At 41.3% G+C, this 144179-nt stretch overlaps 1 long non-coding RNA gene across 1 annotated transcript; it reads right to left on the bottom strand.

Annotated features, from left to right (window-relative positions):
* Nucleotides 1–42509: 42509 nt before the first annotated feature.
* LOC105855629 (uncharacterized) lies at nucleotides 42510–103981 on the bottom strand. The gene is made up of 4 exons (XR_012922172.1): nucleotides 103863–103981; nucleotides 77352–77467; nucleotides 42984–43105; nucleotides 42510–42607 (listed from the first exon to the last, which is right to left on the bottom strand). It is a non-coding gene; the product is annotated as an uncharacterized LOC105855629 (long non-coding RNA).
* Between the last annotated feature and the right edge of the window lie 40198 nt (nucleotides 103982–144179).

Below are 144179 nucleotides of genomic sequence, written 5' to 3'. Positions count from 1 at the left end.
GAGCAAGTCAAATTTAAGTTTTCCTTGAGCCATTGGTCTCTTGCGTATTCTAAAAGCTGAAACATGCCAAGACAATGCCACGTGCAAGTCCGCTCCGGGCGGGGTGCACCCGGTCTCCATCCCTCGCCTGCGCTCACCGCCACCCCCCCCCCCCCAGCGTGGTGTCCCCGAGCCGCGTTGCAGGATGGACTCCACCGCTGGGGCTGCATCTCCTTTGACTGGGAGCCAAAGAGAACTTCCATAGATAGAAACACACTTTTGAAAATCGTGATGTAAATAAAACCTCCGAGACACTGTGTTTACTTATTTTTCACCTTCCCTGTCTTTCCTTTTACCTCTCCTTTCTCCATCTTCTCCCTTTCTAGAAAGGAATCCAAGAATTTTTAGGAGTCCATCCTTTAATGGCAGTTATATTTTCTTTCGTTTTTGCTTTTTTTTGGGAGGAAGGGGCTTGATGTTTTCTTGGCTGATTTCCTTTATTTTTTTTACTTTAATAAGTACATGTAGTAGAGGAATATGTAGTAGAGGAAAAGCCATGCCTCTGTCCTCTGCTGTTTTTTTCTGGTCAGGAGCGGTTCTTTAAGGGTGGTCCCGCTGGCGTCTATGTCCTCCCACCTTTAAGCCGTGCACCTGGCGCTCCTGCTTGCCACGGCGTAAACCGTGCATTCTCAGCGGGCTGTATCATCTCACAGGGGACAGAAGTCAGTTCCTCAGAGGGATTTGTAAAATCTTACTCTTTTTATGCATAAAGGAATTATAAACAGTACATAAACAGGTATGTAGTCTATCTGTGGCATTATAATTTCACTGGGAGTGATTAGAAAAAATATCTAAAAATGCTTCTTAGAGGGAGATAATGAAAAAAGTTTCAGGAACACTGGTCAAAGAGAAAAATCATAATTTTTCTCCTCAAAAGCTCCTGCTTGAGTCGAACATCGTAAGTAAACCATGAGACATGACAAAGGAGAGAGAAAGGTGGGCATTTTCACCCAGCAATGCCCGTGTTCTATGCCCTTGGGTGCGCTTCATGCCACACACTCTCTACCAGTTCCATACTCCTTCCTAGTGACATTTTCCCAAAGAGCTTGGTGCTAGCGTTTAGAAACGTTAGTGGCCCAGGCTTCTAACATCTCTGTTGTTTGTGAATTGCAGGCACTTTTGTTTATTTGTGTGTATATTTACCTTTTCCAACAAACTATTGTAATACTTGCAAATACAGGACTATAGGAAGCGCTGTGGAGAACAACAGGAAGAAACGATAGATAGGGAAGACTCAGGAATTTGGAGAACTCCGTCCGATGTCCTTCACAATCAGGAACATTTCTCTTTTTAATCATGTCTGAGTTGCTAACAGTATTTGCTGCTTCACTCTTTCATGGTGCCCTTCTGTTAACCTCTGCCTTTCTGTTTGCCAGAACATACTCTTTTCTCTCTCTCTCCACTTATTTTGTAAAGAACTGACATTTGTGAAATGAGCCTTGTAAAAAGCACCATTGCAATTTCTCTGTGGGGCTCCTAATATCTTGTCACCTGTGTATTTACCATGTCTCCTGCCACACACCATTGAAATTTCCATTTGTTGGTGCATGGTCCTCGGACGGGGGCAAGCACAGCATGCTATGTAGGCATGTTGCAGGACCTGCTGTCCAGCTTAGGAGCAATCAGCAAAGTAGGAGCTGGGTCTCAGGAACAAAACAGAGAAACCATTTCCAGATCTGGGCACCAAGGACAGAACTAGGTTAGCAGCCAGGGTAACCTGAGTCTGAGGCTCTTAAAACCGCCCCTTCCAAGAGGCAGGGACCAATCCGCTTTGGAGTCACTGACCCCACCCATCAGGAGAAGAGGGCAGAGCCGGGGATGAGGCGTGACGGGACTCACAGAGGCTCGTGTTTGGAACACAAGCCTCGTCATTCCGAGAGGGCGCGAGGTCCACCCAGGCTCAGGACAGCCAAGCGCCCTGACCAGCACTTCTGCGCACTCGCCCTTGTATCAAATCATGATTTTCCAGAGTGCACATTTTTCTTTTCAAAGTCTGTGTTGGTATTCCATGACACATGCAGAAATTCTCACCAGCAAAGATCCTGAGATGTCTTAATAAGAATCAACAAGTGAACTCAAAGCATTAAAGAAGATTAGAAACCTTATAGAATGCTCTAGAAAGGAACATGAACTAATAAAAATCTGTGTGACTATGTCTAACAATTTGGGTGACGACAGCTTTCTAAGAGTGTATCAGGTGTTGCCTAAAAGCTGAGCATAAAAATCTTCAACTTGTGAACTGGTGATCTTTGTGTACTGATTTATTCCTTTTCTTCCTCCAACTTTTACTGGCTTTTTCTTTTAATTTCCATGTATTTCTGGATTATGACACTTTAGTCATTGGAAATGGTAGAGTGACAAACAAAATAATAAAGAATTGTTTCAGTACGCCCATTTTGTTAGACTTGGGCGTTAATAGTAAAACTATACTTTTGTACATGACGAAAGGATTCATTGGTGAAAGGATTTACAGACATATTCGCAGTTCTCCTTATTTCAAATGCCCGTATTCCTTCCTGTCTCGGAGAAACCTTGCGGGGGGTAATGTTTAGGGGCACATACACCTTTTCTCCACACCTCAGCGGGGGGAAGGTATGAGAACCACTAACTAAATGTTCACCAGCAATTTTGTGCTTGTGATGTGGGATGGAAAGAAATAAAAATTAAACCTCTCTGCTTTCCACAAGCCTCACGCAGACTGGCTCCAAGGGAAGGGTTTTCACACAGGCCAGCGTCTGTTCTGTGGATTGACCCGCTTTCCAGCCAGCCCTGAGAGAGATTTCTGTGCCGGGTCTGGTGGCCGAGGCCGCATCTCAAGCACCAGCAAGCTGCTGCGGCGGTGGCAGGCCTGCTGTGTTTGATGAGGCCCACAGCGCGCTGGCAGATAGGCTCTGTTTTCATTTGCCAAACCTCCTGGAGGTGAAAGAAGGTTTGCTGACTGTGGTCAGGAAGGTCCCAATTATGAATGATTCCCTAACCAAGTGTCGAAACCCCACACTTTGTAATTAAAACGCTGCACACACGAACTGCCACGCCCAGGAAAACATCTTCAGGAATTTTCCTCAAAAGTTTGGTCTCTCATTTCCTTCAGGAGTCTTTCCTCTAAACCTATCCCAATTCCTTTTACTCCATCGTAAACAAAACGATCTCTTCCGATTCTCTTGATTTTTAAGCAGCACGGACCGTTTCTCAAGAAAACTGGACGTGATTTATCTTATTAGTAACCCACATTTTTAGGCACACACTTTCCTTCTCACAGACCTCAAACCTTGTCCTTGCCTGATTTTGCCACTGCTGTGACCATCAGCTGTGTGGTACCAGGAAAACAATGGAAACGGCAACTTTGGAGAAAGCAGTTTTCCCTTTCAACCTGGTAAAATCTGGCTCTGTGTATTCCAAGGCACAGTTATTGGGTGCATACAAGTTCAGAATACTTTCTTGGTGACCTGAATCTGATGTTACGTGGTGACCCTCTCTGTTCCTAATGACACTTTTTATTCAAAGGTGATGCTGTCTGATAGTAACATACCTGCAACACCTTTCTTTTAGTTGATAGGATTTACCTGGTATTTTCTTTCCATTTTTATTTTTTCAATTTTTCCATGTCTTTCTTTTCCATATAGCTAAATTGGAGGTGGGGGAGGGGAGAGGAGACTAACGTGGGTGAAGTTCATCAAAGAGAGAGAGGGGACTGAGACACATGAGAGGAAGGACAAAAAGGACTGCACTTCCAAAAGCATAGCAGTTCCCCCTGTTCTCAGGGGATACGTTCAAAGACCCCCCGTGAGCACCTGAAACCAGCACAGATGGTACTGAATCCTTTATGGGCGGTACAATGCACACATACCTATGATAAAGTTTAATTTATAAATTAGGCACAGTAAGAGATTAAAAACACCTAAAAATAGACTAAATAACAGTAGACTGTAATAAAGGTTGTGTGAATGTGATCCCTGTCTCTCAAAATATTTTGATATTTTCACACTACTGTTGACGTTGGGTAACTGACACTGCAGGAAGCAAAAGCATGGCTCAGGGAGACCACTGCACCCGCAGGACGGTATTTATGCAAAACACCATCTGTGCATCTGGATATATGTATATAGAAAATCTAAAAAGAAGAGAAAGGAAAATCTCATCTATCCAAAGACCCTCATGGACAAAGTTAAATAACTGTCATCAAACTGGGAGAAAAGAGTTTTAACACAAGCGGTGGAGAAAGGATTAATACTAGATTATATGAATACCTATAATTTGATAAGAAAATAAAAACCCATCAGGAAAAAAGGGGAAAGGATATGAATAGGTAATTCACAGAAGATGAAGTGGAAATGACCAATAAATATATTTTAAAGTGCACAACTTCACTAGTCAACAAAGAAATGCAAATTAAAATGAGCTTTCATTTTTCATCTATTAGATTGGGAAATGCTCCAAAATTAAATAACATTTTATATTGAGGAGGGCATGGGGAAAAAGTAACTCTCCTCTCTTAATTAAATCTCTGGTCAGGATTTAAATTTGTATTGAATTTTTCTAGGGCACTTTGCCAAACCTTTTAAAATTGCACATGTACTTTGAGCCAACAATCCCACTTCTTGATACATACCCAAGAGAAACACAGCTACATGTGTGCAAGAAAGCATGTACAAAACTGTTCCCTGTGGCATTTTACGGAATGATTTAAAAAAAAAAACAACCCTGAATTTCCACCAGTAGGGTAATAATTAAAACTTTCATAAGCCTTCTTATGGAATAGTACACAACAATCTTTTAATGCAAGAAATCCATATTTACACTGATGGAAATACTAAAGATTTCTTGCTAATTAAAAACATTCACAAAAGTAAATAATTATTCCATTTATGTAAAAAGATACTTGAAACAAAAGTTTTTATTTGTATAATTTTCTATGTAAATAGAGAAGGAATTGAATAGATACATGCTAAATTCATGACAGGTCATTCACTAAATTCATGACATGGTAAAAGAACTGGGGCATGAAGGAATGTTTTTAGGGTGACCTTATTTGTATATATATTATTTCAGTTTTTTATAATCAAGGGTGAATCCATATTTAATTGTGTAATTAAAATAATTATTTTTAAAAAGAGGTGATCATATATTTGACTAATGGGTGAATTTTTTAATGTGATTTGATTTTCACTGTTTAGATTAATTAGATCACAGCTTTTAATGCAATGATGAAATTCTTCTCTGAGCTTAAAGGATCAAGCTAACACAAAGCAAAATCTATCGGTGGAACACTGTGCCAAGCAAACTTAACATTAACTCCAGCCTTTAGGGAGAAATTTTATGTCTAGAGTGAAACGAACGACTGAGAACAGTGAGAAAATCTCTCTTCTTTGATCAAAGGGAACACTGATGCTCGTTTTAGTTGAGTCAGGAGGCATTCTCAGTAGATGGCTTTGACTGGCAGAAGGTGAGTGGAAGTGTCTGGAACAGTCCTTGCTCCCTAATTTGCTAGGTGCATCTTACCATCCCCCCTCCCCCCAGGATGAAAGGACATTTTTCTTTGGAGCATCCCCTGGCACCTGGCCAGGTAGCCCAAGCCTAGTAGGCATGAGTAGGATGAGTAGTCTGACCCTACAACAGGTGTTGATGTCTTTTAGGGTTATGAAATGCTGCGAAGACCTCCAAGTCTACAAACTTAGTGATTGATGAATTTTAATCTTGGTGAGGCTTTTAAAAATTAACTGAAAATCTGAGTTGCAAGGGACTATAGTCTAATCTTTCAGTTTCTAAGGAAAAAACTGAGGACCAGAGGGATTAAGTATCTTGCCCAAGGTTGCTCAGCAGGTAGCGACTCTTCTCGTATTCTCAGGTACACAGTGGCTCTGAATAGATTGTAAATGGCCAGTGTAGCCTCTCTTGGGATCTGGTTTCCCCTCAATTGCTGCTCGGCGGAGGGACTGATCTAAAGACTCCTGCTAATCTTGCGATAATTCTGGAGCGTGATCAGTTCTGGACAGGGATGGTTAGGTTCAGAGGCCTAGCTAACACTGTCAATGTATAAAGAATTCCACACACTATTTATTGTTTATTTTTCTCAGATTGTCAAGACCTTATACTTTTAAAATTCTATTTTCAAGTGAGATTTTCAAGCCACTATCCCTATGAACAAGGAAGAAACTAAGCTATTCAAGGATAGAGATTTCTAAGGTTAAAAGTCCATAGATTGTAGAAATTTAGAAGTAAAGCTATTCCATGAATACCTATTAATAAAAAAAAAATCTTGAATGAGGTGCCCTGTTCCCATAATTTCTGAAGTATCTACTTACAGTCAAGATGAAATAATGATAGGATGTTGATCTTTCTTTGACATTTGTTGAATTTCTTGAGTTGACATGGGATTGAGATATTATTTTAGTTTGTACAAAACACAAAAAAACCCTTCTTGCAACCAAAATGGAATCACCTGTTCTCTTTCCCATTTCCTTTGTGTCCTTCCCCCTTTATGCACGTAAACACACACACACACACACACACACACACACCCCATATCTCCAAACAACAAAACAAGCAGGATATGGAAACTCAAAACACATTGTCATCTTTCTGCCGAAACTGTACATAACAATGCCGAATATTCTTATGTGTTGTCCTGAAAGATGGATCAAGGCTGGGGACCTGCACTAGAGGGCCTCTTTATGACACTCTGACCCCACTACAGGCCTAGCGGAGGACACTTCTGGACCCCCTTTCCTGCCAGTGTGGATGGTGGCCGCAGTGCAGCAGTGCAGCCTGCCCTGGCTGGCTGGCAGCTGGCTCTCAGGGCCAGAGCCTGAGAACGTGGCTGCTAGTGAAAGTGTTTATGTGTTTATGTGACCACAGGTATGTGCCCTCGGTGACAGCTCTGGTCCATGTTGTACGTTCTGGCAGGCAGTGGGACGTGGGAGAAAGCCAGAGGGAGTGCCCTGAGGTTTGTACGTCACACACGCAGGAGAGGGAGGGTCCCTGGGGTGCAGAGCGTGGGCTTTGGGAAAATGCACGTGGCGTTTCTTCTGGATTCTGGCTGGAGGAGGGCCCTGGGAACGACACTTCCTGTGCTGTTAAATTTAGTTACGGCTTTGTCCAATGTGGGGGGAGATAGCCTGCCTAAAAGCGACAAGTCACCAATTGCCTACATGGTGAAGGCAGTTTCTGAGTATATTACCCACCCTTTAGCAGAGCCCAGCCCTGGTCAGGTAAAGACGGTCTCTTCTCTGCCTGCCGGGGAACGCTGAGCCTTCACTACTCATTGAGTTTGGGGAGAAATCTTTCCACAGATTAAAAAGACACCTGTGCTTCCCAAAGCCCAAGGACAGCAGGTATGTTCTCTCCCCTTCCTGAATGTTCGAGGAAGGAAAAGAGCCATGGAATGCCAGGGGACTGGTATTGTTAGATGCTGACAGGGTACCCAGCATCGAGCTAGGCAATGCGAATTCCAAGGCAATACAAGTGACGAGGTTTGGGTTTTGGTGTTGTTTGTTCTTTTTGCTTTTCATATTGAGAATCTTCCCGCTAGACAGGGAGATAAGATCGAAGAATGAAAAGTGTCCCCCATGGCCTTCCTGAGTTGTGTGTGCCCACCAGAGATGTGTCCTTGGGTTCTGTTATTGATCCCCCCTTCTTACTCTATGCATGCTCTGTTTTCAGGGGTCTGGCAATCACCGATGGGACAGTGACTCTCGACTCTGGATCTCTTGCTCACTAAACCTGCGTATTTGCCAGTCAATGGATGTGGGCATCCCTGCTGCCCTGCAGGTGCCTTGAGCTGAAACATCCTACGCTGCATCTGGCGTCCTCTGCTTCATATTTATATTTTCCAGGTAAAGGGCGCGCAATCCTCCTACTAGCCCACGTTAAAAATCTCAGTCACGTTCTTCCAAGTTTTACTTCTGAAATAGCTCTTGAATACATTTCTTTTCCTCCATTTCCAAAGCTTTAGCTTAGGTCGTCAGCATTTCTTCCTTGGACTATCAGAGAAGCCTCGTAAGTGCTCAGTACTACGAGAACACATGCTCCCTTTTCACAAGAAATATTTTGCAATACCCTCTTTACTGCCCTGAAATGAAATTCATCAATAATGTAATCTGCCTGCACACATATTTTAAAAATTAATATACAGCCTTAGCTTTGATGTAAAAGAAAAGTACAATGAAAGATGTTTATAATAGAATAATAACACATGTTTCAGTATATGAAGACTTGGCATGACAGGATCAAGTGGTTGGTCACTGCACCTACATGGAGAATCAGCAGAAATGTGAAAGCTCCAATTGCAGCCCACTGTAGGGGAGTTCTGTGAGTGGCTTAAATATTAACAGTGGTGCTGCTAGAGTTTTCCAATGAGGTGAGAATTCATGGTAAATTTATGACCCAAACGAAGGACAATCTTCCCTTAATTTATAGGTGCAAGGGTTGCATTCCTGGAAAATTCAGTGTATATTAAAATCATGCCAGATGATTTCATATGTAAATGCCTAGCAGGACATTGGAAAATTGAGCAGAATGCAGAGCACTTCTTTCTTGTGGGAGAGTGCCCCCGCATTGCAGCATGTCCAGCACCCTGGTTTCCACCCATTAACTGCCAAGAGTGCTCCAAGCATTGCACTAGCCAGCAGACACCCTCACAAGTTTCCAAAATGTACATTGGCAATGGGTAGCATTTCTGCTGGGAATCACTGCAAAATCTTGATTTGTTTATATTAAGTTTTACTCATATAGGCAATGCAAAATTGCCTTCTCCTTCTACAAAGTGAAGATTTTATAGATGAAATTAAATTCCCATTGACTTCCAGCCTCACCCTAGTTTATGGAACCCTCATTCTTAGAAGCAACCAGGCTCAACTGTTGAGCACGTATCATTCCAAATTTTTTTCTGTGTATTGGCCTACAATTTATGTACCTATAGAAAATATATTGTACCTGCTACAAGTTGAATTGTGCCCCACCCTGCCCAAATGATGTTGACATCCTAATCCCCAGTACCTAAGAATGTGAATTTGGGAATAGGGTCTTTGCAGATGTAATTAATTAGGTCAGGATAAGGCCACGCTGGAGTATGGTGGACCTCTAATCTAATGTGGCTGATGTCCTTATCTGGGGAAATCTGGACAGAGTTAACATACAAACAGGAAGAAGATGAAGGCAGAGATCAGGGTGACTCTTCACAAGCTAGGGAATGCCAACCATTGGCAGCAAACCACTGGAAGCTGGGGAGTTGCATAGAATAGATCCTCCCCTCACAACTCTCAGAAGAAATCAACCCCACTGAGATTTTAATCTTGAGACTTCCAGCCTCCAGAACTGTGAGAGAATAAATTCCTATTGTTTAAGTCCCCCTAGTTTGTAATGTTTTGTGATGGCAGTTTTAACAAACTAATACAATACCTTTCTGTGTTTCAGTGTTTCAGGTAACAGACAGGACCCTATGAGAATTAAGACAGGCTGAGGAGCAGCAAGGGCCCGGAGCTCCTGCAGGTTGGATGACTTGGGAAGAGCCCATCCTCATGATGTCACTACAGCTGGACCTGGAAGCATAAGCCCTCTGCAGTGTAGACCCTTGCATACAGACTGTGCCTTTCTCATAAGCACCATTTCATGACAAATGACTTGCCTACCAAATCAGATTTGTAATCCAGTTGTTTGTATCAAAAGGGAAAGGCTGTAATTAGCCTTGAGACTTTTTTTTCAAGCAGTAAGTTTGCTTTAGAAATGAAAAATAATGAAGAACACAAACTATACCCGGGAATATGGCAGAGTTTTAACTGGCTACAGGTATAGCTGGTGCAACTGGGAGAAATGTGATCTCCATCTCATTCTGGATCTTTCTCTACACCTTGCATACGCATGCATGACGAAATGGGCTCCCAAACAAAACTTGAAATGTAGAGCATGACATACTACCCATGCAAACGAAATGAATAGTTTAAACTCACAGGGCACTGAAAGAAAAGGCAGATCTTTTAATATCCATTTTCATTTCATAAAGCTGTGCATTTAAAAATAAACAAACGTACCACGGTGACAGTTTTCTGAGCGATGTCTCCCACTGGAAGCACTGGTGTGTGCTGCCCGCCATAATCATGGCCAGCTCTGATGGGGGCCCCCGAGTGGCTGCCCCCATGCCTGAAATGCTTTTCTGACTTTTCTGCTCGTCTCACCTTCTTCTCGTCCTTTATACCTTCAGCAACTTCATCTCTGCCTTGGGGGAACCTTTCTTGGGTCTCTGCTCACTGGTTAGAGCCCCTTTCCCCGCCTGTTCCTTTTCTTGCTCCTACTCTCTCTCCTTTGCACGCTGAGGCGGTACTGCCACATTCACTTGCACGGCAATGTTGTGGCTAATGTCTGTCTCCTGTGATTTGTGAGCTGCACAAGAACTGGTTTTTTTTTTTTTTTTTAAGAATCAAATCCTAAAACCTGAAAATGCATTGTAAATTATAAACCTTACTTTGTATGGCAAGATAATCGTTTCAAAAGCTCATTCTGTTTTGTTTTTTTTCAGTAAGGCAGACATAACATAAAATTTACCACGTCAACTTTTTTAGAGTGTACAATTCAGTAACATTAAGCACAGTTACATTCTCCATTGTCTTCTCCAGAACTCTTCCATCATCCCAAACTGCACCTCTGCACCTATTAAACACCAACTTCCTGTTCTCCCCTTCTCCCAAGACCCTGGCAACCACAGTTCTACTTTCTTTCTCTAGGGATTTGACTAATCCAGATGCCTCAAAAGAGTGAAATTATGTAATATTTGTCTGGGGCTTTGTTGGATTTTGTTCGCCTGATATCTAACGGGGCACCTGGCCCATGACAGGTAACGACTAATACACTTAATAAGCGCTGGTGAGGAAATGGAGGAAGGACAAGTTATGAAGTATTTTGATTTGAAAGCATCGTGTTAAAGGATTTAATAAATAAAAAAGAAAGATGATAAAAAAGAACAATGCCTTGCCAAACACTCATCGCGCTGCTCAAATCGGCCCTCTGGCCAGTGGACTGACCCTAGCCCAGCCCGCCGTGCCCAAGAGCAGAAGCATGGATGTTTGTAACAGTCGGGAGCACTTCACGGTGAAGGGACACCGTATTTCGGCATGTACGACTAAGGCTCACAGGAAAGGGAGTTCAGATTTGCTATTGCGTCTTCTTCATTCATTCCAAAGCAGCAACCGGCACTCACTGCGCACTTGGACCTGACAGTGGTGGAGACATGTTCCCTCTGCTCCCGCGCAGCCGGTGGTATTGCCCGCTGATTCGCCATGTGTGGTTCTAGACTGTTTGCCTCAGAATCACTGCAGTGGTTATTAAAATGTAGCTTCTCCGCCTCCACTGCAGACAGACTAGGACTGGAGAACTGGAGAAATCTCAAACGGGGACAATTCCTCTCGTTCTTCTCGTTGACGCCGGAGTCCAAGGAGGTCCAGGAGGGGCGTTTATTAAATGCAGTGTCCTCCACTGCTGCTTCTCCTGGGTCAGCTGCTGCCAAATTGCCCAACATTCTAGTGGGGCATCATCCGGATCTGGGGTGCCCACTGTTCCCAGGCGGCATCCCGGCTCATGACAGGCCCAAGTGCTTGGCGTGTTTTCTTGTGTCCTTCAACAGTTGTTCACACACGTGGTTCCTAGAGGTGCTAGGTTGAGCCTCAGCTGATCACAATGGCTCAGGGAACAGATGGACATCACTTATCCACTGGCCTGCGATGTGTGACACTGGGCGTTTCACATTACTGCTCTTGACTAATGAAACAAGGACTAAAGTCTCTTTGCCATAGACTGAGAGCATTACATGATGGCTGCAAAAGTCCTAAAGCAGTGTCGGAGATTTAACAAGTGGTTATAGAATGCTGATCCCTGTGAACATTATTAATTGGGAAACTGTTAATAATGTTATTTGAATTATAAAAGAGAAGGCTGGACTAGAAGAATTCTGAAGTCCCTGTTTTCCAAATGACTGAGAGCATAGAATAAAGGTAACAAAACTAAGCTCACTCAAAGGTGCTATATGAAAGGAAATGCTAAGGACATTTCTACAATCATTGTCACCCCTGCTGACAACTCCAACATAGCTCTGCAGGTAGGACAATTAGAACTTCCTAACAGCCATTGTCCCAGCAGGAAATAAGAGTTTACCTGGATGGTTCAAGGAAAGAGAGGGTACTATTTGCAGAAAAGCAAGTTCGGTTAAGGGCACAGGCAAGAGAGACCTGCACTAGCAGGAAGCCATTACCACCTCCCTTGGAGCAAGGGACTGGGGGAGGAAATAGTGCTACTACTGAGAGCCCATTGAAAGCTGGAGGGGAAAGGCCACCCTCTTTGGGACAACAGTCATTGAGAGACACAGGTATTTGTTGCAGGGATGTGTCACCAAATGGGGAAGAAATACTTGACCCCTCTCTCTTCCCATCCTCTGTGCTCCCAGCAATGCCTCCTAGCAGCTCACCCTGAGCAGAAGCCAGCCAGGGCCAGGCGACTAACAGGGGAGCCGGGGTGTTGAGCCATAAGACAGAAAGGCTGAGAATAGTTTGGAGGGAAGGGGTGAAAAATGAAGAATAGCAGCACACTCCCTTTGCTCTGGTGTTTCTGTGGAGAATATTCCATTTCTGGGAGACCTTTCTTAGGTCTTACAGCAAGCACAGAATGGGATCCCAGCAGATTCATGGGTAAAAGCACTGTCTACGGCCCATTTCATAAGAAAGACTTGAAATGCATCCAGAATTGGAAAAGCACTGTACAAGTCAAAACGTGTGTAAAGATCATTGATAGTCCTTTTATTTTTTTACTTTATTTTTTTTAAATCTGCCTTGTCACATCTATGTAATTTTCTCTTGAGAAGCTTTATCTGTTTTCTCATTTTTCTTCCTACTGACCATATTGACTCAAGAACATTTTTTTCCCCTATACTTAGGCAGAAAATAGGACAAAATTAAAAAACAGAAACTACACCATCTTTCTTCAGGACACTCTGATAATCTATGGTAATCACATCAAATGTTGATTTGAGTACCCCGAGCAGTAAGGTGTGTGCTTTTTTTAAAGCATTTTAAAAATAACTCCAAAGCATGAAGGGCACTGTTCTCCTCTGTCTACCTAGTCCAGGGAGGTATTTGCTTCCTCTCATCAATAGCACATCTCTGCAGCATGGTCTGTCTTATTTGGCGACCTCTAGCTGATCCTAAATTTCTCAGGATGAGATGTGAACTCGATGCCAAATTACTGGGGGTGGGGGAGAGGTTCCCCTTTTCTGTTTTTGTCATGTGAGTAAGCTGAGCAGCACTGCAGCCTAGTAGGTGTGGGAGGGTCTGAAGGTTCTTTTGATGGGAGACAAAGACTGATTCAAGGAATGGTTAACTGTCAGGCTTCTTTTTGGGTCAGGGGTGAGCTAATTGGGGAAGCTCAAACCCTTGCTCTTTACAGAAAGGTTTTTAAATATCCTTTGTAGGCTACTCTTTACTTTGTCAGGGTTCCCTGAGCGGTGCCCTACTCTTGGGATGGCTACTTTGGGCATGTTGACTATTTGTCATATAAGCATTGGAGCTCTAGCCAAATATGTAAACTTTCTGTTCAGATCAGACAGATACCAAGGTTCCTACACTGGGCTGTGGATTTCATAATAGCCTTTTAGCACCATGACATGACTTTCTCAGGCATGTCCTAACACCCTAATCATCAGGGCTGCTACCCTGAGGGGAGAAATCTTTTGCTAAAATGCTGAGTTCAGGCAACACAAGTGTGCTTCTATTCAATTGAAGCTGTTGACATCTTCTCTTTAGAGATACATTAGCTACCTCCAAGAACTGTATCTATCCCGCAAATATTGAGAGTTTGGGGGCATCATTAAGTTTTAAGGCAGAGAATTGAACAATGTGGACATAGTGAACCCTAAAACTTTATTTCATTCTGTGGTGTGCATATGTTGCAGGCTGCATGGGTTTTTCCTGTCTCCCATTTGATTATTTTGATGTCTTTTCCCAGATTTTTCATCACACTGGGTGAGAAGTGGTGGGAAAAGTATAAGGTTTAGGGTCAGAAAACATGGATTTCAAGTTCTCGACGCTGATCTGTGGCAAGCCACCTGGCCTCCTCGTCTTACTTCCCTCATCTGTAAAATACTGTTGTGATGTGCCTGGCGCTCTGGCAGACCCAGGCGCTGGGGAGCCGGAGGGCGGTTCCGGGAAGTATGGAAGCTTCCTCGGTGCTGGAGAAGAGGCCCCCTGACTCGCGGAAAAGAGTGTGAGATGGGTTGGAACGAAGTCATTTCCCAGCTCCCAAACCAACACAGACACATCTTCTTCAGGGCATAAGGCCCAGATGCCTCAGCGTGATGCCCAAGGAGCCCCTTGCTCCAGCCAAGCCTGACCCGCGCTCAGCAGCTGGATGGCACGAGCGTTAGTGCGCCCGCCTCACTGCCCCAACCCTGTCGTCCTTGATCCTGGCCCATGCTGCTCTTGAGGTCAGGCGCTCCCTTGCCCCCTCCGCCCAGCCGGCCGCTGCCACTGCAGACCTCCTTCCAGGAGCTTGAACCAGCTCCCCACCCTGCCTTCACCGATGAGCCTCTCGGCAGGAAGGAAGGGAAGGGAGCTGGCAGTGCTGGGAACTGCGGGAAGGTAACCTTGTCATCTCATTTGTCCTCCTGCCCACCTGCAGTCGGCGTCATTACCTCATTTCACTTACAAGAAAGCGGAGGCTTGGGGAAGCCAGGTAGCTGTAAGTGACCGGCTTCAGACTGACATTCAGGTCTGGGCAGTGCTTAACGCTGTAGGGGGAACAATGCCTCTCCTTTAGGAGGCTCGCAACTGTTCTCTAATGATCACGGTAAGTAAACAGGGATTTATTTACTGGTGCAGCTTGAGAGGCCTTAAAACCCTTTCCAACATCAAATGGTTAATCAGAGGCCATTAGTTTTTTTTTTTTTTTTTTTTTTACAAACATTGACAACAATAGGTGCCCGAACATAATAATTTTCAGGCAGTTTTTCTTTCCTTTTTTTTTTTTTTAATGAGGTAAAGGATTTGGGATTATTTTTCTAAAACTACATAATGGTGAAATGGCTAATTCTGTTCATTTTTAAACCTACTAATGAGTTGTTGGGGGTTTACTTCAAATGATCTGGAGTCACAGTCCAGGGAAGTAAATTCCACATGACTTTATTACCAATGTAATTTTCTTAGGATTTAATTGGCTATGCATGATTTTCAAAATATGTGCATTTCAGGGCCTCCCCTGGCACTAGCAGCTAGTCCTTCCTTTACCATGAAGCGAGACGGGCTACACCGAGCCAGGTGGGCTGCAGCTGCGCCTCCCGCTGAGGTTGGGAGGTGAGGGAGCCAGGCTTACGAGCTGCCTGTTGGAAACGGGGTCTTGCAGGCCTTCTTCTGGAGAAACTAAACTCCAACCAGGCGGCACCCACGGCAGACAAGAAGTTACCAAGTCCCGATGCTCTGTCAGACACACTCCCAGAGATCAGTAACCGCAGTGGCTAAGGGCTTTTTTCGTTTAAGCTGCCCAAGGTGATGGTGAGTCATCGCAAGGTTAATGCATTTCACCTTTTACCAAAGCTGCAGCCAAAATATTTTTCCACCTTTATGACTCACCCTTTTCCCAGGCCTGTTAAATTAATAGGAGTTTAAAGAAAATATACAGGAAAGGCTGAGGCAGCCCCTGTAGTCCTACCTGATGAGCAAGGACGTGTCCTAGCAGCTACCTCGAGCCTCCTGTCTTTTCCAGGGTTAGGTTTAACTTGAGGACTCCAAAGGGTTCCAGTGGAAAATGCACTCTGACTTTTAGAAAACTGCCTTCCCAGTTCCATTCTCGTAGAATCGCTCTAGTTACTATGACATATGTATCTACTTGATTTACAAAGGGATCCACGGTGAGCTGACTGGGGAACATTTTTAACTGTGGTTTATCAGTAAGTTCAAATCTTTAGAGGGCCTTTCGATGTCCACTGTCATCTGGCTTGACTGTGCTTCCCTAAACTTGTCTCCTGCCGATTTCCTAAGTGAACACCACCACCCTTTGAGCACCGTAGTGTTAATCAGTCAGTACCAATTCGACGGCGAGTACATGTGGAGCCCATTTTCCTGATCCTGTGTTGCCTCACTTTGGATAATGGGCTTAAGCTTAATCCAGGATAGTATAAGCAGTGCTAGCTCGCTGTCGTTTCTTAGAATTGAGTAATATTCCGTTTGAACATATACCACATTTTAATTATCCACTCGTGGGATTGGGGCGTGGGGAAGACCCACATCTGAGGGAAGTGGTGAGCATTGTGGAGGGGAAGGGCATATCCCTAACCCTTCCTAGGGAGAGGCAAAGATATAAAATGTAACCAAAATGTCAAAAAAAAAAAAAACAAAAAACAAAAAAACCCAGCCAAACAAACAAAAAAACATTTATCAGGCGTCGAGCAGGTGGGAGGGGTGGAGAGGGCAGGTGTATACTTACGTAATGAGTGCGATGCGCACCACCTGGGGGATGGACACCCTAGAAGCTCTGACTCAGTGGCGGGGGTGGGGCAGGAGGGGTGGCAAGGGCAATATATGTAATCTTAACAATATTTGTACCCCCATAATACAATGAAATACAAAAAAAAAAACAGAAGAACCCTGTATTACAGAGTAAGAGCTCCATAATTGTTTGTGGAATGAAAAAAAATTTCCTGAGTTAATCCTTTGCTTCAACCAGACTGTTCTTTTCTTATACCTGAGGCCTCACCATTATTCATTTTGGCCTTTGCATCTTTGCTTATGACTTCCTTCCCACACCCAAGATTAGAATGTCCTCCCTCCTCAAATCCATTTATCTAAACCGGGGGTGGGGAACCTGCAGCCTCAAGGCCACATGTGGCCTTCTAGGTCCTTAAGTGCAGCCTTTCCACTGAATCTAAATTGTACAGACAAATCATTTTGTTTTTATTAATACACTTTTTGTTCATCTTTTATATTTTTATTTTAAAAATAAACATATTCAAAATACCAAAGAATAAAATAAGTTTCAACAAAACAATCCTCCCAGATTGACTGGCACAATTAGAACATCAGTAAGCCATAAGGAATAAATGGACGGCTGCTATGCTTGTGACTTAGTTCTAACTTCCCCCGCCTGACTTGTGCCACTACTGCGTGAGGCTGATTGGAGACAGTTCAGGGGGGTTGAGTTTGCCAGTCTGTTCTCAGCTTTTGACACCAGTGACCTGTGTTTCTGTTTGAAGTGGAATTTGTGAATAGGTGCACAGCTCCACAGTATTTTTTTTTTTTTTGAGACAGAGTCTCCCTTTGTTGCCCAGGCTAGAGTGAGTGCCGTGGCGTCAGCCTAGCTCACAGCAACCTCAATCTCCTGGCTCAAGCAATCCTTCTGCCTCAGCCTCCCCAGTAGCTGGGACTACAGGCATGCGCCACCATGCCCGGCTAATTTTTTTTTTATGTATATATTAGTTGGCCAATTAATTTCTTTCTATTTATAATAGAGACGGGGTCTGGCTCTTGCTCAGGCTGGTTTCGAACTCCTGACCTCGAGCAATCCGCCCGCCTCGGCCTCCCAGAGAGCTAGGATTACAGGCATGAGCCACCACCCCTGGCCCACAGTATTTTTTAATTCTTTCTGCTTACTAGCCCATCATGTCAAGGAAGACAAAGAGAATGCTGAAGAAAGAAAACAGATTTTTTAATGAGGATTGCGAATTGCAATATTAACTTGCTTCTGCTAAAGATAAGATGATTTGCTTGCTTTGTGATATTGCAATATCAACATTAAAGAAATCCAATAGCCATCATCATTATAACACCCATAAGGACCACAAATATTTTAAATTAGAGGGAGAGACGTGTGAAAGGCATATTGCAGAAATTAAAAGATGAAAAGCAAAAGCAAAGACAATTCTTTCAAGCAGCAATAAAACCTGGCAATAATGCCACTGCAGCAGCTTATAAAGTAGCTTATATACTCTGGAAAAAGGGGAAGCCATTCAGTGATGTAGAAATTGTGAAAGAATGCGTTGTCAAAGTTGTAGGCTGCTTAGAGCCCAGTAACGTTTCAAAGTACAAATAACTGTCTCTTTCAAAGAGAACCATAACTGGTCGGCAGCATGAATTAGACTTCAACTTACCAGAACAGCATCATGCAATACTGCAAAAAGGAAATACATATTATTCAGTCACTTTGGATGAATCAACTGATACTACTGACTCAGTGCAGACTTTATATTTCTTCATTCTGGTCATAGCAGAAGATTTTCTTTGCTATGATGAGTTCCTTGCTTTGGGCACTCTTGCAAACAGAACACGGGGAATAGATATCTTCAACTTTCAGGATAAATATCATGAAGCTGGACTGAATTCGGTAAATTTAGTGAGGGTATGTACAGATGGTGCACCTTCCAAGACAGGAAAACATGAAGGGTTATTGCACAGATTAAAAAAAGTACTAACAGATCCAGATAGTCTCATTTCTTTTCCTTATATCTTTCATCAGCAAAATATCTGTGCTAAAGCTACTATTTTAAGTGACACTTTGCAACAAATTATAAGTATTGTTAACTACATTCATGCAAATGCAACACAGCATCATCGGTTTCATAACATGCTAAAGTTGAACAATGGGGTATTCAGTGTGGATTTGCTGTATCATTCTAGAGTGTATTGGCTATCATAGGAACGGGTGTTAGCCAAAATTTTATCTGTGTGAAAACAGATAGTTAAATTTTATTAAGAACAGAATCAGCAATCTCAATTATTAAAAGAAGATTTCTATAGGAATGCAGCATTTCTGTGTGATATATCATATCAAAACAACTTGCTCACGCCTGTAATCCTAGCTCTTGGGAGGCCGAGGCGGGCGGATTGCTCAAGGTCAGGAGTTCAAAACCAGCCTGAGCAAGAGCGAGACCCCGTCTCTACTATAAACAGAAAGAAATTAATTGGCCAACTGATATATATATAAAAAAAATTAGCCGGGCATAGTGGCGCATGCCTGTAGTCCCAGCTACTCGGGAGGCTGAGGCAGAAGGATCACTCGAGCCCAGGAGTTTGAGGTTGCTGTGAGCTAGGCTGATGCCACGGCACTCACTCTAGCCTGGACAACAAAGTAAGACTCTGTCTCAAAAAAAAAAAAACAAACAAAAAAAACAACTTGAATATTTCTATGCAAGGGAAAATTAAGCATATATATGATATGTGGCAAAAAATCTAAGCATTTTGAAAAAAGCTGTCTTTTTTCCAAATGCTGCCTCTTCAAAAGGAAATTTATGATGAACATTTTCCCCAGTTAGCAAAGGTCACTGATGAGCAGGATGATATATGCCAATCATCTGAAGAATATGCAGCTGTTATAGACCTGTTAATTGGAGAATGCAATGAAAAGTTCGCTGACTTTGAGAATCATGATATAACACTCAAACATGTGATATAACCAAAGCATCTAAAGACCTACAAATGGAATTGGTTGAGCTCTTGATAGGTGACATTTTAAAGTCATTTTTTGGTGCTAAGAAAGATCCAACTGAAATATGGAAAAATAAAGTAGAATACCCATGCAACTTGCCCAAAAAATGCTTTCTTGCTTTTCAACCACTTGAGAGAATGCAGAGAATCTACATTCTTTTAATCAAGATGCCCTTAAGATCACAAATGACTGATACCCATCTAGAGGATCAATTGAAACTGTGGACCTCCAGGCTACAACCAAATATTCAAACACTTTCCAACAAAAAGCAGATACAACAAAGTCGTTAAAAGATTAGTTAACTTTAAAATTAACCAATAGTTTTCATTGTGTGAAGTTATTAAGTAAAAAGTAGTTAGATTTTTACAAAATAATGTGCATTTTAAAGTATATCTAATTGAAGTTTCTTGAATGCAGTTTATCTGATTACAGCTAAATTAATGTTGCTTTCCAACATGAAATGGTTCCCCACACCTGATCGAAACCTTAACTTTCTTTTCTGGCTTCAGTGAAATACTATTTCTGCAGTGACCACATTCCTGGCAAAACTTGTTTCCTCTCCTTAGCTGCTATAACAGGTATTCATCTCTCTTGTTGCCTTTAAGAACTCTTCTTTGCCACTGATTCTGTAGCTTCACCACAACATATCTATGTGTGGGTTTATTTGATTTACTTAGTCTGTGATTCAGGTCTTTCATAATTCTAGAAGATTTTCAGCCTTTGTTTCTTTGAAAAAAGTTTCCTCTCAATATTCTTCCCTTCCTGGAACTCCTATTAGATGGATATTGGACCTTTTCATACTTCCACCCAACTCTCTTTACCTCTCTTTCATATTTCCCATCTCTTTCTGTTCTGCATCATGTAGTTTCTTTGGCTTTATATTCTGATTTTGACAGTATCTAATCTGTTATTTGACTTGCCAGTTTAACAACTTTATTGAGATATAATTTGCATATCATAAAATTCAACCAGTTTAAACTTACAGCTCAATGATTTTTGGTAAATTTACCTAGTGCAACCATTACCATAACCCAGTTTTAGAACATTTCTTTCTCCTCATAGAATGGCTCATGCCCATTTTATGTTCACCCCCTTTCTCCCTACCAGCTTTAGACAGCCACACAGCTATTTCTGTCTCTGTAGATTGGCCTGTTATGAATATGTCATGTAAATGAAGACATGCATTATGTGGTCTTTTGTGTCTGGGTTTTTTAACTTAGTATAATGTTTTGAAGGTTCATTCACATTGTTGCACATATCAGCAGTTGTTCTTTTTTGTAGTTGAGCAGCATTTCATTGCATAAATGTACCACATTTCATCCATTCACCAGTTGTCCACTGAGTTTTTAAGGTCAAAGGCTACATTTCTTTTAATAAGTTCTGATTCTATTTAAAGTTGGCTTGGCCATTATACTTGATTAGGTTGTTTTCTTTTATATTTATTCCATCATTTCACTTTAAAAATATTTTATAGTTTGTTTCTAACAATTCCATTACCTGAAGTTTTCAAGGGTCTAAATTTGATGTTTTTTGATTATATGATTCTTGTTTATTATGCCTCTGTTTCTTACTATGTTAGGTTTTGAGCTCATAGTTAGTGGGAATCTTGTGTGGCCTGGGTTGAGGGTTTCCTGGTTGGCACCTGGGACCTTTTTCAGGTTATTTTTTTTTGGTTTGGTGTTTCCTGGACCATGCTTGTGGTATGAAAAAGAATATCAAACTTGCCTAAGTGCAGGTCTGTGGTTAAAAATTTTCACAAAATATTTTTTTATTCCAAATCAGAGCTGAGAAGGAGACAGAGGTGTTTCCTTGTATTTTGTCTTTGCTGGTTTGCTGACCATTTTCTTTTCTTTATTTCAGTCCACAGTTTTCCTGCGGGTGTGGCTTTTTGGGAGACCCAGCTGAATTCCGGTGTCTCAGTTCCAGCTCTCCAGCTCTTGCAGACCCAAGTCCTGGACTCCTAGTCTTGGGAGATAATAAAACTAAGACTTCACTGTGTCCTCAGGGTAACCAAAATATCAACTTCCACTTTTCACTTTTGTTTTCCTTACTTTTCATTTTCAGTCTCTTATTTTATTTAGGCTTACAATTAAATATGCATTTTTAAAAGTATGTTTGTTCTAGTTTACTTAGCATTCCTGGGTGTTTTATAGCATGAGGTTTTTCAGGCTATTCAATGTACTTTAGAACACAGATGAATATAAGTAGTCAGTGGTCTTCTTGCTTTACAGACATCAGAGTGTTCACTTTTGTGCGTATGTTTGTTTTTATATGTGAGCTGTCAGTTGCTCTGCTAAAATGTGAGCTAATGTATTACTAGATCTAGCGTAAGTACCTGAAGAGGAGGCTGGTCAGAATAGAAATCATGTTGTTCTTAAACTGTATTTTAATTTTAAGAAATAGATTTTAAATCTTGCATCAAATACTTCTGTGGGGTCCATGGCTTTTTTGAACTTTTTAACTCGTGGTGTACTCTATAACAGTAAATTTCTAGGAAAAATACCATCTTAATTTTTGGATTTTGTGGAATGTTTTGCATCTTTCTTTTAACGGATTTTGTAATAAAATGGTATGCATAAAAACTCATAAATACTTTTGCATCTTAAGGGTTGTGTGACCTGAAGCAATGTTCTTTTCTAAAGATCTTGATGATATGGCAAGATCAGTCTTGTCTAAACCAGGGAGCAGAGCAGTTATCTACTGGCTATTCCTTTCATCTCAAAATTTCCATTTTAGGAAGAAGATAAAATTATCTGACCTTGGCAGGAGCCAAGGAACTTATTTATTTCCCCAGGTTGTCACCTCCCAATGAAAATAATCTTGCATTGTTAAGTGAGGCTTAAAAATATATTCTCAGAGCCTGATGTTAAAGCTTTGGGTGTCCATCATTGAAAAACATAAACTTGAATTTCTTAAGAACTTCCTCTTTCATCTGTGTAAGTATTCATTTCCTAGGGTGCTGTAACAAAGTACCACAATCCAGGTGGCTTAAACAACAGATATTTACTCTCTCATGGTTCTAGAGCCTAGAAGTTCAAAATCAAGGTGTTGGCAGGGTTGATTCTTCCTGGAGGCTCTGAGGGATAAGCCGTCCCATGCCCAACTCCTGGCTTCTGGCATTTGCCCCAATCCTTGGCATCCCTTGGCTTGAGGACATATCACTCCAGTCTCTGCCTGTGTCTTCACATGGCATTCTCCCCTATATGTCCGTCTATACGTGGCCCTCTATTAAGGAGGCCCCACCCTAACCCAGCATGACCTCATCTTAATTACAACTGCAAAGATGCCATTTCTAAATAAAGGTCACTTTCTAATGATCTGAGTGGAGATGAATTTTGGGGGATGCTATTCAACCCAGGCCAGTCCAGTTGTGTGAGCTTTGGGCTGGCTGGAAGCACAGGCTCTGGGAAGAGCCGACCACCATCCCGGGAGCTTTGTTAACACTCTACGTATCACCTCCCAGTGACATGTGAGGTGTATGGAGTCAATTTGAAGGCCCAGGGGCTCTTAAACGTGGAGCAGAAACACAGAGGCCCTCAGAGAGAAACGTCTTCATTGTGGGAGGCGCCAGCAACACAGGCTCTGGCCACGATCTTGACATCTTCCCAGTTGCCCCAGATCACAAAACTAAGAGCCTGGGGGTGTAAACAAATATCCAGTGTATATACATTTCCTTTAAAACCCACACTATCATCAAAACTAAACAGCACTATTAGAAAAGAAGAGTAAACACATTCAGATTCCTTTAAAGCCCATGAGGACTTAAACAGTACTGATTTTTGGGTTGGATTGATGGGAGTAGTAATGTGGCTTTTCACCAAAAAGCATTCAATGCAAGATCTCCATTCTCCCATCTCTCATTTAGCCCAGAGAGCAAAAAGAGGCATCTAAAAAAGTCTTTCCATCTGCATATGCTACAAACCAGCATTCGCTTTAACCACCCAGACTGCAGAAGTCAGGTACAAAGGGAAGTTGCAGTATGGAAGAGATTGCCTCTTGGAATTCATAACACTTCCTTATTTTGCTAATTTTTTTTCTTTAGAAAGTAATGCCTGACTACCTAGGGGATTTTAGAGGAATTGTTGGCTACATATGAAAACTAAAAAATATGAATTAATTTTAATTCCATAATAGATCTCTGTGGTTGCTGTCTATCTTAAAGGAAGGATTAGAAGAAGAAAAACATTTCATTCTACTAACCAAACATAGTAGTTAATACTATTCTGGCATTAAATCTTTGTTTACCTAGTGTATTAGGGATAATTGGTTTGTCAAACTAGTTCTTCCTATTAGAGGTCTTGATTTAAACCTCCTTTAAATCAATTTCAACTTTAGTTGGCTCAACACTCTCACCCACAATAATTTTAATTCTGCAGAAATAGTTACTTGGCTTTCCACTCAAGCTTTACCTTTATTTGTGGCTTTAAAAAGTGTTGTCAGAGCCACTGATACAAGTTTAATACCAGAAATGCGAGAATGCCCACAGAGAAAAGAGTATCTGTTGATTGGATGGTTCCTATTTAAGATTTAGGAATTTTGGATCAGTGATCTGAGGCTGTCTTTTTGTGCAACCGAGCTGGTTTGCTGTTTCCTTCCTAAGCTCTGCAAGTTCTGAAAGTCAAAGGTTGGGGTAAAAGGTAGGGACGTGAACACATTACCTGAACTCATGATGGAAAGGAATTGCTAATCACTTCTTATTCCTAAAATTGAACTCTGAGCATTTTTTGGTGGATAATATGGTTGACTGCTTTTCTCAAAATGAAAAAAGTTTTATTTTGTTTATGGCTGTTAAAATAACATTTTTAGATTGTTAAAAACTCCAACAATACAGCCAAATACAAAGTTAAAACACGCTAAATTGGATTACTTAGAGACAACCAGGGTTTACATTCTAGGTTACTTTTTTTCAGGTTTTTTTTCTATGTAATACATACATTAATAAATAATATACCTATAGATTATAGTTATAAAATTGGATCATACTATATGTATTAATATGGTCTTATTTTTTCTTTCAGTGTTAGCTCATGCACACCTTCCAATACCTGAATACAGATCCTGATCAGAATTTGAAACAGCCTGATAGAATTCTCTATTTTATGGATGAATTTTAGCCAGTTTCTTCTTGGTAGATCTGTTATTTTTCTGTTACAGACATGGCTATTATAAGTCTTTTGTGCATGTTATTTTCTTATCCATAGACAGTCTATATTTTGTACAACTTGAACCAATTATTTGTTTCTGTGTGTGTGTGTATGTGTGTGTGTCCTTATAAATAAATGCAAACATTCCCCACCAGTCACTCATGGTCTGCCAGTTCTACAAAACTTGGCCTAATCCTTTACTGGTCAGCAGAAGGAGTGTGGATCTGGGAATCACTCCCACTATTCCTTTATACAGCTTCTTGAATTAGTCGTCCTCCTCCTCACTGTAATATACATGTGTACCAGTGGGCACACACACGTGTGTACAGACACACTTACACACATACACCATGCACAGGCATAAGCACCCATGACTATAAACATTTTAGGAAAATGAGAGTCTCCCTCCCCAAAACACCAAATTCATCCAAAATACATCCCCCAAATGCTGATTTTAACATTTTATGGATACTTCCACCTTTGGGTATTATCTTTGGAAAGTGTGTTTCAAATATCAGTTCCAAATTTGAAAAACCTTTTGAGTGTTCTAAAAAAGCCAAACAAATGAAAAAATGGAAATGCCAGCATTATAAGTAAAACATACTTTAGTCAAGCTTTTTAGAAAATAATCTCATCTGGAAAAAAAATCTTTCAATAGCACTCACTATGTAATGCCATTGTTAGGAGAATAAACCCTGACTCCTTGCTCCTCTCTCATTAATATAACAATGCAGTGATGATTCGCATTTGCAACATGCTCTGTTCATTTGCATTTTGCCTTTTGTTGTTTATGATAATCCTGCAAGGGGAACTGGGCAGTTTATATAATCTCCATTTCATAAATGAGGACTAAAACTAAACCCAGAAAGGCAAATGACTTGTCCAGGGGCACCCTTCAGCATGGAGCCAAAGGGCCTTGCTTTCTGAGTCAGACTTCAGGGTTTTTTTTTTTCCCTCCTCAATGCTTTTGTAGTGTTTAATTTATCATTCCATAAAGTCTTTCCATGATGACAGTTCTCCCATTACTTCAGCATTTGGGCCCATGAGCACCATTTGGAATGAGGTCATTCTATAAAACTTCTGTTTAAAAAACTGTTACCCGACTGATTTGTTAAGTATCCATCAAGCCTGAATTTGCCTGCTGGGTACTCGGTTGGTATTCTAGTGGCCTGATCAGGAGGAAAAGAAAGTTGTTCCTGATATGTTTTAATTTCCACTAATGTCGCGTGAGGGCTCGTGTGTGTTGGGTGTGCATCCTCCTCCTCCTCCTCCTCCCTCCATTTCTGGCTGTTCTCTCTGGTTATCTCTAAAAAGCATCCCCCCACAGATCTTTTACTAATGGATGCATTTTATTAAAAAGTATAACAAATTCTGCTTCTGCTTTATGGATAATTTTAAATCTTCAGCCATAACCACTGTTAACATTTACACATATTTCTTCCATTTTCTCTTTCCTTTCTGATCTTTGTTTCTATGTCTTTATTTGCTTTGGTTTGTTTATAAAAACTGATGTCATTTTGTATTAAAGTTTGTACCCTGCCTTTTTGATTTAGAGTTACACCATCAGCGCTCCCCATATCATTAAGTAAATTAGAGTACAGCCTTATCATGGCCTGTTGTGCAATTATGACTATACAAAAGTAATCCTTCTTGGATGTTAAGCCATAGCATAGTTTTAAAAAGTTGACAATGATGAAGGTAGATAAAACCGAATCTTTTCCTGAAAGTGTCTGGCAATTTCTGTCTCCATTGACAGTGTACAGTCTTCTTCATTGCCTTTTCTAAAAGCCTCATTACCTTTAAATATTTCATCAAAAATGTTTGCCAATTTGATAAGCAAAAACAGTAGCTTATTGTATTCTATTAATTTCTTGGTCATATCTATGTTTGCTCTTCAGAATTGCTTTAGAAAGAATTTCTAGTTCCCTTGCTTTGTGGTGTTTTGCATCTCTGCTTGCATCTCACCTCTCCAGCCTAGGATGAAGAGAAGGTTGTCCGGGCCCAGGGACTGTTGGCAGGGTGCTGACCTGCACTTGTCTCTGCTCCCTGTCTCCTCGCAGGGTAGTAGAATCTTCTCCCATCTGTGGCTCCCGGCCCAGCCCCCATCCCCTCCAGTAAAGTTCTGCTGGACTGAAGAGAGGTCTTCTTTCCCCCTCCCTGCCTGTTTTTCTGACAAGTGAAAATGCCCGAGTATACAACAGAACTCCCCTCCTCAGCATGACCTGCTATGTGGCCTGTTTTGACTGCATTTTACTGGATAAGTCTACAGTTCCTAGGATGTACTATATATAAACCACTTTCTGCTATGCTGTTTTAGGGGTAGGAATTGCCCTTTTATTGATGAGAAAGAGAGATACCAGGTGGATGTTGGGGAGAGTAAAAATGCCACTCCTGCAATAGAAGGGGAGTTTTCCAGTTGGTGAAAACTTTCAGCGCAAGGCTGAGGGTAGGTGAGACAGAGAGTCTTTGGCTCTTCTTTAGGGTGGGTTGGGTAGTCTGTTTCAGGTGGGCAAACAAGCATCACATACTATTAATAGTGGAATCTTTCCTAATTCTAACATTAGGTTGATTGCCAGTATCAGTTCCAATGTAAGAAGTTTTCCTCGTTCACTGGATATTTCCTTATAGGTATTTTGATTGGAATATCAAAAAGCTCCATAAGTGAATTTTAACTATGCTCTTAAAGCATTTTTATTTAAATTAGAAGCTTACACTGGTTTATTTTATTTCAATGGCAACATTCATTCTACATGACCACTATCTGTACTATCTGTATAGACAGCATGACTTTTCATACTGACTTCCTCTGAAGAAACCACCAAGGAAGGGAAAGAATTGATATTTTCTCCTCCTTGGGACACCCACCATATTCGTTCTTCACCACAGTGAAGGCCACCACGTTCTCTGGACAGCAGTCCTTGTGCTGTGGAAGGGTTGTTGTATATGCCAGAAGATAAATAACACTGCAACATCAAGCATGCTTCTTTATAAACATAGTTCCAGTTTTATAAGTAAGAATGGCACTTCTAATACTAACTTCTCTCTTTGATTACTAATAAAGGTATTTGTCCCCATATTTTTGCCATTTACATTTTTTTGTAAAATATCTTGGAACAGAGTTCTGGTTTCCTTGTTTATGAAGTGTGGTTCTGTTTTGTCTTTTCATTCATCCTAGGGAGGCATGAAGGCATCCTGGGTTGCTTGTGGTCTTCTCCATCCTCAAGTAGTCTTTCTCAGCCTCCCTCTGGACAATCTGGATGACTTTTTCTAATCATCTTGTGCCCCTTCCCTAAAGCTTTCCTTCATCCAACCTACTTTAAGGATACACAGTCTGACTTTCACCCCCATTACTCTTCTGATACTGTTCTCTAAAAGGCCATCTGTGATGTCCAGATCAGTGGAGTGTCCCCGGCTCTCTCCCTCTTTGGCTCCTCTGTGGCATTTGGTATTATATTTGGGACCCTCTTGGCTCATGTGGAGCTGCCTCCCTCTTTGCCATTTGTGACCTGGATTCTGCCCCAAGAAGGATCTGTAATGTAGAGGACTGGCTCTAGGCTGCAGTGTTGTCACTGACTTCCTGCACGGTGCTAAGAGGGGTACTCAGTATTTTAAAATTTCCCTATTTGTAAAACTAAGCTTATAATATCTACGTTCCAGGTAGCATGTTTCCCTGAAAATGAGACAGGGTCTTATATTTATTTTTCCTCAAGAAGACATCCTAGTGCTTATTTTCAGAGGATGTGTTATTCTTTTTAAGTACGGTACAACAATCTACATTTATTCAAATATAGTTAAGTCGTCTTCTTCTGGAACATCATAACTCTCCAAACCCTGTATTCCATCCCGAATTTCTTGTGACTCTATTTCCTTTACAACCATTGGCCCCAATCTCTTATGCCGAGCAATAGAGCTCTCACGGGGCAGATGAGAAGGGCTGCTCGTCTTCTTTACTGCTCCAGACGAAATGCTTGGGTTGTGCAGATACGCTGTGTAGCCACGCCCATCACTAGGTCTTATTTTGGGGGTAGGACTTATATTGCCCAAATGGTTAGAAATCCTGCTAGGGCTTATTTTATGGGTAGTTCTTATTTTCGGGGAAACACGGTATATAATGACGGTCGAGTGAGATAATGCAGGTGAGTGTTTTAATATCATTCTTTCACGTGCATTCCCTCAACAACTACACATTGAGAGTCTACTAAGTGGCAGGAACTGTGCAGAAAATAAAGGACACAACGGTGACCCCATGCTCAGGAACCTGCAGCTTCATGTGGGAACCAGCATGAAGCAAATGCTTTTACAAAAAGGTTTACAGCTGCAACTGTGATGAGTCTGGAAAGGGAAAACATAAGGTGCCATGAGGGAATATAATGGGAGGATCCAATCCACCCAGCCAGAAAACATAAAGGGCTTCCCTAAAGAGAGGCCACTGAATGGAGAATTATATTTAGAGGGTACTAGGCCAAGAAGGGACAGAAAATGTTCTCAGGCCGGGCAAAGGCCCTGTGGCAGGAGAGAACCTAGCAGTGCAAGGGATGCAAAGAAAAGCGCAGGGGCTGAAGTGCAGAGAGAGGGAGAAGGTAGCGCTGGGGAGCGAGGTGGGGACCAGCACTGCCAGACCATGCAGGGCCTTGGAGGCTGAGTTAAGCTTTGATACCTAAGAGCAATGGGGAGCCATTGGAATGCCTTTCACGGATACATGGCGGGCAGCTGCCACCATCAGTTCTGCATTTCCCGAAGCTCTGTCTGGCTGGTGTGTGGAGGGCATTGATGGAGGGCCCGAGGGGACACAAGGAGGCCGCTTCTCATTTTTTCCCTGTACCAGCACTCTTCCTTCTCTTGACCCCTGAATGCACTCTCAGAGCCTTTTGGTTCTGGCTTTTATACCCTAATTTTTAGCCACCTGGTGACCCAGAAATTCAAGCACATTCTCTTAGTCTCTGCAGATGGAGCTTGGGAAAGTATCTTCAACTCCTTCCCTTAGCTTGGCCCACATATCCAATCAGTCACCCTGTTACAGAAATATCTGGCAGATCATGGTCAATACAGAGCACCTCTGTAGGGGCTGCCTGGCCCGCTATGAGAATATCTTTCTGGTCCTCAGACTTGTTTGGCTCCACTTTATCACCCAGTGCTGCTGCCACCAGATCAATGTTTCAGTGGGCCTCTCCAGGGACGGCTTTTCTCTGATTACCTCCCCCGCATTCTTTACATCTGCTCTGCGTCCTAGCCGGCAGCAGCCTCACTCACTGCCCTCCGCCGCTTCTTGCCTCTGTCTACATACAGACGTGCAGGGGTGCTCCATCCCAATGCCATTCTGCCTTTATTCCCATCTGCTGGAATCCTCATCATCTTTTATGCCTCAGCTGAAATACCACTGGTGACAAGAGAACTTTGCAGACTCCTGTAAACTTCTTACAGGAAGTTTCCTGCCTCTGAGCCTTTTGTAGCACTCTATTTCTCTCTTTTATGACACCTATCACACTGGGATTTGTACTATGAACATACTGTATATTTGTGGTGGTCTCTCTCCTGAGCTAGTTTCCCCTGAAAATCTGGGGCCACAGATGACTCACCTGTGTATTAGTTAATACTTTCATATCTGTGCCTCGTGCAAGGAAGATGCTCAATACTTATTTATCAAATCAGTGTGTCTGTTATGATAATAAATGATTGTGCATATGCAATTCATACTTACTTGTCTATTCTTCACTACCACAGTCTGTTTGCTGCATCTTTTTGGGAGTTTGGAGCAAATGATTATTTTATTATTCTCGCCTGACTATTCCTTAACTCTTTCCCATCTCCAAGGGTACAAATGTGAGCAAAACATTTTTGAACTGCATGTCATAAAGAGAAGAAAGAAAGAGGCAAACCAAACAACTCCTTATACGTTTCATCCTGGTTCGAAGCCAACGTAAATGCTTGTGCTACAAGAACAAGCATATTTCCTGCCGTGAAGGCTTGGCTGTTTATCCTGGGACCCTTCTTCGACACTGGCTGCCCTCAAAAGACTATTAACTCCTGCTTTGAGCCAGCAAACCAGATGTGGGTTTTTTAAGCAAATTATTGGTTATTTCACCACATGTAGTTTTTGCAGTTAAGTGTTTCCAGCTTTTCAGAGCATTCCACAGGAATAACATCATATTTCTCCTCCAACCTGTTAATTAACATAATTATTTATCAGTCCTAAAACCGCAGCTTGAGTTTGTTAAGTGGCTAGCTGAACATATATTCGCTGGATGGGGCCCTGGGATGCTGGCGAGAACAGTTCAGCAATAAAAAAATTGGAGGTCTTGTGGGGGATGGGAGTCCCACTGCATTCCCCCTCTTCCTTCTGGGGACTCATCATTCTGTGCTTGGGCTTCACCCCCAGCTGTTGGCTGGACATCCCCAATAACTTGTCATCAAGTCAATATAGTCTTTAGACTGAAGGGTTTGGGCAGGTGACCTCTAAGTTCCCACCCAGATCTACTATTTGCAGTCTGTCTTTGCAGTTCCAAAGGGTAAAATTGTGAAATTGCAACACCTCCAGCCTATTTTTCCTTCATTTTCCAAATCTCACGGGACTTCTTGGGATCAGCAGAGAGTTTCTTAATTCCTGTCACAGTTGTCCCTCATGGTGCCGCTTTCCCATCAACTAGGGAAGGAGAAGTGCACTTTGGCAGGTTGAAGATGGAAACAGAAATGAGAACCCCGTTGTCTTCTGATAAGCCAGGTATTAAATTAAAGAGATTTGCAAAACTGTAAAACAATGCTACCCTTCTCACGAAATATACCTTGGTTTTGGTTTTGGAAAATGTATTTACTATTCATAAAGTATGATCTTTATGTTAGCATAGAATGTGTTTATTGTTATCTTAAGTAAATTAGGAAAAAAATTTCCAGTTTCAATTTCTAATATCGCAGACACTGATAGATATTACCTATGTAAACAAAAGCTCTTTGGGAGCCTTAATGATTTTAAGAGCGTAAAGAAGTACTGAGACCAAAAAGTCTGAAAATCATGGCCTTTCATAGATCATGTATGTGAAAAGATTTTATGCTACCAAGCTTTGATCACTGTATTAGGCAAACAGCAAGTTCTTTAGAAAAGAAGTCAAACACAACAGGCATGTGTAAGTGTTCACGTGCTTTGACAATGCCACCGTGAGTGAATCCATCCATAAGTTGCCACCATCAACTGAGATCACCTCTAATAGTCCTAGCGTCCTCTGGAAACTAACCTCATGCTACTTACAAGCAAAGTGCTGTTAGGGGAAGAAGCCAAAGGGCTAAGGCAAAAGAAGCTGCTGGCCACGGGGCTAAGAAGAGGGAAAGAGAGGCTTGGAATAGAATTAATAAGGTTTTGGGAAACACGAGTGGGTAGGAATACTGCGACTCTACACATTTTCTCCCTTTAGTATTATTCCTTGAGAGCAAAAAACTTGCTTTCGGAATTCAGCTACTGCCTGCATTGTGGTTTTTGTGAAGACAATAATTAGGAGATTGCAGTGGACCTCATGTGAAAGTTACTATGGCTCCAAGCTAGACCAGAGATGGATACACATCCAAATGTTTAAGTTGATGTTTAAATGGCTCAACCACAAAATGTTTGGATTTGGTTCTAATTCCTGTAAAATAGACCCCATCTTGCAACTTCTTGTGACTATATTCTGCCCCTCTCACAGTTCGTTGACAAAAAGTCTTTCCAGCAAATGGAGGGGGGCTCTCCCTCACATTCCACTCTGTGGAAAACCTTAGACACCCACGGCCAAAGTCACTTCCGTTCTGTTTGTAGAGCCCAAGCAACAGCATCCTCACATCATTTTGGCCAGGGCCAGCCTCCTTAAGTGTAGACAGAATTGTAGCAATTACTCAATGAATCAGTTTTTCTTGAACTACTAGAGGCATCACATAATAAGGGTGAAGGGATGTACAACCCAGTTTGGGGTGCAAATAAGTCCCTTTAACATTAATATGCAGATTTCAGTGACTCATTGTTCCTTCCTGCTCATGCATTGCTATAGCATCCTCCAAATTTCCCTCAATGATTTTAGGAGTCCTCAAGATGGGAATGTCATAGTTATGCTGAGGAATGTGCCCAATCAGCTTAGATATTAATTCGTAAGAAACTTTGTCAGCCAGCCATCCAACCCAAAACGCTACTCCCCCAATTCCTGGCACTTCTAAAATGCTATTTAATATGATCTGAAATTGTCTTTTTTATGTATTGTGAGTCTGTGACAGTTCCGACTCTCTCCTTAGGGAGAACATAACTCCCTAAGGGAGAAATTTTGTCTTGTGCATACTGTACTCCTGGAACCTAGAACAGTGCCCAGCACATTGTAGGCTTTCAGATATCTGTTGAGCGGAAAAAGGAAGTCACAATGTCCCTTCTGAAAATGCTTTTTCTGCAGGTAAAGTCATTCTCCTCTGATGGGGTCCACTTTGGACCTCAGAGTTTTAAGGTCTGCCAACATTGTGGCTGTATTTAGCAGGGACAGGCTGAGAGAGAGGCATAAGGCAGGGTCTGCCACTGAATTGCCCGTAGTCACCTTGGTGCCCATCAGGGTCCCAGGGGAAACAGAAGCTAAACCCAGATCGGGCAATTTGAAGTGAAAGGAGTAAAGGGTCTATCTGTAAGGGCGTGTGTGAGGTTTAAAGAATCTAATGAAGGATGCTCTGAAGCCGTGGCTAGTAACGACAGGGAGGTGTCATCTTCCCAGAACCCCGAGAGCGTGGGCATGGGGAGAGGGGCCGCCGGGGAGACCCAGGGCGCTCGGCAGAGGAAACTGAGCAGCTTTGCCAGGTGCGGCCAGAACAGAGCCAGGATTAGGGCAGGAGCCAGAGAGGCAGAAAGCTAAGAAGGGAGAGAGGAGAAGACAGAGGGAGAGTGGAGAACAAAGGCTTCTTGGACCTGCACGGCAGGAAAAGAAAACACGTGATGCAGCACCTTCCAGATCCAATGCGCCTTTACGATTAGCTTATAAGAACGTTGCAACGCTGTCCACACCGTGACAACCATAATGCCAGCTCTATCCTGAAAAAGTATCTGCAGATCCTCAGGTTTTTAGAATGTTTAGAGAATGAAGTCTTCTGATATTAATTATCTTTACAGAAGAACTTCCAGGAATTATGCTGGCTAATCCGGGTGGTCTTATGCCAAGGCAGCAAAGATCCGCCTCCACCCCCAGGCACTGAGGATGAGGAGAAAGCAGATTGTGTGCTAGAGACGGGAACCTCCACCTGCTGCATGGAGAAAGCACATTGTATGATGTCTGGCACACAGCAAGTGACCAAAACGTGGTGTGCCGTAATTATATTAGACTACCAGCAGATAACTTGGATTTTGTAGGTTTTAGAGGCCACTCTTAGGAAACTTCAATTGTATCCGAGGACCCCAGGGGCCCACCCAGAGTTGTTCTCGAAAGCAGCAAATCCAGCCAAGGTCACGCTCGGGCAGCCTGGCTGCAGCATCTCTGCTCTCCAGACGCTGTGGGTGCCCCCCGGAGCCCGCCAGTACTTGCTGCTCTTGGGCACACGAGGGACCGCGTGCGGCCAGCCCTGTGCTCTCTCCTGAGGGCGTTCTCTGGTTGCAGGCGCGGCTAGGCCAGAAGCACTGGAGAGTTAAAACCCAGGCACAGCTCTCAACCAACACTTGGTGGGTGAATACCCTAGCGACTCACTCCGAGGTGCGCTAACTCTCAAGCCTGCTCTTCACAGGCCTCCTAGGTTCCCAGCTGTCCACACGTGACCTCGCTGATTATGTCCCCTGCATCAGCTCCTTCCTGCCCTGAGCCCACCAGCCACTCCTCTTCTGGTTCTCCTGGGATCACCTCTACATAAACCGCTTGCGCCCACATTTTTGTCTCAGGGCTGCCTTGGGAGCAAACCACGCCCAGCACAGTGCCTGCTCTGACCTCCTCACTTCCCCCCAGTGAACTCTCCCCTTGGGAAACAATCTCATGCTGGTTATTTTTACCTTAGAGTGCATTTAAGCCAAGGTACAGTGTATTCAATGGATTCCCAGAGTTTCTTCCACTTAACGGCGCAGTCAACCCAACTCAGTGTGCTCCCTCTTCATCCTCCTGCGTGAGCGCAGGACCGTGTTCATGCAGCAGGGTCCACGTTCCCCTCCTCCCTGTATCACTTGCCTGCGTGGCATTCCACAGTGTTAGAGCTTTGTCCCCCCTCCCTCTCCAATGACCTGCTATGTTTTGTCCTGTGGAAAAAAGGACACACATATTATTCTTGTCCCTCTGCTAAAAGGGACAAGTGCCAGCTTAGTCCATTGACTTTCAGGGCTTCGCCAACCACGTTTGTGTGGGTGACCCCAATGCTGTATCTCCACCGCTGATTTCTCATCCAAATCCGGGTCTCCTACTGCCTATGGCACATTTCCATGTCCATGTCCCTTATCCACAAATACAGCCAGTACAGTAGATGCAAATAGAATTTCTCATCTTCACTTTAAAATCTCTTTTTCCTAACTTATTTAATAATATCAACATCATTCCTACAATCTTTCAGTTTCACAGTCTATTATTTATGGGTCGTACCTTCCTCTCTTTTAGCTTCTCAACCCTTTACTGCTTCCTAACTCTCCTCTCTAACCACGTTTCTCCCTGTTCCAGGCTGCCCTTTAGACAGCTGGGTTAATTTTCCCCAAATTCTGCGTTTACTGTGTCATTATACAGCACACACACACACACAATACCAGTAGCTCTCAACTGACTTCAGAATAAAATTCAAATTTTATTTTGAATCATAAAATGTCTGTGTATTTCTCTTTTTTAAAAAATTTTAATTTTAGATCCATACTAATCTGGCTAAAAACTTTTTATTCAATTTATCTTTCCTATTTCTCAATTCTCTCCTCCAGCCAGGCTCCTCTATCCAATGCCCTCCAAACTTCACACTCACTCTTATCTGTGAGTTTTTGCTTCCCTATTTATATAAGGAAATGTGTACCGAGCCGTAGGCACTATGTGCTACGCGCTATGCAAAACACTTCCGTTGTATACTATCCCATTTCATCCCCACCACAGCCTTACGTGCCAAGATGATTATTGCCTATGTATTACAGATAAAGAAACTGAGAAACCAAGAAGTTAAAGCACCTTGCCACATGAACAGCTTCCAGTTGGCGGAACAAGACTAGAACTCCATTCTGCCTGAATAGTGTTTTAAAAAAAGTATCCCAAACTTACAGATCCTTTCAATATTGTGCGATTTCAATGTCAAACAAGAGGATTGCCAAACTGGCCCGGGTAGGGAGCACCTGGTTCTCCAGGGACATGTAATTTTGTTTGACTTTACAATTGATTATTGCTTAGGATCTGGACTGGGTGAAGCTATTTTAACTTAATGAAGATTGTCAAGTTGCAAGTGATTGTCAAGTTGCAAGTTGTGCAATAGAGATGCAAAGATTTGTGTCCAGTAGAAAAGGCAGCACCAGAAATTACAGTTTTGTTGTTCTTTAGGACATTAACTGGTTAGCAATCTTATTTCAGTATTCTGACTCTCATTAACAACAACACATACTTTGATTTCCCCTACATTCTGTTGAGTCGGCTTTATGATGTACCGATTCCCTTATTAATGAGCTAAGTAGACCTTTGAAGGGTATACACGAATACTTTTATGAGAGCCATGCTTTTAACGTTTAGAAAATTATACTTTGACAATACAGACCCACACACTTAATTACTGTGCTTAATAACTAAGTGCCTTCCAGTTCCAGAATGTCAGCCCCTTGTCTATCCAGATTCTCTTCTATCAAATCTAAATGAAGCCCCACTATACTATTGATATCTCCCCTGAATACTTCAGCTCATGCTCATCATTTTCTTCTTAGAACTTTTAGACTATTCATTGGCCTTAATGCTGTAGTACTTTAATTTTTTTCTCATTGTTTTATTCATTTATCTCTATCTCTATCTCTTGATCTCAATCTCTGTTTTGCTATCCATTTTTGTGTTTCCCCTACCCCCAAGGTGCTTAGACTGGCACTGGACACATAGTAAATGTTCAGTAAATACATGTGGAATGCAATTTAATTTAGCTTTGCAGGTTTGTCTTTGCTACAGTTCAGAATTATCTTGATTTATATTTAAGCAACTCCAGACAAAACAGAGAGGCATTGTATAGCCTTCAGGAAAGAATAATGGCAACTAGGAAATTCTGTTATCAGACCATGAGTGGGAGAATATCTTCTGCAAGCCAGAGGATCCTAACAGTTAACTTTAGAGTTTGCCTACATAGTTAAACCTCATTCTAAATGCCACTTTTCTAAAAAGCCAGCCCAGTGGCAATCTGTGCCTTCCCCTTTCAACCACAACTCCGTTTAATTTCAAAACAAGGGCAGATAAAATATGCTAATACACAGCATGTCTCCCCATTGGTATTCATTGGGAAGTCCCTTTCCAGTGTGAAAGTCCAGTCTTCCGTGAATTCACAAACAAATGATTGCTCTTGTTACTGGCATTCCACACCGGTGATAAAACATGTGAGTGAATCAGCCTCAGCCCAGTGGTATGAGTTTTCTTCTGGAAGGTGCTGTGCTCTTTGTCTTGAATGTGTATGGGAATGTGTCTATGTGCACATGTAGGATGTTTTAAAATAAGTGCATTTCTATCCACTGGCACATTAGTGGGAAATCCTCTGAGACTTCCTTTTAGTGGTGGTGGTAGTGGTGGTGGTGGTGGTGTGTTTTATGAGTTCAAAGTCTTTGCACTTGAGCTGTATGAGCCTGCTGTAAGCAGTGGGCTGTTTAGCATACCATGTGGGCCACAGCCCCTGACATCTTTAACTAGCATAGCAAAGGGCTGGGAAAAGGAGCACGATGGAGTGCTAGCAGCCACGAGAGAGCAGGGCTGGAATGCTGGCTCTGACCACAAATTGGTACACGGAACTTGTGTTTTTCATTAGGATTGCTGCAGTAATGCTGGTTTCTAGCATTCCAAAGGATATTCAGACTTATATTAAATTAAATTCTCCTTTAAAAATCACTCTATGTTGGAACAACATGAAGGGTCAGACAGCAATCAAGAAAACTCAGGAACTATAAAACTAAGGCTAGCTCTGGCCTTTTCTTACGCTGTTGGTCTGAATGTACAGTGTACACTGCCCATTAATCAGTAGGTAATCTGGAATGCATCTTAAAGATGCAGTATTGCCTTGAGCTTTTAATTGACTACTTAACTCAAATTTTTAAAATATTACTTGTGGATTGTAGAAGAAAACTCTGAGTGACCATAATACACTTATATGCCAGAGCAAAAGCAAAAATATGAGAATATGTTTTATATTGTGCATAAACCCTTACATAAACCATGTCTTTGTTTATGTAACATAAGCTTATGCATTCATTTGTGCAACTTACAGCTAAAAGTTCCCAAACGGCTAAAATCAAGCAGTTAAGGAACTTGTATCTTATTCTAAAACCAAACCCTCATTATAAATCAATTATCTTTCTCTGTCTTTCTCTTTCTCTTTCAAACACACACTCACCACCCCCCGACACCCCCCACCATACCCACACACAATCTATGTGTGCACAATGATATTTCTGAGTTCCTACATAAACAGTGTTAGTCAGGTAGGCTAGGCAATGCCGCAGTACCAGACAGCCCCCAAATCTCAGTAGCCCAACAAAATCAAAGTTTCTCTCTCCCTTCTATAAAGTCCTCCATGAGTATGGGCAAGTAGCTGTCCTCCATGAGTTGGCCAAGCAATTCAGGCTGCTTCAATCTCATGGCACTTCCTTATCAATCCGCACACATCCAAGACTGTAGCAGCAAACACAGACCAGTCTGGGAAGTTAACCATAGCATTTACCCCATGTTGCTTCCATGCACGTTTCATTGGCCAGAGCAAGTCACAATGCCATACCCAACTTCAAAGAGGGGGAGAAAGGCAATCTTCCCATGTGTTTGAAACTAAATACTGGTGAATAACAAAAGCCTTATAAAATGATAAATGTAACCTAATGAATGTAACTGCTTTTGAAATCAATCACCTAATCTCTCTCTCTCTCTCACACACACACACACACACACACACACACACACACACACACACACACACACACAAACAGGCATGCACGCAGATTCCAGGGGCATATAAGTAAAGTTCTCTCTCTTCAAAATCGACCAGATGATTACAGAGGACACCATGTCATTTCCTGGAAGGCAGGGCATTTCTTTGACTTGAAGTCTCTACCCTTCTGCAGGGGTTTCACATCGAATCAATATCCAATTTTTAATGAGGACAATTTTTAGGTCTTGTCCTTAAAGTAAGTTTTAAGAAAGGAAAAAACAGAGAGTTCTCTCTCTGAGTAACAGTAAAAGGGGGAAAAGAAGGAAATGAAAAAGCCAGGGGTGGGAGTGTGAGTGTTGAGTCTAGCACAACAATTTCACAAGGATTTCACAATGTTGTTGCAGGCCAACAACGCTGCATAGACTGCCAAGTCCTCAGATGGAACAAAATGTATTTTCAGCCCTGGTGGCTGAAGGCATCAGTAGATGAGTAGGATGCATTTGATTTTACAGGTTCTGGAAAGGAACAGTGAAGGATTCTTCTCAGAGGTGCCCCTTCCCTAGGAAGGCTTAGAGAGAGTAGCACGGGACACGGGGAGGGAGGTGGGGAGAAGTCCTCTGTGGCCAGGAGAACTTGCTCAGGATATGCAGCTGCAATGCAAGTAACGGTGAGTACTTTTACATATACGAACAGCCCTGAGTGTTCTAGCTTCTGCCCTCCTTTCTCCAGCATTGTCTCTGGCCACCCTCCACCCCCCACCACTGGTCTCCCAACTCTTCATTCCCACCATGCTGGGCCTTATGCTGTTCCTTGCTGAGTAATTCTCCCTCCTGCGTGAGGTCTTTGTGTAAGCACTTTCTGTGGCTAAGAATGCTCTTCCTCATCTCTTCTGACTTAAATAAAGCCTGCCCATTCTTCAGATCGTAACTCAAATGCTCCTCCTCGAGGAAGCCTTCCTCAACCAGCTAGCTAGGGAAGCACCACCATTACGTGCTTCACAGAACCATTCATTTCCTTCTAGCAGCTTCCACCGTTTGTGATTCTACATGGGTGTAGTGGTCTGAATAATGCTCCTCTCCTCCTAGTCTATAAGCTCCACGGGGACCACATCTGTTTCTCTTGCCGTTCTCTCTCTGTGCTCTGTTTCAGTATCCTGAACATATTAGGAACTCAATAAATACTTGCCGAATAAACACAGTATTACCCAAATAAATGTTTATAATCTCTCATGTTTATATAGCTCTATTGCCACCATTTCCTAATTTTATACTCACAGTAGATGAGTTGAGTAGTGACAGATAACGTGGGCTGTGGTTGAGAAGCCCAGGTGGACCAAACGCCATGGCTAGGGCTCTCCATCCAGTGCTCCGACCTGTGAAAGCTACCAACACCCTGGGGCTCATCCCTATGTCTGTAAAATAAGTGCTACAGTCAATATTTACAAAGAGGCCCTGCAAATACAGAAGAAAATGATAGACACCGATAGACAAATATATGGCCAAGAAATTGGTAGGAGAGGAAATAGAAATAATTAAAAATATATTAAAAGACCCTGTGCCTTGGTGAAATGCAAATGAGGTAGAATCACAAAAGAACTCATATTATAATTCAGACGACCAGAGGAAATGTTTCTTTATTCTAAAAAGTGTTCTGGTCTTCTAAGTCTCACTTGCTGTGCAGCAGGAAAAAAAATCCTAACCCTAATCCACATTTTAAAACTTACCCCAATGTAGTAAATATGGTCTAGGCTGATGCAATAATTTAAATAGCGCATTCTGGTTTTGCTTAATGGCTCTAGATAAAAATGCTAGTGTCCCAGAGTTCTACCCATTTTCCTTGTTTCTCTGCAAGATGACTTTGGGTACATAAAGAAGCTTATTGGGGCTTCACAGTGTGGGATTAGAGAGGAAAAAGTCCCAACTCTGTATGAGATGTCCTTGTGATGTCGTCTGCCCTGGGCTTCCCCGCCCACCTGCCAGGTGCCCTGATGATCATGAACTTGTTTGCTACGTTTGTTGATTTGGGCATTGCCAGGCGGACTCAGAGACTAGCTTACCTCATCTAGGCTCTCGTTGGCCCTCTCTGTATCTCGGTGCCACATTCTGCACCTGGCCTCTTGGCCTGCTTCTGCCGAGGGCCCCCACTTTGCCGTGCCACAGTTGATTCAATGGCAAAACTGCTAGCTCCCAGTTCAGCACCCATGCTACCTGGGAACAAAGGGAGGCTCAGGATGCCAACCCCAAAGATGATATCCCTCGAGCTTTTATTGTAAAAACCTAGACTCAGTGGTAGAGATTATGCTGGAATGACCCCAAACAGATTAGGGACAGAGGAAAGTATTCTAGGTTTAAGAAACAAAAATATTACTAAAACCTGAAGGAAAAGAGGACATTTGACTGGTCTAAAAAAATAGATGGGCTCCTTAGAGGGGCAGTGAAGGAATGAGATCTGAATCTCACACCTACGCAGCACCCGATGGGAGCTCAGCTAGGATGCTCTGGGCGAGGGAGGGCAGGCATCCTGAGAGGGGTGGCTTTGAGAGCAGCTGTGGCACACCCTCATGCCCACGTTTGCCCCGGAAACTTCAAGGAAGAGACAGACTTGAGCTCTGAGCCTGACAGTCAGAGACCAGTATAGATTTGAGAGCCCTTCTAGAATGTTCTGGAAGACATTAAGCTTTCTGAAATCAGTTTTAGTGGTGCAATGGTGTAAATGGGAACCCATGCACGTTTACGAGGGGATCTGCTTTGCTCTGTCCATCCATTCAAACGCTGATCTCTTCTGGAAACACCCTCACAGACATACCCAGAAAATAATGTCTGGGCGTCTCAGCCCAGTCAAGTTGACATGTTAGAGTTGACCATCACATGGTGCTGACTGTATGATTGTCTACTTCTGTCACATTTTGCAAAATTGTCTAAAGTATTAACAAAAAGATATAAAAATATATTACAATAATTTAAGTAGAACTAAGTTACTAATAAATTCACACCAATTTCAATAGTATCTGGGAAAGGTTTCAATGGTGAAGAACTGTCAGGTTTCCCTAACCTGTGTCTGCTTACAGTATCCAAGGGGTAAAGCACTTTTAAGGTTTATACTAGGAGGAGGAGGAGGCAGGTAGAGGGAGAGATGTTTTTGATTCAGGAAAGTGTTAGATTTGGTATCCCGTTGCATTTTTGCCTTAAAAGCTCATTAAAATAGAATGTAGAGTTTCAAAAATTTAAGGCAATTTGTCTCAGGCTAAAAACACTGATACACAAGTACTTGGAAGTTATAGAGTAAAAATTGAGCTTTTATAAATTTTCAAGCCTACTGAGAAATAGAAAGGGGAGAGATACAAAATCAGATGGAAATGCCAGATCAGAGGATGAAAGGCCACACTGGACCCCTTGCCTGGCTCGTGCTGTATTGCCCCACGATGGGGACCTTACATAGAATGGGGAGGTGTTGACTGCTGATCTGAGATAACGTTGGCAAGGACGCCCAGGGGCTCTGGTTCTTCAACTTAGTTACCTCCAGAAAAAGTAAAATCTTGTACGAGAAGAGAATGTACTCTGAATATCATACTGAGGTAGGTCAATGTGAATAATGTTTACATAGCCATAATAACGCAAGCAGTAAAAGTCTATTTATTTTAAAATAAAAACATAACTCTATTGGGAGGCAGGATGGGACGTGCATGTGGGAAGGTGGGGACAGCCCAATGCTCACCTTCTACAACATGAAAACAATCAATACTTAAAACTGACCAGAACCAAAAAACAGGATTCCAGATGGTTATTTAAAATATGGACATGAATACCACAAGAAACATTAAAAATAGTTGGAAGCGATTGCCTCTGGGAAGCTGAAGTTGAGACCAGAAAGCAGGAGGCAGGGATTGTTGGATTTCTTTCTCTTTTTTTGAAATGCAAGGAAGTTCTATTGACCACTTAAGCCACACACATACATTCCTTAGATAAAAAAAAAAAAAAAATTAAAATTAAATTTAAAAAAGTGTAAGGTATTTGTTTGTCACTAGGTGATTGGATAAGTGATCAGTTCTTCTAACTTTGAGAATCTATGAGCCTGTTTCAAAATATGCAAAAAGCCTCGAGGACTGTCTGGGCAGAGGTGCTTGGCCACCTTTGGTTCCCCAAAGCTGCCAGACTCAGTCTCCCTTGGGAGTGGCTTTGTCTGTTGAGGAGGGGCTTTTGCTTTTGCGATGAACAATCTGCTGTAGTGCTCCACTTTGCCTTCGTGTCTGTGTGGATGTATCTCAGTGCTAACATCATTTTCAATTAAAAAAGACTTTTAAAAATAATTTTGTCCTTGAGGCATGATACGCACCAGCAGCCCCACGAATCACTATTCCCCATGTCCTCTTCAATGGTAACCAGTGCTCGAAATTCCAAACCGAGCACAGTGCAGCTGCCCCTCTCTACAGGGTCTGCATCCTTGCATTTGGCCACCTGTGGATCAAAAATTTTGAAAAAATAAATAAAAATAACAATACAACAATAAAAGTACAATTACAAATACAGTATAACAGCTATTTACACAGTATTTACGTTGTGTTAGGTATTATAAGTAATCTGGAGATGATTTAAAGGATATGGGAGGATGAGCATAGGTGACATGCACATAATACACAATTTTATATAAGAGACTTGAACACTGGAGGATTTGGGTATCCTTGGGGGTCCTGGAATCAGTCTCCCTCAGACACTGAGGGACAACTGTATGCATTCTTTTCTGTCTAGACTTTCCCTCAGTAATTTGTTTGTGTGATTCATCGATCTCCATGTACCACAATTTATTAATTATTCTATGGTTGATGATGAATAACTCTGTTGTGAACATTCTTGTACATGTCTTTTGGGGCATTTTTGTTGGGCAGATACCTAGGGGAGGAACTGTTATGTTCAGCCTTCGTAGACAGTATCACCTAAGCTTCCAAGGTGATTTTTCTCAATTTATAGTCCCCCTAGCTGCATATAACAATACCTACTGCTCCACAATTTTGCCAATATTTGTATTGTCAACTTAAAAATTATTAGGCATCTTAGTGAGTGGTATCTCATAGTTTTCTTTTACATATTCCTTTTGACTAAGAAGCAGAGAAACTTTTCATAAACTTCATGATTTTTTTTTTCTTTTTCACTTTTTTTTTTCTTGGCTTGATATTCAAAGTGCTTCTTGAATCTAGGACCCAACATCAGCATCTTTTTCAATTTTGGGAAATTCTCAACCACTACCATTTCAGGTATTACTCATACCCAGCCTTCTTCATACTTTCCTCCTGGGATTCCAATTATGCCTTAGACTTTTCTGCCATGTCTCATATGTCTCACATTCTTTCTTGTATTTTCTGTTCTCATTTCTTTTTATGCTTCATTTTCAATATTATTTTCTCATCTAACTTGTCATTCACCATCTAATTTGATGTTAAATCCATTTGATGAGTTTTTAGTATCAGTTTATAGTATTTTCAGTTCTAGAATTTCCATGTTTAAAATATTTTCCAGTTTACAAAAAAAAAAAAATCATTTAATTCCTTGAACCTATTCATCATTATGTTTTTTAAGTCTGTATCAGATAACTCCAATTTCTGGTTATTTGTTTTCTCTTGGGTTTTGGTCAATTGGTTTCAAATATAAATTCTTGTGTGCCTTTTTTTTTTTAAATATACTTTTTTATTTTGGAATAAATCTAGGTTTACAGAAAAGTTGCAAAGGTTATACAGAGAGTTCCCTTACAAACCTCACTCAGTTGCAGTTTCTCCTGCTGTCCCCATCTCTCTTCACTGTGGTACATTTGTCAAAACTAAGACACCAACGTTGATATGCTACTATTAACTGAACTTTAGACTTACCTGGTTATATCTGATTGAGTGCCAGGCATTTTTAATGATAAATCGTAAAGGTAATCTGAAGCTCTGTATGTTATTTTCTTCCTTCAAAGAGAATTTCTTTTTTCATCTAGTAAGCAGCGAGACTAGGGGAAGATTATCTTACAGAATAGAAATGATCTGAGCATGGATTTCAGTCATCTTGAGGGCTGATCCATTTCTGGTTTACTTTTCTCTTTTGCTGTAGACTTTTGGAGTTCCAATTAAAGGTCTGGGATGTCGGGGCCCATTCCCCTTTTTGGACTGTGAACTCTAGTTTTTTCCCTTCATAGCTGTGAGGCTACCAAAAGCTCTGTCCACTTGCCAGTCTTTCAGCTGCCGCTGCTGCTGTCAGCTTGAGAGGTAGCCCCAAATATGCATATCTTACCCCTCTCCATTTCCTTCTTTCAGATCTTGCCCCTGCGAATTCTCCCCTCGTGGTTGTCCTCTGGTGCCTTCAAGCCTGGCATCACACTTGCCTATTGCTTAGGCACTTAACTCTAGTTTGTACATCTTAGCCAAAGGTTAAAATTGGTTTCATGACACAGTATATTGTTTTCATTAAAGTAATAGTTTCCAGGAAACTCTCAGCAACATTAAATGAGGACTTACTATGCCCTGAAGTGGATTTGCTGGATTATATGCTAATTCTATTTTTAGTTTTCTGAAGAACCGCTGTACTGTGTTCCATGGTGGCTGCAGCTGTTTACATTCCCACCAACAGTGCGCAAGGGGTTCCATCTCTCCACATGCTCACCAACACGGTTATTTTCCATTTTTTGAAATTAAAAAAAAAATTCTGTGTTTTTTGATAGTAGCCAATCTAATGGGTATAAGGTAGTATCTCATTGTGCTTTGGATCAAAATACATTTTCAATGTCCAGTTTGGACTTTATTTTTTATATGCAGATGTAACTTAAATGTCTCCATAAATAGGTGTGTAGCAGGGGCTCTGCCTGGGCCGCAGAGGGAATTTTACTTGTCAGGGTCTCCCAGGTGAACTAATGTGATGAGCCTGCCGGAAGTCTGTTTGTCCAGCTGGCAGTGGCTCAGTTCAGGCTAAGGGCTGCCCTGGGACAGGGCTGTCTTCACTCATTTCTGCCCCCAGCCCAGTCCTGTGGACTCCCATCTAGATACCAAGAAAAAGCTCATGTTCTGTACAAACTAAAAAAGTGCTTTTGATTAAAAACTGTTTATGATGCTGCTTTATGTCTCCCTAAAGGGTAAACACGTGCACAAAAGAGAAAGGAAGTTGTCTGGCTCTGAGTGCATCTCCCAAAGTGGAATCTATTCTGACTGAAGGCAGTCACAGTGTGTGGGGCTGCCCACACGCCTGCCCTCCCCAGAAAGAAGCCACCTGCTTTCTGAGAGCCAGCGGGTTCGGTGGGAGTCATCCTTTGTGCTGCAGGAGACAGCAGTGCCTGGGGGATGTCAAGAGCCGTCTGACCAGATGTGTTAGTAAGCTCGTATGAGCCACCCTGGATTATCTCAGGAATATCGAGAACTTTTGGTGGAAAATAAATGAAGAGTAAGCAGCATAGGACTGGTTGGGGTCAACTACAGTCTATTACCGCTAACGTGACTCCATTGGTACCCAAAGCTGGTGAAATATAAGGAAAACTAAGATGCATGCAGGTAAACGTTTTGGGATCTATTTGCCAAAGGGCCACTAGCTGGAGCCTGCTGGGTTTAACAGCTACTTGAGAAAACCTGCCCCCCACCCCCCAGTCCTTAACCCTCACACACATTCCTGAGATATAAACCAACCAGGCTTTCTGGAGGCCATCTCTCGCATAACATCTCGCTTTGTTGTACTAAAACAACAACAACAACAACAAACCCACCCCAAATTCATGCATTTCCAGGAAGTGATATCATATGTTCATAATGGTAAAATTAGCCCCAGGATTTGACTCAATTGAAACACAACAAAAGGAAGCTTTGTCACTAATTATGTAAACCTATTACTGCTGTCATGTAACTGCATAGGCAATGATTTCAGCCAGAACCAAAAAATTATATGCAGTTATGTCAAGTACCAGCCCAAATCATCTTGTCAATGATAATGGTAATCAAACTAGCTTATTGCTCGGCCCTTAAAAGATCTTGTTTTAGATAGAATGCCCATGCTAACTATGCAAATAAGCTTTGAGCAGAGAGGAATGAGTGTGTGTGTTCTTGTGTGTGTGTGTGTCCAACTTACAGAGAATACTTTTGCTATGTGAGTAAAACATGAACATACATATACACACACTTTTATTAAGAACTTAGAATATGGATGTACAGGGCATAGTTTTGTCCTTAATGAACATGGAATGTGAAGAGGCATGAAACCGGTGAGTGGTAGTTGTGGGAGAACAGGCCCTCCTAGGGGTGGGGGAAGGTTGAGTGATCCCTGGAAGTGCGGGTCAAGGTGGGGCTCAGGTTTGATCAGGCCTGAAGGGTTAGCTGGAATGCCAGCGCCCAAGGTTAAGGCAACAAGGTTGGAAACTAAAGCTGGTAAGGTTGAGATAGTCCCAGAAGGCCTGAGGGAGAATCTGTGAGAGGGAGCTCCAGTTGCCTTGGCAAGAAAAATAGTTGGAAGATTTCTCAGAGCCAGGGAGAGAGCTGACCTTTAAAAGTAGGGCAACTGGGTTGCAATTTATTATTAAGTCTCTGATGTGCAAAAAACTGTAACTTCCTTTATCCTCTCTTACTGAACTCATCTTTCTCTGGAGACTTGCAGCTAATGTAAACTTGCCAAGTTGAAAGTAACACAATCTCCGTGGTTTAATCTGAGTTCAACTCAAGGCTAAAGTCTCTATCGGGATGGCTCCTCTTCTCTCCTCTCCTCTCTGGGTCCCCAGGCTGGGGGCTCTGTGCACGGGGTTGGGGGCATGTTCCCACTGCCCCCTGGCAATAGGAGCTGGGAGGACCAAAAGTCTGCACGCCGTCTTCTTCGCAGGTCTCTAATGCACAGCGGCGAGATGATGAGTAAAGGGTGCCATGTGGCCTATCGGTGCTGGCACTGACAGCTGATGCATGCAGGGCTGGTGTAAGTTGTGGTCCCTGCGTCCTCAAGGACAAGGTGCCATGACTAATTGCTCTTGGGAACTTGTCCATCTCCCCTAGTTTGTTAGCCCCAACTTGGCTCCTTCTGATTCTATGGATTTGGTGGGGTCTTGCCAAGTCTACAACACAATCTCAAGTGTGGGCACACTGTCCTAGAGCCCTGCAGCCCTCGTGTTCCCTCTGCCATCTGTGCAGTGGCCTCCCAGGAAAGCTAGCCAGGCTTGCCCCTCAGCCATCTTTTGTGTACCCGCCACAACACTGCAGAAACTGTTGGTGCCCTCGCATCCCAGAGGTAGTGCAGGACTGAGGAAATCCACGTCAAGCTCTCCATCTTGAAATCTTGCACTGCCCTTGCTGCCCTGCGGTGCTGCGCATATTGGTCTCCACGAGAAAGCACAAAGTGTGGATGTCCTCAGACTTTCTCTGCATCTGTCTGGGATTTCCATCAGAGTTGCGTGGTGCCGCCCTCCCTGCTTGGGCTGACAACTATAGTTGGCAGGGACCAGGCAGCATTCTCTCCCTGGTCTTACCTCCCTCAAATCTCCATTTCTTTCAAACTCCTGGGCTCCAGCGATCCTCCTGCCTCAGCCTCCTGAGTAGCTGGGACTACAAGTATGCACCACCATGCCCAGCTAATTTTTCTATTTTTAGTAGAGACAAGGCCTTCTTCTTAATCAGGCTGGTCTCAAACTCCTGACCTCAAGTGATCCTCCTGCCTCGGCCTCCCAGAGTGCTAGGATTACAGGCATGAGCCACAGTGCCTGGCCAAAAGTTTTAATGGTACAGTAGATATGAGAAAAAAGAAACTATTCTGAAATTGATGAGGAAAGAGACTAAAAGTATATATTGATAATAACCATACACATTTATATAGGTCTTTTTATTTTACAGGGTACCTTTGCATATATTATTTCATTTTATCCCATAATAAAAATTTCTGGAAATATCAAAGACATTTAAATTAGGAAATAGACCACTGGCTTGGAGCCATCAAAGTCACAAATCCAGAGTAAGAAACTAATTTCCTTTTGGTTTAGGGAATAAAGTCTCCTTTTTTTTTTTTTTTTTTTTTTAATGCCATGCTGGTCTTTGGAGTGTCTGTGCCTTGTTCTTACTTGGATCATTGAAATATGTACTCTTAGAACTGCAAAAGGGCAGTTATGAAAAAAAGATTGGATTCAATAAATCATAAATCTGTGAAGCTCCAAGCTAAGAGCCATAAATCTGTGAAGCTCTAAGCTGTTCTTCCAATGAACTGTAACGACCTGTGGTAATATTCTCCTACCCATAGCAAGACATTCCACATAGTTCATCGGAGGCCATTATTTTATTATACAATAGCACTAACTGCATTACGTTGTAACACTGGGCAATGAAGGAACTTCAAAGAAAAAAGGAAGGAAAAGAAGAAATGAAGGAAGGAACAGAAACATAGATTTTAAAATTCTGAGTTAAAGAAAGGGAGAAAAACAGGTGTGTGAGTGGGAAGGGCCAGGTTAGGGCTTGTAATAGCTTGGGTTGCTGGAATAAAATACCGTAGACTGGGTGGCTTAAACAACAGACATTCATTTCTCACAGTTCTGTGAGATGGGAAGTCCACGATCAAGGTACTGTCAGATTTGGTTTCCAGTGAGGCCATCTTCCTCACTTGCAAATAATTACTTTCTTGCTCACATGGCAGAGACAGAGAGCAAGCGAGCTCTGGTCTCTCCCTCTTCTTGCAAGGACACTAATCCTGTCGTGGAGTCCCACTCTCGTGACCTCATCTAAACCTAATCACTCCCCAAAGGCTTCACCTCGAAATACCATCATATTGGGGGTTAAGAGCTTCAACATATGAATTTTGGGGTAACACAAGCATTCTCTTCCTAGCAGGTGCTAGAGGCAAAGATATTAAGCCTTAGTAGAGAGGGTTTAATTATTCCTTTAAAAGAAAAATTTATCACCATATAGCTTGTATGATTTTTAAAATCACATCCCTAAGTAAAAAAAATTATAAGCAAATATACTAAACATTAATAGTGATTAATTCTGGGTTGGAATGTATTATTATTTTTGCTTGTTTTTTTGCACTTTTCAAACCAGATCAAATCAGACCATATAAAAATCAGATCAAATCAAACTTCACGAACTCCTTTTTGGCTTTTACCAGCGATGGTTGGCAACATCATTCCCTCTCTAGAGAAATTCTTGTATTATTTAATTAATGCACATCACTGATGGCCACGACCATGTCATAAATCAAGAAACTTTATCGAACATCCACTATGTGCAAAATGTTCTGAATCAAATAGAAAATTCAGGAAGCTCTTTGCAAAGCTGGTTCAAATTTCTTTTCTTTTCTTTTCTTTTCTTTTCTTTTCTTTTCTTTTCTTTTCTTTTCTTTTCTTTTCTTTTCTTTCTTTTTAGGCAGAGTCTTACTCCGTCGCCTGTCACCTGGGCTAGAGTGCTGTGGCATCAGCCTAGCTCACAGCAACCTCAAACTCCTGGGCTCAAGCAATTCTCCTGCCTCAGCCTGCCGAGTAGCTGGGACTATATGTGAGCACCACCATGCCAGGCTATTTTTTTTTCTACTTTTAGTAGAGACAGGGTCTCTTGCTCAGGCTGGTCTCGAACTCCTGAGCTCAAGTGATCCTCCTGCCCCAGCCTCCCAGGTTGCTAGGACTACAGGCATGAGCCACCACACCCGGCCTGGTTCAAATTTTTAATCTCTGACATGAAGCTATCTTTTTTTCCTTTGCTGACAAGTATTCATATCTCATCTTTGGAAAGCAGAACATAGCATTTGTAAATGTGGGAAAACACATTTATGCACCCTGGAAAGTTAGTGTTGATGCCGGTCATTTTTTAAATAAACAATTGAACTGACCTTTATTGAGATCAAAGAGTTACTACTGTTAACTCCCAGAATTATTTGGTTCTGCTTGGGTCCTTGTTTTAATTGACTTAAATACTGTATGCTATCAAATTCCTGTTTCCCAAGTTCAAAGAAAAGTAGATGATCCAGACAGATGAATGTTAATGATAGGAAAAGCACAAACTCCATACTCCCAAACTATTGAAATAAAAACACAATATAATTTGATCCTAGGTCTACTAATAAAGGAATTTAATCTCTAGTCCCATAAAACTTTTGGCCCAGGGTTTTCAGAGAGGTGGAGTTTACCATTTATAAAAGAAGATGGCTGTGAACAAATTATACTTATAAAAATAATTTGTAATTCATTATTTATTCTTACAGTTTTTATGTTCTAAGACCAAGACACATGGATGATATTGCCACCAAGATTTACTTGCTCATTTAAATGGAGTTGAAGACCTCCAGTTTTTGGCTTTTTAATGCATTTTGGAAGCTGAGAGAGCCAGTTTCTTTAGTTTGATACCAGTATCTAATAACATATTTCAAAGCGTCTTATCATTATTGCGTATTTTTGTAAGGGAAAAGATTGTTTTCAATATTTTTAAAACATCAGTTGGATGCAGATTATTCTGCTGCTCATTGACTATCAATATAGCATGAGTATGGCCCCATCCTAGAGGTGGAGTGTTAAAGAGTGAATGTGCTTGTGCTGTGGTTTGGATCTGGTTTGCTCATCCCCTCAAAACTCATGTTGAAATTTGATCCCCAGTGTGGTAGTGTTGGGAGGTGTGGCCTCATGGGAGGTATCTGGGTCATCCTTCATGAATGGCATGGCGCTGTTCTTGTGGTAGTGGGTGAGTTCTCTCTGGCAAAACTGGATTAGTTCATCTGGGAATGGGTTAGTTCCTGCTAGAGTGGGTTGTTCTGAAGCCAGGACATCCCTGAGGTTTTACCTCTTCATACATGTCCACTTCCCCTTTGACCTTCTCTGCCATGTTATGATGTGGCATGAAAGCCCTCACCAGAAGCCAGGGCCATGTCCTTGAACTTCCCAGCCTGCAAAACCATGAGCCAAATAAACCTCTTTTCTTTATAAATAACCCAGTCTCAGGTATTCTGTTATAGCAGCACAAAATGGACCAAGACAGATTTTGAGTTAGTCTCACCCAGTCCTATTTGAGCAAATCTCTTTCCTTCTAAACCTCATTTTCTACATCTATAAAATTAGGATTAAAATGTCTACCTCATAGGGTTATTGTAAGAATCAAATAAGATTATGCAGAGGAATCATTAAGATAGTTTCATCGTACGTATGAAATTTTCAATAAAGGCTTACTGCTGTTCTGTTATTGATGAACCAACCAAACAAAAACAAACAAACAAACAAAAACCAACCAAACAGTCATTCTGTTGTCCTTACTGAAAACTTGCCTAAAGCCATATCTAAGCTGTCACTCCTCCCTCCTCCCCCCTGCATGTCTCCTTCATCTGCTCATTTAAAGCATGGCTGGCCAAATTTCCCATTCTGGACATCAGTTCTCATATCATCACTCCTTTCTTTAATCTTGATTTTTAGATCTCAATTCTCTTGTAATCAGTCCCTTCATTATGAAAACATTTCAGAGAGAGGATGTGATGATAGTAATTAATTTTTTATTTTATGGATTATGCTTTTAGTGCTGTATCTAAGAAATATTTTTCTGACCAAAGTCTCCTATGACTTCTAGAAGAATCTTATAGTTTTAGATTTTACATTAAGGTCTATAATCTCAGTTCATTTGTATATGGTGTAAAGTATGGATCAAAGTTCACTTTTATACACATGGTAGACAATTGTTCCAACACCATTTATTTAAAAGGGTAGCACTTTTCCACTGAAGTAACATTGTACTTTGTCAAAAATCAGTTGTCCATATATGCATGGGTTTATTTTCATATTTCTATTCTGTTTTATTGTTCTGTGTGCCTATCTTGACAATAATATCACAATATCTTGATTATTGTAACTTTAGAATAAATCTTAAATTCAGGTAGTATAAGTCCTTCAACTTTATTCCTCTTTTTTGAAAGTTGGTTTGGCTATTCTAGGTCCTCTGCATTTTTATATAAGTTTTAGGATCAGCTTGCCAATTTCTATAAAAGAAACCTGCTTATATTTTGATTTGGAATACTTTAAATGTATACATCAGTTTGGGGAGAACTACATCTTAACAAGATTGGGTCTTCCAGTTGATTAATATGGTATGTCTCTCCATTTAATTAAGTCTTCTTTAATTTCTCTCAGTAATGTTTTGTAGCTTTAGCATCTGGGTCTTGCACATCTTTTGTTATATTTATCTTTTAAGCATCTGGGTCTTGCACATCTTTTGTCACATTTATCTCTAGGTATTTTACCTATCTCCTAAGTATATATATTTGTATTTAGAGATAGAGTCCAGAGTCTCACTATGTTGCCCTGGTTGAGCTCAAATTCCTGAGCTGAAATGATCTCCCCATCTCAGCATCCTGAGTAGCTGGGAATACAGGTGTGCACCACCATGTCCTGCTGGTTTAAACATTTTTGATACTATTGTAAATTTTATTTTAAAAATGTCAATGTCATATTGTGTTTTTACAAAAGCAATTGTATTTGTGTTACAAATAAAATTGATTTTTATATACTGATATTGTATCCTGCCACCTTGCTGGATGTAGTTATTAGTTCAGATAGCTTTTTTTTTTTTTTGGCAGATTCTGTGGGATTTCTATATAGACAACATGTTGTCTGTAACACAGATCAATGGAAAAGAATAGATAACCCAGAAATAAAGACACATACTTATAGACAACTGATCTTTGACAAAATGCCAAGAACATATACTAGGGAAAGGATACACTTTTCAATAAATGGTGCTGGGAAAACTGGATTACCATATGCAGAAGAATGAAATGGAACCTATCTCTCACTGTATACAAAAATCAACTCAAAATGGATAAAGACTTGAATGTAAGACCTGAAACTATAAAAATACGAGAAGAAAATGTAGGGAAAACTCATCTGGATATTGATCTAAGCAAAGAATTAATGACTAAGATCTCAAAAGCACAGATAACAAAACCAAAAATGGACCAATGGAACTTAATTAATTAAATTCTTCTGCACAGCAAATAAATAACAAAAAAAGTGAATAGACAACCTGTACAATGGAAGAAAATATTTGCAAAGTATACATCTGACAGGGGACTAACATCTAGAATTTATAAGGAACTCAGCTCGATAACAACAACAACAAAAATCCCCCAATAATCCCATTAAATAGAGGGATAAGGACTCAAGTAGATATTTTTCCAAAAGAAGACCAACAATGGCCAAAAAGCAAATGAAAAAAATGTTTAACATCACTAATCATCACAGATGTGCAAATTAAAACCACAGTGAAATATCATCTTATATAAATCAGAATAGCTATCATAAAAAAAACAAAAAATAACAGATGCTTGTGAGGATGCAGAGAAAAGGGAACTCCCATATACTGTTGATTAGAATGTTAATCAGTGAAACCTCTATGGAAAACAGTATGGAGATTCCTCAAAAAGCTAAAAGTAGAACTACCATATTTTCCATAAATCCCATTATTGGGTATCTGCTCAAAGGAAAAGAAATTAAAGCAAAAATATACCTGCACTTGTATGTTTATCCAGGACAATAATGAAGATATGAAATCAACCTAAGTGTCCACCAGTGGAGGACTGGATAAAGAAAATGTGGTATATATACACCATGGAATATTATTCAGCCATAAAAAAGAATAAAATCATGTCTTTTGCAGCAACATGGATAGAACTGGAGGCCATTATCTTAAGTGAAACAATTCAGACACAGAAAGACAAACACTGCACGCTCTCACTTGTGAGTGGGAGCAAAGTAATGTGCACACATGGAAGCAGAGTGTGGGATGATGGACAATGGAGACTCGGGGGTGTGGAGTGTAGGGAGGTAGATGATGGGGACGTTCTTGGTGGGTAAAATGTGTGTTGCTTCAGTGATGGATGCGCTGAAGGCTCTGACTTCACCACAATAAAATATATCAATGTCGACAAATTGCACTTGTACCCCGTGAATGTGTACAAATTAAAAAAATATGTTGTCTGCAATAAAAGACAATTTTGCTTCTTTCTTTCCAGTTTGGACATTCTTTTTTTCTTTTTTTTTTTTCCTTTTGAGCCTCCACACTATAATGTCAAATAGAAATGTTAACAATAGACATCCTTTCCTTGCTCCTAATTTGAAGGGGAAAGCATTTAGTCTATTATAATTAAGATACTATCTGTAGGTGTTTTGTATAATAGATGTTCATTACCAAGTTGAGAATAGTTGTTTTTATTTCTAAGTTGCTAAGAGCTTTTATAATGAATGGTTGCTCAATTTTGTCAAATCCTTTTCTTGCATCTGTTGAGATGTTTAAATGCTTTGTCTTTTTTAGCTTGTTACTGAAGTGCATTGATTGCTTTTTGAATATTCAGCCAACTTTACATTCTGGGATAAGCCTTCCATGTGGTTGTAAGATATTACCTATTCTTTTATTTAGTGGCATTTGCTTCTCTGCTCATAAGGGAAACTGGTCTGCCATTTTCCTTCTTTGTAATGTCTGTCTGATTTTGGTATTCTTTCTGCTGCTTACTTTTAGTCTCTTGTTCTTCTTTCTAGTTTCTTAGGGTGGAAGTTGAGGTCATCATTTAAGAGCTTTAAGAAAGAGGCCTTCTTCTTTTCTAATATAGATTATAAATTTTCTTCTAAGTATTGCTTAATTCTTATTAGATAAATTTAGGTATGTTATGTTTTAATTTTCATTTGATTAAATTTCATTTTATGAAAATTTAAATGAAATTTAAATTTCATTTGATTAAAAATATTTTTCCAGTTTTGCTTTTGACTTCCTCTATGACATGAGTTATATAGTAATATATTATTTAATTTCTAAATATTTGGGGGAATTTTCAGGTATCTTTCTGGTTTCAATTTCTAATTTAGTTCCACTGTCATCAGATAATATGTTTGTTTGATTTGAGTCACTTAAAAATTTTGGGATTTGTTTTATGGCCCAGAATATGTTCTATTGTGGTAAAATGTTATCATACACTTGAAAAAAAATATATGTTCTACTGTTGTTGGATAAAGTGTTTTATAAAAATTAATAGCTCTAGTTGGTTGACAGTGTTGTTCAAGTCTTCTATATCCTTAATAATTTTGTTTATTTATTCTTTTATAATAATTGTGGATTTATTTCTCATTGCAATTTTATCAGTTTTGCTTCATATCATTTGAAGCTCTGTTATTATGTGCATAAAAACAATATGGAAATTTGGTACTGTTTGGTAACATTTGGTTTTGTTATGTCCTCTTGATGAACTGACCCCTTTATTATTTAGGTCATTGAATATGAAATGTCTGATTTTGAATCAAAATTTTAATTTATTATATCTCAAGCAAAAAGCAGTACAATTAATCAAAGTATGCCTCTAAACTATCAACATAGTTTAGCCATCTTAACAGTAGCTTGTTTATGCCAGCAGCAAAGAAGCCTGGACAGGGAGGGAGTGGCAATGAAATCATGAAGGGTGTTTTCCACTGCTTGTTAAGAATTGAATATTTTTCCTTGCAAGGAGTGGTCCAAAGCCTGGAAGAAGTGGTAGTCAGTTGGTGCAAGGTATGATGAATACAGTGGATGACAGAGAGTTTCCAAGTCCAGCCTCTGCAGTTTGAGCAGCGTGGTTTATGAGACATCATTTGTGCGACATGGGTCAAGCATGGTTGAGCATTGTCTTACAAGAGGATTGGTCCATCTCTGTTGACCAATCTCAGCTGCTTAATCACAAGCATCCTCATCATTTTGTCCAGTTGGTTGCAGTAGGCATCTGCTGTAATGGATTGACCAGGTTTCATGAAGCTGTGGTGGATAATAACCAGTGCCAGACCACCAAACAGACATCATTAGCTTTTTGTGATGAATATTTGGTTTGGGACTGTGTTTTGGCACTTCATCCTTATCCAACCATTGTGTTGAACACTTGCAATTGTCAAAAATAGTCCATTTTTCATCACATGTAACAATATGGTGGGTGTAGAAATGGCTTACCTTTATGATGTGACAGCAAAGAAAGACTAGCTTTGAGACAGTTTTTTTCTGATGCTCATTTAATACATGTGGAACCCATCTATCCAGCTTTTTTACCATGCTGATTTATTTCAAATGGTCCATTATTGTTGGCATAGTAACATCAAACCCTGCTGCTAATTCACATGTAGATTGAGATGGATTCGCTTCTAACTATAGCTTTCAGCTCATCACTATCCACCTTAGTTCAAGTCACCCATGTGGGTCATTTTCAAGATTAAAATCACCAGAACAGAGCTTCTCAGACCATCGACATATTGTGCATTCATTAGCCACATCCTTCCCAAACACTTTGTTGATATTTCAAGCTATCTGTGTTGCATCTGTTACATGACAGAACTCATATTACAAAATAACATGAACTTTTGACTAATTGCATTAAACAAATTTTGAAAGATAATCACATTGACAAACCATGCATTCAAAAGAATAATAATAAATAAAACTTCACAATAAAAATAAAACAAGAACTGTCAAAGTAAAATGTCAGAAATATCATCTGTCAAACTTAGTACTTAAGGAAATTAGACATTTCATACTTAATAACCTAAATATTACGAAATGACCTTTTTTAAAAACGCTAATAGATTTTGCTCTGAAAAATTGCCTTTGTCTAATGCTAATATAGACACTGTAGCTTTCTTTTGATTAATGTTTGGAATGGCATATCATTTTCAATCCTTTTATTTTTAATCTATTTGTGTCTTTATATTTAAGGTAAATTTTGTGAAATTAGTATATATAGCACAATTTTCACTTTCTGCAATCTGAGAATCTCTGTATTTTAATTAGGCTGTTTAGACTACTTACTTACAGTAAATATCATCATTGAAATATCTGGATTTGAAGCTAAAATCTTTCCATTTGTTTTATGTTTGTGCTACCTGGTTTTTGTTCACTTTTCCTCTTTTCCCCAGCTTCTTTTGGATTCTTTGTTTTTATGATTTCACTTCACCTCCTGTGCTAATCATTGTTTTTATTTTCTATATTTTATGATGTTTTGACATCTTTGGGGACATTGCTGGCTGGGGAGAGACTGTCCATCCCAGGGCTGGCTAATTCTTAGAGACAACTTGTTGGGGATCCTGCCTTTCATATACAAACCAGCCATTCTTGAGTCCATATTCCTAACCATTTTCTTTATCCAACTCTCACACACTACTCCAACATTTCCCCTGACCTAAATCGACCCAGGGGTAGGTAAAAGACAGCTAGGGACAGCCCCTGTGCCCCAAACCCTGCCAGGATCATTCAAACTAGCCAATCCTCAGCTCTTTCCTCTTTCCTGCCTTGCCTTTTCCATGGAAATCATAGTAAAGGTTCTGGCTTCAGCTTTCCCCTCACTCCTTTCTGCCTCTTGGCCAGCAGTGGTGCTTCCTCATGTGGTCCTGCAAGATGCGACGTGCTCCCTCTTCTCAGAAAGCGTAAATAATAAAAACCTTTCAAATATAGCACTGGCCTCCTTGTGTCATCACTCAGTCACCTCCAAAAATTAAAATGGGAACAAATGAGACTCCTCATTTGTTTTTTTTTTTGTTTTTTTTAATTTTTTTTTTTTTTTGAGACAGAGTCTCACTTTGTTGCCCAGGCTAGAGTGAGTGCCGTGGCGTTAGCCTAGCTCACAGCAACCTCAATATCCTGGGTTCAAGCAATCCTCCTGCCTCAGCCTGCCGAGAAGCTGGGACTACAGGCATGTGCCACCATGCCTGGCTAATTTTTTCTATATATATATATTACTTGACCAATTAATTTCTATTTGTTTTATAGTAGAGACGGGGTCTTGCTCTTGCTCAGGCTGGTTTCGAACTCCTGAACTCGAGCAATCCGCCCGCCTCGGCCTCCCAGAGTGCTAGGATTACAGGCGTGAGCCACCGCGCCCGGCCCTCATTTGTTGATTTATCAACTATAACTCAGTGTACTTACATTTCCTCCCTCCCCACCCTGCACTGTGGCCGTAGGTTTTTCCTATTACACATGTTACAAACCATACACTTTGCTATTATTATCTTTATCTTTCTTTAAGCAGTCAATTACATTTTAAAGAGCTTTAAGTAAGAAGAAAAATATCCCACATATTCACCCATGTAATGACCATTTCTGGTGCTCTCCTTTTTTTTTTTTTTTTTTTGATAGTTCCATATTTCTCTCTGGTACTATTTTCCTAGTGCCTGAGGGACTTCCTACAAAATTTCTTGTAATGCAGGTTTGCTGGTGATGAATTCTTTTAGCTTTTGCATTTCTGAAAATATCTTTATTTTGAAACATTAAATATATTTTCACTGGGTAAAAATTTTAGGTTGGAATATGTTTTCAGTCCTTTGAGAATGTTACCCTACTGTTTTCTGTCTGATATTGCTTCCAGTGTAAAATCTGCTGTCATCTGATTGTCTCTAGCGGCTTTTAAGATTTATCATATATTACTAGTTTTATACAATTTAATCACGTGTGTCTAGGTGTGGTTTTCTCTATGCTTTCTGTGCGTGGAGTACATTGAACTTCTTGGATTTGTGGATTTATATTTTTCATCAAATTCAAAATATTTTTAGCCTTTATTACTTCAAATAATTTTTCTGCTTTCTCCCCATTTTATGCATTAGAAGATTTGAACTTGTTCCCTCACTCACTGATGCTCTGTTAAATTTTTTCAGTATTTTTTGCTTTGTGTTTCATTTTGGATGGTTTCAAGTTCACTAATTTTTTCTTCTTTAATATTCAATCTGGTGTTAATTCCAACCTGTGCATGTCTCATCACAGGCATTATGGTTTTCATCTCCAGATGTTTGACTTGGATCTTTCTTATATTTTCCATGTCTGTACTTAAGATTTTCAATCATCGCCTAGTTCTTGAATACTGGGAACACAGTTATAATAAGTGCTTTAATATCCTTGTTTACAAATTCTATCATTTGTGTCATTTCTGGGTCAGTTTTGATTGATTGTTTTTTTCCTCATTATGTGTTGTAATTTCCTGTCTCTTTTGCATGCTTGGTAACTTTTTATTGCATGTCAGATGATGCAAATTGTACCTTGTTGGTCCTGGAAAATTTTGTGTTCTTGTAAATATTCCTGAACTTTATTCTGGTATAAATTCAGTAGGAAAAAAAAAAAAAGCTTGATCCTCTTGGGCCTTGGTTTTCAGCCTTGTTAAGTGGAATCATACCAGTGTGCTGTCTATGGCTGATCTTGCCCCACTACTGAGGCAAGACCCTTCCGAGGACTCTCCACAGTGCTCCATGGCATGTGAGGCTTTTCACTCTGGCTAGTGGAAACAGAAATCTTTTTCCACCTGTGGAAGCTCTGGGGATTGCTCCCTCCTATGCTTTCAGTTGGTTATTTCCCTGTGCTTGGAGAGTTTCGTTATACACATGTACTGATCAGTACTGAGCTGAAGATTGGGGTGGCTATCTGTAGTTCTTTGGAGCTCTTTCTCTGAGACGTTCTCTTTCTGGTGTTCTTCTCTGTGACAGCTTTAGACTCCTTGGTCTCCCTGGACTCCCACCTACGTCTTCTCAACCCAGGGATGTTGCTGAGCCACCTGGGTGTCCTCTCCATGCACCGTGGCCTGGAAACTCTCCCTGGGTGTTAAGCTGGGGCCATCCTAGAGCTTACCTCATGTGTCTTCCCTCTCTTACATTACTCTCTCTCTCTTTCTCTTCTTGGCTGATTGTCTTGGAAACAGTTTTATATAAGTTTTGTTTAGTTGTGTAGTTGTTTCAGGTTGATGAGTAAATTTGTTCCCTGTTACTCCATCACTGCCTGTGGCCTTTGGTCCCCGCTCTTGGGTTAGGTTGGTACCATCAAGAATATTAGGAAGAAACTTGCAAATTTCTCACCTTCCTTTTCAACTCTCAAAGTCTCCATTCATCTAATAAATTAATGAGGAAATTCGCTTTGTAATAGTTACTATTTGGATTGACACTGTTGTACCACTTAAGCTATGTGTTAGAAGGTGCTGCATCATGCAGTGTATGTGAGGTCTTTGCAGGGAGGAAAAGGATGCACTATGGTGCCTGCCCTCGTTTACTCCCTTTAGATGATGGATATAGTGTAGTTTACACATTACAGATCCCCAGTTACGCAGAATGAGGGACTGAGTTATCTAGTCATCTAGTTTTATGAGGACTAAAGAAGTCCTCAGAAAATGGACAATGAGTTCAACAAATGCACAGACACTGTGGGTAGAAAATAACACTAACAAGAAAAGCATAAGAAAGTGCTAAAAAGAAGAATATATAACGTTTTCTATTTCTGGCTTGAGTGTTTTGCTCTACAAATAACGTCAATCCTCATTATTCATGAATTCCATATTTGTGAATTTGCCTACTTGCTGAAATTTATGTGTAATCCCCAAATCAATACTTACAGCACTTCTGTGGTAGTTTGCAAACATGTGCAGAGCAGTGAAATGTATGAGTCACCTGACTTGCATATTTCCAACTGAAGTCAAACAAGTTGACACTCTTCCTTCTTGTTTCAGCTCTCGTACTGCAAGTGGCTTTTTCGGGGACTATTTAGTGCCTTTCATTGGTCATGTTACTGTTTAGAGTGTGGTGCTGAGGTGCTCTCTATTGGTTCTAAGTGCAAGAAGGCTGGGCTGTGCCTTGAGGAGACAAAGTGTGTCAGACAAGCTTTGTTCAGACAGCAGTTATAGTGCTGTTGGCTGTGAGTATATTAAATAAGGTGTCTTTAAGCAGAAACACACATTGAGCAAGGCTATATATTGATTGGTTGATAAAAATATTGTGAGCAGAGGTTCACAGGAACCTAACCTAGTGTTTCTCCTAGGAATAACAGCTCAGTGTTTCCTAATTCATTGTGGCAACTTTATAGAATGTAACTACTGCAAATAATGAAAATTGAATGTATATATAAGGAAAATCCCATAAATCTAACCAGATCTTCAAAGAATGGGTGAAAACCAGGAAAATTATCAGGAATATTATTGAAACATTAGATTTAGATGCAGTAATGTTAGCAAATAAGTTAACTCTAAAGATAAGAATCTTAAATGACTAATAAGAGTTAATGTGCCTATCGATATCAAAATAATGAGTAAGACTTTTAATAACTTATCATTCAAAGCAAGAAGACAAACTCTATAGATATATTAGAGATATTCAAATTAATGACACCTCATTATATTATTTTTCCAAAATTTTATAGACCTAATAATAATTATTTAAAAGCCTTTTGAAATTTTTTATTTAATAACTAAAGATCAAAGTATATATTTGGTTTTCACTCTATGGTAAAAAAGTATAGCTGAATTATTGTACAAAATAATTTTGAAACAAGCTGAAATACATTTCTTAGATAGCAAATATTATTGGAAGATGACTAGAAGGTATTGCCAAAGGTATGGAGAAGCATCCGTTAGAATGCACTATGCCATGTAGGACATTTGTATTGTAGATAGAATGGAAAAATATCTAATATGCTTTGGTTTATGGTATTTCACAGCTATTGTCTTAAAAATGAAATTAAGGAGCACCAACATTTTGTGACTCCTTAAAGTAAATATGTATATGAAAATATATATTCTTAATAGTAAATTACTTCTTTAATTAAAAAGTTCACTGATTATCCCATGTAAAATGTTTAAAATAATTATTAAAATTAAGACTCATATATTTTTATTTTATAAAAATATAAGTTCTCAAGCACAACTGTCTTACCATTTGGCAATTACCAGAGTAATAATTGATTCAAGGCAAAAATCATTAATGGGTTCTAGAACTGTGGGTAAATATTTTGTGAAGAACAAAATATTGATATAGTCTCAAAGTATTTCTCCTCAAAATGCTATTAAACATAAAAGGGGAAGTGAGTGGTAATTGTACAGTAGAGGAATATGACAGATACCACCTAAACTCAGTGATCTAAGTTAATGTCACTGGTAATGGAACAAAATGACATCATGTGTCCCTTGATGAGATGCACTGAGAAGGACACAGAATCACTTCTGTGGTATTCCTGCCAAAAATGCACAATCTTATTCCAAACATGAGGAAACAAACTCAAATTGCTTGAACTTTTCAAAAACAGCAAGGTCATGGGAGACAAAGGAAGATTAAGGAACCGTCCTAAATTAAAGGAGATAAAAGAGGTATGTCAATTAAAAGCAGTGTGTGATTCTGGATTAGACCCTAAATGAAATTTGTACTTTTATTTTTTACTAAAAAGGACATTATTTAACTGTGGCACTTGTTCTTTAAAAAATAAAAGGACACTCTTGGAATAATTGGAAAATTTGAATAAAGTTTATAGATTAGATAACAGTGTTCTATCAGTGTTGAATTCAGTTTTGATCATTGCACTGTGATTTTGTAAGATAATGTCTTCACTTACAGGGAACATACACTGAACTATTTAGATATAAAGGCACATCGTGTCTACAACTTGTTTATTCATTAAAAAGTAATATGTGTGCATATATAGAGAGACTGATAAAGCAAACATGGTAAAATGATAACGGTTAAGGAATCTACGCAAAGTGTTCAAAGGCTTTTTGTATTTGTCTCAAAACTATTTTGCAATAACAAGTAATAAAAAAATTGACTTTTTCTGTGATGACAACCCTAATTAGTAGTATGTCACTTAGCAGATAGTTTTGGGGAAAAGAAAATTGCACTTAATCTGATGTTATTAGGAAAAGTCATTTTAAATAATAAGTGATTAAAAAATTCTTTTAAAACAGAAACTTCTGTCCATGAAAGAGCATTTTGGAAATGGATGTTTAAAAATGTTTCTTATTATCGTGGCTCTGCAAAACCTTTATGGGCACACTCATAAAAAATACTTGTATCTGCACACTTGAATGCAAATGTGGGAATAAAATTTTCTAACCTATTGTAAAGTCTTCCAAATGTGGTGTTTCAGTAGAATTCTGTTCTAGATAAGCATTGGTACGTAACAAACCACTCCAAAACTAAGTGGCTTAAAATAATTTTGTATTACCTCTCACAGTTCTGGGTATTGACAGGCTTAGGGAGATGGTTCTCACTTGGGGGTCTCTCCTACAGCTGCCGTCAGATGGTGGGTGAGGCTGAAGTCATCTTCACCCTATGTCTGGTGTCTAGACCAGGATGACTGGAACAGTCAGGGCCTGGCCAGGCATCTCTTTCCTTCTCTCTCCACAGAGATTGCTTGGGCTTCCTCACAGCATGGCAATCGCTGGGTGGTTGGACTTCATATACAGCACCTGGCTCTCTCTGGCTGTGATTGTCAATTTTGCGTGTTGACTTGAGTAGGTCACAGGGTGCCCCAATATCTAGTTAAATAGTATTTCTGAGTGTGTCTGTGAGGGTGTTTTTGGAAGATACTAGCATTTGAATTGGTGAACTAAGTATACAATGGCCCTCACCGGTGTGGATGACCATCACCCAATATGATGAGGGCATGGATAGAACAAAAGGCAGAAGAAGGTTGAATTTACATTTTGTCTGACTGCTTGAGCTGGGATCTTTTCTTGCCCTTGGTGACTCTCATTCTTAGACCTTCAGACTCAGACTGGAATCTATACCACTGGCTCTCTGGTTCTCAGACCTTTTAGGTACAACATTGGTTTTCCTAGCTTACAGAGGGCAAACTTTTCATATATCTGTGAGTTTCACATCCACAGATTCAACCAACCACAGATAGAAAACTTTCAGAAAAAAATACAGTATTAGGTATTATAAGTAATCTGAAGATGATTTAAAATATACAGAAGGATATGCATAGTTTATATTCAAATACTACACCACTTTTTTATTTTTTAGAAATTTATTTATTTTTTCCCGAATTTTGTGGGTACAAATATTGTTAAGGTTACATATCTTGCCCCTGCCCCCCTCCCCACCCCGCTCTGCCAGAGCTTCAAGCATGTCCAGTCTTCAAGTGGTGTGCCCTGCACCCACCATGAAAGTGCGTACCCTTCCCCTTCTCCCCCCTTCCACCTGTTCACTTTCCATTAACAAATTTTTTTTTGACATTTGGTTACAGTGTGTTTGTTTGCCTCTCCCTAAAAAGGGATAGAGGTAATCCTTTCCCCCCTACAATGCTCATTACATCCTTAAGATGTGGGTCTCCGCCCCCTCGAATCCCTGTTGAACACTACAATTATTTGAACACCATAGTTTTAGGCTGTCAGTACCAATTTGATGGTGAGTAGATGTGTAGCCCATTTTCCAGGTCTTGTGTCATCTCGCTTTGTATTACAGGCTTCAGCTTAATCCACGATAGCATAAACGGTGCTAGTTCACTATCGTTTCTTAGGATTGAGTAATATTCCATTGTGAGTATATACCACATTTTAGTTATCCATTCATGAGTTGACTACTACACCACTTTATGTAAGGCACTTGAACGTCCACTGATTTTGGTATACATTGGAGGTCTGGGAACCAGACCCCTTAGATGCGAAGGGATGACTGTACATCCCACTGTTTCTGTTTCTCTGGAGTATCTTAACACATGAACAAAAGGTGAAGGAGGAGTTCTCACGACCAAGTCTCAGAAGTTAGGCAGCATCACTTTTACCATATTCTATTGGCTAAAGTAGTCACACACCAGCCAAAATTTAAGAGACCAGAAGAACAAACTCTCCCTCTTGATAGCACAATGGCTTACATTAACGGGAAGGGAAGGATTCATGATGGCTGTAATGGAAACAAGCTACCAAACTTTCAAATCCAATTTGTTAAAAATGCAAAAAAGTGAAATGTTCTGATTACGTTTCAAGGAAAATACTGATATATGGGAAAATGCACATCTACTGGCCAAATTTTAGGAAAAGGTTTTGACTAATGGGTCAAAACCCATTAGTTTAATGAGATTAAAAATGAAAATTATGATTTAGTCAGTACAGCCAATGATGTGCTTTGTGAGGTAATATTTTCAACTATGACAGACAATAAATTGAACTTAGAACCGGAGTTTTGAACAACTTTATCAAAAAGTATAGAGTCGAATGTTGTAAAAAGGGAGTATATTTATTTATTTTTACTAGAAGAATTTTATTTTATTCTTATAAATAAAGAATTCATTTTATTCTTACTAGAAGATTACTATTAACAATAGTTTTAATGAAAGAAAAAGCTTTTGACTATTAATAAATTTAAAATGTTACCTAATTTATATCATCTCCTTTAATTTCTATATAGTTTATAATATATATATATATCTGTACAGTTGCATATTAGAAAGAAGCAGCCTACTGTAGGGCTAAGAACATAAATTTTGGAGCTAGGTGCCTGGATTTGAATTCTGGTTCCATTATTCCCTGCTGTGTGACGTTGGGCAAGTTACTTCACTTCTCTGTGCCTCAGTTTTCTCAACTTCAGAGTAGGGGTAATGATAGTACCTAATCATCGATTATGAGGATTATATAAGTTAATATAGAGCTTGTCATATATTATTTAGCCATAACTATTACTATTTAGCAGCATCTTTTAAAATAAAAACATGTGAATTATTTGACCTAACAATTTGATATCTAGATTTTCCTATTAGAAAATACTCATGTGCCCAAGGAGTTTTGTCCAAGAATGTCCACTGAAACATCATTTGTAATAGGGAAAAAATTGGAAACTGTCTAAATATATAGGGGAAGAGTTTAATAAATTGTGATTTGTAGATGGGATGGGATACTTCACAGTAGTTACAAAGAACACAGTTAATTTTCATGTTCTGAAATGGAAATGTCACCATGATATTAAGTTAAACATCAAGTTGTGTAATAATATGTGCCATGTGATTCCATATATGCAAAAGAAAATCATAAAATTAAAATTTATGTTTCTATGTTTGTATAACAGTTGCATATACATATAAATACTTATATACAAATATTATATATTAAAAAGATATGGAAGCAAATATGTCACACTCAGTTTACAGAGGAGTTGGTCAAGCAACACTGTGGGGTTTTGTGTATTTAATGAACATTTTATAATGATACATCAATATAATGATTATATAATTAAAAATATATTTAGTGGGAATCTGGCCAAGATGATGGCTAGAAGCAGCCTGCACACGCTGCTACAGATTAAAAGTTCCAAGTGGATGACCACCCATGGATGGATCTTTTTGGAGAGAACATTGTAAATTATCAGAGTAGCAACAGGAGATATTCTAAGTGAAAGAGAGGGAGATGAGGTGATCTACTCAGCAAGATCAGAAGGAACCTGGGAAAGGCATCCACACATGGGGAAGGGTCAGAGAAAAGAATCCTGGGGCTCCCCACTCCCCTCATGGACACTGTGATCCAAGCTGTGAGAGGGCCCCCCCCTACCACCCCAGGCCTCTATACTGATCAGGGAACTGGTTGGAGACTGTGCAGTAACATTCCACCAGAGTGCGGGCACAGCAGAGGCTGGCTGGCTTCTATTCCAGGGTCACTGCAACTGATGCCATTCTGAGCTCTCAGGGTCACAGTGCCCAGGCTACACAGGGATTGGCTTTGCTGACACTGCCTCTACATTGCTCCTGCCTGGCTAGGGATGGAGGAGGGAGAGCAGACACTCCACTGGGGAGTTTGAACAGTAGAGTCAATGCCACCCGAGAAGTCCCATGGCAATGGCCTCAGCATGACCTGTGTGGGGAAAGAACCCCAGCCACCTGGCAGCCCAGACCCATGGTTCTGTGTGCCCTTTGGAAGCTCTACCCCTGTAGCTCCATGTGCCGCTCGGTCCCCCACCCCATGGTCCCACATGCTGCCTGAGGTCCAGTGCTCTGCCACTGACCTTTTAATCATGAACTGCCGCCTGTCATGTTCCACCATTGCACCTTGTCCTGAGTGGAGTGAACACCTGCAGCCCTGACACACACAGCCACTGCCTAGATAGTCTTGCACAGCTGGCACTGCCACCACTGCAGGGAGCCATGGGCAGAGCAATCTCCCTCCTTGGAGAGGAACTTGCCCAGCCTCTGCCTGAGTTTCCAACCAAGGTCTGGGGACCAACCCACCACTCCACACGAAAATCCTCCAGCAGCAGTTTGGACTGTGACAAGCACAGGGGGACAGGACAATGCAGAATAGTTGCATTACAGGCTTTCAGTGCATCTGTCCCACTCCTTCTGGGTCAATCTTCCAGTGCAGGACAAATTTGTGCCATCTAGGGACCTCTCACTAAGTAGGAGAGTTCTCAGAAAAGGAGAAAAGGTGAACCACAAACCTATCTTCCCTGAACTGAGAGAAGAGGTTTCAGATGAAAATGAGCTGGAAAAAGAACTCTGGCAACCTGAAAAACAAGCTAGTTCAACAACCTCAAGGGATCACAATAGATCTACACCAATGGACCCTAACCAAAAGGAAACCGCTAAAATTTCAGAAATGGAATTCAGAATATGGATGGCAAATAAGATGAATAGGATTGATAAGCAAGTTGAAAACCAACACAGAGAAGTCAAAATATTTCAGGACATGAATAAAAAAATGAAAAACTTGCTAAAGACAGTTTAGGATAAGAATAGATATAACAGAACTTAAAGAAATGAAACAGTCATTTAGGGTATTCCAAAACACAGGAGGAAGTTTTAACAACAGGCTAGACCAAACAGAAGGAAGAATTTCAGAGCTTGAAGACAAGGCTTTCAAACTAACCCAGTCAGTTGAAGATGCAGAATAAAGAAGAATGAATAAGCCCACAGATAAATGTGGGACTATGTGAAATAAGCCAATATAAGAATTATAAGTAACCCTGAAGGAGAAGAAGAAACAGTAAAAAGTATGGAAAACCTAGGTATTAGAGGGAATTATTGAGGAAAACTTCCTTGGTATCACTAGATATTCAGATATCCAGATATAAGATTGTCATCAAACACTGAAAAGATTCATGGCAAATAAGACATCTCCAAGTCCTATTTGGACATAACGGTCCTAAATACATATGCACATATGCATGTAGTCATCAACTTGGCCAAAGTCAAAGTGAAGGAGAAAATCCTACAAGCTGCAAGATGAAAGCAACAACTAACCTACAAAGGAAAGCCCATCATGCTAACAGCAGACATCTCAGAGGAGATATGACACACAAGAAGGGAATAAGAACCCATTTTTTAGTCTTTTTAAATGGAACAATGGCCAACAAAGAATTTTGTATCCTGCAAAAGTAAATGTCATAAACGATGGAGAAATAAAGACTTTCCCAGATAAGCAAACACAAAGAGAATTTATTACTACTAGATTTGTTCTATAGGAAATACTCAAAAGTACATTATATATGGAACAGAACAATAGATACCCACAGGTGTAAAAACACCAAAAAGTTAAAGCTCACAGCTCTTACAAAACAGGAGTACAACGGTGAAAACAAAACAACAAGGTATCATTCAATGTGATGAATAGAACAGTATCCCAAATTCAATACTAATACCAAATGTGAATGGTCTTAATGCTCTAGTTAAAGGATATAGACTGGCTGAATGGATAAAGAAACACAACCTAAGTCTATTCTGTCTCCAAGAAACCCATGTATCTCACAGGATTCTCATGGACTCAAGGTAAAGGGATGGAAAAAATATTCCATGCAAATGGAAATGAAAAGTAAGCAGGTGTAGCCATTCTCATATCAAGTAGACTTTAAATCACCAATGGTAAAAAAGACAAATATAGTCATTATATAATGATAAATGGAGCAATTCAGCAATAAGACATAATAATCCTACATACATATGCACTTAACACAGGAGATCCCAGATTCATAAAACAAATTCTACTAAATCTAAGCAAAGAAATAAACAGTAGCATCAAAATTGCCAGGGACTTCAACACACCACTGACAGAACTGGACAAATCTTTGAATAAGAAAATCAACAAAGAAACATTAAACTTAAATGGGACCCTGGAACAAATGGAACTAATTGACATTTACAGAACACTCTATCCCAAAATTACAGAATATACATTCTTCTCATCAGCACAAGGGATATTATTTAATACTGATCATATCTTAGGCCACAAAATAGGTCTCAGCAAGTTCAGAAAAACCATATCATGTATCTTCTCAGATCACAGTGGGATGAAACTAGAATCAATTCCAAGAGAAACTATACAAATCTATACAAAATCTATACAAATCTATACAAAGTCATGGAAATTAAACAACCTGTTGCTGACCAATCCTTGAATTCATGATGACATTAAGATGAAAATCCAAAGATTCATTATACTGAGTGACAAAGGGGACACAAGCTTTCAAAATCCATGGGATACAGGAAAAGCCATGCTAAGGGGACAATTCATAGCCTTAAATGCTCACATCAAAAAGACAGAAAGATCACAAATTAACAACCTGATGTCACACCTCAAAAAACTAGAAAAAAGAACAAATCAATCCCAAAGCCAGAAGGAAAAAAAGAAACTACAAAGCTCAGAGTAGAAATAAATGAGTTGAAAATCAAAAAACAATGCAGAGGATCAATGAAACAAGTTGGTTCTTTGAAAAAATAAACAAATTTGATAGACCACTAGCAAGTTTAACCAGAAATAGAAGAGACAGGACTCAAATAAACTCAAACAGAAATGAAAAAGGAGACATCACAACTGATACCATAGAAATACAAAATGTCATCTGTGAAAACAAAAATCTCTATGCACACAAACTAGAAAACCTAGAGAAATGGATAATTTGTTGGAAACATAAAACCTCCTAAGCCTGAATCAGGAAAATTAGAAATCCAGAATAGACCAATAATGAGTAGCAATATTGGGTCAGAAATAAAAAAATCTCCCAACAATGACAACAAAAGCCCCAGACCAGCTGGATTCACAGACCAAGTCTACCAGACCTACAAAGAAGAACTGGTACTCATCCTACAGAAATTATTCAATAGCATCAAGAAGGAGAGACTCCTCCCTAACTCATTCTGTGAAGCCAGTATCACCTTGATACCAAAGCCAGAAAGGGACACAACAAAAAAGAAAACTACAGACCAATATCCCTCATGAACATAGATGCAAAAATCCTCAAGAAAATACTAGCAAACAAAATTCAACAGCACATCAAAAAGATAATCCACATGATCAAGTATGTTTCATCCCATAGATGCAAGGATGGTTCAACATACACAAATCAATAAATGTGATTCACCACATACACAGAAGAAAAAACAAAGAATATATGATCATCTCAGTAGATATAGAAAAAACATCCAAGGAAATCCAGCACCCTTTCATGATAAAAATCCTCAACAAACAAGGCATAGAAAGAATATACCACAAAATTATAAAAGCCATATATGACAAACCCATAGCCATCATACTGAATTGGGAAAAATTGAAAGCATTCCTCCTAAGAACTGAAACAAGACAAGGGTGCCCACCATCACCACTTCCATTCAACATAGTACTGGAAGTCCTAGCCAGAGCAATTAGGCAAAAGAAAGAAATAAAGGGCATCTAAATTAGAAAAGAAGAGGTCAAATTATCCCTGTTCACTGATGACATGATCTTGTATCTAGATAACCCTAAAGTCTCCATCAAAAGTCTCCTAGAATTGAAAAATAAATTCAGCAAAGTCTCAAGTTACAAAAGCAATGTACACAAATCAGTAGCATTTCTATAATATCAAAATTAGTCAAGCTGAGAGTCAAATAAAGGACTCAATACCATTTATAATAGCTACAAAGAAATAAAACATTTTGGAATATTAGTGAAGGAGGTGAACAATTTCTACAAAGAGAACTACAAAATGTTGATAAAAGAAACTATAAACATAGTTATAAACTATAAACATTTGACACAAACAAATGGCAAAACATCCCTTGCTCATGGATTGGTAGAATCAATATCATTAAAATGTCCATACTAGGCCGGGCGCTGTGGCTCACGCCTGTAATCCTAGCTCTTGGGAGGCCGAGGCGGGCGGATTGCTCAAGGTCAGGAGTTCAAAACCAGCCTGAGCAAGAGCGAGACCCCGTCTCTACTATAAATAGAAAGAAATCAATTGGCCAACTGATATATATATATAAAAAATTAGCCGGGCATGGTGGCGCATGCCTGTAGTCCCAGCTACTCGGGAGGCTGAGGCAGAAGGATCACTCGAGCCCAGGAGTTTGAGGTTGCTGTGAGCTAGGGTGACGCCACGGCACTCACTCTAGCCTGGACAACAAAGCGAGACTCTGTCTCAAAAAAAAAAAAAAAAAAAAAATGTCCATACTGCCCCAAATTATTGAAAGATTCAATGCAATTCCCATCAAAATACCAATGTCATAGTCCATAGATGTAGAAAAAATAATCCTAAACTTCATTTGGAACCTAAAAACAGCCTGAATAACCAAAGTGATCTTTAAGTAAAAAGAACAAATCTGGATGCAGTACATTATCTAACTTCAAATTATACTACAAAACTATAGTAACCATAACAGCATTGAATTGGTATCAAAGTAGAGACATAGACCAACGGAACAGAATGGAGAACCCAGAAATAAAACCATATAGCTATGATCAACTGATGTTCGACAAAGCAGAGGAAAAATATACACTGGCAAAGGTATGCCCTATTCAATAAATAACGCTGGGAAAACTGGATAGCCACATCCAGAAGAATGAAACAGTACCCCTATCTTTTGCCATATATAAAAATTAATTCAAGGTGGATTAAAGACTTAAATGTAAGGCATAAAACCATTAAAACTCTAGAAGGAAAGGTAGAAAAAGTTTTCTAGACAAAGGCCTAGGCAAAGCATTTATGATTAAGACCCCAAAGGCAAATATAGCACAACAAAAATAAATCATTGTGACTTAATTAAATCAAAAAGCTTCTGCATAGCAAAGGAAATAACAGAGTAAATAGATAACCTATGGAATGGGAGAAAATATCTGCAAACTATTCATCCTACAAAGGACTTATATTCAAAATCTACAATGAACTCAAACATATCAGAAAGAAAAAAAAAAAACAAAAAAAAAAACAACCCCATCAAAAAGTGGGCAAAAGACAGGAACAGAAGTTTTTCAAAAGAAGATAGACAAATAAATGGCCAACAAACATATGAAAAATATTCAACATCACTAATCATCAGGGACATGCAAATTATAACCATAATGAGATACTACCTTATTCCTGTTGGAATTGCCGTAAAAAGTCAAAAAACAAAATATGCTGACATGGATGCAGAGAAAAAGAAATGCTTATACACTGCTGTTGGGACTGCAAATTAGTACAACCTCTATGGAAGACAAAGTGGAGATTCCTCAAAGAAATAAAAGTAGACCTACCATATGATCCAGCAATCCCACTACTGGGTATCTACCTAAAGGAAAAGAAGTCATTTTATCAAAAAGACACATTTGAATGCTTATTGAAGCATAATTCACAATTGTAAAGATATAGATTCAACCTAAGTGCCCATCAATACGTGAGTAAAGAAAATGTGGTGTGTGTGTGTGTATGTGTGTGTGTGTGTATACACATATATATACACCATGAAGTACTATTCAGTCATAGAAAGGAATGACATAATGTTTTTTGCAGCAACTTGGATGGAACTGGAGACCGTTACCCTACATGAAATATCTCAGGAATGGAAAACAAATACCACATGTTCTCACTAACCATTGGGAGCTAAATGATGGTTACATATGGGCACAAAGAGATGTCAAGGTCATTGGAAACCAGTAAGTGGGGAGGGGATTGAGTAATAAAAACTTATCTACTGGGTACAACAAACAGTATTTTGGTGACAGGCAACACTAAAAGTCCTAACTTCAGCATTATATCATGTACCCTTACAACAAAAACATTTGTATTCCCTTAATATTTTTAAATAAAAAAATTATAATATTTTCTAAAAAGAGTGGTGGCATTTCTCCAGATTGTGGCAGGGGGAGTCTGTCAAACTTGATAATTGGTTTTATAATTGTAGTCAGAATGGGGAAAACAGACAAGTAGGTTTTTTGTCATTCTTACTCCAAGACTATACATTTCACCCATGACTTCAATGTGATAACAATAATTTTTTTCATTATTTTTCAATTCACAAAACATGGAGAGAGATGTCTTGAAAACATTTACTGTAGTCAATGGCAAAAACAGAAAATCTAAGAGCGTGTGCAGTTTGTTTCTTTCAAAACTCACCATTGATAATAGTTTACAGAATTAAAAAAACACTATAGACTAACAATCACTTCTGTGGAAGAGAGATTCCTTCTACAGAGGAGAGAGGAAATAAGAGTTTTCTAAGAGAAGCATGGCAGATTATTAAATCCATATCATATATTATTCCTCAGTGAGAATCACTTTTCAAAAGTCCTGTGTGTAATCGTCCCTTGAAATATAGCTTCACTATATGCCTCAAAGTCATTGGCAGTTCTCCAAAGAGAGCAAGCAGGACTTCAAATATTATTTCAGAACACTGAAGGAAAAGGGGAGAAGTGAGATTGATTTCATTTTAAATGACTGGAACCAGGCTCTGCCAGGACCAGTCTTTTCCACCTTATTCCTGTGGCTTTTGTTTGCCAATTAGGGAGTATCACCTGGATCCAAAAGTGGGGCTCAACCAAGAGCCCAGTGGAACAAAGAGGCATGCTCCGTCAACAGCTGTCCCTGTGCGTCAGACAGAGTAACAGATGGGAGCAGCTGTGCCGGCCACATGTGCCCTGGTGAGAGAGCCAGCTCACATCAGTGACGCCCTGTGATTTCAGAAAAGCAACTTGATCCTCCTATGGAAAGTGATGGCATTTGTGGCTGTGTAATAAGGCTTAGGAGTGGCTGAGGAGAGACCCCATCCTCAAACTCTGTCCTTCAATGAGGGCTGAGCGACCCTGACAAAAGCCAGAACCAAATTCCTGAGCCCGCGGAGGAAGCACTTCCCATGTGCCAGGTGCTCAGTGTCAGTCTTGTGAGAGTTTGCTTTTGGGCGCCTGGAAGATGAGAGGGGAATGGAAGAACGGACGTGCTCTGCCCAGTTTCCCTAGGAAACCATACCTGCAGAACTGGAGAACTAGGAGCTGGGTGACTGGTCATCAGCCTTATGGTGTTTCCAGAAAGGAAATCTTTTCACAGCATGCAGGGAGGCCCTGTGTGATGAGCAGAAAGCAGTAAGGTAGGGATGCTGTGAGGTAGAAGGAGGCAAGCTTCAAGCCCCCAGCGGCCCAGGCCACCAAGAGACAGTGTTCACGATAAAACGCTCTCATCCTAACCAGTGTCCCTGGTGATTCAGGGGCTCTTCTTCTTCGTGGACACCATGAAAGGCATCAAACACGGCCTCAGATGAAACAATATCCCCTGCTCATATCAAGCCACTTAATATCATTGGCTTAATAGTAAACCAAGTCAACTGAAACACTAGCTAGGTTTACCTCATCCAGACATAAAGGGACCCACCACTATGATAAAGCCCTGGCATAGGACATTAAGGACTATTTCTGTTCTTTCTGTGTTTGTTTTTATTGGCTTTTTTTTTTTTTTTGATAGGCAATACATTCACGTGTTTCAATAACCAGAACATATCCATAGGCATACCGTCCAGGTTCCCTCCCAGCCCCTACCCCCGGGAAGCCACTTGTTGGTGCCAGTCCTTTCAAAGTTTCATTGTGCATATACACACACATACAAATAGAGATCATTGTCTCTCCTTTTATTTTTTCTGTGGTAACAAGTTATAGAAAGGGCTTCATTCTTTTTTTTTTTTTTTTTGTAGTTTCCATTGTATGGGTATATAAGAATTAATTTAACTAGTGTTAAACTAGTTGATGGGCATTAAATTGTTTCTAGTTTTTTGTGATTACCAACAATGTAGCCAGGGATAATATGGCACATATGTCGTTTCATCCATATGCAAGTTTTCTGTAGGATAAATTTCTAAAAGTGGAATTACAGGGCCAAATGGTTCGTGGATTTTAGAGAGACAACCAAATTTTTCTGGATGCTTGCAAACAATCTATGAGAATTTTCCACATTCTTATAATGTATATTCACACTTTGGGTTTTGCCAGTCTGACAGGTGTTAATAAAAACAAGTAACTCAGCGTAGTTTTAATTTTTATTTTTCTCATTATGAGTGAGGTTGAACATCTTTTTATATGTGTAAGAGTATGTGTATTTCCTTTTCTATAAACTTTTCATATCCTTTGTCCATTTTTCTATCGGTTTGTTGGTATTTCCTTATGAATTCCTGCTGTTGAGCCCATCTAGTGATTTTTTAAAAACTAATTTGGTTATTATAGTTTCCTGTTTTAAAATTTTCACTTGGTTCTTCCTTATATTTTCTATCTCTTTGATGTGACTTTCTATTTTGTCATTTTTAAGCATTTATAATTGCTTTAAAATTAGAGTATTTTGTATAACAAATGCTTTATAATTCTCACCAGATAATTTCAACATCTGTGTCATCTCAGTGCTTAAGATTATCTTTTCTCTTTCAAGTTGAGATTTTTATGGTTCTCAATGTGATGAGACTTTGGACTGCATCCTAGACATTTTGAGTATATTATATTATTCTGGTGTCTATTTAAAGCTTTGATTTTAGCAGGCAGTTGACCTGGTAAGTTCAGAATGCATGTTCTGGTCCGCTTCGTGGGCTGTGGCTTAAATTTCCATTTCATTTTCAAAGCCTTTGCTGTGCTACTATGGTCTGCCCCACTCAGGTGCTTCCCTGAGCCCTACCTAATCTGAAATCCAGGTGGTGTTTCAGACAAATGTTTAGTTTTTCTGACCCTTTAAACCTTTTGCTATGTTGTTTCCTGACTGTTTTGTGCATAGGGCACTAAGAGTTCTGCCCAGAGTTTCATACACAGATTTAGAAAATCACATTTTCTAGTTCTCTCCTCCACAATTCTCCTCTTCCACTCTAGCTGGGAGAGGGAAGGCCGCCTTCTCATTAATGCAAGAGGCAGGACGGATGGGTGGGCTCTATCCACAGCTTCCCACCAGCAGCACCTGGTGAGGGGGGGGGGACTAAGCTTTTTATGTGTGTGCCGTGTGCTTGTGCTAGGGCAGATATGGCCAAAATGATTTTTGGCTAAAACAAGAGAAGACTTTTCTTGGGATTTTTTAATCTGTACCCATTAGTCTGTGTTTCTGGGTTATAGGCCTCTTCAGAGTCTAGGCTGCCACATATAGGAGGCCAAAAATAGTGAACAAAACGAAGCAAATAAGCAAACAAAACCCAGGACACTCTCTGCTGGATGGTTCCTTGAGTCTGGAGGAATTGGCAATCCATTTTTTTCCTTCTACTTTCAGAGTCTTCTGTCAGTTGCTTTATGAATTTTGTGCAAAGCTTTTAGAGGAATAGGGTAGAGTATGTGTCTTCCATTTAGTTGTGGAGACCTACCCACTTCTCATGAAACTGCATCCTAGAATCTATCCCTTACCTGCCCCACCTCCCTGCTCCCTGAAAACTCCAGCAGCCACTTCTGCATGTCTGGGCACTCAGTGTGGATTGTGGCCAGTGAAGCTGTCCTACTCCCACCTCCCCACCTGTCAGGGGCTGTAGGATCTCCTAACTCAGGCTCCATGTCTCGCCTACCAAGGTGAGTTGAAGGCTTATACGGCATATAAACCATGGTCATCTAGGTGGTAACTGCTGAATCAGTCCCCACACTTACCTCCTGAGGACAAACATCAATTCTCAGAGGCAATGCCTTTTAAGCCCATAGAAAGGAAATACTTTCGTAACTGCCTCATAATATGCAAAGTTTCCTCTCCTACTAAGTAGTTGAATTTCACATTATTATGCCTCTTCTAATATCCACTTTCGAATTATGCTCCCTGAAGCCTGCCAAACAAGGAAAGGGCCCCATCCCCAAGCCAGCTGTGTCTCAAACATTTGCTTACCTGCCAAGGCTTGAAGTCTACCCCTGCAGGGCTCAATTCTGTTCTCAAAGGCATTCACATGGATCCATTCCAGTTTTTCTCTATTTCTGGGTTCTTTTATACTCACAACTCTCCCTCTTTAACAAACAAAAAACAGCATGTGAACAACAGGAAGAACAAACTGATAAAACTCCCTGCATCCTGCTACTCTCTTCTGGCTACAACCATCTCTTCTTTTTTTTCCAGAAAAATGTCTTGAAAGGATAATCTATGAGTCCTCATGTCCTCCCTCAGCTTCATATCTCACCTCAGCTTTCCTTTACTCCTACCACTTTATCAAAAGTTCATCAAGGTCCTCAACAACCTGAACATTGCTAGTTCCAGTGAGAGCATTCCAGTCCCCCAGACTCCTGACTCTTTCTCAAAGCTCTCCAGTCTTTTGCTCTGTGACAGTCTTCTCCTTTCCCTCCCACCTCTCTAATAGTTCTTCATCTCCTTCATGGATTTCTTAGCAGCCCACCATCCCTTCAACATGAGTGATGATGATATGATGATGCTGTTGATTAGTAACCAACCTCCATCTGTACCGAGTTCTTATACCAAGTTCTGGGCCAGGTAGTTGGAATGCATTATCACATTTAACTCTCTCTGAAATCCATTTTTTGGAATGTGGAAACTGAGAGATGTCAGGTTGTTTGCCCAAGTTTATGCAGTTATTCTATGGAAGAGGATTTGGGTAAAAGTTTACACAAGAGGTTCATCCTTGGTCTATTTCATAATTCACTTTGCATCTTCTTCTTGAATTATTTTCTCCATTTTCATGGTCTTTCATGAGTGCAGAGACCTCCTAAAACCAAACTTTTTCTTGAACTTGTTAATCTGCATATTTCCTACAAGGTTCTCCAGAGAAACATAACCAATAGACTGGATGGATGGGGAGATAGATACAAAAAAATAGATTTGTTGTAGGGATTGGCTCACATGGTTATGGAGGTTGAGAAATCCAGCAGATGATCTGCCATTTGCGAACTGGAGAACCAGGAAAGCCAGTGATATGATTCAGTTCAAATAGAAAAGCCTGAGAATTAGGGAGTTAATGGTACAGGCCCCAGACTGAGTCTAAAAGCCTGAGAACCAGGAGTGCCAATGTCTGAGGGCAAGATAAGGCCATTGTATCAGCTCAAGCAGAAAAGGGAGAGGGAGAGAGAGAATTTACCCTTCCTCTGCTTTTTTGTTCTATTCAGGTACTCAAGGAATTGGATGATGCCCACTCACATTGGTGAGAGTGGTTCTTCTTTACTCAGTTTTCTGACTCTAATGATGATCTCTTTTGAGACACCCTCACAGACACACTGAGAAATAATGTTTTAACAGCTATCTGGGCATCCCATAGCCCAGTCAAGTTGATGCATAAAATTAACCATACACCTAGACACCTCTTTGAATTCATAATAATCCTTCCTCTATCCAATCAGATTTCCCCTTCAATATTCTAGGTCTTTGTGACTGAAATAGTCAGCTTCTACCTAGTTGTATAAGAAACACACGGAATACTGACTCTTCCTCTCTCCTTCACCCTTTAGTTGTCATAAAGTTTATTAATTCTGCTCCCTATTTCTAGAAGCCAGCTTTTCATTTCTATGAACTGTTGTATAACTCTTGAATTGCTCCTCAATTACAGGAAAGTGAAGTCAAGCTACCTAGAATGCCACACATACATTTTCCAGAATTTGCAACACTAACTTCTCCAACATCTTTTCCTTCTACTTCCAGCCCCCAATTATTGCTTATAAATCTCTCTATCCTACCTCTACCATAGAACTTAACACTTATATTCTCCCCCATCCACCTTAAAATCCCTACTAATCCTTCTCTTAGCCAACTCCTACTTCATTCTTTAAGACTGCTTAGACACCACATCCTCCAGAAAGATCTTCTGAAATCCCAGCTTGGGTAGGGTGGGCCACTTTTTGTGGGCTCCTATTGCACCCTGGGTGCACTTAGCATAATACTTATTATAATACCTGTATTGATATTATCTAATAATGTTTCTCTTTCCCCTAACACCTCCAGATAGTTGGCCTCTTGAAGGCAACAGCCATGCTCCATGCCTCTCTGTACCTTTAGTGCACCTTGGTGTGGTGGCTTTGTGTCAACTTGCCTAGACAGAGCTACTTTCCCAGAATTCCCTCCCCTGCATGTTTCTCGTTAGAGTAGGCCACGAAAAAGACTCTTGTGGAAAATCTGGAGGCTAGAAATAAAGGAGTAGCCTTATTGTAGCTTACACAGATTGCTGCTTGTCACCGGCTCATCTCGTTGGTGTGGGGTAGCAGCCAGGCCTGCAACCACTCCTCCTTGACCAATCCTGCTCCAGCCCCTATGACTCCTGGGCCAACTCTGTGATGAAAGGCACCAGCTCTTCCTGTAGGCCACCACACTGTCAAAGCCAGCAGCAGCAAGAATTGACATGAGTTTCAGCCTTTACTCATGGGTTCTAGCTGATGTTTATGGGCCCCAGTTCATCTTTGCTTCCCCACTGCCTGCCTTGTGGACAACAGCCTTGCAGAGATTGACACAAAACATGTGTATGTATGTATATGTGTGTGTATATATATTTTTTATATATACACAAAATATATGTATTACCTCCCAGTGAATCTGCTTATCTGATTGAACTGTGACTGATATGTGTGATGAGGATTTATTAGGCAAAATTTGAGACATGTCAAAAACAATGGCAAATCACCAGCTTTCCTAATAAACATTGCTGTAATAATATTCCAATCAATCATATCTCCATATGACCTCTTCACCATCCCACAGGGCAGTGTGGAGTTAATAGCCTTTGGAGTCAGAGAGGCTGGGCTCACAGCTGGCTCCACCACTTTCCAGCCACTTTCATTGGGCAAACTCCAAATCTCTATAAAATGAAGGAACAATTGTATCTACCACATAGGTTTATGATGGATTAAGAGATAATCCACTTGAAACTCTTACTATATGATTACCATGTAATTAATGTTTAAATCATGTTAGCTAATATTAATTGTATAAAATACAAACTACTTGTAGATAGAACATTTGTCCCCACAATAATTTATATTCCACTGGTTTACATTTACACCCATAATTCATAAACTGCATTTATATTATTGAAGTGCAGAGACTAAAGTACACTATAGGGGTAATGATTATAAATATATTGACACTGTTCCCAGTCATTTATGAGTTAAAGAGTTTATAATGATAAAATGTCATAGACATTAATAATATAGAAGATTAAAATGATAGAGTCTACTTGTGTTGACTGTGTAAACTCAGAATTATGTAATCCCGTCTTTCTTTTTGTTCTTTCAGAAATCTCCCTTTAGCTTTAGAGTTTTAAATTCTTTCTGCTTTAAAAACTGAATCAATCCATGTTTTCAAAACTGCTTTATAAAATATAAACCCTACATTTGGCTCTCCTTTCCAATTTATCTTTTTAGAGAGTCATTTAAGAAGATGGACACAGTCATGGCATCTATTAATAGCACTAGTTTAAATATTGATTCATCTAGAAGGCTTCCAAGGTCCTACTAAAATCTTTTTTTTTTAGCAAGTTTTTTTTTTTAATTTCAGAATATTATGGGCATACAAACACTTTGGTTACATACATTGCCTTTGCACCACCCAAGTCAGAGCCACAAGCGTGCCCATCCCCCAGAAAGTGCGCACTGTACCCTATAATAAAATGTGGGGTACGTATACCATGGAGTACTACTCAGCCATAAAATCTTAACAAAATGAGGAAATGAACACATATTTTAGAAATCCCTTTGGCTCTTAGGGACTGAGCTTGCAGGAATATGCAAAACAGAGGATGAGAGAATGACTTGGAATGATTTGCCTTTTCTATTCTTTTTGTCTTTTGGGACATTTAATTTTTTTGAGCTTTCTTTGTTTATGAATTAAAAATGCTTTTGTTTATTAGTCTAATTAAATTATTTTAAGAACATAAACAATGCGAGATAAGGGACTCAAACATTGTGAGCCTCTCTGTCTCTCTCTGTGCTAACAAACTGTCAGCGTCATAATAAAACAAGTATATTTCTAAATAAGGCAAAAACGGCCGGGTCCTGTCTGCGAGCCCAAGAAGCCAGACAGAACATCCTACTGCCTCTCCTGCCCCTGGTACACATTGGGAGCCTCACTAACCCTAGTAGGATGTGACAGAGACCAAAGGTTGGTTCCTACTTGTCATACAGGAGGCATTAAAAATTAATTGTATTCTATAGAATAGAGAAACAATTTGCATTTTTTTAGCAAATGAAACTTTTTAAATATGACACTATATATACTTTAATTTATGAGATTATGCAAAGCCAAAGCCTCGTCCACTCCCCCTTCAACCCCCTTGAATGAGTCCTTAGGAGTCTTTGGAACTTGCCTTGAAGATAAAGGATGAGATGAATATTCTCACAGTTCTAAATGCTACTTCTTGAAGAACTCAATGTAATATTCTTAAGGCTCAGGAAGGTGGGGGAGTCCATCTCAGGCCAGAGACAGAACATGCCCAGTATCAGTGCTCGGCATGGCACGCGACAGACAGGTGCCCATCCTGGTTTCTCACACTTCCCATATCCTGAAACCCACCGGGCACAAGGGGTGTCCGTCCTCCAGGGCTCTTTCCCCAAGGAAGCAGATCTTCCAGGGCAGAGATCAAAGGGCCTGATGTGCTCTTGTCTCTTTCCTGCTTCTATCTCCCACCTTCGCATACACAGGCCTCCTTCCGTTACCTGAATCATCACAGCTCCTATGGATTCACAGGAAGCATTTTGTTTATGTAGAATCCAAGTGCACATGGAAGTTTGGTGAGTTAACATTTTTAAGAATGTGAAGGGAACTAGTATTTGAAATTCTTACCCTAATGCATGCATCATCCTCAGATCAAAGGGAAAGTGCATGTGGTTGGGATATGCTCTCTGTCTTTGAGGAATGCATGGTCTCACTGGAAAGATAGTATGAGCTATCTTGTGCTATGGGTTTGTCTTAAAAGCAAATGTGATAGCCATTCCAGGACTGTGGGGTGCAAGAGTAGGGTTCTAACAATGCCTGGAGTCACTGATCACTGTGATCATGTGATCGTGATGGGCAATACACAGTCAAGCCTGTTCTTAAGTTAAGTATTAATAAATTTCAAGGATTCAAGGAAACTTCTGTGTCATGATCTCAAAAATAAAATTAGAAGACAAAGAATGATGGTTTTCTGCTCTTAGAGGAAGACCAGGTGGCAGGAAGCCATGTCACCAGATGTGGAGTTTCCTAGTCTTGAAATCCACTTGTTGCTATTTGCTTCCTGTTGTCCTTGGTGTTTTTTCAGTAGCTTTGGAGGAGAATGAGAGGAAGCATGCTTTATTGTGTCTGAGCCACAAAGCTGAATTTATAAGGACACAGCAGTGTTCTTGCTGTTCAGCTTTCATTCTTGCCTTCCATAGGGTTTGCTGCTGGCTATTGTAAATCACATCAACAGCAGCTGCAATCTCTGGTGAGTTAAGCTGAAGCCAGTGGGACAGTGATCTAGAGGGTCTGGTTTGGGTCCATAGTTTCCTGTTGGGAAACACCCAAGTTATAGCCAATATGTAGTTATAGAGCTCACTCTTTTCATGTGTGGCTGAGTCATTTTTCTTTTTATAATGAGTATTTACAATTTTTCAAACACAAATTCACAGTACAAAGCTACTCCATGCTTACCACTTTGCATGCTACTGCAAAACCACATTTATTGTGCTTTCTCAGTTTTTTGTCAAAAACTCCTCTTTTGGGACATAAATGTTGCATGTTTTTTCACTCTATTTTTTAAAACAATTTAAGCTGTCATTCATTTATGAAGCTCCTTCAGGTAGGGGAGAGGAGAGGGCCCTGAAGGGGATGTGCGGGCCACTTACCAGGGCTGTCTCTCATGTCTGTCTCAGCCATCTTCCAGGAACTTCTGCTTTCTTCTTTCTGATGTTGCTCAAGTGACAACCCCACCCTGTCCTTTGTTCCCACCCTCTGGCATGGGGTGGGGGGGCAGCACTGTCCGAGGGAGTGAGGAGAGGGAAGAAGAGGAGACAGTGAGCCGGGCCACTCCCGCCTTTCCCAGCTCGAGCCCCCAGCTCAAGGGGGGTCCTCAGCAACAACCCCACACCCTCCCTCCTCTCTCCTGTGCTTCACACCCAGTGCCAGGGAGGACGGCTTCTCTGTGCTGCTTCTCTGCAATCTTTCTTTCCTTTATGTCTTTCCTTGTGAAACCAAAATGCTAGAGGGATTCAGGGACATGTGGGGGCCCCACAACATTCCATGTTCATGAAGAAGGAAGGTGGTGCTGGGGGCACCTGGAGCTGAGGCTTGCAGAGACTGGGGAAGGAAAGCCCCTGCCTTGTTCAGCTGGGGCTGCTCTAACAGCAAATCAGACTGGGTGGCTTATAAACAGCAGAAATTTATCTCTCACAGTTCTAGAGGCTGGGAAGTTCAAGATCAAGGCACCAGCAGATTCAGTGTCTGGTGAGTTCTGTTTCCTGGTTCACAGATGGCATCTACTCCCTGTGTCCTCACAAGGACCATGGCAGCTCTCTGAGGCCTCTGTTCTAAGGACATTAATCCCATTCATATGGGCTCCACCCTAATGCCTTAATCACCTCCCAAAGGTCCCACCTCCTAATACCATCATGCTGGGGCTTAGGATTTCAACATATAAATTTTGGGGGGACATAAACATTCAAACCGTAGCAGCCCTCTCCTCGTTCTCAAAGCCTCCCTCAATAATGCCAACAGAAGAATGATGAGGTTCATAAATTTGGAGAGGAGAGCTTTAAGGGGTGCAGCCTGCAGGTGGCTATCTTGCAGGCTGCTAAGCACAGCCTCAGGCAGAAGCCAACAGCAAGCACTTGGAGGGAAGGGTGAAGGGAACAGGAAATGATGCTGAGTGGGGCCAAATATAAATATTTCATAAGCTATAGGAAGAGTCACGAGTACTTACAAAAGAAGAAACATGTGCATGTGCAACTGAGCTTCATGGCAATTCATGGGTCCCAGGTTCAAAAACTGACAGCATTAACATGGTCCAAGGGTGCAGATTTTGGTCCTCTGATGTCAAAAGATGAAGCAGAGGACATGAAGGCCCACTGTGCTTGTGCACAGCCTCTGTAGACTGGCCAGCATCATGGTCTGTGGGCTCTTCTCAGGAAGGAATGCTGGCCAGTTGTGTCAAAACCACAAAACAGAGGGGCAGTCACGAGGTTGCTTGAAATCAGCCGTGGAGCAAGTCTTTCCAAAAGTGCTGTGTTCTGTTTAGTCCTTAGGGAAGGGAGCCTGACGACAGAGGAGGTTATAAGAAGGCATGTGAGACCTCTTCTCTCCTTGTGGCTAGGAACTCAGGTTTTAGGGTTTCTCTGGGGCCCCCTTGGCCAAGAGTGGGTCCATTCAGTTAGTTGAGGGGCTTAGGATTTTATTTTCATTTCTCCATGACAACCCCAGTTTCAACAGGATTGCTGGGCAGAGCCTCTGAGACACACTGGGAGCCTTCACCCTGTTTCTCAGGTTGGAGAAGGTGTGGCCACAGCTGTGGTTGGAAGTAAGGGGAGTTAATGATAACAGAAAGGAAGCTGATGTCTGAGGAAGAGAGGTGGGGTCATACCTAAAGTATCTCCAAGGCTTTCTATTGGTGGGGAATGCTAACTCGCTAACCCTCCGCTGGAACACCCGGTCTAGCCATTCTGCCTCCTGTCCATGCTCAGTCCCTGCATCCCCTCGCTCTACCTCTGCTGGTCTCCATTAGGATGGAGCCTCTTCCCCAGGACAGAGAACCTTCCAGCAACTCAGACCGTGTGGCCCTTGGCTACTCCTAGCACACGGAGTCCTTGATACCACAGAAAGCGTGGGATCCGGGGTGGGGGCAGGCATTCCTTATGGGATCAAGGGTAGAATGAGGGTCTAGGTTTGAAATTGGCACCAAACCGCCACATAGGACTACCCTAGCCAAGACAGCAGGGGAGGCCGTGTAACCATCGGAACGGGCTACGTCAACCCCAGAGCCTGCCCATAAAGGGGGGTGGGGGCAGCCACCTGCTTGCGGAGCGGCCTCTGCGCTCCCTAGGAAGGCCGGGGGCGCGCGCTCCCATCTGCTCACCGCGGCACTAATGAAGAAATTCCTCTGCCAGGCATGCTTGGAGGAATAACTCATGAAACAGATTGTAAAGCCCAGGCCCATGACTTGCTCTCTTGAGATCTGGCACTTACGTCGCTTTTTCCACTGGCACAGACTGAGCAGGAGGCCGGGCCTCCCCGCCTGAGCCTTGCCTGCGAGGCCCCAGTTCTTAAACTCTGCCCACACGTGCCGCGGCCATCCGAATCCTGCACACATCCCACCTGGGGAACGGCTGCAGTCTGCTGGGCCCTGCGCAGCAGGCCCACAGGTAAAATGCTGGCCTGTCCTTGGGCGTGGATCCGTTTTTTCCTGTCCCCCGCTGCCGCCAGGCTCTCGCCCTCCCCGCTGCACGTTTTGCGCAGTCCCGCGCTCCCGCTGCCCCGCTCCGCCCGGCGCGGGCATTTCCGGGTGGCGGGGGATGGGCGGCCGGCCGAGTTCCCGCCGTGGCTCGGCTGCAGTCGCAGCTGGGATGACTTCATGACTCTGAAATGGCGTGGGGCCGGGAAACAGGGCCGGGATTGTATTCATGGGGTGCAAGGTAGCAAGTGTGAAAGAAAGCCGCGTCAGACTCGACCTCCTGCTGTATTATTCTTTCAAAAATTGCTCTTATCTCCATCAAAAACTCCTGGGGTGCCTTTGGCCACTCCTCCAGGCCCCTGTAATGGTGGCTGCCTGCGCACACAGGTCCTCGCTAGGCCTAAGAGTCCTTGCAACCCTCCTCAGGGAATGTTAAACACTAGCCTTCCTTTAGGTGGGTTTCTAGGTTTTAGGGGAAATGGCGAAAGTTTGCATTTGAATCTGAAAATGAGGGCAAGTCAGCCTGTGACGTGGTTGGGTGGATCTGCAGGGAGGCGATGGCCGTGTTTCTCCTACTGCCTTGTCCTCCTGCCCAGGGCAGAGTCCGGCCTGGAGATGTGCCCAAAAGGCACCCAAGCCTTGCTCAGTGAGGTCCAGATCAGGAGAGTACTGAGGCCCTGGCACCATGTGACTTGGTTGTCTAGCTGCCTGTCATTTCAGGGTGGGGACAACAGACATGGCCTGCCCGGATGGGAGGCACAGGTGAACATAGATGGCCAGAGATGACTATATGCATGTTGTGATGGTGATAAATTGGAATAACCTGTCTATCAGGGGAATAGATACATAGAATGTGCCATATTTATATGATGGGCTTGTAGACAGCAGTTAAAATAAACAAACAAGATCTGTCAAACCAGCCTGGGATAAAGCTAAAAAAATAAAAAAAACCTGAGCAAATTGCAGATGATAACTGCAGTATGAAACCATTTATATAACAAAAGAACGAGGAAAAAAGAGAAAAAAATAGAAAAAGGAAAACCTTCATTAAGCAATGCTGTTTTCTGTGCTGCATAAATGCACGTATATAAAATATATACAGATATATGTATGTAAAAGTTCTGGAAGCCTAACCCCAAAGCCCCAAACTCTCTATGGGGAAGGTACAGACTGATGGAAATTGGGGGAATGTAGTCAAAAGGTACTATTTCATTTCAGGGAAGAATGAATTCACTTATTTCTTATGTAATTAAAAATTCATTTAAAAGAGAGGGAAAATGAGGTGTTAGTGGTTTACAAACTTCATCCAGTCAGATTTAGCAGATGTGGAAGTTTGCATTTGACCTATTTGTGAATAATTAGTGGTTTCGGTTCTTCTTTTTTTTTTTTTTCTTTTCCTTTGCTGAGATGTAGCAAATTGATATGGTTTAAAAGAGTGAGACAGGTGTGTGTGAATGCGTGTGTTCATAAATCAACAGGTGACTGTGTTAAGTCCCCCTCAAGAGAGTCCTTTCCAAGTCGTTAGTCTGTCAGAAGTGGCCTTGCTGAGCCACAGGGGCACCGCCCTGTCAAGCCAAACAGGGCTGCAGCACTCTTCGCTGCAATCGTGCTGTTGAGAAGGGCGCGGGGCACAGAGAGCCAGGTGGACCTCATCTCCTGCATGGAGTCTGCCTCGCCCTTCGTGCTTGCTATGGGACAACCTTGCAGGTAGACAGAAATCAGTAGTGCAAACCCCATGTTAGGAATTCACTTTATGTGGGGTCAGGTAAATGAATAATTTAGCTAAGGATTCTGCAAACCCAGAGGTAGTGATTTCTATAGACATTTTCAAGTGCAATGTGTAGTTCTCTGTGTGTGTAGAATTAATTATATAAAATTTTAAAGATAGTAAAAGAAAAGCGCTCTTTTATCAAAGAACATTTAACATTTCAAAAGACATTATAAACTTATTAGGAAATAGCTTACTATGTTTTAGAATCAGTATGAAACATATTAGTTGTTTTCAAAAATAATTTTTTCCCTATGATAATTATATTCTCATTGTAGAAAACTCAGTAGTTGAAGAAAAGTATAAACAGCAAAATTCAAAGCAGACAAAAATGAAGCAGTGGCTAATTCTTGATGAGTGGATTGTGGACATTTTCTCTAGAAAACATCTGTTAATGTAACAAAATCTCCTTCCTACTGGTGATATTATTTTATAGCCTGTTTGTCATACTATTAATAATAGCTGAGCATCCACCAGCCTAGAAACTTTCCTTGCACCGCTTTCTAGTCAGTTTCCTACCCATCTCAGGCCTTGGTGACCACTGGTCTGATTTCTGTCACTATAATGTTGCCTTTGTCAGAATGTCATATAAATGTCATATAATGTCATACAGTATGTGGCCTTTTGCAACTAGCTCCTTTAATTTATCATAATACTTTTGAGATCTTCCTATGTTGTTGCAAACATCAGAAGTTCTTTTCTTATTGCTGAATAGAACTCCATGGTATGGGTGTATCACAATTTATTTATCGTTGTGGGGGATTTGCTGAGCATTTAGAATCCCCTTTGGGTTGACGTCTTGCATCCATTTTGGAACACTCTGGGACATTATTTCTTCAAATGATGCTTCTGCTCCTACCTCAGTTTCTCCTCTCCTTCTGAGACTCAAGTTGCAGCTATACTAGAGCATTTGTTTGGGTTCCTTCTATCTCTGATGCTCTACTCTGTTCTTTCCATTCTTTTCCTTTCTGTGTTTCAGTTGGGGTCTCTTTCTGTGAACTTCAACTAGGCTGCATTTTTTAAGGTCCTTCAATATTCCTGATGCTCTTGCCATGAAGCTGGTGTATATAGAACCCGAAACTTTGCTCCCATCCGTCTTTTGCTTGGCTGACTCCCAGTTGGCACGCAGACTTCACTTCCCCAGGAATGCTGTCTCTGATTCGCAAGGAGAGGCCAGGTTCCCCGTGGCACCCTCTCGGAACACTCTGCCTCTTTCCTCCTGAACATGAACCAAAGCTGTGGAATTTATCTGCCTTCTCCTCTAGGACATGAGCTCCCCAGGGCAGGGGCTGTCTCTGCTTCTTGTTTATTGTTGTTTCCCCATCTGTACCTGGTACCTGAAACATTGTAAGATCCTAATATTTTTGAAATGTTGAATGAGTCCCTCTCCAGTTACTTGGGGGCTTCCTGAGATTCTTTAGGTCCCTTCACCATAGCTTGGAGCACCTCATCTGCGCCTGTGCACCAAGCATCCCACCCTCGGTGATGAACTTTACTGTAACGTTTACTGTGTATGGGCTCAGCTAACTTCAGAGATGAGGGATCAAAACACTTAACGCAGGGCACACTGGGGCAATTTCTGCCATAGCATGGTTAGAATACCAAGTTGAAAACAAAAAATAAGTTTGAACATAACTGTAGTAGACAACCCCTGAGACTTATGGGGAACTGCTGGATCTTTGGCTGAATTCTTGGTTATAAACTTCTAATTTTGCGGTTGACCTAGAAATTCTCATTTCTGGGAAATGACTGAGCCAGTTCTCTGTTCTCCTAGTTTGCAAAGGAGCTTGTGTTGTTTCTGACTACCATTAAGTTGCCACATTGGCTTACTTTTACTGTTATTCTCTAGGGAAACTTGTTTTTTTGGTCCTTCTTTCTTTTCCCCTTTCCCCTTTTCCTTTCTCCTCTCTTTATATATGATCTTTCCTAGGGAAGACACAAATCTGTAACTTCAAACAGTGTGATTAGTATTCAACTAACGGAGCTCCAACAGTACATTCCAGAGGATATAATGTTTCCACTGGGTGAATAGGTGAGAATTTCCTACATAATGTATTGAATTGCACAGGAAATAAATATTTCTGTATACATGTATATGGAAATATATGAATCTACAGATAATAAGAGTAGTAAGAAGATATAAATAAGAAGAGTAAGAGTAGCTAATATTTACTTCTTACATGTATTATCTCACTCAATCCTCCCACATATCAGATGAGGAAGTTATTATTATTCACTTCCGGAGAAGGTAACTAAAGTAACTGAATATAAGTTAGCTTGTGAGGGTCAAATAATAATGGTAGAACTGGGATAGAATCATGGCGTAGAATTCCTGTGTAAGACTAAGAGGAGAGAAAAATCATGGAGGATATGGGTGGTGCTTCTTTAATTTACATTAACCTTTATTTTTAAGGAAATTGTACTTTTAGCAAATTTAACTCACAAATGCATAGCTCTGATCAAATTCCTCTACTATTTAAAACCTCCCAGTGGTTCTCTGTTGTCTAACCAAAGCCAGGAAAGTTTAGCCATCACGAGCTTTCCCAGTAACTCTATCATTTTCTATGTGAACTGGCACATTGAGAATTTTGAAAAGGGATAATTTATCAAACTTATTTTACTACAGAGTGCATATTTCTCCTGGAGCATTTTCCAGTTCCCCAGTGATCTTGGGAAATGGTAACTTATAAAATAAAATGTAAGTACCTAAGTCTTGTTCCTCATACTTTATTTCTTTCTGGCCATCTCAAAGGTTTGCAGGGGCCAGAGAGGTAATGTCAATGAAAGAAGCCAGGAGAAATAAAATGATAGATGACAATTGCCTTCCACAGGGAGAGGATGTGAGTGTGACCTACTAGCGAGTATATGTCTCGTTCAATGGCAAGAGCAGCTCTTCGCTCTAGCTGAATGTCACCATGTGAAATGTAGGCTCAAGAATTATCAAGCATTTTGATATTCCAAGTGAATTTGGAAACTTGGATTTTGATTTATGCTACCATTATTTTGAATGAATGGCAACCAATTCAGATTAAAAACTCTATGGGGTGAAGATTGTGTGAGCCAAGCACGATACATGCACCAGCTGAGTTTGGCCCATGGACACCCAGCTTGTGACTTCTCTGCATGATAGGATTGCAGGTACTTTCACCTGCTTTCTTTTTAAAATGACACCAAATTCTTATTTCAGGGTGTAGTAGATCAATTCTTTCTGTCCATTTTTCAGGATCAAATATAAACAAATATCATACACACTTTTCCATATATGCATGTGTGTAAATATAAACCACAGTCCCACCCATATTTGGCTAACCCATTTTCTACATTCACCTCATTCTGAAGGTTGCTAATATTATGAGCACCTGTGGACCCCTCTTCTTTTCCACACTCCTGAGGGGTCACCATGTCACAGGCCACCAGGCCAATGGGTGGTTGACTCCAACACTTTTTGTAGACTCTATTTGCATGTGGTATGGTGGTGGTTGTTCCTGTGTATCCATATGTTTGTTCCTAATACTTCTTAAAATATCTGCAGAAGAAGGTGAAAATTATATTGTAAGATGAACTTATTTGCAACCAGTAGGATTGCAAGAACTTGACAAAGGATTGTAAAACTGGATAGAAGAAAACATACTGATATTCTAAAAAAAAGTTCTATGCTCTTTAAAGTAGAGAATAAGTTATTTCTCTTAATCTTATTGTAAGTAGAGCTCTGGTTTAAAATACTAAGAAAGGGCTCGTTCTGTAGGTGTGGGAATTTCTGTTGGCATAGATAGCTTTCCAAGAATGCGGGAATCCGATGTGGCCGTCACCACCGTCAACCTCACGTTGAGTATATCCCACCCATTCCTTCTCCTGCTCAGTGAGCCGTAGTCACTTTTCACTGCTCTGTGAAACCCGCGCTGATTGCCTCGCCCTCCTGCCTGTGGAGAGGTTCTCACTCCCTTGGCTGCAGTGTACATGTCTGGTGCGATGGGCGTGCCCTGTGGAAATGCTGTACGAGAATAAAACCTCTGCTTGTCCATCCTTCTGCCCCCTGTGCAACCCTAAGAGCAGAGCAGCAGTGTTATCTGTGAACCCCAGGCCTTCACATTGAACCCACCATCCAGGAGCTGCTCAACAAACATTTACTGGATGGCCATTTAAGGGAAGCATGGCAATTTAGGAAGTAGTTGGTAAAATGATGATAGAACTATCTATCCGTGGAACGGGCAAGTTGAGCCTTCCATCACTTGGGGTGTCCAGGTGGAAGCTGGATGACGGCTATCGAAAGTATTTCTGTAGGAGTTAGGATGGTCGAATGGGATCCTCTCCCAGGTCCCTTTGAGCTACGAGGTTAACGGGGCTTTCAGCTTTCCCAGATGTCTGCGCTGGTGCCTGAGTTGTGGAGTTGTGGAGAGAGAATGCCCACGCTCTGCTGCACCCGGCCTGACTGCTGCTACGCGCCGGCCGGACTTGGGACTTGCACCTGCCAGCACCTGCGTTTCTCTGCCTGGGGGCTTTGTCTGGCCTCTTGGCCCCACTCTGTCTGAGAATAGACAGCTCCTGGAAGCATCCCTCAACTGATGATCCAAGGGGTTAACATCCCAGCTCCCTGGAGCAGCAGGCAGGACAATGCTACCCTGGCCCCTGTGCTCTTCAGGGAGGACAAGCGAGCTCCAGTTGCCCAGAGCAGTGACTGGCCTGATGACTACTGGCCAATGTCCCCTCCTGTCTCCCTTTCCCACTTCCCTCCTAGTGTTGCCTGGGGTCACTCGTCACCTCCCAAATAAATGACTTGCACTCAAATTCTTGCCACCAGATCTACTTCTGGGCAAACCTAAAGAGACAGTTGGAATCTCAGCAGGTTCCTCCCGTGGGCCAACTCCCAGGACACTCACATTTGTTCCCCGCTGTGGAATAAGTTCAAGGAACAGCAGGTCCCAGAGAGAAGACTCAGAAGTCACAGTGACGGGGCTTCCACTGGAGAAGTGGCAGCAGGAATACAGCTGCTGCTGTTCCAGTTGCTAATTTACAGCCCCCACACCTCCAAGCTGAGGCAACGTCTAGCACTAAAGCAAACAGTGTGATTGAAAACGCCACAGTGCCTGGCAAGGACCACGACCACGGCCGGCAATTCTGTAGGTGCCACCTTTGCTGACTGCACTCGTTACCTACACAGTGCATGGCTGAATGGCAACACATTTAAACAAGCAGAATTCAGTAGTCTCCAGGGATCATTGTGTGGGAACTAGGCAAAGGAGGCAAAGGAGAAGTAAATTAGAGTCCTTCCAGATTGTTTTAACGTGGAGCCAGTTAATATGCTGTGGAAGAAACGGCTGATTTTACAGTTACAAAACACCCACATAACAGCAGGGAGGTGGGGGTTTCACAGCGTCCCTCATAATGACCAAGCTATTAAACATCAAGCAGAACTTGTGCCTTTTTTTTCCCCTTCTAACCTGAGATTTCTCCAGGGAAAAAGCATGACTATAGGCAAGTACAAGATGCCATCCTCAAAGCAAATCCAGGCCTGAGAGTGACATGTCTTGTGATTAATACTGACGCCCAGCCCTCCCAACCTTAGCGCGGCGGCTGAGCACCTGGGGCAGGAAACACAGTACGGGCCCTGCGTGATTGATGAGGAAACCAGTCGCTGGGAAATGCCGGTGCGGGGGAGTGAGCCCCAGGCTGACCCATGGAAGAATCTCAGCCTGGTGTGGCTCCTGCTGACAAAATCTATTATCAGAACTTGAAAGAACACGTGAGTGATGGATGAAGGGACCCCTTTCTCTTCTTTTGGCTGAGGAGCACCTGTTGCTCTTCTGCAGAGCTCCGAGGGGTCCTCCTGGAGGCCTCAGCGCCCAGAGCCGCGCTCGGGCTTCACTGGCACCATGTTCCCTGCCTGCTTCAACTTAGCCAGAAGACTGGACACGCCAAACCATGGATTTCATGTGTTGAAAAAGGTTTCTCTGCTTCTGCTCAGTTCTGAGGGTCCAGACAACTGTAGGGTAAAACACCAGAGGGGGAAAAAAAAGTTCCAATGGCCCCATGTTTATAAATGCCATTTGGAAAAGAGTCTATTTGTTTAACAAAAAACTTTCAATTTTATTAAAAGGCACTAAATACAGACTGCTGCTGAGCCAGGTCAGAATTGAGTTAATGTCTGTGTGGAGTCTTCCCTTGGAGCCTACTTATTTCATGCTGCATGAGATTCCAGATGACTGCCTAGCAAACCTAACTCTATCACTCCATCCCATCTGATGTGGGGAGCCTCCTGCTCTCGCCTCCCCAAATTCTGAGGGTCAGCTATTTTTCAATTCCAAGTTGGTTTAAATGAACTCCACCACTTGGAAAGGCTTTGTGTATGTTACCACCTTTCTAGGGTCCTTAGAAGAATGTCAGATTCTTATGATGCGGTGTCTGAAAGCTCCCCTGCTTCTCCTGCCTTCTGTCCTGTTGGAAGACAAGTCAATAATCGATGCTTTGATGTGACATGATGTAGTATATTTTCTCCTCAAATCCAAATAAATCTGTGACAAACAAAATCCTGAACTCCAGGATCAAACAGTGTAAGTTAGCACTTCAGGGTTATGCAGGTAACAGGACTCTTGCTGTCGGTTTCAAAAGTGTGACAATTAAATTTGGACTCTGCTAACACGCTGAGCACTGACTTGCACATTCACTATTTCATTAACTCTTCTCATCAACACTGTAACGTAGGCATTAAGATCCCCTTGTTTTGGATACAGAAACAAACTTCTCTGAAGGCTATGGCCACTTGTACAAGTTCCATGGTCTATCCAGGGACAGATTTAGAAAGATCCAAGTTGGACACTCTGCTCACAGTCCCTAGCTTTCTCCATTATAGATGTCTGAGCAATAATTAAGTTGAAATGACAGCAGAGAGGAAAATTTGAATGTACCAATAACTTTATTTTCCTGGCTGCTCTTGAAAAGCAAAGAAGTATAATTTGAACAAGAAAGCATTTTTTAAAAAATATGAAAATCTGAGTTTTTTTCCTTCTTGCCTGACGACAGACTCTTGGTCTCTTTCTCAGTTAGGCTTCTCTCCTTTCTCTGCTGTAGACTTCTTTATTCCTAATGTGTTTTAAGTCCCACAACCGTGTGTGCTCAGCGGAGGAAAGGATAGGCAGTATTGCTTTTCAAATGTCCCTAGGAAACCTAATATCATGCATTTGCTGCTCACTGCACCGAAATGGAACTTCCATGTGTAACGCAGCACCCCCAGACCCGGTCAGGCTCCAACATCTGCAACTTTTCAGATTCAGAGCCTCTGATTTTTTTTTTTTTGCTCCAACATGGATCCTTTTTATTTTTCTGTTAGCAATGGGAAATTTTGAGTAAGATGGTCCTAACTGGCAAGGTAAGAAATGAAGGAATATTCGGTGCTGGTTTCAAGTGTGATAAAGCAAATATTGATACTCTAAGGAAATGTGAGCTATTAATGAAAGTTTATTGTATTATCCACTTAGGGAATACAGATATTTCCACCTAAATATAGCATTTTTTTTACAAGGTTTTAAACTTACAGTCCTAATTCAACTTATGATCTCTGAAATCTCAAAGTGGAGAGCCTTGGGTCCGAGTCACACCAAATGTTCTGTGGTGGCATCTTCCATTCCAAGCAGAGAGCAGAGTGAAGACTGAACAGGCAGGGAAAGGAGATACCCTTATGGAAGGAATACACTTATACATTTCAGCCAAATTTCCTTATATTTTAAAGGTATTTCTTGCTTTATATTTTTTTTAAGTGGAAGCAAGTATGATACTAATGCATCCTATAACCATTTAAGGAAATGCTGGGATGAGGACACCCAGGGCTGCTCCAGAAGGAGACAAGCAGCTGCCTTACTGGAGTCCTGGACCCAGTCTCTGGGTTGAACCAGCACCATTCCTGACTGGCAGGCTGTTCCTGTGGTTCTTGTGCCTTCACTCTTTCTGGATTATAATGCATTGGCAAACCTAACTATATAGTTATTTGCATAAAATTAAAAGGTATGGAATGCAAGCTTTATAAATTTAGCATTTTGATGCCTCTTTTGGTGTAGGCTTTTGGTCCAAATCCTGCAGAATTGGCTTGCAGAAGCCAGGAAAGTGGCGGGAAGCTGGAGTAGCATTCTCCACTGAACCATCTGGTTTTTGTCATGGGAACCATGTCAGCTTCCATTTGTGTCACTCAGCTTACCTAAGGCTGTCTAGTCTAGGCTAAGGGCTCCCCCTGGTAAAGTTCCTGCCGTATTTCCTCCAGTTAATGTGGCCAATGAGTGCTTGGTACTTACCAATCTCCTATTACTCCCACTTTCTCTTTCCATGGGCTTTTACATCCACAGGCGTTTCATGGAAGATTAATCACAGAAAACAGTGTGGGGACACAGCTCCCAGGAAAAATGCACGACCAGCCATTCTCTTTCATCCCGGCACAGGCTGGGATTCTTACCTAATCCAGCATCGGCCTCACTGGGGCACTGGGAACTGAGTGAACTAAGGGCATACCTTCAAACCCAACTGCAAATGTGGTTTATTTGTACCCCAGACATTTATATGTCCCTAGAGCCACAAAAGAAATCACTCTTTTAATTAAAGACATTTTATTTTATGAGTTCCTGAAGGTATTGGCTCCGTGCATAGGGATTTAATAGTTGGGGATTTTGTTTAAGCACTGATCATTCTCTCATGCAATTGAAGTCTATCTCATGGAGAAATGTCTTTGGCTTTTAGATTTTGTTTTATCACAGCAGCCTTTCCTTTAAAGCAATATTTACAGAAAAACTGGCTGATTTGAGCTTAAGGATTATTGGTGTCTGTTGACTGTTTCAATTAATCTTATCAATATGTATTTCATGAAAACCTAGTTGTGCTGTCCAATTTGGTAACTACTAGCTATATGTGGCTATTTTAAATGAACTTTAAATTAAGTATAATCAAATAAGATTAAATATTTGCTTTGTCAGTCACACTGGCCACATTTCAAGTGCTCAGTAGCCACATATGGCTAGTGGCAACCATATTGGACACAGAGGTGGAACATTGCCATCATTGCAAAAAGTTTTAGGATGACACTGAATCCTAAAACAGGAAGGCAGGTGAACTGCACAGTGGGAGCACTATAGATGGGGCAGTTGCCAGCTCTTGGAAGGTGGACATCAGAAGAGATGAGCAGTGAAAGGTGATGTGCTATCTGGGCAAAGTATCCAGGTGGAGCAGGTGTGATGGGTCAATGCCAGGAGCAAACACAGGGCTACAACACGAACAATTCCAAAGTCTATGTGTTGAACAAATAACAGAGAAAACATACAAGCACAGTTGTGATACGGCTCTGGTCTAGAATTCTCAAGGAATGTTGTGTCAGTTTCCTGCTGCTGGTGCAACAAATGACCACAGACTTTCTGGCTTAACACAACACAAATTTGTTAGCTTCCAGTTCTGTAGGTCGGAAGTCTCACTGGACTCAAATGAAGGTGTCAGTAGGGCTATGTTTTTCTGTAGGCTACTTTCCTTGCCCTATTCCAGTTTGTAGAAGCTACTAGCATTCCTTGGCTTTGTGGCCTCTTTTCCCACCCTCAAAGCCAGCAACACAGCATCTTCAAGTCTCTCTCTGACTCTTACCCTTATTTCCACCATAAACCTCCTTCTCTGACACTTCCCTACCTCCCTCTTATAAGGATCCTTCTGGTTATATTGGGCCCACTCAGATAATCTAGGATAATCTCCCCATCCCAACCTCCAGAATCTTAATCACATCCACAAAGTCCTTTTGCCATGCAAAGTAACTTATCTGCCGGTTTTGGGGATTAGGATGTGGACATCTTGGCAGGGGCAAGTGTGGTAACACCAAGGGGCCTGCTCGAGGGCCGGCAAACTCACAGGTATTTACAATTTAGAGGCTGCCAAACGTTCGGGCCAAGAAATTATTTACTAATTTACATTCCACCTAATTCCATAAATGAGTTAATAGCATCTAACAACATGTTCATACAAGATATACCTTCCGATATAAAGTAAAAGGAGAAAAATGGATCAGGGTAAGAACACAATGAAAGAAAGAATGAACTATGAGCTAAGAAATATGCTCTGTAATGATCTCCCCTCCTCAATCAGTACATGTGTGGACATCTTAAAGGCAGAATTCTTTAAATGTAGAATCTAACAGTGTGTTCTCAATGTTACTTGAGTGATTCATACAAGGGGAGAAACCAGAAATTTCAAATAATCACTTCATGAAGGTCAAGAAAATAGAACCGGAAACTGTGAGTGGAGGGCAGATGGAACCGCTCCTCTTTTTTCCTTAAGACTTGGGGAAAGTACAGCCTCAGGAAGAAGTAATGCAATTTGCCATGTTTTTTTTATAATGCAACTGTATTTTGGACACTGAGACCGCAAAGATATTTAGAACTTGGTATTCACCCAGTTTTAGACCTTAAGAAATTATTAACTTGTATTCCACCTAATTCCAGAAATGAGTCAGTTGATTATAAAAACATGTATAATATAAAATATGGTGCCAAATATACTTTAGGTGAAAAAGGAAAGATATGTTAGGGAAAGAATATAATCAAGGAAGAAATGAAGCTTAAAAAAACATACTGTGTATTGATCTAAATCTGTTATTTATTTTTTGCAGCTAATGTAAATGGGATTGCTTTTTTCATTTCTTTTTCAGGTAATTTGTTATTAGCATATACACCTGCTACTAATTTTTATATGTTGATTTTGTATCCTGCAACTTTACTGGACTTCTTATAAGAAGCAACTATAAGATGAGAGTCTTTTGGTAGAGTCTTTAGGTTTTTTTAAACCTAATGTGACAATTTAACTTCTTCTTTTCTAATTTGGATGCCTTTTATTCCTTTCTTTTGCCTGATTTCTCTAGCTAGGACTTCCAGTACTATGCTGAAGAGGAGTGGTGAAAGTGGACAGTTTTGTCTTGTTCCCGTTCTGAGAGGAAAGGCTTTCAGCTTTTCCCATTTAGTATGATGTCAGGTATAGGTTTGTCATATATGACCTTTATTTTGTTGAGATATATTCCTTTTATCCCTAGTTTGTCGAGTATTTTTATCACAAAAGGATGTTGAGTTTTATCAGATGCCTTTTCTGTATCTATTTAGAGGATCATGTGTTTTTTTTTGTCCTTCATTCTGTTGATATGATGTATCACATTTGTTGATTTGCACATGTTGAACCATACTTGCTTGCATCCCTGGGACAAATGCCACTTTATTATAGTGTATTATCCTTTTGATGTGCTGTTATTTCAGTTAGCTAGTATTTTGTTGAGGATTTTTGCTTCTATATTTATGGGAGATATTGTCTTGTAGTTTTTGATTTTTATTGTGTCTTTGTCTGGTATTGATATCAGGGTAATTCTGGCTTCATAGAATGAGTTAGAAAAAAAGTCCCTCCTCTTATTTTTTTGAATATTAATAGTTTGAGGAGAATGGTTATTAGTTCTTCTTTATAAATTTGGCAGAATTAGGTAGCACAGCCATCAGGTTCTGGGCTTTTCTTTGTTGGGAGAGTTTTATTACTGATTCAATGTCATTACTCATTATTGGTCTGTTCAGGTTTTCTATTTCTTCTTGGTTCAATCTTGGAAGGTTGCATGTGTTTAGGAATTAATCCATTTAGAGTGTAATTGTTCACATAATACTAAAATCTCTGATGATCTTTTGTATTTCTTTAGTATCAGTTGTAAAGTCTCCTTTTTAATTTCTGATTTTGTATATTCGGGTCTTCTCTCTTTTTTCTTAGTCTAGGTAGTGGTTTATAAATTTTGTTTATCTTTTCAAAAAACCAACTTTTCATTCCATTGATTTTTTTTTGTCTCTATTTTATTTAGCTTTGTTCTGATATTTTTTATTTCTTTCCTTCTCCTAATTTTGGATTTGGTTTGTTCTTGCTTTTCTAGTTTGTGAGGTGAATCATAAGTTTGTTTATTTGAAATCTTTCTACTCTTTTCATGTAGTTGTTCATTGCTATAAACTTTCCTCTTAGCACTGCTTTTGCTGTATCCTACAGGTTTTGGTATATTGTGTTTCCATTTTCATTTGTTTCAAGGTATGTTTTTATTTGTACTGGGCTTCTCTTTTCATATTCCTTGAGGCAGGAGGATAGTTAAGAATACTCATGAACAAATTAACATTGATCCTTTGAACAATTTTGAATACTGTTTCTTTCTTACAGACTTTTGCTTAAGTATTGGGTCCATGTGAACTTGACATTATACTCCCTGGAAAATATCTGGAATGCATTATTTCATATTATCCACTTAGTACAACTAGAGTCCTGCCAAGCCTGAATAGTGTCATCCTACCTCTGACACAGGCTCTTGGAACATAACTATAAATGTTCTCCAGATTACAGGAAAACCTCAGACAACTGAGAACTAAAAAATCTGCCCAATATGACATAGTCCAAAGAGATTCATCCTGCCACATGCCCCTTGAGGACCCTCAAGACAGACTGCCTTAGCTGACATGCCTGTCTCTAGCTTGCACTGCAGTCAGATGGACATTAAAGACATTGTTTTTGGAGATAGTTAATTACAAGAGCAATGCTTTAAGTTGCAGACATCCCTGGTATTTTTGTGAAGCCTATCAACTCCCTAGTGCTTCACGTTTCATGAAAGTTTAGGGACAATTGCATATCCATGAAAACAAATTCATCTTTCCACTGTCAGTCTCACCTCTCCTCTCTCCTTTCCTTCCTTTTTTGTTCCCTTCCCTTCCATTCCTCCTCTCTTCTTCTCCTTATTTTCCCTCCCTTTCTCTATATTCCTTCTTCTCCTTTCTCTTCTTTTATGCTTCCTTTTTTTCCTTCGCCCAGCATGCTTACAATCAAAGATAACGCTTGAGAAGTTCTGAAGTCCAAGACACTATATCAAATTATTGTCAAAGGGAACTGTTTTAAAATGACACTTCAAAAGTACCCTTCAAGGCAGGCAATGGTGTACCCTATGAAACCAGAGCACATCTTTAACCCAAGTATATGTGGTGACATATCTCATCTCCACATTTTATTCCTACTGGTGTACATATAACACAAGGGTTGGCACATAGATTATGAAGCTTGGCATTGGTTCAGTCAGTGCCATGTTTTATTCTGGGATGTTTCACTGCTATAACAGAGAAGCATAGTGGAATGATGGATGGGGTTTTGTTGGATTCAAAATCTAACATGGTCAATGGCCCAAGCACACCAGTGCTTCTAACACCAAGCCATATTGCCAAGGGGGAGTCCTTTTGTTCAGCCCAGCTTATGACCTTCTAATTGCAGTCACGAGCCTTTCTTTAACCCCAGCCTTCCAAGACTTGGGGACAGTAAAGGCATGGCATATAACTCATCTCATAGAACGCTTCAAATGGGGGTTATACAATCTTCAAGCATATATTTGGTTATGTTTCTAGGTTCATAGGCCAGAAAGTATGAACTGTGAGCCCAGAGGAATACAGAAAGAAAAACTGGAGCAGGGGAGGTGACTACAGAGGTGAGTTTGTGGGGAGAAGCTAGTGGTCTCTGTATGGATTGAGTGGGAGAAAGGGCGTCGACTTCCTGGTGTGCACCAAGAGCCTGGCACCGTGCAGGAGCTCATTTCTCTGAAAGCCTTGCTAACAAGGGCCACTAACCCAGCCCAGCACTTTAGGAATCTTTCTAGAAAGTCTTGGCCTTCTCCATAGTTCATGGAGGAATCTTTTCCAGTATTTTTCATCCTTTCAGCAATTTGAAAACAACATGTTAATTTGATTTATAATGTGAGGACCTGGTAAAACTGTGCATAAAGTATCTTTGGGTGAAGAAGGTGCTTACTGCTTCCTAAGTTGTCTGGACCAACATGCTCAGACCTAGTCCAGACCATTCTGTGCACTTGGAGAGCCCCCATCGTGGATCTCACAGAGGCGTCTCTATGTTGTGGAGCGCAGAGGGAAGAAAGAGACAGGAGAAGAAACCCTCCCAGGAAGCACAGCGTGCTGTTCCTAACGGCAACCATTAGCAACTGAGAGAGGAGATACCTTTGCGTCCAGGGTCTAGTCCACTGTGCGGACAGCAATGTGCACACACAGATGCAATCCGAGTACACAGGTGGGTTTTGCTTTGGGGTGGGGGAGGGGTTTAACATTTTGCGACCACTGAGAAATATGTCCCAGTAATTACTCAGTTCACCCTAAATGGCAGAAATATTCCTTGGTTCCTACTGTGTTGTCTGACCTGTTTAAGACCCGAGGAGCAGAACTGGCCGCTTTCGTGGGGAGGAGAAGCTGCTTTCTTGTCATCCCTGAGGTCTTAGCCTAAAAACCACCTTCTGAGAGACTTCCTTCCTGATCCTCAGCTAACGGATGCCCTTCACCTGACCCCCACAGGACTTTTAGTCACAGCTTTTACCATGTCAGAGGTGAGAAGCAATATAACGTCAGGTTTGAAAGCACAGATTCAGGAGGTGGATTGTCTGGTTGGAAATCCCAGCTCTTCCATACAGGCTGTGCAACACTGAGAAAGTTGCTGAATTGGTTTGCACTTTATTTTTTTCATGTGTAGAATGAGGATATTTGGAGAAATTTTGATGATTAAATAAGTTAAATAGTTAAAGAGCTTAGTGCCTCATGTAGGTAAGTCCTATGAAATATTCACTATTGCTATTTATGTATTTGCTTATTTGTTTATTATTTCTTTTTTCCAAAAAACTGCAAGTTCCATTAGGGCAGATGTTATATAAATGATACTTTGTTTTCATGTTGAGAAAACATGAAAAGAGAAGATCCCAAACTTCTATTATATAAAGAAGATCCCAAACTTCTATTATATAAAGTATTAAATTAGAATTCCTACCTCACTCCATATACAAAGATCAAAGATTAAAAAAACTCAATGTGAAGAGTATAACATTCTTTATATAATTTTGGAGAATATCATTATAGTAAGGATGGATTTGTTAGGCAATTTAAAAAGTACTTACCATAAAGTAAATGATAAATGCATTAAATTTGTATAATAAAAGTCATCAGAAACAAAGGAAAAAGTTACATTCTTGGAAAAGATATTTAGAACCACATATCTGATAGAATATTAGTATTTTACTATATAATAGGAAACCCACGTGGCTAGCAAACACAAGAAAAGAAGTTAAGTGCCATTGGTTGTTAGAGAAATGAAAATTCAGGTAACATTTCATAACTATCAATTGGCAAGACTTGAAATCTCTGGCAATACTAAATGTTGGAAGTATATGGAAATGAAGATTCTTACGCCCTGTCAGTGAAAATGTAAATTCATATAAGTACTCTGGAAAATAATCTGGGAATGGTGAGCACCGAGTTCATTATCGTGTCTTCCCTGTGGAGAGTGTGGAAGCCGCCTGGCATGGGAAACGCCATGCACAGTTTGGAAATGCATTTTGTGATATTTTGAAATAAATGTGACATGATGTTAAGATTTGCTCGATCGAGCCAGTGGGGATGGCTATTCACTGAGTTATTCTCCATTCTCATTTCTTTATATGAAATAACTTTTATAATTAAAAAAGCTAAACAATTTAAGAGTGAATAAGAAAAGAGGCCTCGGAGAGCATCTGGCGCAGTGGTTCTTACACTCAGTGCACACTGGGGCACCTTCAGGGAGGCGAGGCTAGGTCACTGGGCCACACCCCAAAGTCTTAGAGGCAGCAGGTCTGGGGTGGGGCCTGAGAACCTGCATTTCTAATGAGGTCCCGGGTGAGGCTGATGTTGCTGATCCAGGGACCCTACTTTGAGAAACACTGATCTAGTGTGACTCTTTCACTCTAGAGACAAGGACCTCAGGTTCAGAAAGGAGAAGTCGTTTCACTTTTTTCCCTTCAGAAAATACTTGTGAGGACTTGCTGTGTACCAGGCTCGGCCGCAGTAGTGGCAACATAGATCTTGGCAGGACAGACAGACACAGGCTCTGCCCTCCTGGAGATTTTGCTCAGTTGCGGGGAGGGGGGGGAGCATGTAATTAGCAAGTCGACAAATAAGTAAACAAGGTAATTTTGGACAGGGGAAGGCGTAAGAAGAAAGTCCAACAGGTGAGGTGCAGGGAGAGAATGTGAGCAGGGCAGGGGTGCCATTAGGTGGAATGGGCAGCTACCATCTCTGTGAGGAGGTGACATTTAAACCTAGGGGGGAGAAGGGAGAAGGTGCAATTGCTCAAAAATCTGGGGAAGTGAGTTCTGGGCAGGGCAGGGAGAAAGCTCAAAGCGTGAGGCAAAAAACAAACAAGGAAAACCAAAGGGCCAGTAAATGTCTTTTAAAAAGTTTAACATTATTAGCTTTTAGAGAAGTAATTAATTACTCACTATTTCCTGAACAGTAGTAACTATCAGAGGAAGAGCCAGTGTGGTAGGGTTATAGTGAGCGGAGAGGCAGGCGGGACCAAGGTGACAGGCACGGACGTTCTGCTCAGTGGGGCCCGGCGCGTCCCGACGTCTAAGGCCACGCGGTTCGTCTCTCAGTGCGGCCCGCCAGACGCACTGCGCACGTGTCACGCGCAAGTTAAATGCGGCGCGAGCAAAGCCGAGCCACACGTTCCCCACTCTCCGCGTCGGCGCGTGGCTGCTCTCGGGATCTGCTCAAGGCAATGAACTGAACAAACCGCTCCTTCCACACCTGAAACAGTTTCCAAGGGAGTGTCAGAAGGATGGTCAGAGATGTTAATTTGGAAATAAAATTTATTACTCTTTTCCTGTGTAGAGGTGTTCTCTTCCTTTGGAGAACCAAGGAGGCAGATTCCATCTATCATTAATGAAACATAATAGATTTACCAAGACTCAGGGTCCTCTATAGGCCACCAAAATGTTCTGCGTGAATCTCCCTGAAACAGTTCTGTAACTTAATCTTTAATTCGTTTAGTCAATATGCACATGTTAAGCCTCTACTTTTCCTTGACATTTGCATCTTTCTTTAACTGACAGGAATGCACTATACTTGATTTCCTCCTTTTTGACTGAGATGTGGTGGAAATGACCATCTCAGTGTATTTGTAGAAATATTATTAAATGGTTATCAACACCATCTTTCATGAGGAAATTTCTCTCCAGTTTCTCAATGTTTCTATTTTGCAGCTGGTATTGTGGTCCAAAGAAGATGCTCAAAAAAGGTTTAATGACTAAATTAATGGTTGAATCTGATACAGGAGTTATATTATCATATAAATGCTCTTATTAAAAATTAATTTATTCAGGCAACACATGTTTCTTGGTCCTCTCCTGTAATTCACAGCTCTTAGGATATAGCAATGAAACAAACAGAACCATTGTTACCATGGAGCTCATTTGCTAGTGGAGGCAACAAATAATCAACCAATAAATATATTGTGTCAGGTGGTGGTAAAACAGGGTAGGCAGACAGGAATAGAACAGAGCATGGGGCTACTTGAAATGGGATAGAGAGGCAAGCCTATACAAAAATTATTTATGATATACAACATGATGTTTGGATATATGTATGAACGTAGAATGGCTAGATCAAGCTAATTAATGTATCCTTTACCTAACATATGTGTCGTTTTGTGGTGTGATATTGAACTTTGAGCAAAGCCCTGAATAAAGTCAGATGTATGATACCTGGGAGAAGCAAATATTAATGTCCTCAGGTGATAGCCCGAGTGGCTGGAGCTGAGCAAATGAGGGAGAAGACTCACAGCAGATGAGATAGAGTCGGGGGCCAGATCAGATAGATGTTGTAAGCTATGGTGGAAATTTTGGTTTTTTTTCTAAGAGAGAGAGAAATCTCCTTGCACATACAAACACACATACACTGAAAGGAAGGCAAAGGGAAGTCCTGATGTCTAAGGTTATGTAGTTCATCTCTCAATGCATGCTAGAATCAGAGAGAGCAGCAGAAGACTGTTGCAGTAATCTCGGCAAGAAATGATGGAAATGGAAAAAGAAGAAGGGTGTTGAGAAGTGGCCAGATTTTGAATATACCCCAAAGATAGAGCCATGAGCCTCTGAGATAAAGAGGAGTCAAAGACAAAAGACCTCAAGGATTTGGGCTTGAACAACTAGAAAGATGGAGCTGTTATTTACTGAGACAGAGAAGGGGGAAAAGGCAAGTTTGGGCTGGGTAATCAAGAGTTCGGCTTTGAACATGTTAAGTTAAAGATACTCATTATGTATCATGAAGGCAGGTGGATAAATAAATCTTGAGTTCAGGAGAATGAACAAGGCTGCAGCTACACATTTGGGAGCCATCCGAGTATAAATGGCATTTACTAGATGAGATTATATGGAGAGTCTGTATAGATAGAGAAGGCGGGGGGGGGTGGATTTGAGCACTGAACTCTGCAACACACCAGCATTTGGAGGTTGGGGGAATAAGAAGAATCCAATGAAGGTTTAAGAAGCAGTAAGCAATGACACAAGAAGACAACTACAAGCAAATGGTGCTCTGGAAGCCAAGTGAGAAAATGTACTTCCGGAAGAAGGGCACAACCAACTGGCATACATTCTGCTGATAGACCAAGAAAGAAGTGGACTAAGAAACGAGCACTGGATTGGACTGGCAGGAGTGTTAGTGGAGTGACAGAGGCAAAAACATGATTGGAATGTGTTCAAGAGAGAATCAGAAGAGATAGTAATAAAATGGAGATGATGAATTTAGAAAATGATTTTGAGAATTTTTGCTGCAAAGAGAGTAGAGAAATGGGGCAAGTAGTGAGAGGGGGTGGCAGAGAGAGGGAGAAGAGGAGTGGGGGAGAGCAGCAGGGAAAGATGGGGAGGGGCGGCTGCAGGCCCCAGGGGGTCAAAGCGCTGTTGGAGTTTGGGTGCTAGAGGTCATGATCAGAAGAGACAGGAGATGATGGTCAGAAAGTAGATCACTTGAAATCAAGAGTGTGGAGGAGGCATAATCCATGGTAGGGAAGATAAAGACTAGAGAGGGATGGGTCATTTGGAATGGGCAGCTGCGGTGGGGGTGTAGGGCAGGCCCTCAGAAGGTGAGGAGGAGGCGGAAAAATTTAAAAAACAAGGAATTGGAAGAACTCTGTATGTGGAGATTAAAATCATCAAAATCATAACAGAAGTAGTAGCACAGAGAATGACAGTGAAACAAACAATAAACCAAACTCTTCGAGAAATGAGGGAACGCGACTAGGCGGTCTGCCGATTACTGTCCCAGCTCCAACTGACACGTGGCACAGTCTTCGGCCTCAATTTGGAGGAGCTGAGGTGGTGGTGGTGGTGGGTGGGGGCAGGATGACAAATGGCCTGGAAGAGGCCATGAGGAGCAAGGACACCTGCCTCACCCCCAGCCTCTGCGGTATGCAAGGGGGAGATTAAAAAACAGATAAGTAAATAAACAGCCGCCCCCTTGAGAAGGATGTGGGGGAGCAGCGACTTCGGGGCACAGCCAGCTATCAGTTAGGCAGAGTTGATCCTCACCGCCCATGCTGGCTGCGTTCTGCCCAGTTGCTGTGAACACTGGGTTAGTAAATACCGGGCCGTTGCTGCTCCTGGGAGAAATGCAGGATTAGGTTCCTGTGACCCTGCTCACCAGTTTGTTACCAACTCAACAATATAGAACCTGTTTTAGGAGTGTTTCTCCTTAAAGGCACCTTATTTAATCTACAGTGTTGATTCGTTTACATTAAACTCACTGCCAACCCCACAGTAACTCATGCCTGAATGAGGTTTATCTAGCACAAGAATTTTCTCCATAAAGCCCATCACAACCTTGTGCCTAGGAGCATGAGACTGCACTTTGTACACTGCTCAGGGGCTGTTTGAAACAGCAAAATCACAAACAAAAAACATAAAAATGCAAAAGATGTGGCACTAAATAGACCACGAAAAGGACACTCAAAATCTTCTAGCCTACTATATAACTTACTAATGTCTTATATTTATGGTTTATTGCCTGTCTGTCCCCAATAGACTATAAGGTCTGTGGAGGCAGGGACATTCATCTACTTGTACACTAATCTACCTCAAGCATCTAGCATAGTGACTGCACACGGTGTTCAATAAATACCTGTGGACTAAATACATGAATTGGTGGTGGTAACGGGATCGTAATCCATTTTGGAGATAGGAAAAGCCAACGGCTTGTGAGTTTTCAGAAATCTTTGTCCCGGTAGTATACACATGGAACTTAAAACCTGATAGTAACCTCTGAGAGGGATAGTATTGACTGGGATAGGAATTTTCTGAAGTGACAGGAATGTTCTATAACTGATCTGGGTGGTAGCTACATGGGTGTGTATTCAGAGGTAAAATTCACTGATTTGTGCACTTAAGATTTGTGCCTCTTAAAAAATATATGCAAATCCTACCTCAATAAAACAAAACAAAATCAATGTGAAATTGATGAGTGCTATGGGGGCTTCCCCATGCAGAATGTTCATTTTGTTGTCATATTATAAAGACAAGGGGAGACATGGGTGGCCTTCCGAACTCATGCCTGGAGGAATATAAAAGTACTTGATCACAGCATCTCTTCTTTACTCTGGCCTTGGCATTAAGACCTGATTGCATTTTTTCTTTCTCTACCGATATTTCAAGTAAAACTAATGATCTTCCAAGTCATTAAGTAAGCCCTTCTATTTTGTTTTAGCGTAGTCTTGGCTAAGTGAGATTATGTACATGTCTGTGTGTCTCTGTGTGTGCATGTACATCTATGCGCATTCATGTTATGAAAAGTAAACCAGTTATTTTATGTTATTGTCATTTCATTGGGCTTAAAACAGATGAGTTTATTTAGATTCCTGAAACTGCCCAGTTAATACCTTATAGCTGTTTGGGATCCTTTGAGACTTGAGCTTTTTACAAATGTTTGTCCTGTGTGTGAAAACTGCAAGGAAGAAATTAGCATAAACAAAGTTTTAGAAGAATGCATTGCAACTAAAAGCTAGATTTTATATGAATGTCCATTCATTTTTGGTGGGTCTTAGAATGCTAGTTATCTATTATCCTTATCTGAAAATTTTTCTTGATTTTTTAAAAAAATTCTACTTTTTAAATTTTCTTTCCTATTTAATATAAAAGCAAAATAAAATCTAGTCACGTCCACAGTATTCATGCTTTGTTAAACACTGTTGCACAAAACTCTATACAATCTTTCCTTCGTGAAGATCATTTTCAGTTTTCTCCTCTGTAGAGGCGGAGGCAGCAAGTGCTGGGAGAGCGAGTTCAGAGCAAACAGGGACCTGGCAGGGACGTGGTAACTCTCCTCACAGCCTGCTCGGTGCCTGGATTATGGGTCTGGGCAGGCCACCATCCCCTGCTGAACAGGTGCTCCAAGTTTGTTTTCAGTAGGACACTACAGTGATGTATTCCAGATCTGCTTTAAATTGTCCTTTCTGGAGGAAACATAATGTGCTGTTTTCCTCATCTGCTTTTGAGAATATTGGGTTAGTCAAACACAGAGAAACCTGTTTGGGGAAAACCTGAGGTGCGCCTCTTGCTCATCGTGGTGCCGTGACTTCCTCTGAACCTGACCAGATGCCTCTCTGGCCCATTTATGAATGAAAATAAATTCTACTTCACTCCCGATGATTCATGATAGTCTTTACAGCTAAGTGTGGTCTTCCTGAAGTCTTGATTAAAGGGGCAACAGGAGGATGACTAATGATCTCCTTCACCTGGGACCCGTGCAGGAAAATGGAGCTCACACCGTCAGCCCCTCCGTGGATCTGGTTTTAGCCCAGGCCACTCTGATTTACACACAGAACTGATTCTTAAGGAAAGGCTGGATGCCTATTTCCCACTACTCAAAAACAGAAAAAAGAGAGTGAAACAAAACAAAACAAAACAAAAAAGAAAAAACCAGAATATTATCACACCAAAGACTTTTCTTTCTTAATTTAATCTCTGTTTCATTTTGAAGCACTTCACTAGTTTTGACTTGGTATTTAATTGTTGAGCTCACTTATTTCAAATAAAAATACCTTTACTAAAATGTTTCAGCGCCATAGAGGGAGGTGACAGGGCCCTTGCTTCCCCCACATATTTCCAGAAGGCATTTGCCTGGAGGGCCATAAACAGTCTCAGCCCTTGCTGGGTCCAGGGCTGGTGGATCCTGGGCAGTAAATCACTGCCAAGGGCTGGTGAAGAGAGCAGCCGTGGGCAGAGAGATTCAGGATGCCGACCTCTTTCGAGGGGAAAAATGATTCGCAAGTGTTTGTGTAGCTCTGTGTCACTTTCAAAGTCAACTTTAGACTCCTGAAACGTTCATGTTTATGAGAGCAGAAGACCATTCTTGAGCCTGATGCATGTGAAGAGCTCCGGGTTGCTCTGTGCACAAAGGCTGTGGCTAAGGACTGAGTAGTGGAGTTTTACAACCACGAAAACCAACTAGAGCCTCAGAGAAACAGGGCTAAATCCAGAGGAAAGCAGGCAAAGCTTCTTAAAAAGGAAATTTACTTGGTCTCAGTATTTTGGTTGCCTTTGGGCTAATTTCCATAGATGCGGACATGTGCTTTGCAGGTGTGGGGGGTCAGCAGATGGAGCTCTCGGGCATGTGCGTCCCTGATTGTGTAAGGGAAGTTGATAAGCAGACTGGGAGAAAAAGAGGCTCTTTTAAGGAAGTTCAGGACCAAAGTAAAAATGATCTATCAATTATTTGACACAGGATAATGGGAATACACTGAGCAGAAAAATGGCCCGGGTCTCTGTGCCTGTGGAATCCCGGTTCCCTCAACCCCAAGACCTTACACAGGCACCCTCATTCTCCTCCTTGTCAGCAAAGTCCTGGGCTAGAAGTGAAGAATGTACTAGCAAACACACACCAATAAATCACAGGCAAGTGAGGTAGACAATCTGATAATTTTTAAGGACCAATTTTGCAGGCGAATAGTGTCAAGGAAAGATACTTAGGAAACCAATTCTTTCATTGCAGAGAACAGACGGCCAGTCACTCGAGCCTCCCCGCCGGGCGGCTTCCCAGCGCTTCTGGTGGCAGAAATGAGGCCAGCTCTGAGGCCCCCCTGCCTCCTGGTGGAGGGCTCTGTCCACTCTGGTAGACGAGGCCCATCAATTATTGGATCCGAGTGTCACACATATACCTGCAAAGAATTAGGAAGGTCTCGGAGGGCAGCGAGTGGGAAGCAGAAAGGCCCACAGCTGGTCCTAATTGTGCAGGCTTCCTTCCTCCCCTCCGCCCGCTCCGGCCTCACGAGCACGTGTGTTTCACTTCTGTTTCTGTTGCAGGAGCCCTCGGCTTCAGTCCTTGTGAAAGGCATTGAAAAAAAAAAGGAGTGGCCCTTTGATTTGGCTCAATGAATAACCCTGCAGCTTGTTATAAACAGTCAATTCCTAACACCCAGAAACCAGCATCCCTAATAAAAAGATATATGCCCCCCATCCATCTTCCCTACGCCTCGATTTTCAGGCTGCTGTTGTAACCTGTTTTCTCCTTCAAATATTTCTTTAGAATTGGGAGGTCGTGGAGGGCTAGCGAGGCAAGGAAGGAAGAATTCAGGGCACGTTAGAGCTGGAAGGGAAGGTCTAGAACATCTGGTTCCCTGGCCTCTTTCACAGATGGTCATAAAAAGGGAATGTTTCCAGAAGGAACATTCACGTGTAGATTCTGACTCTGCAGGCCTGGGGCATGGCTCGGGGTTCTGCATTTCTACCCAGTTCCTGAGTGAGGCTGCCGTTGCTGATCCACAGACTACTCTCTCCTGAGTATCAGGGGTTGAGGGTAAGCGGCGGCCTCAGGCTGCACAGGTAGTCAGTGGTTACCTTGGTGACCGTAATGAATACTAATTAACTTCAGTTGGTTCAGAGCCCCTCAACTTCAAGCAAGCTTTTTAAACTCTCTGAGTTACAGTTTCCTCATCTATAAAAAGTATAATTTTATGGGATTTTGACCCCTTTGATGGCAGTGGTCTTTATAAAGACCTTTACTCACAAAGCAAGGTGAGAATGTGGGGAAAATATTGACCCAGCTGTATAACCCAAGGAGACACTTTGGGCCTTAGTTTCCTTTTCTGAAAGGAGACATTAGTTTGAGCAGTCTACCACGTAGAACACAAATTCCTAGTTTAAATAAGTGTAGTGGTTTGCAGTTGTGGTATCTTTCTGTTTGCAGCACATCTATGGTCCATTTAATGCCAAGCTCTTGACCAGGAACAGAGACCCATAATTACGCATCATTTCTATGGGAAAGTTCGTTCAGCTTTCTTGCTCTACTTGGTGGCATATTTTTGTAAGAACATGGTGGTGGGGAGGAGGGTGATGGCATTTGTAGGCTTATAACCTCCCAGTGACTGGGGGTATTTTGAACTTATACCTTTGTTGGCTCTGTTACCCAAGTTGAGTCCTCTAATTCTTGACTGTAGCCCAGTGAGACGGCTGCAGGTCTCTTAACTGCAAAGGATTCCAAGGACGATCTGCAGTCGCTGCATCCTCGGGAGGGACCACAGTGCACATCCATCTTTGGCCACCTCACAGGTAAAGGTCAATATTAATCTGTTTTCTCAAAAGAGGAAAAAAGCCTGGACCTTTGTGGTACCCTTCTGCTTCTCCATAGAGAATTATGTAACTGTCCCAGAGTGACGGCATGTCCCTTTCAGGAAAGTGCTCCCTGGGACCTTCCCTAATGATATTTTGCATATGTATGACAGATGCCATCTTGACAAACCATACTTCCTTCAAGCTCATTTTGTCCTCATTGTAACCCTGAGAACCAGGTCTCCTAGCCTCTCCGCCTTTGACAAGCAAGAGTGGAGGCTCCGCACGGCGAGGGGCCGGCTAGCAGCACTGCCCCGAGAGTGGGCGACAGTGGGCCCGGTCTGGCCTGCGCTTCAGGCCTCCTCGCTTCCCGTCCTGGGTTCCCTTCACTCCACCAAGGCCGTGACTTTAACATCCCACAAATGTCCTGTGAAGTTGTCTGTATGAAATACGCGTTCTTTGCTAAGCTTGTTTACTTCTGACTCTGTGGAAAGATTTTAGAGACGTTAGTAACTTTTTTTTTTTCTTTTCTAAAGACGCTGCGGAGAAATTATTGTATCTGTAGTGCTTCATTTCTGGGCCCTGGAAGGAATCCAAAGCTGTCATTGTGTTTTCCATCTGGCCCTTGTTCAAGAATCTCCTAGCTGCCTGCTATAGCCCCGAGTCTGTCCTGGCGGACTCTGCACTCTGGGCAGGCAGGCACCCTGCAGCTCCCACTGCAGCCCACCTCCCGGTGTGCAAGCTCACTCTCAGACGGGGGAGGGGCCCCCAAGGAGACTGCTTGTCAAAAGTAAATAACCGCCCGCTGAGTTACTCTTCATTATCTGTAAATTGTAAATAACTCTAGTGCATTTTAAAAACATAATCCAACATATGAAAAAAAATTAAATTTGACTTTACTGAAACCATCAGAGGTCACAGGTTTTAAAAAGCTACACTGAAATGGAACGTTTGAATTTCCAGAAGAAGGTTGGTGGTGAGTAAATGTTTGCTGGGGAGTTTTAGCTGTCCAGTCCCCCATGAAGTCCTAGCAGCTCAAAAGACTATGCCACAAAAGACCAGTGAGATGACAGAAGTCTCAGCTTTGCAGAAAGTTCAGAAAATCTGCATCTACAAGGAGATTTGCAGGGAGGCTCCTGCCCATTGCTTCCTTCTGAAATAGGTCCTTGCAAGTGAAACCTCAGAAGGCAATTAGTGAGCAGGCTCTAATCACACTGAGGACAACTCAGCCACTGTTACTCCAGTTTTTAAAAGCTCCTGCAGCCCCTCTGGTACTTCCAAGTTTAACTCAATTGAAGTGGAAAAGAAGAGGAGATGGCCTCGCCTGGGCATTTGTACATGGATGAGCCTAATTTTGAATCAGTTTTCATGTACTAAGCATGTTCCTGATAATTTGAGAGGATACTCGTTCCCCCACTTCCTCCCTCTTCGCTTCCTTTCCTCTCTTGGGATATTAAAAACTGTTTAAAATGCATGGGGACAGCTTGTCATATAAGGCTTCCCGCAGGTGATCCCAGAACTTTGGAGCTAGCAGGGGAGCTAGCAATGGCTGGATGCCGTCCACAAATGAGGAAACCTGAGAACCAGACCAGGGGCCGGTGTGTGCCGTGCTCAGGTGCCGGTCCAAGACAGAGCTGAGTCTCCCAGGTGTTGGGTCCTTTTCAGCTGCCCCCCTCCTCTCTTCTGCTCTGCGCCGTGCACACCGTTCCCAGAATCTCTCAATATAAGAATGATCCCCCACGGATATCCCCTGGGCCTTAACTCTGAATCGACGTGTCCAGATGACAAGGCAAGGGGCCTTCCACCTGTCTTTTCCATTAGGCACACGGCTTCTGTATTAGTTTCCTGTGGCTGCTGGCACAAATCACCACAAACTGGGTGACTTAAAACAACAGAAATTCATTTCCTCATTGTCCAAAAGTCCCAAATCAGGTACCAGCAGGGTCTGTCCTCCCTTCCTTGCTTCTTCCTACTCGTGGCGGTTCCAGCTGTTCCTTAGCTTGTGGCTGCATCAACCCAATCTCTGGCCTTTCTGCCTGAACCTTTGTCCTCCCCCCCTCTCTCATAAGGACATTTGTCACTGGATTTAGGGCCCATCCCAATTAATGCGAGATGATTTTCTCTTCTCAAGTTTCTTAATCACATCACCAAAAATTCTCTTACAAATCAAGTCAAGTTCACAGGTTCCAGATGTTAGAAGAACATTGGAAGTACCTTTTGGAGAGGCCGCCATTCAACCCACTACAAGCGCTCATGTAAATAAACTCTCGGAAACAGCCTTAAATCCTCCATGTGGATAGAGTAAATTCTAGATTTATGTTTCCTAGGGTGTGTTTCTTGCACCCAGTTTTGAAAAGCTGTTTCCCAAGTATGTTTCATGGTCAAATAGTTTTGATAGTTTGGTAATCTGGTAAATAAATAGTAAGCAAGGTTTTTTGTTTTGTTTTGTGTTCTTGTTTCTTTATTTGTTCATGTAGGTGCAGGATTCCTCAGGACCTTTAAGAAGCTTTTCAGGAATGAAATATGGTGCATGGTATTTCCACATGAGAATGGTTTTGAGCCATGTGTTTTGCCTGGGTTTTTTTCCCCCCAGAAAACAGGGCTTGAAACAAGGCTCAAGTGCAAGCTTTCCACTGGAGAGCGTGACCCAGGGAGCCAGAGGGAAAGATAGGCAGCTGGCACAGACAGAGGAAAAGCCAGTACCAAGTGCATTCTAGATCTGGGCCCCTCCAGGGAGACATCTGCAAGAGCCGGATGAAATGGGTTGGGGGGCTCTCTGACAGAGGAAGGAAGGTGGCAGCAGTTATTCGCAGGTTCCTTCCACAATTAATTAAAGTTCACTCGGCAGGACCTTACCTTCCAGATCCATGCAGGCTCTGCACGTCTGAGCACCCTGCGAGTCCCCACTGGATGCACACAGCATCAGCACCTGCAGGAAGCTGGTTAGGGCTGCGCAGAAGCAGTCACGCTGCAATTGCTTGCTTTCGGAGAATCTGAAGTTGTGCACAAGAGATGTCTGCTACGATCCTGGGCCCGTTAGTTCAGTGAACATCCCCTGAAACTAGTGCTCCATGGAAGGCTCTTTGAAAAACCATTTTTTTTTTTTATTAAATTGCCATGATACGATCAGTTTGTTAACAAAATCTCTCTAATCTGACTTGTGCATTTTGGTATTACCATACAGTCTCTCAATTCTATACTCAAGGGTCACTGTCAGTCATCTAATTTTACAAAATACATTGCCTTGCTATTTTTTTTAAGTCAGGAAGGAGTTCATTCTTGAAAGAACTATTTATACACACTGGAAAGCACATTCCTGGAGCTGATTTAATTTTAACTTTATTTGTGTTCATATCTGCTGACTGCATGCTATGATAACTGGAAGGTTTTTAGGGGTATGGAAAACTTCCAGTTCTGCTCATTTGGCCAATGTGGTAAAGATCATCTTACCAAGAAAGAAAGGAAAAAGAATACACAGCAGTTTCTTGTCTAGCTCAATGGGAAGAAAAAAGAAAGGAAAAGAAAGAGTGTTGCCTGGTTCAAATTTCGGGACAGTTACATTTAAACAAAAGGATCAGAAAATGGAAATGGATTCCTTTGAAATGACTGTAATTGGCTGAATGTTGAGGCTGAGAGGAAAGTAATGATGGGGAACATGGCTGGGAAGGGCATTCATTTTCTCTGACGATTAAGGGTGTACGATCGCATTTGATAGTCCTTCAAAAGCATTTGCAAGACAGGTTTCAGACCTTGCAGAGGGGCCCATTTTTAAGAGACCTGCTTTGTTTGCTGGAGTCTGGTCCGTGGCTGGTTGGTTGGTATGGAGGAGCCGTGAATCACAGAGAGCCGTGTGTTCTCCATGGCAGGCGCACGGGAAGCATGTGATCTGAACTAAGCCAGAAAAGTAGGAATTAGCAGAAAACCCCAGAATTGGCAGCATCCATTTAATCTGGCTGTGGCGTTGGTATCAATGAAACAAGCTAGAATTATGGGTGTAGACAGCGGAAGAGGCAGCCCGTGGGTGGTGAAAGATGATAAAAGCTGTGCCGGCCCAAGCGTGGGTAAAAGGTCTGTTCTTTGTAAGACTCCGGAAATGTTCTTTTGCAGCCAGCATGTTATTATAGAAGAAAGAGAATCTAGATTTTGCATTCAGGTGACTTAAGCTGATTTCGTGCATCCTTTGCTTGTGAGCTGTGTGGCTTTAGGATAGTCATTTAGCTTCTCAGACTCCATTTTTTTTTTTGTCTGTCAAGTGGAGAGAATAATATCGTGTCACTGAGTAGCAAATAAGAGCATACTGTGCTCAAACTAGTTTAAACAATACAGGAGTACTTCCAGGCAAGATGGCTCAGCTGCTCCTCCAAATATATGAAAGAATAGATAAGAAAAAGACATAGTTGGGGCTCAAACCCACATAAATATATCTCAGGACCACAGATGGAAAGACGGTACAAAGCGTCAGAGGTTGAGAAGAAGGCAGGGTTGAGCAGGAGTTTGGTCTGGACAGCGTTGTTACTACATGCAAAGAAAAAAGAAAGGAATTAGAGGCCGGCTAGGGCCTGGGTGGGTCTCAAGGCTATAAATATATAAGACTAGAGGGGAAAGGCACAACCTCTTGACTGGAACCTGAGTCAATTCCTACTGACCTGGTGACATGACATGGGACAGGAGCACCAATGTCACGGGTGTGGAACTAAGGCCTTAAGGGTTTGGGGAGAGGAAATATAAATGATATGAAATTGTATGCATTTAACAGCATAGACTCAAAATACAAAAAGCAAAAACTGACATAAGGAAAACTGATGAATCCACAAACCCATTGGGATAATTTAATGTGTATTGGAAATGTCTGGTTGACACTAAATTGATGAGGAGAGGAAAATATGAACAGGAAAATAAAAGCTTTGTTGTAATAAATACAGAGACAACCCTACAACCCAAAAGGAAGAATATATATCATTTTCAAGTATACATAAAATATTTATAAAAATTTACTATGTATAGGTCAAAAAGAAATTATATACAAACTTCAAATAACCACTGTCTTATGAATAATAGTTTCTCAATTAAAAGCAATTAAAGTAGAAATCAACAAATCAATAAAAAATTGTCAAACATATATTGGGAAATTTAGAAACACGCTTCCAAATAGTTCGTGGGTATATTAGTTTCCAATTGCTACTGTAACAAATTACTACAGATTTAGTAGCTTAACATAACAGAAATATATTCTCTGGCAGTTCTGCAGACCAGAAATCTAAAATCAGTATCACTGGGCTAAAATCAAGATGTCAGGGCTATGCTCCCCTTGGAGGCTCTAGGGGACAATTTGCATTTTTGCCATACAAGGTAATAGTCACAGGTTCCAGAGATTAGGACCTGTGGGGGCCGGGGGATATTATTTAGTCACTTATATGGGTTATATGGGAAAAATTATGGTGAGAATTGTGAACAACAATGCATGTCATATATATCAAAACTTGTGGAATGCAGCAAAAATCATACATAGAGGTAAATATATAGCCACAAATGCAAATATCATTCTTAAAAAGGAATATTTAAAATAAACTACTTAACTCAAAAAGTTGGCTCATAATCAAAATGCTACCTTCGCAAAGCAAAAGGCCCAGACAGTTTTACTGGCAAGTTTTTGGAAACTTGAAGGAGCAAACATTCCCTGTCCATTACAAATCTTTGCAGAGTTTATATTTTAAAAGGTCAGCTACCAAAATAATTTTATCAGGATATACAACTTTGATATGGAAACTAGACAGAACAGTTCAAGAAAAGATAATTATAGACCAATCTTACTTATTAATATAATCATGGATGCAAAAATTCCAGATAAAATACAGCAAATTGAATTCAGTAGTGAAAATATACAATGACAAAATAGGGTTTATCCCAGTAATTGTAAGCTGGATCAATATTAGAAAATTTCTCAATGCAAAATAGGGTTTATCCCAGTAATTGTAAGCTGGATCAATATTAGAAAATTTCTCAATGCAATAGACACTATTAATATATTAAAAGTAAAAAATCATATGATCATCTCAGTAGATGCTCAAAAAGCATAAAATGGAAGCCCTCTCTTGTTCATGATTAAAAATGTAAAAACTCTTAGCAAAAACAAGAGTGGAAAGAAGCCTTTTTCACTTGATAAGGGTGCCCATCAAACGCCTACAGCAAACTTCATATTTACTAATAAGATTTTAGAAGTTTTCTCACCAGACTGAGGAAGAAGCGTGCCCAGTTCACTGTTCCTCCTTTGACACGTCCAGGTTTGAGTGGCCTGTGCTAGTTTGCCATTTCCCTTTATAGGGATGAAGTATGCACATGCAGGTGGTAAGGCTGCTGCTTGTCCTCAAAATCCACTTTTCTCTTCCTCCGTTGCAGCAGAGTTCCAGCTAGGCACATGGTAGCTCAGCTAGCCCGTATTTCCCTACCTCTGTGACAGGCTGCGTGGTCAGGTGACTCCGTTCTCTCTTGTGGAATGCAAGAGGAAGGGGTGTGTGCTACATACGGGTCTGCGTCTTAAGACCTGGGTGTGCCCCTTCCAAACTCTCCATCCCTTCCCACCAGCTGGAACCAGCTGGAAGTGTCGAGGAACCAGCTTCAGTCATGCAGGCAAGGATGGCCCAGGGGTTGATGAAGTTACAAGAGGAAAGAACTAGGTTCCCGGAAAGACCTTGTGGAAGAGTGCTGCCCCTCCTTCCTGGGCTGCTCTAAGTGACAAAAAAATAGAGGTGTATATTCTTAAAACCACTGAAGCTTTTTGTCTCTCTTTTATTTTTACAGCAGCTTGGCCATACATACCATAGCCAACAACATGGAAATAATGCATCCCTCATCAAGGTGGCAGGTAATCCTGGAGAGGAGTAGAAAGTAGGAACACCGGATCGTACAGTGCTGCATAAAGAGTTTCAACAACATCTTTCATGTTTGATTTCTTTAAAGAAAATGCAGAAGCAATTATGACCGTTTTAAGATGCTGGATTCTAGGTACACTAGTATGTATTATATTATTTTCTATTTTTTTCTGCAGGTTTGAAATATAGAATAATAACATTGAAAGGGAAAAAAAGTGATAAAGAGAATGTATAGGCTATATTCTGACTTGAGGATAATCTCAATTCAGCTGCTCAGTAATATCACCAGGAATTTTTTGATCTTTGACTTGAATGTGCCTTCCTCTGAATTTTGGCTTTTTCGTAAAATGCCCCTCCTGGTCCCAAGATAATTACTAGTATCTCCTGGATTTTACACAGCTTCACTCATTACAAATCTTTGCCTTCGGGTAGGTAAAACATTTTTCCATCAAACATTTATTGAGATTCTGTTATTTGCTAAACATTAGTGACACAGAAATAACTCTGAGACACGATCCTCTGCATGGAAAATCTCCAAGTATTCATCCCGGGACATTTACAGTTTTCTTATCTTTCTGCATATTGATTATTTTTAAAATGCTCATATTCCGAAATTGATGATGCATGTTGGGTAACTGATTTAGGATTGGCACCCATTCTTCCTCAGCCTAGTCTTTTATGTCTGTGAACATGAGACACTTTGCTCTAGTTACCCTCTGTGCTTTCAAAGTCCTTTTTTCCTTTTCTACCAGTTCAAGTTTAAATGTTTCTTCAGAGCCTTCCAGGACATCTTTCTAAAGAGTATCAAGAAATGAATCCACAGGCAAGTCAGTGACTGGAGTGACTTCTCTCCAACACCATGTCATATCGTCAGAGTCAGACCTGATAAGTGTCACCACAAGGAAGTTCATTATTCCCTCCTTTGTGTTCCCATAGCATTTGAATGGTCAGCAGTTGAATGCTTAGATGTTGTTAAGTTAAATAAGCAGGAGGTCATTGATCTGAGGCTGTCTTTGTACTTTGAGTATCTACATAATATATTGCAATCATAGTATATAAATAAACCAAAACCTAACTTAGGAGTATAGCAAACACTTGAGTTTTGGTCGATCACAAGCAACTGGGTTTCAGCCAATCACAGGCAGCCAACTCATCACACCATCCTCAAATAAGGTAGATATCTAACTGTGGCCAATCAGGTAATTTTTCTACTTTACTTCTGTGTCTGGCCTAAAGGCTCTCGCTGCTCAGACTGCTGAGCTCTTCAAACCTTTTCTGGCTCTGAGTGCTACCCAATTCATGAATCATTTTTTTAAAATGAACTTTGCTAAATTTAATTTGCTTAACAATTTTTTGAACAATGTATATACACGACTGGCTATAACATGGCACGATTTCTCTTACACTAGACTTTAGGTTTCTTGAGAGTGAGACTTTTGATTATCCACCTTTAAGTTTCAGTCTTCTGGATCATAATAGACACTTGTGGGAGAGAATGCTGATTGCCTAGCCAATATCAATTCTTTCCTTCTTTCTCAGCAACAGACTCATGTTAGCATGCCATATGCTTTCTTTAAAAACTGCATTTCCCACCCTACCTTGCAAATAAAGGTGGTCAATGTACATGCAAGTGGAAGTTCTTGAGCAGGACTTCCAGAAAAATTCCTTAAAGGGGGTTCACTGTACTGGGAGGCCAGCATCCTTTTCCTCTTTTCCCCTTCCTTTGCCTTTCTGCTCAGAATTTGAATGTGATGGTTAAGTACTAGCCATCTTGTGACCATGAGTCAGCCTTGAAGGTATAAGCCATGTGTTAAGGATAGTGGATCAAAAACATAGAAAATGTAGAAAGATAGGACAATAGCTACAATTGTATTGCTGGACCGCCCATCCCAGGACTCTTAATGTGAGAAAAGAACACATCTCTATCATTTTAGGTTTGTATTACTAGTACGTGAATCTGATCTTAACTAATATAAACCTTGATAAGTGTTTACAATTATGGTATAGCTTAATTGGCGGAATAACTTATCCCGCATAGGCACCCTAAACCAAAGGTTGCCAATCATCAGGCTGCAGGCTTAATCAAAAAATGAGGTAGGTTTATATAGAAAAAAAAGTATTAAGTTCCAACATTGGAAAACTGAGAAATTTTATAATAACATTTAAATTTCTTCTTTTTTGAAATTGTGAAGGTTTAGTAACATTGGGCCCACACTCCTGCCTGGCATCAGTTGGCAGATTCTGAAAGATGCCGGCTCTCTGCATGGGATCAAGGGTCTCCCTTGCAGCTGCATCTCCACTCAGCCAGCTTCTCTGTTTAGGGGAACTGCTCAGCCCCCACAGGCCATTGAATGGGGGGCCCTAGGTCTGAGTTGATGTCAAGTCCCAGTCTAGATTTTTAGCCTTAGTTTTTCAGGTTCAATCAAAGACATCCCATTTCATCAGGTGTCCACTTTACTTTGCATAAACACACCCAGTTGAAGTGAGAAGTCCCTTCTGTTATGCAGGTGAAGAGCCAGGATTCTGTCTGATAAAATGTTTCTGGTGCTCACATTTGTTAGGTCAACATGAAGCTAACTGTGAATAAGAATACGTCAAGAAAATTTTAGTTTTTAATGCAGATCCTGAGCTCCACTAGAGAATTTTGAACCAAAATTATAAGAATCTAAGAGATCAACTGGCCTGTGAGTCAAGGTGTGGCAAAATGGGGCCATTCACTGCTCAGCTGACAGATCAGATCACAGTCACCAACCCGAATAACTCGTGGCCAAGAGACATGGCCACCAGGGCTATTCTTTAATGATACACACAGACACACACACTCACGATTTCTCTCCATATAGTATGTATTTTATACTTGTGTGGGTGCATATGAATGGAGAACAATGAGGAAGAGGATGGGAAAGCTGAAAATAGAGAAGAAGAAATTTTCAGAACACAATCAGCCAGGGTGGTGAAGGGACCCTAAACTAGGTTGCAGGCTGGCAAAGGCTCTGTTGACAGCTAGGCCAGGAGGGTGGAAAAGCCCACAAACACTAGACAGCAAACATTTGCTTAATACGTGTCGGGCATTAACCGGGTTATCAGAGATAGGGCAGGGAACAAAATGTACGCCTCTCTGTCCATGCGTAGCATAGAGGCCCCAGGACAGATCAACAATAATCTTATTAGCAGGTAAACTTGTGAAGTCAAATAGGGTTAAAGTTCTTCTCTAAGAATCTGAGTGCCTATCTGTCAATGTTAACCAGACAGAGTCTAAGAAAAATGACTACTCTGTGGAGTTGCATGCAGAGCAAGGAAAGAGAGTCCCCTACCCATAAAGGTCAGCAGTGGCATTAAACAAAACCAGGCATGTTGCAGATACATGCAAGTTTTGGACGCAGGGATTGGGCTAGAGAATTTTGTCAGGCCAGCCAACTTGGAAACTCAATCATCCTTTGTTCTCTGCCTCTCCTTTTGCAATATCTCCTTTCCTCACAGAACTATCCAGAACCCATGAGAGTGGACTCCATGGTAGGAGGGATTGAGGTAATAAGTAAAAGATTTCCCACATAGCCTTGAATTTGGTAAATAAAATTAACTACTGAGTAAGTGGGCTTCTCTCTACATGAATTTCTTATCCTTTTCTAGGTCTTTGGACAAAAATCATATTTTAAGAAATCGTATTTAAGATGTGAGATAGGAAGGATATACAGTCTGTGAATATTAAATGCGATAACTATTCGTGGGTACAGATATCTGAAAACAGTCGCATCTGAGCCATCCAGTGTATTACTACAGGAAGCACGAGAGAAACTGAATCAGAGACAGTAGAAACTCCATTTAGGGTCAAAAGTGGCAAGAAGAACATATTTCAGGATGAAAAACAAATATCCCGTTTTATGTTCATCTTTGCACGACTTACTATTTCAGCAACAGTAGGAAACTTTTAAACCACTTATGTTTGGATCTTTGGTCAGCAATGGACTTTTTGTTCACAAGGGAAATCTTTTTCCCAACCTGATGCTTTATGACCTAAGTCATGTGATAACTCATTTTTTTCTAGCAGTGTCAGTTTCAGAAGTGTATGGGATTCTGTGTTTCTCTAAAATTGGTGCATATATAAAATGAAGAAATTTATATTTCTGCTTAATAATTTGATATGAAAATGAAATGCATGAGAAGTTTGACGTTACAGAAGGGCATTCTCTTCTGAGTTATGGATGAAAAAAAAGAAAGGATAAAAAGATAAAAATCCATTCTTATTTTTCAAAGTGCTGAAATTCCTAAACAGTCTGGTGATTTATCTATAAGCTTTCTCCCCCTCAAAAATTTATCTTCTAGCTTGAAATCAAAACTGAAGAATTCCAGGCTTAAAGGAAATCTCTGTCTCATGTGTGTGTGTCTGTGTGTGTGTGTGAGATTCACACTTTGCAATGGTAACTGTCAGCATTTTAGTACAGTTTAACTTAAGTATAAACATATAGAGAAGAAAATAATTTTGTGCAGTGGGGAAATCAAAATGAGAGTTTCTTTTCCTTAGGAGTTGGTAAGAAGCCAGGAGGCTAAGAGGTCCCTCTTTGCACCAGCCATGGGCATGTCTGGAGCCTCCTTCTCCCCACCTTGTCTTGGTCAGCTGTCCGCTTGAAGAGTGGCCCTCATGTTCTTGCTCTGTGGCTGGTCACTTCCTTGTTTTCAGGATCTTCAACAATTTTCAACACCTCTGTGGCAGTTCTTGGTGTTTCCAGCTGGAATTGTCCATGGCTCACCTGATGGGCAGGATACTGACCAACATATTTACTGATATTTATCAATGCTATTTATGAATGCTACACACTCACCACCTACTCTCCATCTCCCTCCCAAAGCTGTCCCTAGGATGGTCTTACTGAGGACAATGAGGAGCCACTGAGCCATTGCTCAAAAACAAGCCAGTGGCTTAATGAAGGGCTGGCAGGAAATCCACCCCTCAGAGGCAGAGACCAGTTTACAAATCGCTAATGTCATGCAGACCATAATTGCAATAAGCACAACAAAGAGGGTAATATGAGGAATGACCAGGAACAAAAAGCAATTGTATCTTTTCAGAAAAAAATGTGGTTATTTCAGGAATGATATATCAATCAGCAGTCACTGATGATGATAATGATAATACCCTTTTCTGAATATCCACCTGTGCCAGGAACCACATCAGGTATTTCTTTATGTTGTCTCTAATCCCCTTCCTTCAACAATCACTCTCAAATGAGGATATTTCCCTCCTTCCTCCCTTCTCCCTCTTCCTATCCATCCCTCCCTCTCCCTCTCCCTTCTCTTTCTTTCTCTAGCTGAGACTACCAAGACTCTGAGCAGTTAAGTTGTTTGATTAAGGTCAGGGCTACACCATATCAGAGCTGGGATTATAGCCCAGATTCATCTGGTTATAAAATCTATACTCTTATCTTGTATCTCGTATTCCTTAGACAATATCAGGCTTTACAGCAATTTTTGTTTGTTTGTTTACAAAACTGTACATATGTCTGGAAAATGCTTTTAAGAAGATGAACATCTAAGCATGAACTTTTCCAAAATAGAAAGTTTGAGAAAGTCTTTCATGGTGAAGTACGAAAACAAATATTACTGACACTTCTGCCTTTGAAATTCTGAAAAATTCAGAGCAATAGTTATGGAGAACTTACTGAGACAGCTGACCTTTAAAAAATAGACATTATCTCTTCATTTACAGGCCACTTATAAATTCACCCACTCTACAAATATCTATTGAACAGATACGATGCATGAGGCCCCTTACGACAATCCTTTGGTTATGATCTTACATCTGTGATGCTCTCAGTTGACCCTCCAACAAGCTCTGTAACTTGGGTTTGACTAGGAGGTCCAACTCCATGTTGTGCAAGTAGGGGCTAGTTTTAATATTTCCAGTTAATGCTTTCATTTTGTTCATTGAGCTACTCTCTATGGGGTAGCCAGGAAGCTAGATAGCTGAGAGAGAGTCAGTAACTATCTAATTATTTATATTTTAAAACTCAGTCCAGTCCAGTTTAAATTCTGACCTCTAATTAGCATAGATGAGATTTAAAAGCTCCTAGGACCTTCATGTGGCAGAGAAAGGCAAGGTCTGCTTACAACGTCTGTCTCTCTTCCCCGTCTCCCTCTCACTTCCTTTCCTCTCCCTGCAGCTCTTCCCCCCTCTCTCCCTCCATCTCTCTCTCTTTCAACTCTACACTCCCTCAGCCCTAATGGGGGACTTCTCCTTCCTCCCTGCCCTTTGTGATGTGTGTTCCGAGCAGCACCTGTGGTCTCCTTCCTGAGACTCTAAGCTTCCAGGCTTAGTGGCAAAAGGGTATGAAGAAAAAGGAAACACGGATAAAACAGACTGCCCAGGACAAAAACACACAGGAAGGCATTTCAAAAGCACAACATCCAATACACTTATTTTTGCTATGTCTCCCCCCTTCCCTTTGAATTTAGAAACATAGCTGGGTCTTACCAACTTCTCCGAGCACAGTATAAAGTAGGAGCTCAATAAATGTTTGTTGACTGAATGAAATTCAAGGTGAAGTTTCAGCTTGTTGTGAGACAGATCAGCACCAGGTCTCACTGAGAAAGTGAGTCCTGACCTGGTCTGGATGAAAGTGTGTGACTTGTAAGACTCAAAGGTGAAGGAACAGGGCAGAAGGTCCTGCCTTCAATTACAAGGCACTGAGCATGAGCCATCACCAGGCATCGCGACTGGGGCTCACTTGGACGCAGTGAAGGACGGGACGTGGTTCTGTTCTGACCAGCTCATAGACTGGTGGGAGAGGCAGCATAATCAATCATAGTAAGTTTTGTGGTTTTTTTTTTAACTTGCCCAAATCCTAAAATACAGATATCATGATGTTATAATATTATAATAGAGATAATGAGATAGAGATGTGCAGGTACTCGATTTGTGGAAGCAGTCTACAGTCTACTAAAGAAGAAATTATATCAATACTCAGGGAAACTTGAGGAGGAAGACCTCCTCTCACTCACAGAGAAAACCAGGAAAGCTATGAGTAGTTGTCATCTTCCGCATCCACATGTAAGGAACCAATGTGACCTGTCATTTTCTTCCTCTTGAAAGTTCTACCTAATGGCTGGGCCTGTGTCAGTTTGCAGGGGTGCTATACAATCATTAAATGCTCTCTACCCATTTGGAGATGTTGAATAAGACAGCATGAAAAATTTTCTCCATTCCGTAATATATGGTGATTAATTCTCATCTGAATAATTTGATTTTTCAGGGGGGTTAAAGGCGGAATTAATGATACCAGGCAGTTTTGCTTCCACTCACTGTTCATTCTCTGTGCACATTGAAGTTCTGCTGGGGAAGCGGTGAGTGGCAGAACTCGAGAGAGGGGCCACCTGACAGAATTCTGCCCCACAGAAATATAGAAACTGCTACAGAATATGTGCAAACTGCAGAAGTCTTCCGTTTGACATAAGACTTGAGCTCTAAGTGTTTCTCCTTTAAAACATAATGAAACAAATAAAAGTTAGGTGTCCGCATAAAATAAAAGAAGAGTGGCTAGACCAGTGTAGCCACAAGCCACATGCGTTGTTGGAACCTGAAATGTAGCTGGCCAGACTGAGATGTGCCGGCAGTAAAACCCACACTGGGCTTCCATGATGTAATGCAAATAAAATAAAACACCTCATTAATATTTTTAATATTTATTACATGTTAGAATGATAATATTTTGTATATATTGAGCTAAATAAAATATATTACTAAATTAATGGCTTTTCCCCCTTTTTTAAAAAAAGGCCATGAGAAAATCTAAAGTTACATATGTAGTTTGCACTACTATCTACTTTTCAGTGCTACCGACCGTAGACTGTGATGCTTGGAGTATTCTGTGTCCCCCCCCCTCCTTTTCTCCTTCTTTTTACCAAAAAGTGGGAAAGTTTATTATTAAGGGAAACTGACCTGCTTTAAAAGAAAATGTCAACCACATGGAAATCTAAAAGAAACTTAATTCAGTTTTCTTATGTTTTGTTTTATTTTTGTAAGAGAAGGATATCTGAAATGTCATGCTCAACTGATTTTAAAATTAAGAACAGGGAACATAAATATCTTCTTAAATAAATTGAATAAAGACTCAAAATCCACTTCAATTCATGGAATGCTGGTGAAGGGCAGGGAGCAGAGTGCTGGGGAGAGTGGGAAGTGCCACAGTTTGGGTGCCTATCCCCGCCAAAGCTCAGATTGCAACTCCATCCCCAGAGTTGGAGGTGGGGCCTGATGGGAGGAGCTGGGGGGAGTCCCTCAAGCATAGATTAACGCCCTCCTGTCTCTCTTGCCTCATCTCTCGCCAGGTGATCTCTGCACAGGTGGGGTCCCCCTCGCCTTTGGCCATGAGTGGAAGCAGCCTGAGGCCCTCACCAGGAGCAGGTGCTGTTGCCGTGGTTCCTGTATGGCCCACAGAACTGTGAGCCAAATAGACCTCTGTTCTTCATAAATTACCCAGCCTCAGTACTCCTTTATAGCAACACTGAACAGATGAAGACAAAGAGACAATGACTCATCATCAACCTCGGAGTAGTCATTTTACACTCCCATTCCTAGAAATCCTGAAGGAAACAAGGTATGCATGCATCTGAGACAAATAAATGCCTTCTTACACCAGCTATCCATGCTCGTCACAGCCTTTCACAGGAATCACCTCAAATTCTATACACCAGCTGCACCAAAGTTTACTATGCATTTCCTCTCTGTCGTGCACCTATTTTTCTGTGAATAGCAAAAGATTCCCTCCTTTGAGTGTGGAATGGGCTTTTCCTACTCAGGAGCAAACGTTTACTAGGGAAGGAGGAAGGACAGTTGCAGGGTCTGTTTGAGCCTTACCCTCAGCACAAGTTTGATTTGATAGTTTCTGTAGCTGCAGGGACTTCCACAGAAGCCATGGCCATAGGACCAGCCTACCTGACTCCTCTTGGTCCATCTGAAGAAGAAGGCAGGAACACTTGCTGGGCCTGGGTTCTTTCCACCATGGAGGTCTCTGGCTGCCCCCAGCCTTGGAAAGAGGCCTCCTTAGGAGCAGCACTCACACACCCCGGCTCACATGCACAGAGGAAGGCATCAGCCCGGCTCCCTGGTCCAGGCTCCCCTCTATCTGCAGGATTAGCAGTGGTGCCAGGCACAGCGCTGAGAGGTAGGGAGTCACTGCAGGCTTTCTTTCGGTGTCCCCATGGCCAGACATTGCCAGCTCATTGCCACAGTGTCCAAAGCAATTGATTAAAGCTCTTGTCAAAAGCCTTGGGCAATGGTTCCACTCCCACTGCCAGCCCAAAGGCCAGGAAATGAATTATAAAGCATCGGCTTAAGTGCAACTCTGTCATTGCTGCTATATAAACAATGCTTGTAATTTTAGGCATCCTACAAAGCAAAATAAGACAATGAAAAAATAGACAAAGAAACCATTGACTTTAGAGGTAAAATTGACCTCCACGGTTTTATTCGAGTTTAAACTTTACTTTTCGTGGATTATAAAACTGAGACAACAAGGGACTGAGTGACTTTTCCAAACCACATCACCGGCTGGGATTCAATTAGTTTGTAGTGTGTCTCCTCTTAGTCTCCCAGGACCCTTTGGTTGATCTGTAGACACTCCAGGGTAGGTAAACTCACTTTGGACCTTTCTAGAACAATCTAACTCACCATGAACTGCTTGCTTTCAGTTCCTTTCCTAAACATGTTAGCTGCTGCCCACAGCATGCTAAATCTTTGCTGTTCTGGATTCTACTTAGGTATTCTGTGAATTATCCTCTTACCATATGAATTGGATGCTTAAGCAGAGTCAGTTGAATTTGTTCTCAAATCTGTTTATATCAGTTGTCCTTGTTGTTATAATTATCTACAGTTGACCCGTGAATAACACATTTAAACTGCATGGGTCCACGTATACTTGGATTTCCTTCCAGCTCTGCCACCCCTGAGACAACAAGACTAAGCATTCCTCTTCCTCTTCCTCCTTAGCCTACTCAACATGAAGGTGAAGATCTTCATCATAATCCACTTTCACTTAATGAATATAAAATATATTTTCTCTTTCTTATGATTTTTTCCATAACATTTTCTTTTCTCTAGCTTGCTTTATTGTAAGAATACAGCATATAATATACACAATAAACAAAATATGTGTTAATCAACTGCTTATGTGATCAGTAAGGCTTCTATCAATAGTAGGCTATCAGCAATTAAGTTTTTGGTAAGTCAAAAGTTATACACGGATTTTTGACTGAGTGGGGGTTGGCACCCTTAACCCCATGTTCCTCAAGGGTCAACTGCAATTAACTTAAATATAAATCAATAAAAATGAATTTAGAAATAAAATTTTCTCTGTAAAAATTAAGTTAAATGCTTTGAACAGTTATGGGAAAACTGAAATTTTAGAAAAAATAATCTGAATACTCTAGAGGGATTCTTCTGCTCTCTGTTTCACTGGTTTTAATTTAAGATCTTGCTTTCTTTAAGAAAAAATTAAAACTGAAAATTATAAAATAAGTATTATTGTTGTGGCTCATGTATAAAAGACAATGCAGAACTTCAATCAGTTGTGCTGAAAACTGAAAAATAATCCTTGGTCTTATAGCAAATGTTGGCAAATAAATGTAAATGTGTAAAAAATAAATTATGCAAAGTATCATTTTTGTAGTGAGTTTACATAATATTTGACTCTCTGATCTACCTGCCAGGTATTTCTCATATCACATAAGAAAACAAAAAGCCCTCTACTATAAAAGTTAGAGAAAGAAAAGGGCATACACATATTTCAAAGTACAAAAGGTTAAGATTTTTGCAACCCTTATGTGACTAAAGCAACCATTTTTATTGCTAAACTCCCCAAAACTTAGTATTTTCCCATACTTGCTTCTCTTTAGGCCTTTTAAGGACTAATAACAGAATATAAGTTTTTCTCTACTTATTATATTCTTGTTTGCTTGTTCCTTTCTTTTCTCAAGACCAACCTAAGTGCTTGTAACATAAAATTTCTAACTGCTAGAGGCAGGGGCAGTTCACTCTCAGATTAATCCTCCTGCTATCAAAGCCAATAAAGTTTTCTCTCTTTTCACCTATTCTAGGACTCTTGACAGAAAGGTAGTAAAAAATAATAATTTGCAGATCATTTGATCAGCTTGAAGACATAGTGCTTGAAGACAGTCATTGGCCAAAGTACTGTTATCACTTAGGTAAACTTTGAATATTGGGCCAGAACTTCCTCATTTCTCCTTACAGGGGTCCTCTACATCATTGGAAAAGTACTCAAGCCCTTCAGCAAGATGCTACACTTAAAAAGAAAAAGAAGGTCCAACATCCCTACAAAAGTATTTTAGAGCTTTACTGAAGTCTTTCAAACTCAGCAGAACATAAAAACCCTCTCTCCTGCCTTCTCGAAGTCCCATTCATCACATCAAGGAAACTGCCCCTCTCCCCCTTCTCACCACTCTCAGTCAAGCATCGTTACTCACTGGGTCTCTCTGGTTCTCTCTCCCACCCCTTTAACTAGCCCTTATTAAGAATCCCTAATGAGGATTCTTCCTTATCTTCTAGTAATGATCTAGCCTTTCTAATGTAAATCAAGCAAGTCCCCATGGATGCCTTTCAACACCCCCTTAAACCTACCCATCTCCTTGTCTACATAACAAGGCCCAGGACCTTATTCTCCTTAGGTACAGAAAAGTGAGAGAGGCTTTTAGTCTCTTGTGGTAATTGAGATTGATTTCTGTATCTTCTAGATGAAAGGCACTGAATCTATTATTTGTTAAACTCCTGTCTCTTAACTCTTAACAAATTGAAATTTTCTTCAGGTGTGATCTTGGGCAAATCACAATCGCCCTTATTGTGAGTTTCTTGAGTCTTAAATAAGGGAAACAAGAACCCCTTAGGAACTCTGAAGACTAAATGACATACTCATTTGCAGACGGCTTTCCATTTTAAAAGCCCTGTCTCATACATTGAACCCTTGGAATGGAAAACCCGGGGCACCCTAAGAGGAATTATGACTAATTAAAAGTCATGTTCCCAATGTTCTCAGAGAAGATGGTCTCATAGAATTACATAAAACTGCCCAAACTGAAGATGATAATTCAGCCCGAACAGTTTTCCAATGTTAAATGATATATATATATATTTTTTGGTGACATAGTCTTGCTCTGTTGCTTGGGCTAGAGTGCCGTGGCATCAGCCTAGCTCACAGCAACCTCAAACTCCTGGGCTCAGCCTGAGTAGCTGCGACTACAGGCAAGTGCCACCATGCCTGGCTAATTTTTTCTATTTTTAGTTGGCTGTCTAATTTTTTTTCTCTTTTTTAGTAGAGACAGGGTCTTGCTCTTGCCCAGGCTGGTCTCGAACTCCTGACCTCAAGTGATCCTTCCACTTCAGCCTCCCCTAAATAATAATAATTTTTTTTTAAGGCAAAGATATGATTCTCATATAAAATAAAGTGAACATGTGGCCCAGATTTTTATCTCATTGTTAATTAATGAGGGAGCCAGTACTATGTTACAACCAGTTCAAAGGAGAATCCAAAGAGTGGACACATCTTATATAAGTGGTCAGGAATGGCCTAAATAAATTTGCTTAATAGTTGCAAAACTGGCTTTGTCCATGGTAAGAAAGTAGAGAGAGAAATCAATGATGCTTCCACTAGATCCAATACAGTCAATTCTGATTATTTGCTGGTGTAAATAATGCTCATTATTTGATGATGTATTTGTGAATTTGTCCACTTGCCCAAATTAATCCATAACCCCCAAATCCATACCCTTGATGCTTTTGAAGTCATTTGCAGACATGTGCGGAGCAGTGGAAACCTTGAGGTCCCAGCTGACGTGGCACAAGACATGCTCGGCCTTCACGTTTCAACTCTCATACTATAAACGGGTGTCTCCTTTACAGTCTCAGTGCCACATTCTTGTGCTTTTTGCTGGTGATTCGGCTACTGAGGATGGCCCTAGTGTAGTGCTGTAGTGATGTCTAGCGCTCTAAGTGTAAGAGGCTGTGATGTGCCTTGCGGATAAAACCAGAGTGAGGTAAGTTTGTTCAGGCATCAGTTATGGAGCTGTTGGCTACGAGGTCAATGTTAGTGAATCAACAATATATGATAAAGAAGCTGTCTTTAAGCAGAAACACACACGGAACAAGGTTGCATATGGATTGGTTGATGAAAATGTCATGACCAAAGGCTTGGAGGAAATTAACTCTGTATTTTCCCGAAGAGCAGTGGTTCAGTAATCTGCGATGCAGTGTTCACCACAACTTTATGGAACTTTATAGAACATAACTCCTGTGAATAACAAGAGAGTATTTGTCTTTGGACAAGAATCATCCACATTGCTATCCATTATCTATAGCTTACAGAGTGGTAAAATAGCTCAAAGACAATAAAAGACATAAATATCTCAGAAGGGTACTCTCTACATGGCACCCAGTAATGTTTTTTGCCCATTTCAAAATCTTTCACAGTTTTTCCTGACGTAAATATTTTTCTTAGTTACTGGGTTGCTTTGGTTGTTTTAATTAAGCAAAATAAACAGTGGTTGTCAGCCTAAAAACTAAATTATTTTAAAATTCCTACTTGGCTACTAAAGCCTAATCCCCTAACATTTAAAAATAACATTATTCCACTTGGAGTTACATTTGCATATATCGGTCATTTGATGATTTCCTCTGGAAATTATGAGTCCAGTTGAGTCATAGGCAAGTGAGGAGGTATTAGGTGAGAGAAAGTAGGAGGTAGACATCATTTGCCTACAGATTCCACTTTGGTTTTTTTTCCCTAGAAAGAGCAAAGGAAAGGAGTTATTGTTGGGCTTGCCTCTGAGGGAAAAAACAAACTACAAGGCTAGAGAATCTAAAACGTGCTCAGAGAGTCAGATGCCGAGTCTAAGAGCTTAACATATTCCTAATACTCATGTGTAATTAGATATTTTTGTTCGCTTTTTGTTTGTTTACTGTTTTTGCATTTCCTCTCTATAGCTGTCTTGGTAATCTCAAGAGGCCAAAGTGAAGAAACAGCTTAAATAGCTGTCAATTCTTTTGGCTTTGGATTAGTAACAGGTGTTTAGTAGCTGAAACAATTATTCGGAAATTATAACACCAATTTCTCAGTCTCTCAGCTCTTACTCTTTACATATCTGGCTACGTGCTCATCGAAGCCTTTCTTCTTAAGTCTGTGTGGCACGATCCAATTTTAGACAGGTGATAGGCAGACAGGTGACACAGACATTTACACCTACCGAGATGCATAAATACAAAAGTAGGTACTCTCACATATATCAGCGCCAATGGATCCTGAATTTTGTCTGATCCTCACCTACCTGATATATATAATAATAGAGGACCTGTTTTTGCTGCAAGTGTGATCAATAGACTCATGATATACAAATAGGCTGGTAGCTTGAATGCATTTCAATAACACAATATGGCAAGAAAATGATCCAAGGAAATTTAGTACTCAAAGTGACAGGGAATCAATAATTCCATCAAAGGAACCAAGGAAAGGCCTGTGTATACATATTGTCTTGTATATTTGAATGACTCTCTATTTGTCATAAAGGAAAATAAAAGGCATCTGTGAATACATGACAGGATATAATCTAGTGCAGTAGCTTTTTACTTAGCTAAGTTGGATCTCTTTCCAGACTTCCTTTCACTGTCTGGTTCTGGATCAGGGTTGACTATGAGGGGAATTTATAGTAGATTTGGAAGGTGGCAGTGAAGCAACAGTCATTACACCTCCAAGGTCAATGTAGGGCACCTGGTGCCACTTTAGCTCCCCACATGGGCACTGACTTGCCGGTTTCCCTGGCGGCCAGGATAGCAATGGGGCTTCCGGTGGCCCAGCCCTTTCCCATCTCTTCAGCTTGTGGCTGAGTCCTAGACCAGGCTGCCAGCTTCTTATAGCAAGTTACCCACATCATTGAAGTTTAGGCTAGGGATGAATTTCAAGTCAAGAGGCTGGATTCCAGCCCAGGTGTTATCTCTGCCTAGCTGTGTGAGCCTGGAACTCTCTGTGCCTCTGTTTTGTCAGACCAGATGAAGGTTAGTGGCAGCTCCCGCTCAAAGGGTTAGAAAGTTAGTAACAACACCTCCACAACATCCACAATTTATTGAGACATGATATTCACCCAGAATTTTAAAATTAGAAAAGAGGTAGGAGATTGTTTTAGTCAAGTGAGGCTATATATCTAAGATCTCTACTGAAAACTCCTTATGTTAATTTTTTTTGCAACATTTAAAAAGTTTAAAATTAACTTTGCAATGAACTTTGTTCATTGGAGCATTATTCACAATAGCAATCTAAATATCCATTGAGGGATGAATGGATAAAGAAAAGGTGGTATATATATACACAATGAAATATTATTCAGCCTTAATAAAGAAGGAAATCCTGCCATTTGTGACAATTTGGATGACCATGGAGACATTACACTAAGTGAAATAAGCTAGACACAGAAGACAAGTACTGCATAATACCACTTAGATATTGAATCTTAAATAGTCACACTCATGGAAGCAGAGAGTAGAATGGTGGTTTCCAGGGACTGCAAGAAGGGTGAAATAAGGAAGTATTATTCCAAGGGTACAAAGCTTCAGTTATACAAGGTGAGTAAGTCCTAGGTGTCTACTGTATAGCATAGTGGCTATAGTTAACAATACTATATTGTATACTTAAAAATTTGCGAAGAGGGTAGATCTTATATTAAGTCCTCTTATCACAAAATAATAACTAATAAAGAGGGCAGGAGGAAACTTTTGGAGGAGATGGTTATGTTTACAGTATAGATTGTGGCGATGGTTTCACAGGTGTACGCTTATCTCCAAATACATCAAGTTGTACACGTTAAGTATTTACAGCTTCCTGTACATCAGCAATACCTCAATAAAGTGGTTTAAAAAAGAAAAAAAGAAAATTAACTTTGTTTACCGATATTGAAGCATACTTTGATCATAGTGTTTTTAAAAATCTATTAACATGGGGCAAGTGCAAACTACAGTGTGCATATAACTAACTACAAAAGTCTAAATTCCCAGAACACACATGTGCCTGTGAAATGGTCAAGAATATCGACTGTTGTAAGACTGAAGACTGTGCTGCCCGGAACACCCGCGTCTGCGTTACAGGAACTCAGCCACTGGGATCCAGAGCACAGCGACGCTCGATTCAGGAGGGCGGCGGGGGAGCCTCTGCGGGCCATCTGATAGGCTTCCTTTCTTTGTCCTGCGTGTTTTTGATAGTTTCCCAGGACATCTCATCAGAGCCATCGGGGAACAAGCATTTCCCAGGAGCTCTTTCCTTTTCATACATCAAATAGCAGAGATGAAATAACAAAGTCGGAGTAAAAAGCAGATGGGAATGATTGCAGCACAGAATAGGGCTCTGTGACAACTCTTTTCAATAGGATGACGACAGGTGAACTCTGGTAAGAACCCTCCACCCCGGCCCCCTGGTGAAAGTGGGCATGTTGAAAACACGGTGGTGACATCATTGGATTCATCAGCACCATCTCAGTACCAGGACACGTCATCAAAGAGATAATGATGATGTTGATAAGGACTCTTGCAATAATACCCCCTTCGCATTTCCAAAGGGCCCATTTCTGAGCTGCTATTGTGCTCTCTCTACTCCCATTTAATGACACAGATGTCTCCGTCCAAACACACCTGTGTTTAGAAACATAAGGTTCATTATGAGAACAGAGCACTGAGCCCCTCCTGACCATTCCCCAGGCACGAACAATGGCCACATACATAGCTGTGGAGCCAGCCAGCTCCAGAATTAACTTCCTCTATGGCAGATGCATTCTTGAACTTCACAACTCTAAACCAGTAGGAGCAAATTACAGGCTTAAGGGATTTATTTCTTATTACATGAGGAATGCACTAGCGATGGGTAAACAATGGTTATCATTTAAAACACAAATATCTCACTTAATAGAAAGGACCAAGGGGGGCAGGGAATAGGGTGTCCAGGTGATTCTCAAAAGGGGTTGGAGGAGTGCAGGGGGCATCTCTCGGAGCTCTGGTTTCTTATGAGCAAAAATGAATTCCTTTTTATTAATATCTTAAGCATTTAGTTCAAAAGTTAAGCAAACATTGTTTTTGGCATCTAATTTGTAGCAGACATTGGGCCTTTCTTGAGGAATTTCAAGTCTGGTGAAGAAGCAGTATTGCCTCCTCACCCTTTACTTATCTCCCTCTGCCGTCCTTAGCTCAGCGGGTAGCATCAGTCCTTGGGGGTGGTTAATTGTGTCACCAGGAAATGCAGCTAATTTTGGTAGAAGAGTTTGGAACACAATCCCTTGGCAAGATGCAGAGGGCTCAGAAACTAGGCACAGGGTACAGTGAGTGAGTGGTAGGGTGTGAAGTCCAGGGCACCTGGGCTGAAGGTTAACACTTGCTCATCAGTTCAACCAACATCTATCTAGTGCATGCTACAGAGAAGGACTCCCTTATATTCTAGGAGGGCAGACAGACAGTGTACAAATAAATAAAAAAAATATATCAGATAGTTGTAAGTGTGGTAAAGCAAATATATAAAAACAGGGTGATGTGACCAGGTGAATGGGAGACTAATGTAGCTAGGATGGTCTAGCAAGGCTTCTTTGAGGAAATAACATTTACGCTGAAAACTGATTGGCAAAAAGGAACCACATACAAAGATTTCAGGGAAAGGCATTCTAGGTGAGGAGAATCGCCAATGCAATATCCCACCTGGCATGTCGATGACATAGAAAGAAGGGCAGTGTGGCTGGGGTAGCAGTTGGCGTGGGAGAGACAATAAGATCTTATAGGTCCTGGGAGCCCCTGGGATGGAATTTAGATTTTAACTTATTTCAGTGTTTATCAAATGTTAGTGTTTGTTAAAACACAGATTGCTGGACCCACCCTAGAGATTTTTTAGTTGGTCTGGGGTGGGGCCTAAGAATTTACATTCCTCCAGACTCCCACATGATTTAAATGTTGCCTGCCCACTGACTACTTAAGAAACAAAACAAATCACTATATTGGGAAATAATTCACACACCATACAATGCACCTTTTTAAAGTAGAGAATGTATTTTTAGTATATGGGCAGATACGTACAACCATCACCACAGCCAATTTTACAACATTTCCATCACTATGAAGAGAAATTGTGTACTCTTTGGCTATTACTTGCCCATCCCCCATCACCCCTTCCCGGCTCTGCGCAATCACTAATGTCCTTTCTGCCTCTATAGATTTGCCTATTCTGGACATTTTACATACATGGAATCATACGTGCATTTCTCTCTCTCTCTCCTCTCTCTCTCTCTTTCTCTGTCTCTCCTGGAGCTTACACGCCCTTCTTCTCCTGACCTTGGACATCAGAACCCCAGGCCTTTGGACTCTAAGACTTACAGCAGCATTTCCCCACACCCCTGCTCCAGGTTCCCAGGCCTTCTTCAGTCTTGGACTGAGATCACACACTGGCTTCCCCAGTTGTGAGGCTTTTGGACTCCACGCCAGCATTCCAGGGTCTCCAGCTCGCAGGCAGCTTATTGTTGGGACTTCTCAGCCTCCCCGATCATGTGAGCAATTCCCCTAATTAATTTCTTCTCATCAATGTATCTATCTATCTATCTATCTATCTATCTATCTATCTATCTATCTATCCTATTTGTTCGCTTGCTCTAGAGCAGTGATCCCCAGTGTTTTTGGCACCAGGGACCAGTTTCATGCAAGACAGCTTTTCCACAGTGGGAGGCATAGCTCAGGGGGTGATGTGAGTGATGGGGAGCAGCTGTAAATACAGAAGAAGCTTCGCTCACTTGCCTGCTAGAAGTAGAAGGTGAGCAGTGTGCCCAGTTCCTGACAGGCCATGGACCGGTACCAGTCCATGGCTCAGGGGTTGGGGACCACAGCTCTAGAGAACCCTGACTAATAAGTAGGACAATAGACACCAAATATTCATAAGACGTAATATATAAGGTCTGAATATTCATCACACACTAAATATACATGAAGCACACAAGGCACTCAATAGTCATGAGGTCTTGCATGAGCTACCCATCAGTGACATCTATTCCAGCCTGACTTGTCCTCTCCTCAAGAAAGGCTGATAAAATCCAAAGCTATTTATCAGGCTAACAGGCGAGCCACAGCTTGTATCTCCCCAATACAGTGTGCATTATTGGCTGCAGGCCCCTTTCTTTCCTTGGGCTCCCTTGCTGAAGCCTCCTCACTGGTCCTCAAAGCACATCTGTCTGTGGGAAGGTTCATGCTGCAAATATCAGGATTGGGTGATGGAGGGTCCTGAGAGTGTGGGCTTTCCACCCCTTCCTGTAAGTGTGCTAACTTTCCGCTGGCTTCTTGCTAAATATTTTTGAATTAATAAACTGTGTGACTCAGGGATGTTAATTTGATCTTTCTGTTCTGTGACCACTGGGGATCTGCTTGGAGGCCAATGTCCCATGTGACCTTACAAACTGTCATATATCAGAGAACAAGAGAGGAAGAAAGCCACCTCCCAGAGACCTCAGGATTGAGATGGCAGGGATCAGTGCACCAATCTTTTGAGTTGGACAACAATGCTAACTTAAAGATCAAAGACATCCTATTTCTGTCATATTGATATTTACCAGCAATGTCCTTGTGTTTGAGGCCAGCTGATCTGAAATATAATGCATATATAAAATTCACTGATTATTATATATAATATTCATTGATTATCCCATAAAATACATCAACAAACCACCTGTGCAAACAAACTAACTACAAATTAACAACCTGAATGTTGAATGAATCTGTTTTCTTATGAATTTATTAGAACTATGACAACTTACAAGTAAACCCTGAATCTGGAAAAAAAGTAAAACAAAAACCACTGAATATCAAACCTGGTTGAAAGTAAATGTTCAAGAAAGATTTTCTCCTTGCTAAGACCCAACATGCCATGAAGGGTCAGTACCAGGCATGTGGCCTGCTGTCCACCCTCTGTCACCAGCCTTTAAACTCTTCTCTTGGAATGCAGTGATAAGATTTTACAAAATACGACATCTAGCCTTATTTCACATGGCCGCAAAAACATGTAGAAATTCCAAACAAAAATGTGTCCATTGCAACAGATAATAAATACTAATAAAATGATTGGAAAATAGTTCAGCAGCAAAAGAAAGAAAGAAGTCAGATAATTCAGGAAAGAAAAAAACAAAAGGTTATCCTACAGACGAGAAGCTCTTGGCACTTGAAATAGAATTTTCCATTTGTAATCCCACTTTCCCACTGTGGAACCTGAGAGCTGTCTCACACTTCTGAGCAGATCATCGGTTGGAAAGCAAGGAAAAGAAAAAGTTTTCCATTCAAAGTTCCCACCTTTCAAATCTATTTCCATTTCTTCATTTGGCACAGCCAATATTGGATCTGAGACTTAGTTCCATGTCCATCTGGGGGAGTCATTTGGCCAGAATAGGAGAGCTAGCAAATTCTTCCCAGATAATTTATGTTTTATTTTATGTGGCAATTCTGTCTACATTCTTAAGAAACATCTAAAAAGGGACCAGTAATATAACGATAAGTGCTTAGAAGTCATACTGGCCACATTGATTTTTACTGATGAAAAACTTCTATGTGTTTTTAAATGTCAACTTATTTTTTTTTTTAAATCCCATTTTACCTTCCAAACAGAACAACCCTGTTTGTAAGGTAAAATGGGATGATGTGTCTTGTTAAGAATTCCTACCTGAGAGATGCTTGAATAGTGCTTTTATCCTAGAGAAGAACACATCTTGCTTACCCACGTCACTTTCCATGTTCTGCTGAACTTTGTGGGCCGGGTACACAGGTGCCACCTGACACAGTACATCTGCTGCAGTCCATTCAGGGCCCGTGTTGTTGCCGTGTGTGAGTCACAGCAGTACAAGTGAATGGCAAACAAGAGCCAACAGCCAGGTTCTAACATGCAGTCTTGGAGGCTGAGCAGAAATTAGGTTGAGGGACAACACAGCACTCACCCTCACCGATGGAGGCAAGCTGTCCTGCAGCCCGTGCTGGATAATGTCCAGGACTCTCCCAACAAAGTCAATGGACATCGAGATCATTTCCAGGGAGAAGTATGAGCCGTGGGTTTGCTGTCAAGGAGGTGCGGAGTGGCGAGTGTCTTCAGACAGCCATTTCCTGGGGCTGCCTGCAGTCATAGTAAGAGTTTAGGAGAAGGAGTTTGAGATTTGACTGCAAATCCTGCTCTGCCACAGTCAAGCTTCTTTTGACTTTAGAAGAATATTGATTTCCTGATAAAAATGGGGAGTTTGGGCCATATAATTTCTCAAGTCCCTTCCAACTTCAGCTCAAAAAAGTAGAATCACTGAGAGTCGAATTTGTTCTATAACGTCCCTGGGTTCGAGGCAGCAGGAAGTGCTGCTTCCTCAACAAAACCTAAAACATTCACTTTTAAAATAGAATGGAACATAGCCCAGTTACCAGGACCAGAACTGATCACAGCATCCTGACGGCACGACCAGCACTAAGTATTGCAGTAAGGGAGGAAGCTGCACCATCAGAAGCATCACCAGACTTCCTGGCTTCGAATTCAGACAGCACGGAGGCTGCTGCTGTGCGGAGGCAAAGGAGCTGCTCTGGGCTTCGGGCTGAGAAGGGAGAACAACAGAGCCATTCTCTCGACCGAGACATTGGGACCGTGGGCAGGGGCGGCACGCCAATGTAAAATCTCATTTGGATAAATGATTAATCTCATCCATGAGAGAAAAAAAGATCTGGACATTTGACTCCTGGGCATATTGGAGTGGAAGCAAACTATACAGTGATAAATGAACAACTGCCGAAACTGGGCATCAAAAATGCAGTCTTCTTGACCTGAGCTGCTGAACTGGGGAGGGGGAGCCAGTGCTGGTGGAGGCGTTTTTTTTCATCCCAATGTGTACCGCTTCCTCTTTCACTTTGCAGTTTCTGCAAAGCCCTTGGGACCCCGAGCTTGGCACAGTGGGGACCTGGGCTGGCTGCACTTGGCTGGTGGACAATTCTGGAACCACCATGCCTCTGGTCTGACACCAAGGGTGCTGTCAGCACTCTGGAGATAGCAGCCCTAATCGTGTTTGTCCTGGACTCTCAGCCTCAAGGGCAGATGGCTGTCATGCTGACTGAAAGGGAGGTGTGACAGGAGCCAAAGCTAGCCAGAAAAGGACCTTGGGATGCTTCCATACGCAGCAACTATTTCCAGAACCTTTCTAGAAATTTCTAGGAACAAATGAGGCAGCACCACCAAGATCAGTTTTCTCAAACTCACAGTACAGCAGGACTCAGGTTCGGATGGATGCCAATGGGAATATGACCTAGTCAGCTCTCTCCTGATGTGAAGTAGCTTCAGAGCTCCTCACCCTGCAAAACTCCACCCCCTTCTCTCGAATCGTGTGGATTCTTCTGGCTGGCTTGGCTTTGGCCTCTAACCTAGCTCTGGGACACTGGCAACTTCTCTTCTATAGGATTTAGAGGCAAACCATTTGTGGAGGTTCCACGGAGTGTCACAGATGACCCTGAGGTCACTGGATCTAGTTCAGGCCTTTTCTCAAAATTCAGCAGCTACCAAGAAAAAGGGAGGGCTAGGGTCCCACGGGGCCACGGCTCCTGACCTGGCCGGTCCTGCCTTCCCACATTCTCGAGGAGTTTCTCAGCAGCTGAATGACTCCCTGTTATGCAACACAAATCAGAAAATATGTGTTGGATACCTATTTGGCACCCAGCACTATCCTTAAGATACAGGACCCTTAAGGACCTCCCCACCTAATCATGAATTTGAAATTGAATTAGGGGCTCACATTAAGCTAATCACATAATCCTCCTGTGACATGGGATTGTCAGTGGACAACTTACAAGCACTAACGAACAAAGATATTACCATTTCTACTAGTGTTTTTATTTCCTACCTTAGTTTATAACCTTACCTGTATGAGTTTCCTGTGGCTGCCATATCCAATTACCATGACCTGGGTGGCTTAAAATATCAGAAAGGTATTCTCTCCCAGTTCTAGAGGCCAGAGCCTGAAGTCAAGGTGCTGGCAGGGTGCTGCTTCCTCCGGATCTTGAGGAGAGATTCCTGTGCCTTGATTCCTTCAGTATCTGGAGGCTGCCGACAGCCCTTGGCTTGTGGCTCCATGACTCCAATCTCTGTCTCCATGGTCACATTGCCTCCTCCTCCTCTCTCTGTGTCTGTCTTGGAAAAATACATGTGACCACATTGGCAAAGACCTCTGTTCCAAATAAGATCCTATTCATGGGTTCTAGGAATAGGAACATAGACATATCCTTTCTGGGGTCCACCGGCAAGCCCACTACATCTTGTATTTTATAGCTTTCAAAGAGATTACACATGCATCATCTTAATAAATTTACGAATCCTGGAGCTTGAAAAAAGCAATCCAACTTTGATTTTAAAATATACTTCTCACAACTCTGTGGCTCTCCAGCCTTTTACTTTGCCTAAAAGGTGGGAGACAGCCCCACTCATACTGACCTTGGCCATCTCCTTCTAAATGCTCAAAGCTCTTCATTCTCCCTCATTACGTGCTTTTATAACTGAGTGGAATGGGACTCAGAGAAGCACAGGAGACACGATTTAATGCTTATTTCCTGCTATTAGCTGCCAAGCAGTCAGCGGGGCTACTTTCCCTTCTGAAGACTTTAGGGAGACAATCTATGTTCTCGCCTTTTCCAGCTTGCGGAGGTTGCCCACCTTCCCTGGCTTGTGCCCCTTTCTCTGGATCCAAAGTCAGTGATGGTGCATCCCTCTGACCCCTCTTCTGCTGTCACCTGTCTCTCTGGCCACAGCTAGGAACTCGTGTGGTCAGATAGAGCCCATCTGGATAATGTAGAAAAATCTTTCATCTAAAAGTCCACACCCTCACTCACATCTGTAAAGTCCCCTGTGCCGTGTAAGGTGACAGCCACAGGTTCCAGGGATCAGGGTGAGGACGTTCACGACAGATGAGCAGCAGGCCAAGCCGGCAGACAGTGGCAGTCTTGCTTTCTAGGTGTGGACTCCAGCAGACACAGCTCGGAGTAGCGTATCTGCATGGTGGGCTTCGCCTCCGCGCGATGGGAAAGCGGTGTGGGCGTGGCCCAGGGCGGCGACGACTGGCCCAGGGAGGGGAGGAGACAAGGCCTTCCCAGGGTGGGCTCTGGCCCACGGCAGAGCTGGTCCGGCTGCCTCCTTTCCCTCTCTCCCCTAGGCTAAAAGGTGCTGGGAAATCTTTAATTTGAAGGTTTGTCCTTTTCTTGTCATTAAGATACAAATTTGGCTGCCCTCAGCACAGCCTGTTATTTATGGATTCCGGCTCATGCCCAGGGTCCCCTGCCAGGCCAGGGCCCAGCCGATGAACCTCAGCTTCCCTTTCTCGTCTCCCGCCTTTCATCACATGCACTAACAGTGACTCACTTAAGGGCCATGAAACGTCCTATAAGAACAGGCCATTGTGCGTTATCAATGGAGGCTTCAGAAACCTCCTGGTCAGGGTTTTTCAAAAAAATTTTTAATAGGGTGGTGGGGAGTTTCTGTCTGAATCACACAATGAGGACATTTTCTTTATTTAAGAAAGAGAGAAAAAGATCACAATCAGACACTGCCTGCAGCTCTGTCCTCCGACCAGCCGTGGGCCGGATACCCGACTTCTGTGGGTCCCACACAATGGGAAAGGGAAGGAATTAAAAACGTGAAAAGCTAATTCCACTCCCACAAAGTAGCTTTTACTTTAAAATATTTTCTTTGTCTTTGTTGTTCTCTGACACACACAAATAATGCAAGTTTTACAAAACATATATGTGACTGACATAACTAGATTCTCACAACACCTCTTATGTGAAACAGGTGATAAGCACAGTGTCTTACTTAAAAGTTAGCCCTTAATTCCTTAACACAGTAAGATTTATAAAATAGGTAAAGGGTTTCCAAAACATCCATGCTACTGATCATTTCTGATTACTAAATTTTACTTCCTTAATGATAGGAGTGGAAACGTGGACTTAGCTCTGAGGTGGACAAGGACTGGGGAAGTGGATAAGCCCCAACTGGACACTTGGGCTGCATTCCCTTCTTCATCCACCTGAGCATCTCCACTGGGGGAGCCCCATGCTAGGTGTTAGGGACAAAACGATGACTGGGCCCATCCCTGCCTGGAGAGTATCACTGTTAACTAATTTATAAATGTTGAAGCAATGACAATGAAAGGAAAATCAAAGGCCCCATGAGAGGAAAGAGGAGAACACAAAACTCACCTTGGGTGGGAAGAAACTTCATGAAGGAAGGGATATCCAAACAGTATTTTAAGAATGAGTAGGAATTTTCCAGAAGGTGAAGAGAGAGTAAGAGTGGGGGCC

The sequence above is a fragment of the Microcebus murinus genome, chromosome 12 (assembly GCF_040939455.1).
Source record: "Microcebus murinus isolate Inina chromosome 12, M.murinus_Inina_mat1.0, whole genome shotgun sequence".
NCBI lineage: Eukaryota > Metazoa > Chordata > Mammalia > Primates > Cheirogaleidae > Microcebus > Microcebus murinus.
This window is presented reverse-complemented; position numbering and strand designations above follow the sequence as displayed.